This window comes from Aythya fuligula, chromosome 8 (assembly GCF_009819795.1).
Source record: "Aythya fuligula isolate bAytFul2 chromosome 8, bAytFul2.pri, whole genome shotgun sequence".
NCBI lineage: Eukaryota > Metazoa > Chordata > Aves > Anseriformes > Anatidae > Aythya > Aythya fuligula.
Window position 1 is genome coordinate 14709894 of NC_045566.1, and position 130102 is coordinate 14839995.

Here is a 130102-nt window from a genome sequence, read left to right on the forward strand (position 1 = left end):
CCAAATGTGTAACCTTGGAGAATTTTGTCCTGGGGGAAAAAACAGTCACTTCTCCCTTAACCTCACTGCTTTGCCCCATTAATGAGGTAACATATAGTCTAAATGAATCAATTTTAAAAACATATAAAACAGCTTTTTATTTTCCAGGTAAAACAACAATTAGAACACTTGTTATGAAGAAAGAAAAAATCCTGTCTGTGTCACATAGACAATGCAGGTTTGGAGCACTGCATTTTCTGGGGCTTTTTTTTCAGTATAGTGAATCTTGAAGACATCTTGTCTACCTTGAGGTAATGAAATTAAGAGAAAACAAAAATAGCAAGATTTAAAAAAAAAAATAAATCTCTTTCTAATACATTTTTGGAACCAGGGGCACTTTAGCCTCTTTCTTCTTATCCTTCCATAAGTATTTTCTAATTTCTGTTCTCCAACTTAATTTTTGTCCTTTCAGTTTAATCACAAAATACTTTTCTACTGTTTAAAATGACAAAATGACAAAAAAAAAAAAAGGGGGGGGGGGAGAGAAAAAGAAAAAAAAACAACAGTGCTCTAACAATACAAACCAAAACAATGCTTCCACTGCTGCAACTCAGTCAGCCTTTACAGAAAGGTTTCCTCAAAAATTCCATAGTTCTGACATGGAATAAATGTCTCCCTTGATTACTTTCCAGTGGAGAAATTACTTGCTGGTTTACACAAACCTAAGCTACTGGTGTTTTCTTGGTTAAACTGGTATTATTTTAAACAGAATTCATAGCTAAATAAGCAAAATACCCTGGGACCCACAGTGTCTCTATGAAAAAATTAAATCAATAATACACATGCATTTATTAGTTAGGCCTTCAACTCAAGTTATAGTTGTTCCTTTTTAGTGATCTTACTGTTACCAGACCCAAAATGTGTCTCTGGTATATTTTTATGGTCCCTCCACTGCCTTAGGAAGCTTTTGTATTATTGTGTATCATTATTTTGTTCCTGTGAGTCCTTAGAACAAAAGCCTATGAATAATATTAGGAAGTTGTCTTCCTTCTTGTTGAGAGAAATATGTGGCTTTTTTTCCACATGTAAGCACTCACTGAGCTTCACACAATCATGCCATCCATACATGTCTGCAGTGATTCCAACTGAATCTGAAACTACAAATAACTCAGAATTCCCTAAAAGTTCTAATAACAGCAGTGATTAAAATCTCTACTAATGACTTTCAGAGATACACTTGCAATATTTGAATCAGCTGGTAAGATAAAATTACAGGAAGTCTTTGGTTAACATAGTCCCAACTAAATTCCCTGAACCTTAATTACCATGGAAACTACTTATCCTTAAGGCTCTATGGATAGCTGAAATATTTTCTCTTGACAAAAACGGGAGTGAGGCCAAAAAAATATGGGACTGTACGTAAAGAGGCCTTTGATCTTTCATTTACTTCTGTGTTAATTAGATATAACCTCAATGAAGCAAATCAAGTTACACAGTTTAATTAGTTTACAGGACAGGAGAAGCAGATTTGAGATGTTGTCTAGTTCATCTTTTTTTCTAGGTCTTCTTCCATTAGCTTCATGAATTTATGTTAACACATTTAAGTTTTCTAGTAAAAGAAACCCAGTAGTGCAAAATATTATTTGTAAATAAAATTAGTGGACATATTCCAAGTTTTGAGACAATTCTGGAAACAAGTCTGGAGACAATTAGAGGACTAATCCGTTCCACTGAGGTGCTGAGTTTAAGCTGGAAAATTAGGTCAGGAACAGAAATCCTCATTTCCAGTTTTATATATATTAAATCTCTAATTAGTTGTAGGGGTTCTCATTCCAATAAAACGTTTTAAGAGCTTTTAATGGACTAAAAGTAATTTGCAGTGAAGTTATGATAAAAAACCCTGGCACGTTACACAGGGAAGCTATGGATGCCCCTTCATTTTATGTTGTTGGATAGGGCTTTGGGCAACCTGACCTCAGGAAAGAAGCCCCTGCACGTATTAGGGGGTTGCAGTACATGATCTCTTACGGATCCTGCCAACCCAAGCCATTCTGTAATTCTATGACAAAATGCCATAGCAGCTTCCAAGCAGATGCTCGCCATGAGTTAATTTATTCGTGCTCTGTGACCAAACGCCTAGAACATGTGCATGCGGGAAAGCACAGCAGGCTCAGGATATAATATATGCAATGTATGTAAACCCGCCAGCGTATCGTGTTTGTTGAAGGCTTCCCATCTCCATGTTGTTAAGCCTGATTATAAGGTGCGCTGCGGTGCTAATTTGTATTAAACACCTCTCATCTTATCGCAGGGTCTCTTCCCTGCCGAGCACTGAGCTGGGCTGTTGTGCAGGTACCCCAAGTGAAACAACAACAGGCCAATGCCCTTGCCGGCCAGCCCGGTCCCGCTGCCCGCCGCCGGCCCCACACAGCCGCCGGCCCCTGCAAGCAGCCTCTGGGGGCGCAGCTAGACCGTAAGCACCGGCCCCGCCGCGCACGCGCCCCCCGATCCCTGCGTGCTGGGAGTCCGCGCAAGCGCACAGCGCGGGGTCCCGGCAGCGAGGCAAGATGGCGGCCGGCGGGCAGGCGCCGGGTGGCGGTAACATGGCGGTCGGCGGGGCAGGCGGGGAGCGCGGTGCGGAGCCGCCGGCCCCGGAGCGAGTCCTCTTCCCGCCGACGTTCAGCGTGTCCGAGATCAAGAACAAGCAGCGGCGGCACTTCATGTTCGTCCGCTGGAAGCAGCAGCAGAGGAAGGTGGGGTAGGCGGGCGGGCGGGCGCGGAGGGCGGGCGGGAAGGCTTGGGCCGCGCTAACGCCGCTGTGCCCCCGCAGGAGAAGCTGGCCCTCAGGAAGAAGCGGAGGAAGGAGCGAGAAGCCCTCGGAGACAAGGTGAGAGCTGCGGTGAGCGGCTGCGGGAGCGAGCTGAGCCGCTGCCCGGCTGTTTCCCGACCCGTCCAAGCCTCTCGGCGCGGGTTCTCAGGCGTCGTGTAGGTATAGCTGGGAGTTACACTCTCATAAGCAATACCCTTATAAACCATAGCTAGGAGTTGCACTCTCGTAAGCAATATCCTTATAAACCAGAGCAACCGATCTGCCCAGCCCCTGCCCAGACCAGTTGTCTGCTTTTTTCAGCTTTAAACAAGGGTTTGGCATCTCTTCCTAAACTACTTCTCAAGCATAATGAGTTTAAATAAGTTGTGAGGTCCTGTATTACCATAATTTTACAATAATAAATGGGGCAAACAATGTATCCTCTTTATTATTAAACTGTAGGTGTCAAGGATATAATATATTGCTGTTGGAAGTGGATTTTTTTTTTCTTCCACACTACAAAAGATAGACAAATCTCTCACATCTTGTTTTATTTTGTTTGCTTTGGAATTGTGTTTCATTCATTACAGTGGAATTAAGCAGTGTTGCTGTTCTAGTGATGCTTTTCATCTGCGTGATGCTCTCCCTCCATGTGATGCTCTCAGGCATTCCAATACTTAGGAGTATTTTTAATCAAATGATGTTGCTAGTGATGCCTATTGACGTTGTAACTTCTTTTTTTAAAAGTTGGCACAAAATTAAAAAATATTTGTAATTCCATGTAAAAAGCAATCCCATGGTAGCAAGGTTTATGCATAGAACTTTAAAGGTACGTGAATGTGTCACATTAATAAAACTACATTTATTTTAGGCACCTCCAAAAGCCGTTCCGAAGACTATTGAAAATCAGAGAGTTTATGATGAGACAACTGTAGATCCCAATGATGAAGAGGTAACTGCTTGAGTTTTGCATATGCTATTAACATTTTTTTTCCAAAGAAGCAACTTAAAATGCATTGATAAAATTTATTATTCTTTATTCTCCTACTAAGGTGTTAATGAATTAATTTTCACATGATGGGTTCACTAAGAGGTGATGTCCTTCTTTCATTATCTCCAGTAGATAATCGCCTTTTGCATTACTGCTATTGATAGCAAAACCTGACAACTTCTGTTACGCTAGACTCTTCTGAATGTAAAAACCATGTGTTGCAATGAATAGTTACATGATAATCTTGTTGAATTGGGATTTTTCCGATTAAATTCAGTTTCATCAAAAGTTAGATTAGATTAGTTAGGTTAGATTGAACAATTGTTCTTCAGTTATTTCATATACGGTAGATTTACAAGACTTCTATTCTTGCAGGTTGCATTCGATGAAGCGACTGATGAATTTGCACCATACTTCAACAGACAGACAGTTCCCAAGATTCTTATTACAACGTCAGACAGACCTCGTGGGGTTTGTATGCTTTACTTGGAGTGTTCTGGGCAATGAATTGGTTATACGATACCAAGTTATAAATACTGTGATTGGTCAATGACATTTTTGGTATAGAAATTACTTTTAAAAACTTTTTGTAGGTTCTGTGAGTAGACAAAGAAAACTTGATGGCCAGGATATACTTTAATGTTAGATTCTTTTTGGTCACCAGTGCCATGCTTTTGGTTCTAGCACTGTTCAAGATGGGTGTAATTTAACTGGGAAGATTGAGTTTTTTGTCTCCCGACTATGGTATGATGTATAAGCCCGTGATGACTCCATACAATCTTATATAGAAAAACCACCAAACTGAAAACTATAGCTTCCGTGCATTTGTTTTTTCTGTTTAATTTAGTGATTCTCAAGAGCCTTTGTGTGTATGCAGTCTATTAGTTTCTTTAGCACTGATTGTTTCCTTCATTAAAAAAACCCTTGTGTTTATGTTTTTGTATGCAGATGATGTGCATTAGGTACATCTCCTAATTAGGGAGATTTCTGACACCTGTGAAAACTTGTAAAAGAAGTGGTTTTAAAAACTGGAAGCAGTACGCCTCAAGCAGTTTCTAGAGAAACTTGAGCATAACTCATAGGGGTTATGCTTTCATAATTCTCCTGTTTTACTGTGATTGAGAAGAAAATAGTACATTACAAAAAAAATAAGTCCCTCATGTTCTGTAGTCTTGACTACAAATAAATTTTCCAGTGACTCAAAAAAATAACTTGGTAGCTTATCTTCAAATGGTTTATTATTTCTAATATCTCTGTAAGCATCAAGGAGGGCAGTCAGAATAAAGAATCCTCCATCTCCCCTGGTATTTGAATTTGGCATTGTATTTACCACATTGCAATTTAACTCATCTTTTACAGAGAACAGTGAGGTTCTGTGAACAGTTGTCTACGGTTATACCTAACTCGCATGTCTACTATCGAAGAGGATTAGCTTTGAAAAGGATTATTCCACAATGTATTGCGAGGGACTTCACAGATTTAATCGTCATTAATGAAGATCGTAAAATACCAAGTATCCTTTGTGTAAATACTAAGATATTGTTAAATAGCTCTAGGCGTGCTAGGAGAGAAACTTTCTAATTAGTGTGTGTCTAAGATCTACATTTTTCTGGATTTTTCTTCACTGTGCAGTTTACAGGGTAACCGCAGAGTTAAAAATCACTGTGTCAACTTGAGTATTTGATGGCTAATGGAACTTCAGATTATTAAAGTGCTTTTTGTTTTAGTTTGTAGTGTATGGATAAATGTTGCTGTTGCAGTAAACTTAAGAGTTTTTTAATAATCTTCCTTTTTGATCAGGAAGTTTAGTTTTGCTGACTTGATAAATAATTACTGAGAAGGTAATAGAAGTTACCTCTGGTTAGCTTTTGAAACAGAACTTAATATCCATGTGTCAGAACCCTAGCTAACTAGTTAATGAATGTATTTTGGAGAACATAATGGAACCTTGTTAATGTGGCATAGATTATGGATATAGTACTCTAGTGTCATTTTGCGTTTTACAGAACATGTTCCTCTGTTAACTACATGTCAAATTTTACCAGCTTTTTTTTCTTAACTCTGTGAACAGACGGTCTTGTTTTAAGTCACTTGCCTGATGGTCCTACTGCTCATTTTAAAATGAGTAGCGTCCGCTTGCGTAAAGAAATAAAGGTGAGGCTCTAAAAAAATCAAATTATAGTCTGTGGTTTAAAAATAAATATGTTCAGTCTACTTGCACTGTCCAAATGGATTGCAATTTTTGCAAGATTTAGCTGATCTTGAAAAGTTGCTTTTTCATAAGCTAACAGGGGGCCAAAGAGCAGTATATTCTACTTCTGTAGGCAGCTTACTTCAAATTTCATAGTTACGTGCTGAACTTAGCTGTCTGCCAAGTATTTTTATAGCCATATCAATAAATACCAGGGAAAGCATATACCCAGTGTAAATACAAGATAGGATATATATATATATAGAAGTAAGTGGTATGCAAGATTTCAATAGATGCAGTTCCTAGTCTTGAATAAAATGTAGTCTTTCTTATTCTTACAGCCTTGTCACCTCTTCTGAAGTAAGTATTGCTTACTTAACCCAAATAACTTGCAGGAAAGTGTTTCTTTTCCTCCTTTTTTGAATTAAGTACTTTTTAAATGTAATCTGTATTTATTAAGGACTGTCCCATATACTGCTAGTTGGTATGTACAGAGATTTTCAGCATCCTGTTATAGGTAGTCCGCTTACAGACTGATTCTTTGCTGTAGTGGGTGCAGTCAGGAGTGGAAGTTGGTGCAGGAGAGAGGAAATAAAAAATTATTTATTTGTGATTTTTCTTTAAATTTTTAGTGTTAAACCAGAGATCCTTATGTTACCACCTTCTGCTTTACTTGCATACAAACTGTTCCAAGAAACAATTAGGAATGTTACCAGGTCCTGCTTGTCTTCACCCTGTTTTATTTCAAACTTTTATTTGATAATGTATTAAAATAGTTTTGCATACGATGTATTATTTGCATTCTAATCTATTATTGTATTTCCAGCGAAAAGGGAAGCAGCCTACAGAACATGTACCTGAAGTCATCCTGAATAATTTTACAACACGACTTGGCCATTCTGTTGGTCGCATGTTTGCTTCTCTCTTCCCACATGATCCTCAGTTCATCGGAAGACAAGTAGCGACATTTCACAACCAGCGAGACTACATCTTTTTCAGATTCCACAGGTGACATTTGGCCCAAAACTCTTGAATGGGAGATAATGTTCTTATAACTCAGCACCTAATCATGCTTTTTTCTCTCAAGGTATATCTTCAAGAGTGAAAAGAAAGTGGGAATTCAAGAACTTGGGCCACGTTTTACATTAAAGTTGAGGTCCCTTCAAAAAGGAACCTTTGATTCCAAATTTGGAGAATACGAATGGGTTCATAAGGTATGTCTAAGTAATACTACGCCTGCTTGGGAGGGGATAATGAATCTGACATGAAATGTAACCAGAAATCTCAGCCTAAAAAAAAAACAGTATATGTATAAATGCACTTCTCAAAACAGATGTAACATTGAGAGGTATTTTTGACAAATATCTGAAGTAGAAGCATTCTGCTATATAGCAAGGATGGTAAGTGCCAATATTCCAAGACAACTTCCTTGCAGCATGTAAATTCTTTAAAATATACAGATACAAACAAAAGTGAAAAATGTTCCTCTGGTGTAAGTTATTACTGGAAGCCTAATAAGCTTGATTAAAGGCATTTTTTGTGCAAGGTTAGTGCAAGAATTTTTATCTAAAAACAATTAAAGCAGTTTGTATGAACATTAATTCTTATATTCTGTTTGGTATTAATGCTGACTTTTCAAAATCTTCAAGTAAAGTGGAAGTATTATCTAACGATAAATGGCTTTTCCAGTCATTTTGCCTATCAACTGCAATTGCATGGTAAAAACTTAGAAGAAAGTGAGTATTCAAGCTTTATCAGAAGGAAAATTCCAGTATTTCTGCTGTAGTCCACGATATGTATAATCTTTGTTTTAAAGACACTGAGTCTACTGTGTGTAAAGACTTCTCTAAGCAACTGATCTCCAATTTCTCTCCCTTATTAGTCCTGAAAAGCTGAGTATAGAGACTCACCTACTCTGTGATGTATTTCACTGCCTACACTAGTCTAAATTGGAGCAGTCATCTTTGTATATCATTGCTTGAATTTGTTGATTAATATTTTTTCTTTTAAATTTCAGCGTCGAGAAATGGACACAAGTAGAAGAAAATTTCACTTATAACAGACAGCTACCTGCCAGTTGTTGATGACCAGAAATGTGTCTTTGAACTATGGATCATCTCAAACTCAAAACTAGTAATGATAATGAACAGTATCTGGCTACAGAAAGACAAACTGTAAACATTAAAACTTTCTACAGGAACAGTTCAAGTAGGACAGCATATTTTTTTCGTCCTATGGTTGCAACTAAATCAGACGTGACAAAAAGACTGCTGCTTTTTCCAGTTTAGCAGGAAGATCTATGGTAATCAGTAGCCTGTAATTTTGCTATCACTGAAACTTTGTCATGACTGCTGCTGTGCTGTGGAGTTAAATTATACTTTACTGTGCTGAAGACAAAGTATTTTGTTAAAAAAATATTATCAGAATAAACTATTTTTCACTTAACAGTTTTTTTTTTTTCTGTTAAGCAGCTAAACTGAGGTGTTGCACATCTTACTAAGGTAAGAGAGAAATATTTTGAGATGCTAACTTACAGTATGCTGTTCTTTGACAGTGCAGTGTTACTTCTCAAAAAATGGTTGCCTGCATAGAGAACATTGAGAAAGATGTATGCAATGTGGGAAGTCTTAACAGTATTTAATTCTTTAACATCTTGCATAAAATAACTACATTGCTTAAATGGGGGGGGAGTGAGGGGCTTGACTATTACGGGTATCACTCTTCTAAATACTGTGATACTTAGAAGAAATGCATACTCAGAACAATCCATCTAAGAAATTCTGATGGGAAAGAATTCATAAAGCCAGCATTGAGCAGGTGAGATTTCCGAACAGGGTTTTTCTCAGTAAAATTTTAATGTTTTTTTTTTCAGCCTTGATAGCTGTATTTGAGTGGGTATTACCTGCAGAGTGAACTTACTGTTCTGCCTTAAGTTTGCACATTCACTGGCAGCTTAAAAGCTCAGTTTTCTTTGAATTATTTTCTTTCCAATATGTAGCTATAACAAGTGCTTTTTAGTATTAACCTGAAGAGCCCAAAGTAAGCTATCTGCTCAATAGAATTGCTCTTTAAAGAAAATCATGGTTTTATTACTCTTCGTCTTTATTTAAGGTGTATGCTGTATAGCTAATTATTTTTTTCCTGTTCTATTTCTATCATGCTTCTAAGAAGCCTCATTGTTTTATAAGAATATCAACCCAAGGCAAACTTGCAGCAGCACAGAATATTTAGACTGATATGCTCTCTAGCTGCTGCACAGTGATGTAGTAACTGGTGAGGTATCAATTTATCTAGAAGTGAATCAATTTCTTACAGTAATGTCAATGCCAAACACTTTCATTTTTTGTCAAAACATTTTTATTTTTTGCTTGGTATATAAAACTGATTCCCACATGAAACAGAAATATTGTAACTAGCATACAGTTCATTCGGAGAGGTAGATGGTAAGAGGTTTGATAACAGTAGCAATTTTACAGTTAGATTTGGCACATTAAAGCTAAGCTTTTGTATGGACTTCAAACCAGGCCACTCCTTGAGGCACTCTGCCCCTACAGACATCAGCAGCTAGGTAAAGATGCTAAAAGATCTGAAAAACAAAACCAAAATGAGGTAGTTAGAGATGTATGAAGCCTAAATGAAGCAAATGTCTAAGAACATGTACCTTTAAAGTATGTCATAAGCAGCTAGGTAGAAAAAAAAAATCTAAAGCTATTTCACAGAACTTTAAATTACAAAATAAGCTTTTAAAAAAATAAAGCTAGCCCCAGGGGTACAAGAATATAAAGCTATTACAAAGGAACTGAACTGTAGTGTCTCCTGGAAGCTAAATCTTTAGTAAGGCAAAATAAGTTGTTCCCTGTCACTTGATGCCTACAGAAATATTGAGCATCTACTTCACCATTGAAAAGCAGGGGGAGTCTGGGTAACTAACAAATTACACTTCCTCTTGGTTCATCTTGTAAACACAAGGATTACAACTAAGAAATTACCTACTTTGAGGAAGTGCTTAAACAGTGAAGGAATAAAAATTTCCATGTAGGTAGCGTAACTAAAATTGCTGTTCTAATGACTTTTGGCCCATAACATCAGCAGAAACAATCGTTCCATTGCAGTATCTGAAAACAAGGGCTATAATTAAGAAAAAAATATTAAATCTGTTCTGCCCATTGTGTGCACGTGAAAACAAAGTTATTTCGTGACATCCATACTATGTGGCAAAACTCAGGGGGAACGGTATGTGGCACTGATTCAACCCTAGCATATTTGGCTTTTTATAGGACAGCAGTCCATAATGCTTGTAATGATTTTGTCTTTCTTGAATTACTGCTTAAAGCTGAAGCGACAATACTGGAGGCACAACTCAGTCCCGGAATACTATCTAAGAACAGTTTATAAAATGCATGTTAGAAACAACTTCAAAAGCTACATGAACTCTAAAACACATTTCAGTGACACTGCTGTAAATCATTCAAGACAATGGATGGAATGTGTAATGGATTTTTTTTTAAATCATTAAGTATAGACCTCAATATTGTTATTACTCTGCTAGCTTTACTAGCATGAGCCACCTTGTTTGTACACAGACTATTTGGAAGTTTTTATAGTCTGCTTGAGAGTAGTGAATAGCTGCCAAACAAGAAAGAAAGACTAACAACTTAATCAGATTGTGATCGCCTTTCTTCAAAGCTACCTACATAACACAGCCTAACAAACTACAGTTCTTTGGGTGATGTAGGTCCACAGCAAAAACAGAATTGTTAAACCTTAAGATTCATAATCCTTAGAAATCTCATAAGCTGTGGTCAACTGCATATCAAGTGATCTGAAAATAACATTTACTGTCACACCCTGGTAGATGGAAGTTGAGGCAATAGGAAAGAGGGACATGATGATTTCCATGCATTTCCTATGTGCAACATATCAAATCATTGTGACTCAGAGTCTCAGTAAGACATGTGGAGCAAAATCTAATCTCTATAAACTTTAGTCTAAAATGTAATCAGATTTTTCAAACAATGACAGAGTAGTCATTTTCACAATGATAGCAGCAATGTTAGCGAACCTGTAAAAAGTTTAGGAATGAAAATCCAAATGTGTATTCAACCGTTTCTAGTTATTTAAACTGCTGTTCTTGGTTTAGTCATATATGAGTCACTTGAGAAGCATATGGGCGGTGATCAAGTTTTTGGACCCAATGCTTCTTGGTTTAGATGTCAGGGCATGTTCTAGAGGGGATAGGGACCCTTCTTTGAGACAATCACTAACCTATCTTTGAAAGAGCTGTCTGAGAGTTTAAAAACTAAGTCCTAAGAACTAAAGTCTGCTTTACCTACTACAATCAGCGTTCACCACATATTTCTTCAGGAAAGTAATCCTATGTGAGAAGAAGGAAATAACACCCTTAACACAGAAGGAAGTTGCAGCAGAACTACTTTACAGTCAGGTCAGACCATATAGCAGCTCTATAGTAGCTAGCCCCCACTCCTGCTGCTGCAGCAACAGAAACTGGTCGAAGCTCTGCAACACTTAAGTACTACTCTCAATACCTGTGAACAGCATGTCTAGTATAGAGCTACCTCCCACAATATGGGAAGAGAGACCCAAAATGGGGATCTAGACCAATACCAGCTGCAGAAGTCAGATGACTTCTGAATACTTTTAACAAAGGCAGTCTCACTTAAAGCCAGCTATTTTTAATGACAGAACAAAGTGTATTGCTCATAATTCAAGAACTTACCACTGAAAGATACTAAAGTAGTCCACATAATTACAAAAATGAACAAACTTTCTGGGGTCTGAATGGATTTGTACTTGATGACACTCCTGTCAGTAGGGGATCATGTTGTGCATTCTGCAGGCAGAACTGCTTCAAGTCCGCTGCGGCCTGAGAAACCTAGTCATAATAAAAGCAGGTATTAATTAGGATTCACTGAACATCCTCTTTACAGAGGATGTAACTGCATCAAAAATACAGTGCTGTTAAATGATTTGGCAATACCGCATAAGTAGGTGTTTTACGGTAACTTCACTCTACTTTTTTGGTTTGTCAGTCAAGAAGTTTTGTGGTATTATAGAAATAATTTGGAAAACTGATGTTATGCCTAAGTGTGAAGCCTGAAAGATGAGCGGTCTTGAAAATTGCTTTGTTAAATACACAAAGACCCGTATTCTAGTTTAAATGTTTTTTAAATGGGGCCTGTAGTTTAAGACCCTCTACTGAATAAGCTGGCATTTTATCCTCCCTTGGAAGGCTATCCTCAGGCTGAGATAGCGTACGTATTTTATTTTTCATAGGCTGCACCTAACAACAGAAAAGCGCAAAAACTTCCTTGCTTTTCTTTGATGTAACTCCGAACTTGGAAGAAGCAATTACAAACTCTCAACAGCAGCATCCCCGCTGGTATCCTGTCCGTGCGGTTTGCTCAGAGCTCCTCTGGTTCGGCACGGCCCGGTGGAGCCCCGAGAACGCCCAACGCGGCGCACTCCGTACGCCTGGCAGCGAAGCCTCCATTTCCCAGCCCAGCCGAGGCAACCTGTTGCAAACCCCAGCGGAGCGGCCCGCCCGGCCAGCGCTGTGCTGGGAGCAGCCCCTTCCCAGCGGCAGGCCATGAAAGGGGCAGCAAGGCCCCTCCGCGGCACTCGGGGGGCCAAGGGCAGCTGTAGGAAGCCACAGGGCCCGGCCCGAGCCCCGGGGCAGCGGAGCCCCCGGGCCGAAGCTCGGCCGCCGCCCAGGAGGGCCGGAGGGGAGCGGGCGGCTCCGGCCCCCGCCCTGCCCCGGGGACTGCGCCGCCGGCCCGGCCGCCCCTCGGAGCGCGGCGGGGGCGCGGTCCCCGGGCGGTTATGGCGGCGCGGCCCCGCGCCTCACCTTGACGCGCGTGACGCTGGCCTCCAGGCGCAGCTGCTGCACCACCTTCTTCATGGCCGCCACGTTGGAGGAGCCCGACATGGTGGCAGCGGCGGCGGCACACCCAGCACCAACTTTCCGGCGCGTCCCAAACTCCTGCCCCGCAGCGCCTGCGCAACCGGGGCCGCCGGCAGCCGCGGGGGGCGCTGCGGGGCCGCTGGCAGCCGCGGGGTGGGGAGCGAGAAGCACCGGGGGCTGCCCGCAGGGTGCTGGCTCGGGGCCCGCCGGGGAGCTGGTGCCAGCCCGCACCCCTGCTGTGGACCACCGCTAGTCCGGCCTGTGCGGCTGGGGCGCGTCGCTGAGGTGTCCGGGTGTCTGCGGAGAGGACCCTGCGGTCCGGGAAACAAACAACATATATATGCTTATCTATTTACGTGTACAATGGATTCTATGAGAAAGTAATGTTCGTTCTAAGGTGGCAAGTCTTAGTGATAGTATCAAGCCAAATACGAGCTCGAAACTGATGTTTAGAACTAACAAATGATGTTGTTAGCTTTACTTTTGTGAACTTGTTTGGCTCTTGACTACAGTCTAGGAGGAGCTCAATATTCTCTGCAGAGAGCACCCAAGAGTGACCACCAAGCCTGGAATGGCATAGGTGGCACATAGCGGTACAAAGTGCGACGTCTTGCCTATGTGTACGGAATACAGGGAGGAACCTGGGCTGTAACCTGCCTCATCTTTGCTTGGGAGTAACCGAGGAGAAGTGATAGGAAGGTCTAGTCAGGCCATTGCTGAGATCTCATTGTTCCCATAGCAGTGTTAGGGCAGAGCCCAGGTAGTTTATGGAAGGGTTTCTCTGATGCGGTTGCCTGCCACCACCAAGTTTCCGTGGCGTGCTGTGTTTGGGTAGTGCAATGTGGAATGTTCCGTGCATGGGTGTCTTGACTTCAGCTCACAAGAACTGTCCCTTTGTCAAAGATAAATCCAGACCCTGCAAGAATCCCATTTTGGATCTTTAGGTTCACAGAAAAAACATGCAGAAAGTTATATACAGCTGAAGTACTTCTATGGAAGGACAGAAGTGTTAAGAGGAAGTACTCCAGGGCAGCTCTGTTGGAGCTGCAAGGCAGTGATTTAGCAAGTCACCAAGTTACTTAGGTGACACTGCTTGTGTAGAAAGGTGTGGCAGAGTCTGTTTGTCTACAGCGAGCTGGGAGACAGCACAGTGACAGCTCTGAGACTTCCATAAATGGAAAGAAGATAATAAAAGAAATTAATAGAGTAACTTCTTCAGTGACAGATTGTCATGAAACTCATTCTCAAATAATGTTTCAATCAAAAAGAAAATTAGAAAGCCCATCTGGCACTCACTGTGATCACGTACAGCGACCGGTATGTCATTCAGTCAAATGAGACCTCAGACATCCCAGGTGAGAGTTTATATACTTTTGCATAGCAATTTTTTTTATATTTCTTAAATAAAAATTAAAAAATATATGTTAAAGTGGCTGCCACTGTACTGTATCTAGGAGATCTGAGAGGAAGAATGTACATTTAGCCTAGTATGTATAAAAATTCTGCTTTTCTAGTTTAGTATCTGAACAATTGAAGAAATACTTAATACAGCTTTATTTGCATGGCTTCCAGTTATTGGCAGTGCTTTTCAGAAGTGTGTATCATTCTTCTCAATACCATTTGATTTCCACTAACAATAACAAGACCCCAGCATGAAGAGTCCCACAATGACCACTGGTTCGAACACAGTCTTAGTAAACTATTCAGAGCAGGCTTAGCTTTTCTTGTAGATGTTTCCAAGTGCACTTCTGTGCTCCAAGGTCATTAATATTATTGACTGTCAGAAATACTTTGATATTATTTTATTGCTTGTGCTTTCTGCTATGTTTGCATCAAGCTTTTATGGCGTAGCAGTTCTTAGGAGGTGAAACAAGGTAGGCTTTTAGCTGAAGTATTCTTGTATGCATGACATATGCTCCAGAGGAATGACTGTTTTTTCTTAAGCTATATCTGTTGCTAACACATTGACATACAGCAGGGAGCACAGGCTCTCTTTTCGCTCATTTCAATTGTTAAGCTTGTTCTGATGTGATTTATTTCTATGCTGTCAGCTGGCATTCAATCACAAATTGTTATGATAATCTGTTCTTTATTTAGCTGGTGGAGCTCCATGTTTTTTATGTCCCAGAGGAAGTGTGGAACTTCAAGCTGAATACAGTTCCTGTGGCTCTTACTAGCAAGTTCATCTCAGCTGGATTTATAAGGTGAGTATAGTCGTAGGCCCAAATGTGATAACACCTATAAAATACTTACCTGGTATCACCTTCATATTGTCCTTCAGTCATTTAGTCTAGCTGTTGCATAATTACATCTGTCAGAAAATATTCTTCTCCAATCAACTCCAGAGGGTAAGTGGTGCCCATGTCTCTTTGGGCTGTATCAGGCCAGTGCCGCCTTGATCTGAACCGCTGTAATGCACTTTCCAGAGTGCTGCTAGTATTGCTGCAGAACGATTCATGTTGTAAAATCAGTCATATTTTTTTCTGTTTCCTTGAGCCTGATTATGAAAATCTTCAATTCTTTTCCACAGTGGGCCAACTTTGAGATAGAGTGGCTCAATGAAAATGGGAAAGCCTGTCACTGAGCCATAGATCTAAAACAGAAACATTATGTCCATGCAATTGCCAGCATATCTTCTTTCTTCTTCTACAATATTTCTGAAAGGTTGTCTACAACACATGCTATGTGGGCTCTCAGGTAGCTGTCAGCACTTTGTGGAAAACTACCCAAAGGGCCAAACTTGGCACAGAGAGCTGCAGTTTTTATCTTTGATAACTTTAGAAGTTTGGTTCATACACCTAAATGCTTGACTCACAAAACCTGTGTGTATTTGGTAAGGTAATAATTTACAGAAAAAAAAAAATAATAATGTAAAGATGTGTGTTGAAACTGGGGTTTTATATGCATCTCATTTGCTTCTGTGCAAAGCTTGTCAGCTTAAACTGTAGGTTTTAACTCACTTAAATTTATGCTTGTATTGTCCCCGTAAGACAATGTATCATGTAGCTGAAAAAATTGACAGCAGCTGGATATAAGCATTTATGGAAGAATGCATTCGTTCTTGCAGCTTTTTTTTGTTGTTCTTGAAAGACTGCACAAAACCAGATAAAGTAAGTTCATGCATCTATTCTGTTTGCTGTACTTGTCACCAGCAGAGGTGCAAAATACATAGCTGGATGGTAACTTTAAATTGTTTCATATGACTAGACATCAGTCACTGCCTGTTGCTCTCAGGTGTAAGTTTATTTTGCTAAGACTCAGTTCTGAGACATCAACTTAAATTAGGATTCATACTGATTGCAATGGGTTTTATTGCTCAAGAAAGACATGCATCTGTTAGAGTGCATCCAGAGAAGGGACATAGAAATGATCAGCGGGCTCAGGCACCTCTTCTGTGAAGACAGGTGGAGATAGTTGAGGTTGTTCAGCCTGGAAGGGAGAAGGCTCTGGGGAGACCTTATTATAGCCTTCAGTACTTAATGGGGTCTTTTAAGATCAGGAAAGGCTTTTTTACCAGAGCCTGTAGTCATAGGACAAGGGGTAATGGTTTTAAACTTAAAGAGGGCAGATTTAAATAGATACTAGGAAGAAATTCTTCACAGTGAAGATGGTGAGGGACTGGAACAGGTTGCCCAAAGAAATTGTGGGCGGTCAATCTGGTAAGGACTTTGGGCAACGTGATCTAGTGAAAGGTGTCCCTGCCCATGTCAGAGGAGTTGCACTATATAATCTTTAATGGTCCCTTCCAACCCGAACCATTCTGTGATTCTATTATTCCATGCCTGGATGGGTAATTTTTGCTTGCTAATGAGTGTTAGGTAATTAATTATTCTGTGGGTGCTATGCAGTGTTGCAGCGCATTAACATTAACAATAACTAACACTGGGCCAGTGTATCACTGTCTTTAAAAACAAAATACATTTTAAGAATCTTCTCTTCTTTTAACCTGAGTGAACAGCAGCCTTGCTGCTACTAACCATGTCTGGATGTTGTTGATAGCACCATCCATCCAGCTTGGCAGTCCTAGTACTCTGTGAGTCAGCTGAACAAAGGATTCCTCGATGTAAATACAGGCCACTTCCATTAATCATGGAATTAGAGGAAAATATTAAGTACGTAATCATCTGCAGCCCTGGGTTCTTGTTCCCATGAACTTGATTTCTCAGCCTCTGTGATCTTTTATTTACTCCTCATTCCTCACCACAGAACCCATACTTTTGTTACTTCTAGATGAGATTGCTGCAATGAACTGTAGTTTGCATTACTTTTAAAGGAACACCCTGAAGCGAATGACTGGATGTGACTAGTCTTCTGTTGGCCCGTGGCAACAACCAAGGAATATGTTATTATATGTTCCTAGCAGCTGCTCTAGCAAACAATTTTCAGATAAATTTCTGTTGTGCATTTCAGGTTCTGTGTACCTAAATGATTTTCTCCCGTGATACATCCTCATAGCTACATAGATGTTTTCCCTGCTGCTCATATGTACCTTAGATTCAAATTTCTTTGCTGGTTTGGAAGGGTGTGAAGGACGTGCAGTTTTAGAATTGCTACTGAAAAAGCTTGCATTTATTGGGTTTCAGAAAACAGTTCAAGGGACTTCTCTGTGCCTTCTCTGTGGCATAAGCTTGAAAAAATTATGGTGAATGAGATATAGTTGAATTACAGATCATCTCTCTTATCAGATAAGACCCTGGAAGGATGTGTATTGAATTATGTATCCATCTTTCACGTATTTCTTTATACACTTGAAATAAATAGATGACATTAGGACTAACATCTGTAGCAAGTGTGGGCAAAAAGCGTATGGCAAAGAAATAAACAGAAGTTAAATGCTCAGGGACCAAGCAGCGAGGCCTAGACGTGTCTACTCCGCACACTGCTTGGCTTCGGTATTCCTCTGTCCCATGCCTTTCCCCAAGACAGAATTACGACCTTAGGGAGGAGGGTCCTCTAAGTCCCAAGTGTGTGAAATAATGCAAGGAAAGCATTATAGCCCACTGAAATACAGTTTTTATCAGAAAAAAATGGGGGTATTTCACATATCTGGGGTATGAAATGAAGGCATATGAGGCCATGTGAGTGTGCAAACCCTTTTAGGTTAATGGTGAAGACCTGCCCAAGTTGAAGGGACAGCATGACCTTGTCCATACTAGTTACTGACAATGGCATGTGCCATGCTATGTGCCCCAAGCTATGTCTCTGCATTGTTTGAAGAATGATAGCTGGCCTGGGCCAAAACCCTGCGAGGTAGTGTACTTACACTTAAGCAGCGTGGGTGATTAACAGTCTCAGGCCTGAGTTTGTTCCCTGGTTTATTTTAAATGACAGCATAGGAGCAATCAGAACAGTTTATGTTGAGATACAGAGCTTTTGTGTGACTCTTGAACATTCGATTTTATTCTGCAGAGATGCTTTAGTCTATGATGATTTTTATTCTGAGCTTATGACTTTGATATTTGCGTGCTTTCCAGAAGCAGATTAAACGATGTCATTCATGTTTGTGTCAGCTCTCTCATCCCCAAACTATGGTAAAAATGTTCACACTACAGTATTTGGTTTTGATTTAAAACACATTTGCATGTACGCATGCACACACCCTGTTTACAAATTTGTGTTCGAGAAAACAAAACCAAAGGAATGTGCTTGGCAGTTAAAAGTAGAGCGTGATGAAGCCTCCTTACTGCTTGAAGGAGTATGTTCTACAGTCCTGGCCTGGCTCTCTGAAACTCTGTCACCTGGACGGAAATGCATGACTGTAGTTTACAACATAATTGTACATGAATTATGTAATTCATCTGCAGATGAGCAAGAGTCTTTTTCAAATTTCAGGTACTTTCATATTCTCCCTTTGTTTGGGATTCCTAAAACATAAATATTGCTACCTAATGATACGGCAGCCTTTGTAATGCGGTCTGCCATAGTGTGATACAATGTTCTGACTCTACCACACCAAAAATCTCTGACCTATCTGTAATTGGGTTCCATTCCAGGAAATAGTTCATAGTTCCCTTTTTTGTTCATTCTTGCCATACAAGCCAGCATTTATATAGCATAATCTTCCCCCTCTTACTAACTAGCCAACGTTATTTGATCTTGCAGATGTATTAATGAATAACAACATTCTAGGGTGTCTCCTCACATCACATTAAGAGCGCTACGGGAGAAGCTTGGAGAATACCTGGGTGGAGTTGCAGTTGCAGATAAATTCAAATTTTTAAAATGCATTGGGAAAAAACTAGCAGTGGTAAGTTGATTTTTTTATTATTCTTTAGTGCTGTTCTGCTTTATAATACAAACTACAGATCTAGTCCTTGTGGATTTGAAAATATCACAAGAAAATAGAGATGAATTATTGTTTTGAATCATGTTGGAGAAGGAGCTCTTGTCAGAACATCTACTTCCCCAAATACAAATGCACAGCTGGATAGGTATATTAGAAACGTCCTTTAAAGCATCAGATGTAATTAGTTGCCATTCAGTGGAAAGATGCAAGCTTTGATAGGACAGTAAATTAAATATGACAATTCTAGTTGCATTAAAAAAATCCCCTGAGGTCATTATTGTCAGGACATGATTAGGAATATGGCACTTGAAGAATTTGCACTGGGAGCTGAGTAAGCCAGAATTCCTGTAAATGGTCCTGCTGTGACATGTCCAATAGCCTTTAAAGATCAGTCTCTGAATGAAAGCTTCTCTGATGTACATTTCTGTTCCATGAATCAGTCCAGTAATAGAGCCTGAGGAGGTTTATGTAATCAAAAAACTGCATCTCTTAATCATAACTGTTCCTTGGTCTGATTCTCTATATACTTAGCTATCTTACACACTATAAAGATTAAATAAATCTGAAAATCAGACTGATTGAAAGTGCATTTGTGTAATAGACAAAGATTTAAGTGATATACAGAAGACTTTTTTCTCCTGTTTTTCATGGATTTCCAAATACAAGGCAGAAAATTGGTGTTGTTTTTTATTTCATTTGTAGACAATATCACTAAAATTGCCTGTGCAGAAAACTAGGAAAAGCAGGTAGAGAAACATAGACAGGAATTTAAAGACTGTGATGCAATCTAAATCTGACAAGATATGCAAGTCTTCAAAAAAAAAAAAAAAAAAAGATGTTTTTAACTAAATGATAGTGAGATGGTAGATTTTCTTCCCCACTGATAGTTCTGAGGTAAATGGATAAAATTTCAAGCTCCCTTGAGAATAGCAGGAATTTAATAAAGTATTTTGCGTTTAATAGTAGATGAAATACATTAGTATATACAAGTGAAGATTTTTAGAAACAAAGATATAATTTTAATTTTGGGGATTTAGTGTTGTAGTGTTATGTATTTTGTGATAAAGGGTAATGTAAGCAAGCAAATAACTCATTTATTTGTTGTTTAGGGTCGTGGTAACCTAATTGAATTAAATCTCCATGACCAAATATTTGTTGAGTTTGTGTTTTTTTCTCAGTGTCCTGTTTCACAACACTGACAATGTAAACAGTACTAAGAGCTGTAGCCTGCTTGCAAGTGAGGGTCTTTAAATGAAAAACATAAACCAAAAACAAGTTCATTTGCTCTTCCTTTTCTTTCACATAGCCCATGTCTCTAAGTGTGAATCGATGTCATTGTGTGGCCATTATTGAGAGCAGCTTTTGGCCCCATGTTTACTCCAATTTCATTACTTAAATGTAAACTCAGATTATTATTATTTTCTACTGGAACACATCTTTCAAATATACATTGATTATCATAGATTTTGTATTTTAGGATGACTGTTGAAATCTGAAAGTGTATATCACAAAAAGAATAGCAAGATGATAAGTACTAGATGACATAGGACAGTCATAGATTTTTTTTCTCTATATACATCAAATATTTTGTGATGTTTTGTTAGATTAATAGAGAAAATTATGTTAGACTCGTCATCTCTATTCAGATTTGACTTGAAACAACTTCTGGCAAAGGCAGTGTAAGATTTTGTTCTGCTGTGATTGTTAGATCAGGTCCTTTGAACCATAGGAGAAAGTGCAAAGGATAAAGAAGTGTATTCAGTACATCCATATACTTTTGTGTGTCTGATTTAAATTTTGAAAAATAGACAAAGTAGTTTCAGTGCTATGTTGGAAAATAGAACAGCATTCTATGTTCCTTCTTCCCCATCAAGCTATTACAGAAGAAAAATGTTGTATGTAAAGATGATGATAGAATACATAAATTAAGTGACAACATTATTTTTAAGAAAGTATTTTACTGTTTACACTTCTGTTCTTTATCTTCTAAGGTAAAAGCAAAGCAAGAAACAGAACTGGAACTGAAGTCATTTGCTCCCCCTTATGTATGTATTTTATGGCTTTTAAGCTATCATTTTCAGAAGCTTTTTATGTTGGTAGTTTCTTCTTTTGTGTCTGGTTAATATACTGCATATTTTAGGCACTGTATCCTGAATTATATTTATTACCTGGAGTGGCATACTTTGAAGATGTTTATCCGTTATCATCATCAACTAAACAAAGATGCCACTTTAATGCAGAAGCTAATAGGTATGGTCATGGATCGAGACTACCCAATCTTCCCCAGCAAAGTGAAAAAAGCAGACCATTTTTAGAAAGCATACAGAGCAGTCATCAGCTAGAAAATAAGGAAGTGCACAGTCCTGCAGAATGGACTGATAAAGAATCTGTTCCAGTTTTGAACACAAATCATGAGCAAGACTACAACAGGACTGCATTAAAACAGGCACAATTCAGAGTGAAAGGTAAGTTTAACAAAGATCGCAAAGAAGAGTGATGGAGTAAAATAACTATTATGGTTAACATTTACAATAAAATAATATTTTTTTTTTCTCAAATCAATTATTATGCAGATCAAAATAGATCCAGTGGATCTCTCTTCACACCAAGTCATTCAAATTCTACAGATCGAGGGTCTGGAAAGAGCTATATGCTGTTACAGAAATCCCAGCAAAACCACCATAGCGAAGATCAAGAAGAGCATAATACTCCGAAGAGGAATGACAAAGCCAAAGGAAATGCTCTTACTCTTCACATAAACCACAGTGATGAACAACGCCAGACTAACCAACCACACCAAAATCGCATGAAATACCAAACAGGTACACTGTTTATTGTCATCTTGGTGCTAAGCCAAAATTTTTAGAAAGTTGGCAGAGTAAAGCTAAGTTTAAAAAAAATCTGTAGTTGCAACGTAAGTTGGAATATTGCTGTTAGAACAGTATTCTAATTTTTAAAATAATATCTTTCAAAGAACCATAGTTTTTACTTTGGATGAGTCATTCATTATAATTATGTACTGTTGTAGGGAAGCACTTTAATATAGTCAATGCCTTTGTCTGATCTTATTTATATGGAAGCAAATTACTGAGCAGCTGCTGTAAAGATTGGAAGATAAGGATCCCATAATTCAACATCAATTTTAAATGAAAAAAAAAAAAAAGATCAGGAAATTGGGGAATGCAATTTATTCACTTCAACTTCCATGGTTATCTTATGCATACCTACATTACTAATGAAAAGAAAGTGCTTCCTCCCCTCCTTCCTATATACTGCTGATTTATTTATGTACTATTGAACAGTGGCATTCCTAAAACTGAGAGGTAAGAGTATTCTTTGAACAGATTACAGTGAAACTGTTAGAAAAGAATGGAGAGGTTTAAAGAACACACAAACTAGCTAATAATTCTGTGCCAAAATAGAAAATGTAGTTTGAAAGACATCTGTTAACTACTACTTCCTTTAAAATGAAGTATCTTAGGGATACTGGGGGCCAAGTCCTGAACAGTTCTCTAGTGTTCTTAATATTGCTAAATTTCTAGTAATTACAAATAAAGAAATGACTGAAGCATTTAAATTGGATTGACCACTGTTAAATTAGCATCAAAATGATAACATAAAATGTTTTTCAGGAAATACTTTTGAAAGACAAATCTTAATATTTGAGTATAATTTTACATTAATTGTAAAGGGGATGACCCTGTTCTACTGCAAATTTCTAATGAGGAATTATTAAATGAGGCAATATTCATTTTTTCATACATATGGGCACCTTATTGATTTTCTGGATATCCAGTACTTTGAGTAAGAAAACAAAAAATGTGATATTGTGACCTTAGATGTGTCTGAAGAGTGTACTAGAAGAGCCTTCACAGATGACTTTTCCATAATTTCAATTTCCATTGATAATCTGTCAAAACTAGCTTTGTCCCTCTATCATCATGTTAACTGAAGCCTGAGACCATATATATATATATGTATGTATATCTAATATAATATATATAATACATATATGCATATATATGGGCATATTTATACAATTGAGAAGTTTTCCAGAACTTTATTTTGAATGATGAGGGATGTAGAATTTTGTAATTTAAAGTACAGGCAAATTCTGTCATCAGTTTTCTTTTGAAATGTTTAGCCTGTATAATTTAAAGGAGATAACATTCAAATGCAAAACATTTTGCTGTCACTTTCTTTGCTGGCTCCAGTTTGTAGGAGATCTCCAGGGTCTCAAAGGCAGAAAATGTTAGAGAATTATTTTAGGAAAGGAGAAATAATTAAATGATTTCATTACCTGTTGTCACATTTCCTCTACTCGTTACCAGAATTAGTTAGATACAAATTCTTGAAACAGAAGTAGATTTTTTCCCCCTTATTTCTTTCCTCTGTTATTCAGAAAACCTTTCGTTACCCCAGATGTAATCCTATTTATTGTATTGACTCACTGAATTTCTAATACAGGCTGGAAAGTTCAGGTGTTGACAGTCAAAAAAAGTGTAAATCTTGTGAGTGTAATCTGTGTATTTTGATCATCGTTATCCTGTCACAGAACTAAACACCAAACTCCTAGTTACAAACATGGAAAATAATGACCACAAAAAAGATACCAAACTAAAAAGAGACAGAACACGGGATTCTGGAAATCTTGAAATATTAGAAGATCAAACCACAGAATATATAGACAGAAACCAAAGGTTAGTAAATGGTAATTCTGATAAAAGAATGGATAATAATAATAACAAAAAACTGATTTTACATACTTCAAATAAATGAAAGAAAATGGAGAAATAAAACAATATCATTGCATGAATTTTCACTTGCTTCTTTGAATTTCTCTTTAGTTTGCTGCAGTACAGAACTAGCAAGTCTGTAACTGGTCCTGGTGAAAAACTGGATAATCAGGTATGTTTTTCAGGATAGCATATTCTTTTTAATGTGGAGCAATAAATATAGTCCTCCACCTAGAAACTGACTAATTTTGTAAGACAGGTAACTCATTAGAAATACGAAACATGCAATGTAGATTTTAGAGTAATTGAGCAAAGTTAATTTATGCAATGCTGCTTTGGAGATTTGCTAATGATAAATCAGCTGTATATCTAAACAATGATAAATCAGAAGCTATACCTCTGGTTATCATTTAATAGGAACTATGTATGTTGTATCTTTCTCAGTCTTATTAACATCAGCCTTTTTAAATTTATTTTTTAGTTTCTTGACAGCAGCATTGTATTGGCTGTATCAGTGATGTTTTTATAATTTCGTATTTCCTATGGGATAAATCTTAGTCTTATATGGGATAAATCCTAATCTCAAGTAAAACTTCTGAGAAAAAAAAAAATTATTTAAAACATACATACGGTATAGTCATAGTATCTGAATAAGAACATGTTAGGAAGACAGAGCGCCCACATGCCGTCATACAGCATAACCACTGTCACTACTGTCATCTGTGAGCTATTATAAACTTTGGTTTAGAAATGAGCAATCCAGCTTTTGTTAATCAATATGCCTGACAGCAGTTTTCAGGCCGGTCATTCTTGGTCTTACATGGGAGTGTCAGTAGTCTGTGGAGTTACAGACATGGACAAGAATATTTAGCAATAGTCTGTCTTTTGGTCCATGTATTATCCTCTGCAATTTCAGTGTTCTGATGCTGTTTGCAGATGTCCATCTGTTTGGAAGTTTGTAATGAATAAAAGAGATTATATTCAGAGTTCCAATACATCCTCCCCATTCACTCAGACCACTTTCAAAGCATGTTTAATGTGACTGTTCAGGGTTATAAATTATGTACATGTAGTTTTGTCTTTTGACCCTCTAGGAAGATGAGAACAAGCAAAACAATTCTGCTTGTCCAAAAGAACATATTTCACCTCCTAGTCTGCCTTTTCTGTCACTTTCTGTAAACCCGGCTCAGGTTCCTGCATTTCAGGCAGAAAGTAAGTATGTGCTTCCAAGAAATGCGTGGGGAGTTAACATTTAATCAAGACTGAACAGTTGATGAAGACAGAAATACTTTATGAAAGAATTTGTACATATATTTATTCCCAGGATTGTTAAAAATTTTAATTTGTATTTGGAAAATTGCAGGCATCTAATGTTGCCTGAGTTGTTCATAGAGTATGGCAGAAGTTCCCATTGCTAGAAGATTGGTCTCATGGACTTGGGTGTGGAAGGAGAAAAGGAGGGAGTTTAGGGGGAAATACTGTTGGCTCACGTGAGAATGAAGCAAAGATGCTAACTTGCAGAGGATCCTCAGCTAGTGTGTAGCAGAATAGTGAAAAGGGAGGTGACTGACTTGTTGCAGTCTAGTTAAAAGTTTGAGCTATTACAGGCTTATTAACACCTATATAGGCTTATTGACGCCTATAGTTTAAAGAAAGATTTATATCACAAAGTATTTTGAAGTAAGAAGAAATCCTCTGGAGGCTTTTTTCGCTTGATGTTGCAAGAGTTTTCAGTTTATGCTATATACATCTGAATAGATTCTGAAGCTGATTCTACTGACATGCTGCCTAGGCATTTAAAAGTGTGTTTACTTGTTTGTGCGTGTGTATAAATGCCTGGATGCATGCTGGGATTCTCATTTTCTTCTAATGTGTCAGCCATTTCCAAAAGTCAGGAATAGTTTATATTCTGAAAAAAGTCAGAATAGTTTATTAAAATAGAAGAATTCCTACTGCCTGTTCTGACAGAGTTCTTGGCATGATTTATGACGGGTGCATTACAAAAATTTTGATTGATCCTTCCTACTTACAGTATCCAGATGCTTGATAAATATAATTATAATATCTTTAGAAAACAAGATGGTAGAACAATTGGAACAAATGAAGAAAGACAGAAGGCACATGGAAAAAAATAGAGAAGAACTTGTCAAAAAAGCTAAAGGGCTACTGGAACAAAATAAGCTGAGGAGATGCCATGGTACATTTTTAATTTATTTTGGAGTTTGGAATGATTGAGAAACACTGAAACTAATGTGAAAATGTTTGTCTCTTTGTCAGTGAGCTTAATTACAGAGAGTGCAGTTGGCTAAGCAGTAGCTCTGAGAAGACTTATTTGTGTAATAATACAGTAGAAAGGTTGAAAAGTCTCCTTCTAGTTGTTTTTTTTTTTTTTGGGGTGCAGTTTTGTAAGTCTAAAAATATGCTGGCTTTTATAAACTGTCCAAGTTTTTTCCTGTGTATATACAGCACCCAAAGAGCTATTACTGGCCATTTTGCTGTTTGAGCCTTGAGACAATTGACATACTCTAAAATTGCCTATAGTTGGTGCTTACTGAGGTTTTACTGTGTTAACAGGGCTTATGTTCCAATTGCCAACATAGTATTTTTTTATTTCTAATAGTATCTAATAATTCAGCACATGGCATGGAAGGTAGAAGCCTTTCACGGCAAGCTTGACAAACCTTGTTTTTTAACAAAGGGAGTATTTAATTGAAATCTCACTCAGATTTTCTTTGTAAAATTATTTTCAAGTTTATACTTAAGCTATCCTCCTGATGTCACATTCCAGTTATACAGAGATGAGATTTAATTACATTGACATTTTGAGAGCACTCTTTGTACATAAATACAGCTGAATCACTGGCAATCTCAACTATTATCTGTAGCTTTGTCAAAAGGAGAAGACATGCCAATTCTCCCAGTTATTCTCTGAGGGCATGGCTACACTGTGCTCTGCAGTGGAGTGAAGTTGTATCTTAAAAAGGGAACTTGGCCACTTGAAGGAGTGAATCTGCAGTAGCGTGGAGCTGCAACGCAAGCTATGTTACCCTGCTGAGATTAAGTCCTGAACTGCTCTTATGTTGTCTTAAATTATGCTGTTCAGTTAGGTAAATAAAAGGTTATTTCACAAGAATTTAAACAGCTTCTGCAGGTTCTTTCAGGAGTATTTGTACCTCTGAATTATTTTAATGAGACTGTACAATTTCAGAAGTGAATGCATTCACAAACATGCTTCTTCCCAAGGTATGAAGGGAAGAGCATATTCTGGAGGCCCAGCAATATTCCATATTTAATTTCATCTGAGGATTGCTGTGCTGATGGTCACTCTTGGTTACATGCTGTATAGTGCTCCAACAGCTGGGCTTTTCTTTCTTTCTTTTTTTTTTTTTTTTTTTTGGGGGGGGGGAGTAAGTTTTTAAGGAGCAGTTATCCTGCTTTCTTAAAATGTGTCTGGAAAAAAGGAATAATTTAAGATACATCACAGAGTAACAAATGTGTGTGGCAATAAGACTGCCACACCACATATGGGATATGTATGTGCCAGCCACTGATAACACATAACAACATAGCTCAAGGAATCATGGTTAAATTTTAAGTAAGTGTTTCTCATGATCTTGGGACTTCTGATCAAAATTTCTGGCTGTGCAGAGCTCAAATTCTGCATAAAGACATTAATGCTGCTGCTACAAGGAGGCTGTGGACTTCGGACTGGTGAGCACCAGCCTTAACAGGTCTGGAGCACCTGTGCAGCTGAAGGCTGCAGAACTGCCAGGCCAAATGAAATTCGGGGTTTGGACCTTGTGTTTTGTCTCAGTAGACAGAGAGAACCTTATGCTGCAGGTGATTGTGTGAAAATTCTACTGCATGTATAGAGAATGTCATTTGAAAAAGATTTTCGTGATTTTTTTTTAAGAAACCTACTGCTAATGTTTAATGTGTGCGTTGGCCAAATGAGTCTTGTGAGATCGGTATCATCATTTCTGTCTTCAAGAGACCTTAGAATAAGATGAATGAGACCAAACTGTATTACTGTTTTCCTTTGTAGTTCGTGAGGAATGGAAAAAGAAATACTTTGAAACTAAGAAGGCTACGGCTTCACTGGAGGATGTTTTAAACAAACTGCAACAAGATTTGGAGCTTTATCACCAGAAATTACTCTTGCAATTAGAAGCCAGAGATAGCCGAAAACAACTGAACAGTAAGACAAACTTGAAGGTATGTACCTAAACTATTTTTTTTACACAATTTACTTTTTTTGTAAAAAACATAAATGAAACTAACAAATTCATCATTGATGACTTCTAAACTAGCTTTAATAGCCAAGTATCTCTCAATAATCCAAGGTGTGGCCACTACAGAATTACCACATTCCATTCTTCTCAAAAAGACTGAAGAAATGCTTGAGTCTAAGCATTTTAATCTTTCTGCTTTGTGTTTGTACAATACCTTCTCATTACAAACTCCCCTTTTGTTTCATATGATTAATGAATTGTTCAGTTCTACATTATTCTCATCTAAAATTTCATGTACAGAGGTGATGAATTCTAATTGTTTTTGGGGAAGAGGCACCTCTGAAGCTCTTGGAGTGGTTACACCTGAATTATTGTGCAACTGTGAGTCTTGTGTTACATTGCTGGTGTCAAATTAGGGAAGTTCAAAGAGGAATTAAAAAAAAAAAAAAAAGATAAAAGGGGAAAACACCCTTCCCAAGAGTTACAGCTGCTGTTTTTTTTAAATGTATTCATAGAAGCAAGTCTAGTTGCAAATCTGAAGCTAGACTACGAAATTTATAAGCTGGTGGAAGTACATGTAGTGTCTTATGCTTGTACCTGAAAGGGGGGAGACAATCTAAGATTGTACATTATATACAACTGTGGATTATTTGAGATAATGTATCTAAAATATAAGAATATGAAGTGTTCATATTACATTTCTATTACGAGCTACGTTCAAGTATGTTAATGCTTCTTTTTGGGTGTCAGGGTTTTTAGACCTCCTTGGCAGGGCACAAGGTGCCTCTGTACAAAGGATGTGCATAACTTCAAATGCAGTTATGTATTGGCTAGCATGCAGAGATGAGAGACAGGACTTAATGAGCTATGAGGCTCATTAAGGAGAACTGTGATCTCCACCCCTCACAAGTAAGGTGAGGAATTGCTGCTGGCCAGTCAGGCAGGAAGAGCTGGGTGCTGGGGCTCCAGGGAGCAGATCCTGCTGCTGCTGAGCTCTGTCCTCCACCAGCTTTGTCCACGCTGGTGACTGAATGCAATGACGGGTCATTCCTTCGGAGCCCCCAGCTTGTCCGACTGTCCAGCCTGCTTTTTTTCTTTGTGACTCTGTACCTTTCCACCTTTTCTCTGTGGTTTCAACCAGGAAGCTAGGGTTTCTGTAGTGTAGCAATCTTATCAACAAGTAAGTGTACTGCCTAGGGGAGAAAGTGATTCTAAGTCTGTGAGGAAAAAATATATATATATATTTGAAGCGTGCCTTTTTATTTTATGTGGGGGGTAGTTGTAAAAGTTAATTGCAAAACAACTTCCTGTTAACTCAGGAGATCGGATCTGGACCTCAGCTTCCCAAAGAGGGAGTGGAAGAACTTCCACACCTAGGGGAAGTGGAAGGGCTGGATGGTTGTTGAGGAGAGCTGCCCTCTGTTGGGGAGCAGACTGTTTGCAGAACGAGATGCCAGGCAAGCACTGAAGACTGGAAGAGAGTCGAAGAGCTGGAAAGAGTTTAGAGAATTGTTTCTGAGTGGTGAAGTAATACTGAATGAATGAAGAGATATCTTAATGCTCAACTAAAGTTTTTGTTGTTGTTTCATACAGAATAACAAAATCATCCAGATTACTACAGTGCAGCATGAACTCGATCAACTGAGGAGGAAGCTGGATGATACAAAAATGAAGCTCATAATAGAAATTAAGGTACTCTGCATTTATCCTAGTTATAAAGTGTCAAAATCTTACATGGTATAAATTAATCTTTCTAAATATTAGATAATTTAAATCATAGAATCGCTTGGGTTAGAAATGACCTTAAAGATCATCTCATTCCAAGCCCCTGCCATATTCAAGGCTGCTGCCCACTAGATCAGGCTGCCCAGGGCCTCATCCAACCTGGTCTTGAACACCTCCAGGTGTTCAAAATACATTTGTTGTACAGTTCTTATTTTCAAGTTTCATGGTATTAGTTATCATAATTTAGCATTTGAGCCAAATTACTCCGGAGAATTAGTTCATAGGATTATTTTTGAATGTATGGCATTCAAGTACTTACTTACATTTTCAAGGTACTATGTTGCAATCTTTTTCATGAAATTCCTATTCCACTCTGATGGTAATTGAAGGAGCATACTAGGCGACATACTGGTGAGTTGCACACCATAGCTAAGAAAAAAAGAAAAAAGGTATAAAGGAAAAAAAAGGAGGGAATGGTTCTCCGAGCAGACAGCAGTTCTCTTCACCTGCTTTATTCCATACCATTGCTACCTGTGGCTTCCTTAGAAAGGAAGGTGATGATACAGGCCTTCACGCTGGATAGACACTTAGATATGAATGTTTGAAACCTGAGTCTTCTGCATCAAACAGATTGCCCGTGATCCTGTTTACTGTCTAACCTAGGGTGGGTACACTTCCTCCATTGTATAACAAGGAATGAAAAGAACAATGAATTCCATGGTTGTCTCTTAAAAGCACCAAGGCATAGTGCTAGAACTAAGCTATCTAATTAGACATGTAAGATTTCAAAGATGAAAGATGTATCGTGTATTCAGCAATCCTGTATAAAATTCAATCTTAGTTACATAAATTCATATGCATGTCAACTCCAAAAGCTTCATTAAATTACAATTCCTTAAATGACTGGTTCTTCTGCAGATGAGAAAGCAGGCAGCATCTGATTTACGAGCACTGAGAGCAGAACTGACACAGAAGAAGATTCATTCAGCTTTAATTCTCCAGTCTGGGAAATCAGGTATTTAAGAGGATGACTCAACTGTAACATCTGTAAAGTCTATAAAAGTCCTATAATGTATATAGAAACTTGGAAATTCAGAGCATTTGTTTATATGTTCTTAAAGTTCTCTTATAAAAAGACATTAACTGTTTAAATGTGGAATTTGTATACTAGCCCACTAGGGGACTGCATATCACTTTTAAAATCTGTTAGTAAAACCAAACTAAGTTAATCTGTATGTTCAAGTAGCTGATAAACATTTCACTAAGTTATTTTAAAAGTGCAAATTAGTCAATCATGCAATTTCAGTATGCTGATGTTCCTTCATTAACAAAATACCTATTAAGCACGTAAACCCATAATCTAAAACTTCCCATTCAGATTGTTGGAGCAGCTATTCAATTTTTTGATACATGATTAAAATGCATCTTTTTTGGAACTCTAGCAAAAGTAATTTTTATTTAGCTATTTACTGAAGTCTATTTTTGTCATTACAAGTATACTTATCTATAAATTGGTGTATTATTACCTTTACTAATTATGGAAAAAAATCTCTAGTTCTTTCATATCTAGTTAGTTTTGTTTCCTCCCTCACAAGAAAGCTGCATCAACATTAGCTTTATTCTATAATTAGTGGAAGATGCAAGCTTTGTTTTGACTAAGTTCTAATGATGATCTTGGTGCTATTTACAGTACTGTATGCTCTGCTTTTCTTTATGTTCATGCATGTGCATGTATTTACATAACAATTCTCTAAAAATAATCAGAAACTCTTCTTAGTCATTTTTTTCTAGATCTGTTTGCTACTTTGAAGTTCAAGATGTTATTACGTTAAGTAGAACAATAATGTGCTAGGAATTCATGTCAGCTAAAAAGCTGACAAAGCTGTATTTGTTACTGCAAGTGAAACCCTGACGGGAAATCAGTAATACTGGAAGAAACTTATGCCACTTCTCAGAGGACTGACTTCCAAATGTCTTGAGTCAAACCACCCTTTTTACAATTCATTTTTTAAACAGAGGATTTGCATAGATTTTAGTGTTAAGTATTAAATTTAGTATTAAAAGAACAACTGCTTTTGCTCATTTCAATAATGAATCCTGTGTCTTGTAGTTCATAATTGTTTTAAGACACAAGAGCAGGCAATTGGCTACTGGAAAATCCGAACCAACTTTTTTTAAAGTTAACTTTTTTGATGTCTCAATACCTATCTTGCAGTCTAGCATATAAACATAAATAGTATTTATGTCTTATAAATTCATCAGGTTTTCCACAAAAGCTACAGACTAGAATTCTAGTGGAGAGCCCTCTGATTTACCAAGGGAAAAAAAAAAAGGATGATGCAACCTTAGTAGGTTTCGCCTGCTTTTCATCACCTGTAGTATCAAGCAGTCAGATGCTCAGATCTTCTCCTCGGCATCATCATGGTAGTGCTTCTGGTTCTGTGCTATTACTCTATGTTGGTTTCCCTGTAACTATTTAGCAAGAAAAAACAAAAACAGAAAACTGACTACATATGTCTAATTAAATAGTTTAATTAATGGAGTCACTTAAGCAGGGCATAGTTGCACTTCAGTCTGATTGTGAAACAGTTCTGAGAAACAATGTAGGCTGTAAACCACGGAACAAGTAATGCATAAACAGACAACACTTTATCAACCTTAACAAAAACAATGTTTTACTGAACAACAAAAAAGTCCTGTAGACAGCAGTCCATCTCTCCATGCATTAGGCAGCCTCAGCAGAGGACTGTTATTAGATGACCCCTGTAAATTCACTTGGTCTTACTTGTTACCAGATACGTTCTAAGTTGAAGCTTTAACCAACTTACTATGGTAGTGAAAAACTAAAAGGGTGATAAGTCTCTTAAAGAGCACTGCTGAAGCAATACTGGAACTTTATGAAGAATGAAGATACAGCTTTGCATACAAAATAACAAGGTGAATTTGACCAGCTCTCAAAGTTTTGATTGTAATCATGGTATGTTTATAAATAATTCTGTTACACATTATGTGTCATAATAAAAAAAAAAAAATCTGATTTTCATAGTTCTATATCAAGTGATTTACAATTTTATGTACTTCTTACGGTGTCAAGGCTTGCCACATTGCTTCAGTTTGTTGTTCTGCTGCAGCTTCCCTGGAATAGTCAAGACTATTTCCATTCCACATGCCAATGCCCCTTAGGCCTCTGTTCTTCACATAGGCTGCTTTAAGAGAGATGCTGCGAGGGTCATCAAACCATACTTGGTGGAACTGACCAAGAGAATCCTACGAAAACACAAACACTTCTGTAGATAGGCTGATACTGACAGTAATATGATACATTAAAGTCTGTTGAGTTTTGCTTACACCTTCTATTCAGTGCAGCATCTATCTTAGTTTAGATCAGTCATCAACATCAGAAAACTGTAACAGTGAAGAATGAAGCTATAGGATTTCTTTGGCCAAAACACCCTTTTTGACATTACAAATTTCCCCTCAATAAGATTGTGGAGAAATGAAAACCTGTATTATGCCTGTAGCGTTCAGCCACTGCACCCCATTTTCAGAAGAAGAAATTCAAGAGATGAAAATCTGCCCATCCTTTACTACGTGAAAAAAAAAATAGGAAACAAACTGAAAAATCTAACCCTGAAAACTTTATAATCAAAGAACTATGGTTCATAAACATGTCCACAACATGCATGGCATCTTGTAAAGGGAGACATACCTTGTATTCATAAAACGGAGACTTCTGTACCTCATCCCATAGCACCCCTGAAATAGAACTGTTCACCTGCTTCATTATTGCTCCGTAGGGGACCTGACGCCCTGCAGCATCACTGCACGGAGCCCCACGGAAAGGTATTTTGGAAAGGGAACAAACATGATCCTGGGGGGAAAAAAAAAAAGCAGAGTGCAGGAGTTTAACGTTACATAGATTTACTGAACTCCAAAATAGCAGTACAGCCAATAATAAAGTCACAAAACCCCCAAATCTTCAACTATCTGTGCTAGTCATGTTACTTCCAAACAGAAGTAAATTAAACAGATTTTGTTCAAATTGTAGTACCACAGGATTGGATTGTCGTCATTCAACCTACACATTTGTCTCATCTTTTCCCCTTCCACTTCTAATTCCTTACATTTTAATTCCTTACATTTTTCTTAAGTATAATGTTTTTTAAGACTCCATGATTTATCCATAAACTGCTGTACTTTAAGTCCTAGTTTTGCTATTGTTTGTTACACCTGATCTTTAAGCAGTGAGCTTAATCACTGTTGAGAAGGCAGGTAAAAGTGTCGTAGTGCCTTTAGATATCACCTCTTCCCGTAGAGATAACATCTATAGCTCCTCAGTGAAATATGGTGCTTGGGTATATTATAGGGTTCAGGTTGCCCAGGGGGAGATAAAAAGCCCTGTTTGGTAACACACTGCTTATCAGTTATCAGCCAAAGAAAAGTCTTGAGTACCAGTTTTAAGCTCTTAACCATCAGACCACAGAATTTCCTAATCCACAAACAGGATCACTAACATGTAGCTGGCTCCTTCTAAGGAAAAAAAAGATTAACAGTATGACTGTAAATGAATAATCTTTATCTTACCTCAGATAAATTTAGGCAGACATAATCATAGCCATACCAGGGGACGCCCATCACAAGCTTCTTAGGATCAATGCCCATAGTAATGTACTCTTCATATCCTAGTTTTGTAGGAAATAAAATTACTTATTGCATTTTTCCATGTTTTATATTCTTTATATTTATATTTAAGTTCTTTACCTCCCACCCACAGTCCTATATTTGCTCTATTCACATCCTATAGATCTGCTCACACCTTCAGTTGTCTATAGCAGCTTTTGCGACAGTGCCAATAAGCACTGACATATTTACACTAATTCAAACTTCATCAGTAGGTACTTCTTAGAAAGCAAGGAAGACGAAACAAGACAAAACACTAAGAAAGTGCTGTTTTAATCAGCATTCATTCTCATTTGCCTCTCAGCTCACCTGTGCTGACAGCTCCTTGTGGGTCTATGTAGGAAAGCAAATCAGAGAACTGATCCAAATTTAAATTAACCTCCCTCTTGTCTTACTTTTAAGACTGTCAGTTCCCTAATCCAACTCACTGTGAATGTGCATGAACAGCTGTACCAGCCGAAAAGAAAGATGGGAATGCACACAAGAGACTGTTTAAACCCACATTTGCCAAAGGAAGCTACAGCTTCAAAGGGACCCGCACAGTTCACAAGGATGAGACAAATGTTGCAGGTTCTTTGCAAGCCCAGGCAGACACCTTTGCTTTGGCTGCCTTTTGTCATTCTAACAGTGTTTTTCACAATCATAAGGGCGAGACAACAACTTTACAAGTAGGAACACACAACTGCTAAAAGTCTATCCACGGTGTCTCATAGGGATCTGCAATACTGGTTTCCCACTAGAACAACACATTATTTGAGGCTACTAGAAAACCTCAATAAAACAAAAAACACATCTAAGAAAAGGCGATTGTTTCTAACCATTCATACAAACAAACAGCAATATTCCAATTTCTGAAGAGGCATCTGTCCTTACCAACTAAAGTCTGGAGGTAAGGAGCATTGGCTTTTGCAACACAATCAGTCCAGATCTGGCTCTGTTCATCATAAGACATCACAAATAAGAAATCACAGGCATCTGCAATCCCAGTGTAGTTGTAGCATCTTTTATCAATGCATGCAGGGGACCAAGCCACATCAAATGTTACCTGAAAGAAAAATGCATGTTAGTATCGTGTACAGCACTTAGGCACTCTTGATTTATGGTTACAGAGCTGTAACTTTTAAAGAGTATTTCCCTAAGGTTGCAGAATGTTCACATGGTGATACCAATGAAGTATATATGTATCAGCTGCTCAGCTGATAAAGCAAACATTAGGTAATAAGCTGCCATTGTTAGTGAATTCAAGGCCCAAGATGCTGTTTTCCTGAGTTATTTCACCATTTACCATATAATTTTAAAACACCAAAGAAATTGTAACATGAAAACCATCTGATCAAAAACAAGAAGCATGATGCAAACTTTTAAAACATCAATAACCAGCTTACGACAACATTAGGAAGCTTTTTCACCAGAAGGCCCTGCTTTGAAAGAGTCCTTAAGCCATACTAGTAACTGGCAGCTCCCCCAACAGGGCAGTAACACTGTACCTGCAAATCTCAACGAAACCCTTCTGCCATTTAAATTAATGTAAGTCAAAGAGAGTGATTTTTATGATAGAAATATATATATATATATGTATATATAGAGAGAGAAAGAGAGAGAGAAAGAGACTATATAGTCATATAGACTATATTGTGATATATATCATTTTATGATAGAAATATATATATATCATAGCTAACATTCATAATTAACCACTGATGATAGTATCATGCTTTAGATTTGGCATTTATTTTCATATTCATATGCTAAACAGCATTCTCAAAACTCCATATGTTTCATGAAGTTAAACTCAATGTTTGTATGAAGTACATTTTTATTACCTGTGATCCTGGAATCTCTCTGTGAAAAGCATCTGTAGTTTCTTTAACAAGCTCTGTCAACGCATAATATTCAGGGGAGGTTTCATTAACTTCTTGCTCTATATCTATATTAATTCCATCCATATACTGTTTTTTGGCAAGGTCCACCTGTTGGGATATCCAGGCTGCTCTTTTAGCAGGATCAACAATTTCCTTAAGAGGTACGTCACCTAGATAAGAGGTGTTCAAGAGTCAACGTAACATGTATTTGCATCACAATAAGGAGGAAAGATTTGTCTTTACCAAGCCAAGTAATATAACCAGAAAATAAAACATCCCCACAACTATAATGGCATCTACTTAATCCTGACACCATATGTGAAAAATAGAAAGGGCTTAATTTATTTTTTTTCCAAGCATAATTTTGAGAATCCATACCAGGAGAGATTACCAAACTTATTTGAGACAGTCTTTAAAACAAAGTTTCTTTTGGAATTTGTTTTCTACAGTTTTAAGCATCTCCTTCCTTCTACTTAATACTTTTAGCCACTCTAAGTTTCCTTCCTTGAAGTCAGTTGGCTTCCAGTATTTCCACGGAGCCAGAGACTGTGTCTTACTGCTCAAAATAAACATACTTTTACATTTAACCTTTGTTGTTCTCCACATTGTGGTCTTTGATTCTGTTTATGCCTCATCAAATCCAAGACCTGATTACAGAACATATGCATAGGTTGACCCAATGGACTTTGTCTTTCTCATCAGTATTTGTACACAAAGCTCCTGAGCATTCACATTTTCAAACTCCATCACGTCCTAGAACACAGGGATTAACTGAAGTGAAAAATACTAAAAATTGCTTACAATCCCTTTCCTTACCCTGTCTTTTGGGTATTGTGCATAACATTCAGAACACAGACCCAAATAATTGTCTTCTACAGCTTTACTCTTTCCTCCCTTCCTCGCAGCTCTCCTATGGCTGTGAAGCTCCGTTAGGGGAGATTTTATTTGGACATCACCAGAATGGTTTTGTTATTACTGTGACACAAGACATCACTGGTTTTCTTTTTAATACCCTGCATACCAGCACATGCAAAATGCCAAGGTATTATAGCCCTGTGTGCATTATCCTCTTATTACTTAATCCTTACTTATTTTAACACTTCACATAGCTGTGGCTGTAAAACGTCAAGGTATTCTAGTCCTATGCACGTTATGCTCCTATTTACTTAGAAATACCCATATTTTGATGAGTTAGCCCACCTTTTAGCACTACCCTGGCACCTTGGGAATGAGCGTAGCACATAAGCTCTGGATCATACTTCCCGAAAGCTGCCACAGTTGTAACTTTCGACCAGTCATAGGATTTCCAGGCATTCTTCCCCACATCGAACACAAAGACCTAGAGGCAGGAAGAAGTCGTCCCATCAGTTCCCAACCCTTCTCCACGGGACCCTTCTCAAGCTCTCCCTTCCCCACCCCTCACACGAAGCCCTATGGCGTGGCTGTGGCACTGCTGCAGGTGGCGAACTCACGGCCCAGAGCTGAATCAAGCCCCCTGGGTGCGCCCAGCGCGGCTCACCCCGCACCGGGGCAGCTCCCAGCACCGCAGCCTCCCTCCCCGCAGCCGGCCCTCCGGCCACGGCCAGCCTCGCCAACCTCGGGGCCGCCGGTGCCCGCGACGGGCTGACAGAGCCGCGGCTTCTGGCAGGGGCAGGCTGCGGCTCCGGGACCCCCCAGCAGCTGCAGAAGGCCGAGGGGCAGCAACCAACCGCCCCGCGGCCGCCCCATGCCTGCGGCCTCCGCTTCCGCGCCGCGCCCCGCGGCAGGGCGGGTCCGGCCGAGCAGCTCCGCCCCGGAGGCCGCGGGGCCGGGGCTGGGTCCGCGGTGAGAGGCCGGGGGAGGCCGGGGCTGGGCGCCGCTGGGAGGTGGGGAAGGGCCCGCGGCCTGCCTCAGGAGCCTCGCGTGGAAGTCCAAGTTCAGGGGAGCAGATGCACAGAGGGAAATAAGCTCGACGAAACGCTTTTAGAGAGAAATGGTTTATTGAGAGAGCCAACCCGCTTAAGGGAACCCAGAATTACTTCGGAGATCTCAAAATAACTGTGGGGAAAACAATTCTGTGAAGCAGGCACGGCCTTGGCCTCGCTGGGTTGCACAACCGTGTCCCCAGTTCCACAGCCTGTCAGCAATAACGCTGAAGTGCAGAGAGGCGTGAGTGCTGTGAAGTGGAGCATCATGCTGAGCACGACTGCTGTTCACAGGAACATGCCGTGTGAGCATCCACCGTGCTCACTACATCCTCAGACTTCTGGTCTAACCTCATCTGTGCCTCCTCTGGGTTGAGAGTGGAGTCTGTAAATGAGAAAAGAGGAAAAAGAAGCCACGTGACTAGTTTTTGTTTTTTATTACATTGAGGTACTGGCTCAGTGCTGGTATGATCAGCATCAACAGTTTTTCACATCAGCACGTGTGTGCAACAGGGCGTAACCCAAAGCCATATAAAAATTAATCACAAAACCATTATATAGGTACAACTCTTGGTGAAAACAGTAAGACATCTGAATCTAAGTGTTGAGGCTCGTTCTTGTGGGTTTAGTGTGTACCACTGTTGAACTGATGTAATTTTTAGAAAAGTTCACTTTTCCCATCATTCATATTTAGGTAGTGCGAACTCTAGCTATGATGCTTGCTAATATGGCTTATTTTCTGGTATGCAAAGTTATTAATATATTTCATCCTTTTTTTTTTTTCTTTTTTTTTTTTTTTTTAATTTACAGAAGAGGAAAAGGTGAAATGCAGTGTCCCTGCCTGAGAAAGAGCTTTTTTTCCTATGCTAGCATCCTAACAAGCAGAGCAACTTAAACAGACAGATGAAGCCTGGGCTGTAGCTCTGTGTCTCACTATGGAGAAGAGGAAAGAGTAAGAGTAGGGAGCTGCGTAAGAGTAAGAATCACAATCCAACATGCACCTTGCATTGTGCACAAGTACACTGTTTTAGACTCACCAGCTGGTACGCAGTGGAAACCCACAGAGATGGGAATGGTTCTGGTTGCTGAGCAGCCTTCTGCACAGTGTAAAACTGGCTCCATGGAAAAGCATTTTGAGACCTTTTTGTCAAATGCAACTGGCTTCTCAACTTTGACAAATCTATGCTGCAGCTTGCAAGCTATAAAAAAAATGAATTATTTTAAATAATCTATAGTTTATATAAATAACTTCTGAATTTAGTGCGTAGGATTAGCAACAACTAAGACCAATGGCCATACTGACAAACACAAGATACGTGAAACTAATCTCACTCAAGGGAGTGCTATTTTCTATCAAAGACTTGGACTGTAAGGCATTTGGAGAACAATCCCCAGGACGGAGGCATGTTAAGTCAGATCTAGGTTGGGCACAGGTGTGGAAATCCAAAAAGATACCTGTGCAACCCTTGCTCTGCTGGCACTCAAATTTACCCAAACTACAACAGCACTTCATTTTGGGTCAGTAGTGGCTCCTCTATATCCATATATCCACTTCTGCATCGCAGCCACCTTGCCATGGCTGAGCAGCTTAGGCCTTACGACTCTATGATCTGGGCTTCCCCTAGACCAGTCTCAGCAGGGGAGCTTGACCCTGAGAGCATGTTCCAGAATGCCACCCCTTGCCCATGAGTTGTGGTGCACCCTACCGTGTTCAGTTATGCTCATGTTGTTTTTATACAGGAGCTAAATGGTAAGAACAGTCATTCCCTGTCTGACAATTTCAGATTAATTCCATCTTCAGCCTGAGTAAATTAAAACATCTATTTCCCACATAAGTGCCCTCTGTTTTGTTAGCCAATGCTAGTTTTGTTGTTGTTGTTGTTTTGTTTTGTTTTGTTTTTGTTTTTGTTTTTCTTTCTGGGATTTAAAAGCCTGAAAACAACAGAATGGAAATAAAGCATGAAACTTTTAAGTACAAGATAAAATGTCTTTTGTTAACAGTTAAACTATCTACTTTTCATACTAAATTATCAGCTTGGGGAAATTTAGATTTATAATTTTATCTAGAATGCACAAACTTCAGGTAGTTAGGTAATGTATAAGAAGATGATATAAAAATGCAATAAAAACAGACTTTGCAGAGAACTACTAAACTCAGGAGAACGGACTGTGTTTCAGTCTAAGGAAATTAATCACAAAATAATGAACAATAATACGATCATTGTACAATTAATATAAATCAGATATGTAAATCTTATGACTATTCATGTGACTAATGAATAAGTCAAAGACAATGATACTAATATATGTTAGAATCCAAATACCTCCAGCACAAGCATCTTCTGAGACGATCCAAGACTGAGCAAAACTCACTGCATCTTTAGCTAAGTATCCACTGGGCGTTTGATATTCCCTTTCCTTCTCAGCATCATATTTTCCACAAATACCACATGTTTTCCCAGCCATCCAGAAAGCAACCCGAATCTTTATGGAAATAATAAATAAATAATAATTTTTAAAAAGCACTTAGATATTTTTTTTCTAAAAATAAAACCACGGGGAAAAAAATAATACCTCAAACCTATGTCCATCATAATACAGCTTATCTATACCATATTCAGGGGCTTTTAGTGACAAGCCTTCCTTTTCACTGCTGATCAGCATGCTTGCATCTGTAACAACAAAGCAAAAAGATACCTTTGCAAATGAGGTTATTGTTTTAGGGTCCAACCTGAACCCCTGTTAAATTCATGGAGACAATGCATACTGTGACGTATGGTGGAAATTAAAAGAAATGGTGGAAATGAGAAAAATCAGATCCCATCCTGCCTTGGACTAAGCCAAAGCCCTGTGACTAGCGTGGCCATGGCAGGGGAGACCTGTTTGCCTGTTCTGGGCGTCTCCATGGACAGCACAAGGTGCCTTAGCCCTGCATTATTTGGTTTGTGGACACACAAGATTGGCACCTCTTTCTTTGCTCAGCTTTCCTATCACCCCCATGAAAGCAACTATGAAGTTATATTAAAATCATCCAATTGTTTCTCATTTTAGGGTGATCTTCACCTTGAGAGGGATTTTCAGGATTATGTCCTTCTTCAAAAGAGCAGAAAAGATTAAGTGAAATAGAAAGATGAGTCTCCTACCAGAACTGGGTGTGTACGGAACATCTGTTGGGGTTTGAACACCATTAATCTTCAACTGGATGCGTCCATTGGAAACATACATGTCAACCTTACTTTAAGTAAAGGAAATGAGTATAAATAAATGTCCTTCTCACTATTCATATCACAGTTTCTAGTCCTGGTAGAACTGCAGGATGCTGATATCATTTTGTGAATAATTACCTGTTACCCTTTGGGAAGAAGATTAAAAGAGCCCAGAAAAGTGTGCCAGAAAAGGAGTACTCACAATACCCCTTTCCCCAGTTTTCTGAGCATCTTTGTGTCACAGTTCAAGCAGTAAGACACCAGGCTACAGAAACCCTTGCTACAAAACAATATAATTCCTCTTATATGTTCACATATATTCAAGGTGCTTTACATTTCAGAGGAAGATTGGGTTCTGTACAGCAGTTATGATCTCTTACAGCTTGAATAGCCTGTGTATTATTTTCTTGATAGCAGTGTTTGCTCTAATGAAGAAATATGACACATAAGCACTTCAAAAGCACATGAATGCTGTATTTAACAATGAGAAATGATACAGTGGCAAGGAATGTATCACGAAAGATATGGTCTATGAAATAACCATCCTTTAGTTCTTCCACAAAACAGGTGCAGGGAATACTAGTTTCTCTCTGTTTCTCTAAGATTATGGAACAGATGGGCACACAATCTTCAAAAATAAATAATTACTTGTAATGAAACCTTACATATCAAAGCCTATTTATGCACTTTGAAGAACATTCCCTACAATGATTTTGGTATGCATAATCCTATACTACTTAGAATATCAGACTATATTTTTAAAGAACCTATGGTTGCTCCAAGACGAAACAAAGCATGTCTTAAATTAGTTTCAAATAGATTTAGTACATCATGTACCAACTAAAGGATGACCTAAGAGAGTTCATCTAATCTGGGATAAGTAATTCCCTTTTTAGGTATGTCCACTTCTCAACATCTCTGCTGAGATGATTGCAGGTGCTAACTAGTCCTAATTATGAGTTTAGCATAGGAGGTCAGACTAAATTATTACAGTAGTCCCTTTTGGATTTATAGTATATGTTTCTACCTAATTACTGAGAACTAAAATGAGACGGTTAAATGCTTACAAATTAATGAAGAGTTTCAGGCAGTAAAGACTTTAGGTTACTGTGAACCTCAGATGTATTTCAGAAATAAAGGACTTCTCAAAGGCAAAGACCCAAATCTCAGTGTCATTCCTAGAAATCTTTCCATTGATGTCAGTAACTTTTCCATGAGTCTTATGAAGTACCACTCTGCTCTTACAGTCTGGTCTTCACATTTATATCAGCTTGACATCTATCTGTCATTATGTTTGCAATTACTTACTGACTGGCGAGTCTGACATTTATTGCCATAAGGTCAGCAGCTTCTTCAAGTCTTTTCATCATAACCAGGAATTTGAGTTCTGGACTACAATCCTGTGCCAAGATGTGGAAGCAATTCACAGGCATTGAATAGTTAAACTCAACTCCATTGAAGGTTGTGATCACATTTTGGGAGACTGAACAATGAGCTGAAAAAAAATAAGTTGAAAGTAAACCTTTTATACTTCAAGACAGTTACTCTATTTTAAGTGGGAAGGGGAAAATGAAACAAGTAAAATTCTCCTTTTTTCACTGTTATTGTATTTTGTTGGAAATCTTACCAGTTCCAATTAGAAATTATTTTACAACAATTTTAATTAACAGACAGATGTTTAATTAATATTGCGTTTTTAGCAAAGAAATATGAAATGCAAAGAAATATACATAGGCATGATATTAGACCACTGATTTCAGGCAAAATGTGTCTCCTTATCCCAGAATTACATAAAGCCTTTCCACTAATAATTTAACCTAAGTATCTTATGATTATGTCTTAATACAGCAAGAATGAATAAATAAACCTTTCAAATCAGGTGCAATGGGAAATTAATGCGTATATTTTTTAAGCTGTTTCAGCTTCTTTGTAGCAGTACAATTCAAGCAGAACACCACAAACCTGAGGTCACTTAAGTGTCCTTCTCATAAATTTTGTATTGCTTTTTTTTCTCCTGGAGCAGTCTCTGCAATGAAGTTCAAATGGATATACTGGGGGAGAGCATATGTCTGAATCACTGTTTGTCGTGGTACTTAATGTTGCTAACATGCTTCATTTCCTTACATCTTTGCAGCCTCAAAGATTTTCATTACTGACAGGTTTACTTCTATGTGAAGTCCAACTGATTTTTCAAGTGAGCATAAAACACTTTTAAGTTACTTTAAAAATATGAGTCATATTTACAAAAATCTGCAAAGTAGGTACTTCTGCACGTAGTTAATTGCTGACCTTTAAGGTTTTCGATGATTGAAAAGGTTGTTTGAGAAAAGATGTCCCAGTCAGGAGATGGTAGCACTGAAGTCAGAGTACCTGGACTTGAAGGGAATGGCAGGGGAAGCCTGATGGCTCTATTGTAAATTGTGAGCTGAAAATGAGTCAGAAAACAAACATGAACATAAATGCCAAATACAGTGTGGAGATGTTGTAGCATTTTCCTATAACATTCAAAGAGGCCTGTATTGACTGAAATCTAAATTAGACTCTAGATTTAGGTCAAACCTAAAAATAAATTAAGTCTTTTATCTACAGAATGAAAGAGGTCTACAATTTGACACATCTGCAATCTACAGAATAGCAATATTATCAAATAAGTTTGATATTTGCGAATTCACATTTTTTTCCTGAGCTGTACATACCACTTGCTCACAGTACAAACAGCTTGCTTACTTGAGATGCTCATCCTTTTCTTGCCTGTATGCTGAGGGCTAATATTTATCCATCATGATTCCCTACGGCCTGGTATTATTATCTCTTCCAAGACATAGCAAAACCTATCACCTCCCTGAAGATTTTTGGAGGAGTGGTCTTTTTAATCAATAATTACTTATGTGTTATCAATCATGATTGTTGTATTACAACCTCTTTTTTATTTCAAGTGTCAACACGCTACATGAGAAAGAAATATGCTGTAAGATATTCTCATAACAGAATCAACTATGTGAACACAAGGCCCTTGTGACGGGGGAACTTCCTTATGGTTTAATAGAATAAAAATTAAATAAAAAAAAAAAAGTGGGATAAAAAACACTATTAATCTTCAATTTCATACATATGTATTGCTCCAGAATAAAAGATAGTGGAAATATTTACCTCAGGTAGCCTGAGGACCACATCGCAGGTTCTTGGAGATGTCAGAGCCATAACCATGGTTGTCTGGCGAGAAGGACCACGCTGTTGCCTTTGGGAGTACCCAAGCATATATGCAGCCCCTGGAAGATATCTGTAGAACCTGAAAAACAAAGTAACTGATCAAAACCATCTATCTCTGAAATTTTTTTTTCAACATTTGTTCCGGCTGAAGCACCCCCATAAAGCAATATGCACTCTCTGTTAGATAGATGTTTTATAGTAGGGTTTGTAACTTGGTGTTGTCTATGGGAAGAGGAACAGGCAGATTTTAACAGTGTTAATGGGTGAAACAGTCTTCAGCAGACTGGATAGCAGCATGACCTGAGAAGAAAAGTATAACCACCTTTTTCTAAAGACATTCAGAGTTAAAAAATAGGCAGCGATTACATAAAAACTAAAATACAAAATTACCAAAAAATAGATGACTTTTTATTAATGTTTCAGTCCTTCAATACACATTTTTAGCAAGGATCCATTGTATCCAAGGATTTTGTTTTAGCAAGGATCCATTGCCCACTAAGATTGTCAATGAGGTGACAGAGGAGCCTCTATGATCAGGTTCCATTACAAAGTCTTTGTATTTAAATAGAGAAATACAGAAAGAAATATATATATAGATAGATAGACAGATAAATCATAATATATATATATATATATATATATATATAAAGGCATAGTCTTAAAGAAGAACAAAGCTGAATTCTGTAGCTTTGTTCCGGGATAGTCAATTCGATGGTTTCATCCAGTATAATAAGGGGACATCAAGGTAATACAATCCCATATAAAAATTAAATGCCTGCTCTCCAGCAGACATTTGTTAATCAAATCACTTGTATCCCTTTAAACATGAAAGCCTGAGCTGTATCTATAACTGAGGTGTCAATATTTTGGTATTGCTGTGAAGAAAAAAAATAAAAGAGGCTTAGATACAGGTCTCAGTGCTTTTGTGGGTAAATGCATGTACAAGTACAATGAATGAATTAATACAATGATAATATATAGAATATGGATATATATGTGGATAGTTGTGTATATGAACTGAATACAGAAGTTAGTTTTCTTATACTAAGCATCATGCAACATTTGCTGTTTAGTGTTCAATAAATCTTGCGGAAGTATTCACATCATCTTCTTCAGATGCCAGAGGTAAGGTGCCCGCATTAGGAAATAACTCTCTTAAGGCACCCTGTACAGTCAAAAAGAGACAGACTCCTTCAGAGAACTAAGTTTAGGCTTCTACTTAGAGCCTCCAGGGATTAGGAAGCATCAGGAGACCAAGTTCCTAATTCAGGCACTTTAAATTAAAAGCTTACAATAAATTATGTCAATCCTGACATCCACTTTATTTCAAGCAGTTTTCCTGCAAACAGAAATGCACTAAATTTTGAGGAAATGAATGCACAGAAAAAAAAAAAAAAAGAGACTGAAAAAAATAATCTGACGTAAAATTTTGTTGATGAGGGGAAATTCTTCTGGATCAGAAACTGCAGAACTGAATCTAATTATCTGAAGCATTGACATGGGTGACTTTTTCAAAAACTGAAGTATAATCTCACCATCTTGCAGTTCTTCGGACACTTGAAGGTACTTTTGGCCACACCAGCTTCATCTGCATAGCTGGATGAGAAGCAAACTTCCCTGTTGCAATTTGAGTAGCAATGTGGTAGTCCTGGCAATCTGTACCCCATTTAAGGGAACCCTAGTAGAAGGGAATACATATTTTTTTGTACAAAGCATAGTAACACTGTTATATTTCATTTGCATTTGAACTGATCACATTTTAAACTCACCGAAGCTTTATGGGAATTTATTACTGAAGCATCAGCACAGAGTTTCCATCTATTTGATTCTGTGATGCTTGAAACAAAAATCTGTATCCTGAATCTGACAGGCTGTCTGTCAGCATACAGTACGAGCTGGAATCCTGTCGGCTGCTCGTTTCTTCTGATGGCACGAAGAATTGCAGCCAGTATTGGTGGCTTGCTGTCTCCCAAGAATTTAGGCTGAAGTCAGTAGGGAGGAAATAGAGACCAAAGTCAAAGCATTAGAATTACTGTATAAGAACAGAAATAAAAAGTATTTGTAAAGGAAAAGCTTCATTCAAGTCTTTTTATATAAAGTACATGACAGTGTCATAGATCATCACTCTAGCTATTCAGTGCATGTGTGGTTTTGCCAGTCTTTCAAGGGAGTGCTCTTACAACCTTTGTAAGTACCACAGTAATGTTATTATAAACATGCATTCATTCGAAATCCATGGTAAATGTTTTTTTTTCTTGTGTATGAAGACACTCACCTGAGACATAGCTGTAGAGATGCCTTCATCACTAACTGAAGAAGAAGAGGAGCTGCTGCTGCTGCTGCTGCTATTCAGAACTTCCCTTTGTGAGTCCTGCAACAACAGAAAGTCACTCTGAAGCAAGTTGTTTACCATTGTAATTAATCACAGAACTAATTTTTCATATTTTTATTTTGATTGAACTAAGTTCCAGTCAAGCTAGTGAGAGCAATTATAGGCCCCCCACAGCATAAGCAGAAAATGTACCTGTTCATCTGCTGGCTTGAACCAAAACTGGTAAATGGGTAGATATGCCTGTGAAGATAGACAGTATGTAAGAAGATCCAAGAGAAGAAAAACAACTAACTTTTGACAAATGCTTTAATAAGTTCAGTATTGAATATGGAAAAAAAAAAAAGGTGAAACAAGATGCAAATGTTTAAACGTTTTAAACTGAAACCTTCTGGAATATGAAATTCTGAACTGAAATGCTTCAGAGAACCAGAGGTTAAAAACAGGAAAGAGCTCTGCTAGGTTACCTCATCCATGCTGCAACAAACAGTCTGTTTTCTCTTTCTTCGGTACCTGCCCATTGGGCACAATTTCCTGATTTCTAGTACAAAAACATTCACTAGAAGAAGTATAAAGAATCCAGTCAGGGTGAATTACCTGTTGGTTGGGATATTCACTGTCCCCACTACAGTGCTTGTCTCCAGAGCTGTTCTCCCTGCTGCTGCTGCAGATTGTACTGCTGTCAGAGCCTGCACTGCTGCTGCTGCTGCTGCTACTGCCCTTGCTGCTCCTGCTGCTGCTGCCATGCTTCTTCCCAAATTGCCTTATTTCTTCATTCTCATGTTTATCTTCAGGCTCATTACCATCAGCAGAGGAAGCAGTGGAAGAAGAAGACGAACTGGAGAGGGGGTTTGCACTGGGCTCTACCCAGAGGTCTGTAACAGCAGTCTTTACTTTGCTGTGAATCTGTTTCTTATGGTGCCGTGTCTTATTTGCAACCTCCAAAACAGTTCAAAGAGTTATGAATTTACAGCTCTGTAACATTTCTCTAGATGTCAGACAAGCAGCTTACCACAGCTTTTCAAGGAAATAGCACTTCCTTGCCTCCCACACTTCAGAAGCTGCATCAGAACTCACCAAGACCCACCCCTCCCAAACAAAAATCCTTGCTTTCCCATGCCAGTTTTCCACATTGGACTTCAAACCCTTGGTTTTGTTCATGGGAAAATATTCCCCCATCCAATGCTCAATCTCTTACCTTGAACACATTTTCAATGCCTAGGATCTTCTTCAGTTTAGCTTTAATGTTCTCATACAGAGATGTCTCCTCCTCTTCTTTAGACCCTGAACTTGCTACATTGATTATTTTGGAAGCAGCTTTGGGCCCAACCTGAATCTCCAGCTGTATTTTTTCAATATCAGCATCTGTATGAACTAGAGTCAAGATACTTTTAGTTCAGTACAGTGCCACATGAGCATCATTCACAGAGATTGAAAAAAAGATTTCTTTCATTACTGTACCTGGCTTCAAAACTATCTTGGCTTCAAGTTCTCCAACTAATTTATGCAGATAAGTATTTCTTAAGAAAGCAGAATTTCGGGACTTTAGGCTGAGACAAGCAGAACATCCCAAACTGGATAATTCTCTACAGAAAACACGTGCATAAGATCTTTGTCCTACACTGTGGCGATGTTCCTCTTCTGAGGCTTGCTGGTGTCCCTTGGATATCACACTAGGGATATGTCTTTGCTGTATTAAACAAAAATATGGTAAATGAAAATACTAAAAAAAAAGAAAAAAGAAAAAAGAAAAAAAAAAAGAAAAAAAAAAAAGTCACAGCCCATAAAATCTTTGCTGTATTCCTATTAATTATGAGAATGATGACAGTCCTGGCTAAGAAAGGAAGCACTGCTTAAAATTAGAAATTCAAGCACTGGAAGAAGTGGGATTTTTTCCAAAGTGCTCTGTGGAAGAGGTCAGGTCTCCTAGCCAGCCTTTCCCAGGAGGTGTTTCACAAACAAACTTCCCAATGAGAACCTCCAGGACTCTTTAGAGGTGCTATTTCTCTGAACCAGTTTGGGGATACTATTCCTCAGCTGTATTTGCAGTTAGTATATCCTTTCCATGCCAGCAGTAGGCCTCAGAAGCTGAAGAGCACATCGGAGAATGGGCAGACCCCTGCAGGGATTCCCTTGGAAATCCCTGGAATCCTTGGAAACTGGATATACAGTTTGTTTCCCAATAAAGGATGCCTGAGCCATCCTTTCCAGACTGCTTTGGCTCTGAAAAACAGGGTACTGTACAAAGGACGTGGCTTTCACACCCCCTCCCCATGACTATGAAGCAAAAGGAAGACATGCTGTCAGAGCAACCTGTCTGCATGAGATGACAAGAGCCAGCAGGCCCTGAATGAAAGTGGCTTGAACATATTGAGACTTATTGTTAGGCCTGGTTTGGGATACAACAGGCACCTGCTGTGTCTCACAGTTTCCTTGTTTGTGATCTGATTAGGCAGCTGCTGTGTTGGGGGTGCTCAGCCCCAGTGAGATCTGTTCTGTTCTCTACCTGCCTGCAGTGAAGGCGATGTGAGGCCTCATTACCTTCCAGCTTTCAGCTCTTGAAGATATTTCTGATGACTGAAACTTCTGATTGAAGATACTTGTTATTTCTCCTTCGGGGAGAATATGGGTCTTCTTTTCAGAATCTACTTCTTCCATGTTTCTTGAAATAGCATAAGCTTCACTCCTGTGGAGGTGACAAATGGCAAACAAGTAACATCTGATTTTGCTTAACCCCAATTGTCTTTAATACCAGAGAGCTACGGGCAATACAAAAGAGAATATTAAGCTTCATATGGCTACCAAACTACAGCAGAGCCTGACAAGAGTTGTAGGCTCATGATCTTATAACAGGGAGCTCACAATCAGTAACAAATAACAAGTGAAATGTGGCTAACTTCTGTACCTTACAGCTGCAAGCTCAACCTCCTGGTGGCAAGGAAGGGTTTCAATCTTCAAATTTTTCTCTTTCATATTAACCGTGGCATCAAATTTCATTGTAGTGTTGGCACTGAACTCTGCGTGAAATTCAAGACCACTCTGAAAGTATTGCATATTAATCCCCATTGTTGCAATCATATGGAAATATACTCTGAAAGAGTGAAAATAAAAACATGCAATTACAAAGTACAAATTAACATGCATGTACTTATCTTTGAAAGGCAGAATTGCATTTTCTTAGTGTTCCGTTTATTTTAAAAACCACTACTAACAGCTTAAAAAGATATGTAACAGGATAAAAAAGCTAAAGTGCCACTGAAAAAAATGAAGGGATTTATCTGATAAAACTTGCATGGATCCTCTCGCAGCCTAATCACTGATACATTGCTTGATAATAAGCTAATGTCAGAATCTTCCTATAGCTTCAGATTTTGTCTATTTTTTTCACTATTTTTATTATTATCATTATTATATCATATCATATATCATTATTATGTTATTATCATCATTATTGTTATTAGTGATGTTGCTTTTGTGGATCCACAAGTGTTTTCCTTTTCTGCCTGAAATCCCCCCAGCTTGTGCCTTCTGAAAAACTTTCTCATATGTAATCAAAAATGCCTTCACAGCTTAGTAGCTTTAGTCACTGAGCAGGTAGAAACGTGAGCATTTTCAGCAATGGCAGAACATCGCCACATTTCTCTTTGATTCAGTGCACTGTGCTAGGCTTGCATGGTCTGAAAGCATCACATGATTGTCTTACTTTCTTACAGATTCACTGCTCGAGACTAGCACAGTCATCCCAAATCTGGGACAAATAAGATATTTAATATAACTATTTCAAATATAAATATAAACGAAGGTGTGTGTATATATGAAAATATATCATTTTTACTTTGGTTGGATATCGGCATGAATATCTGTGTTGGTTTCCAACAACTGTGATGGTCTAAAATTGTCAGATAATGGTGGTGACAGCTGAATATCAACTGCAAGAGACAGAGAGAAATTATATGAACAAGGCAAAAAAATAAAAATGCTGGGGATACTATTTTTTCAATAAGCATAGTAGTTAATGCATGGGCATCGCTTTTACATTTTGAAATACTTCACAGGATTACTTCATGATTATTACTCTGAAACAGTTACAGAAGTATGTCCCAGATGAAACACTGTGATTACTTATCTGCCCCTGTGGAGGTGTCTGGACAGTGTTTCCCCATTACAGAGTATTTTTTGAGACTACAGAGGGATTTACTTTCAGCAGAGGGATTGGAACCACAATTATTGTGAGGAAATTGCTCAATAAGGTGTCCCAAGCTCACCATAGGCCGCAGCCTGGGCCAGCATGGTGCCGCTCAGGCTGAGCTCCAGTGGCATGCCAACCACTGTGGGGACAACGTGCCGCAGCTCAGCCACCATCACCGGCAGGGTCCATTGGCCTGAAATGCCTCGCTGGACCTCTTCCACTGCTTTTTTCACCACTGGCTGCCAGTTTGATGATCCAGTCAGACTCTGAATACAGAGAAATTGGTTAAATAATCAGGGAAGATGAGATGGAAAGGGAAAATTATTCTGCATCACAAACAAAAAAGGCAACAGCCTTGTCAGTACCATTATGGTCTGCTGAATGACTTTGTTATCAATGTCAACAAAGGCAATCTCCTGTCCCAATATTTTGATGTAAGTGGACACCAGAGGGTCTTCTGGAGGCAATTCTTTCCATCCCAGAAACTGCAGTGTTAAGGAGGAGAAAGGGAAGAAGCAGATACATTTTCTTAAAATACATTATTGTATTAACAAAATGTAGATCACATTTGAAGGATGCTAACTATGGTTCCTTAGCCAAAAAAAGTAGTACACATCTTACAAGTCTGAACTGATGTGGCCTTCCTTATGTTGCATAACTGACTTCAGTGGGAGTTTCCCCACATAAGGATGAAGTAAGGACTCTGTAATTTTTGCTGCTCTAAGTAGTGGGTGGCACCCAAGGGCTCATGAACAAAAGTCTTATTCAATAACCATTTTAAGAGAGAAGAGCAACCACTTACTATGTTTTAACATACACTTTAAAACAGATGAATTTTGGCTACCAGCATCATCATCATCTTTTGTACTGTACATTAAGGGCAGCTTTGCGTGGTGTGCTGACACATGGTCAGTGAAAAAAATGGTATTTGTTCACAGTCTAAGTACAATATAAGTAAGAACATCTTTCTGTGACCAAACAGGATGGCCGACTCCTTTCTCACTGGAACATCAAAGGGATGGCTAGGAGGGTAGCTGATGCAACCCTGGGCTGGTGGGAACTACATATTGCAAACAAATCAGGAAGGTGCATAAAGACGTACCGTTTTACCGAGTTCCTTCAGTGTCTTGTATGTGTCATATTCAGCAAAGGGAATATTCTGCTGCCTGATAATATTGATTAGGCTTTGTGATCGTAGAGCCACCTGTAGGAAACAGCATTGAACATCACAGCCCAAATGCCAGAGAGCGCAGGTATACCTTTCTCATACCTTTCTACCAGGTATTACACTCACGGAGGCCACTCTAAATACATACTTCATGAAGCCATAGCACTTATAAGGCAGATGACTGGAGGCTATGACTGCAGATGCTGAGGATGTGCTGAGCTTTGAACTAGTCAGCAGGGATAATTTTAGGGCAGCTCAAAGATCAGCCCCGGCTGCAAAGCTTGCCCAAGAAGCTGAGTAAATGCCTGCATGCTGTTACATGGAGTTTCAATCTGCTGGGGCTGTACTGCTGGCTGAAGTTTAATTTCAGCTGCTTATTCCCTGTACTTAGGCAAAATGCCCCACACATCATGTGACGTTAGTTAGGCAGACAAATGCTCTGCTATGTAAGCTTTCCTTTGCTCTCTTAGATTTTCATGCCTATACTGAATGTTTTCATTGCTAAATCTACATGTCAAAAAGCCCAAATACAAGTAAAATCATAACCATTATCTAAATTTTCCCTTCCACTCCAGTCCTTACAGACAGAGATAGAGGCAAACACTACATTGCAGTCCAAGTGGCTTAACAAGTAATGCTATGTGTAGCTAGGTTGTATCTATCTGGTTGTTTTCATGAAATACTTACCTCTATAATGTCTGTTGCAGTATTTGCATAATATCCTCTTACTTTTGTGATTATATCAGATGGAAACATAGTGTTGGGACTGTTCATTAGATAGACCCTCCAAATTGCACCAGCCTTATACACATCTATAACAGGAACAAAAAGCAGCAGAGATTTTTCTTAGGGTCTCCGAGGTGACTGGTGCCTGTAAGTTACCTTAGGTGCATGCTTTACTAGATCTCAAATGATTCTGTCAGTATTCAGCCCCGTAGGTCCTCAAGCTTGTAACCCCAAGAGGGAATCTTTGTTCTAGGGCAGAGTCAACAGGATCACAGTGACTGAAGAAGGAGGCCTAAATCCATGTGCAGATAAGACACCTCTTTCCCCAGTAGATACCCAAAGAGTAGTAGAACACCTTCAGGGGATTTTGCATTTCAAGAGACTCTTGTGCTTTATTCTGTTTCAGGAGTGCACTAAGCCCACAGCCCATGACAGGATTTTGTGTGGAAATTGTGGAACACAATAGATGCCTTCAGATAAGCAAGCCAAAGCAGGGAACATGGCATCTGGTACTCACGGGAATAACCACCAGCATGAATGACCTTGCTGTAACGATAGCTCAGCCTGTCAAGTCTGGGGCTCAGTAGTTTAATGGCAATGTTGCACGCAGCAGATCTGAGTAATAAAGAGTTAAAATCATATGAAGGTAGTCAACTGTGACCAATTTCTTAGAAAACTGCAAGAAAAATCACCACTTGCAACTAAAAAATGTACTTTTTTCTTTACTTACAGATTGTAGAGCTGTGGGATCCTGCCTACTGCCAAAGCCTTCATGTGTGAGTACGTGAAGCTGGCTACTTGTAGGCTGGTCTCCGACAGCAGCGAGGTGGCCATAGCTGCTACAATTGGAAGAGCAGGCTTTGTTTCAAAGAGGACAACACAAGCCATCATGCGGACATTAGGAGCAAGTGTATTGTCCATAAAGATCTGGAGAGAGATCTCCCTTACCTGGAGGAGGAAGATACAACCTATGAATACCACATAACTCCTTGGGAAGAAATATTTTTTAAACTGTGCATGTCTGATGTGCTGTGAACAGAGAACAAAACCCGGAACAGAGACTTGAGCATGGGGCCTGTCACTGGAAATGAAGATGCTGCTGGCTGCACAGCGAACAGGGATGGAAGAAACAGCCATTAGTAAGGCGCCCAACATTACCGCAACTGAAGCAGTCTCTTTCCCAGAATGTCAGCCAGGATAGGGTGATGTCAGGAATTCACAACATAGGAAAAGACAAGACCTGTAACTATATCTGCCCAGAGTTGCTAACATTACCTGATGGCTTTATTATCCCTGCATTGCTAAGTCAACCCAAATTACACCCTATAAAATATTTTTCTAAATAATAATTTCAGTTACTTTTGCAGGGTCTTTTCTGGCAATTTTCCTCAAGGCCAGTACGGCATCAGCATGAATTCTGCTTGGTAATGAAGTAGCAGCAGGTGAAAATGTTGGCAAAAACTTCAGGATGCGTTTGATACTGGCCGGCTCTCCTGCATTGCCTATAGCTTTCAGGGCCAAGGCCATGTCTTCAGCATGGCTTCTGCTGACAGCTTCAGCAGCAAGGTCATGGAGTGGCTGAAAACACATCAGACAGTGGTTAATCATGTCAGGCAGCAATCTTGTAATAGCGTATAAAAATACTCATTTCCAAAGCAAATAAAACAACTACTGGTGCAAAGCCCTGAGTAAAGATGTTCAGATTTTTCTCCCAGGAAGAATCTCACCATCATTATCAGGACATCATTAACACAGAACATACGCACAAACTTCATTTTCTCCTTGCAGTGTTGTAACTGAGAGTAATTTGTCCCTAAGCCTGACCTTTGTTTCAGTCTTTTTTTGGAAGATTTAAACCCATTCCAAGCAGCAGCAGGCTGTCTCAGAACTGTAGTCCTGCTGACTAAGGAACCTGAGCTGCATAGTCCAAGGACAACGACCTGAATATTTCTGATGGTGATATGCAAGTATGTAGCAGGGCCTCTTTGGAAGCCCTAATCTATGACATATCTAGACATATCTTTGCTTATATTCACACTTCAATGCCTTTTTAATACGTATTTTTAAGTTTGATCTACCTAATGTAAAAGTAGAGAGAAGAATCATAATTATTTTGCTTTAATCCTGAATTGTCATACATAAATTCCAAGTTGTTTACGGCACTTGTCATACCCACAGGCTTCTACCACTTACATTTGAAATTCTGAACTGTTAAGACCAGATTTTTCAAAGGCATCAGCTCAGCATTTCATTTTATCTTAGCAATTTTGCAGGTGATCACAGCTAAGAGTGAGGCATGTAAACACCTAGTTACCTAATTGCCAGCATTGTGAGAGGTAAATTAGAGTCATTAAAATAATTTCTTCACCCCTTATGAAATAAGAAATGAGAGTCACCTACCTGAAGAAGTTCATTAGGACAAAATGAAGGCTGAGCACAGTATTTATTTACCATGCTACCATACCCCAGGTAAACAAGTATTCGAAGCATTGGTGCTTTCTGAATTTGGGGACAGGTCAGAAAAGACTGCAGAAGAAAGAACCAGAGTCGTAAATGTTTCAACTTATTAGAGATGGTATTTAGTGAAAACTTATCTTATATCTGAAAAGCAAATAGACAAAATTGCGTTGGATTTTTTCTAAATATTTTTAGAAGTTAAATAAAATGCTAGTGATTGAGGTAAAATTAAAGCAAATAGCATTGCTTCAGTTACAAGGTATGTACTTTATATTTTGGTTACACTGCATTATTTTCTACAGTTCCTCTTTTTTGTTGTTGTTTTTTATTTGTATTTGGCAAAAAGAAAACAGCAATTTCCCTGGAATCTGTGGGTTTTAACAGCATTAAATATCAAAGCCATTGAAAAATTTTTGGCAGCAAGTGTTTGGAAACATTTTCTAGACCATTCCCATGTTTGTTAATACTTTACATTTTACAAAATATCAAGGAAATATGTTGCATCATTTGATTGTAATCCTGTGAATTCACCTTCAGAAATGAATGACAGGGTAAGAGAAGGAAGAATTATCTGTACTCACTGAGGCAACTTCTAGGGTTTGCTTGTTGGGCATAACGAAATGGAAGGCAAGAGGGAGAACAACAGGTGCTTCCCAGATGTTCAGCTTCTTATCATGGATTTTTTGTTTAAGGAACTGGAATGTGTCAGTAGCTCCAGCAGCACAGACAGCACTCAGGAACCAGTGCCTGCCAGGGAGGGGAGGACAATTACCCCCATTGCCCAGTGCTCCTCTGGTGGGAAATCCTGGCTGACAGCAGTACAGTTACCTGTATGGAGGTTCACTGGCAAACTGCTCCCACAAAGAGTTGATTTGATCAAGGGTCACTAGACGGAACAGCTGAACCATTTGTAAGAACTTGGCTGAAGATTCTTTAGTGTCTCCTTCCTCATTATTCTTAACTAATTGTCGCAGAGTTTCTGTTAACTGTAGGGAAAAAAAAAAAAAAAAAAAAAAAAAACATAAAGTTGAAAGGTGCCATGTCTAAAATAATATTGTGATGACTTGTTAACCTTATAAATAATGAAAAGGAATGAAGAATAAGCTTCCAATACCTGCCCATCTGCATTTTTTATCCTTATGAGAGGAATTGGCATCTGGAGCAGCTCTTCTGAGAAATGATAACGGAGACTTCCCTGGTTTTGCAGTTGAGCTTCTGGTACATTTATGGGAGTGCTTTTGATGTCGACCAAAACCAGTGCTTGTCTTCAAGAGAAAGAAAAAAATGCTTCAGTAGCATTGTACATGAGAGTTGGGCACGTACAGCTGCTGGGGCAGATTGAGGGGTGCCCAGCAGGGAGCTGCACTGACCACACATAGATTACACACTTCTCAGGTTTGCGCATTGCTTAGGATTAACTGAAAATGTTATAGGACTGGCAAGAGCTTTCATTATAGTGTTGCCACACTACCAACATGCACAGCACCTACCTTGCCTCCATGCCTGCTGTGCCATCAGGCTCATTGAACGGAGAAACCTGGTACACTTGCTCCGACGTAGCAAATGTTATCAAAACCCCGCTGTCATCATACTTCATCTTGTAAGTGGACATCACCGTGCCCTTCACATTTCTGACTTTCTAAAATTGCAAAGAGACCCACTCATAAATGTGAACAGGAACCAGTTAATTTATCACAGACAAGCCAAATTCCCTGCTGGTGCCAGCGCAAAGGAGGATTCATGCTGGTCCTACCAGGGGGCAGGTGGGACAGGGGCGGATGTAAGCCATGCCCGTGTTCTTCACTGCTCTGTCCTGGCAGTCAGTCAGGTCCTTGCTTTTGGAAATGGTGGCACGGTTATTCTTGCTGTCGTCCTGGATAACGTATCTGGTTTGGCAGATGCCTTCAATCCCAGCCTGTGTGTTGATTAAACACAATGAACTTTTCGCTGGAAATGGCCTTTCATTACAGCAATAAATTGGTCAATGAAAATTGCCTGGAAAGCATTATGTTCAGGCAAGCCTCTATGGAACAGTATAACGAGAATAAAAGTAAAGTCAGAATGGAAAAGAAACCAACCTCTTGTAGTTCATACACATTTTGTGACTTTTTGATCGTTATCTGCATCATGTTCAGAATCCCTCTCACTATGTTCGTGCACAGGACGGGGCAGTCTTCAGGGGCATAAATACTTCCCACCCTGCCCTCATTGTACTCGAACTTAAAGGCTTGGCTGAAACATGCAGCAATGGTCTCTGTGAGCTTTGAAGATGGAGTGAAGGAGTCAAGGGGCCATAAGCCGTGGTATTCCTCCAGCTTTGGCGATTGAACCTGTGAACAGAATTAGGAGAATATTCATCCTGTTCACCACAGTGCAGTAACGGGGAAACTGGACTTTTCTAGTCCACAGACAGACACAAGTCACTTGTTCAACACTGCAAGAAATGTTTTCCTCCTCAGACTCTTGTTTTGGGGCTAGGGCATGGCCTCAAAAATGCAATTTCCTTAAAGGATTTCTGCCAGGAAAGGGTCATGCAAAAGTTCAGCAAATGTGGTGAAGCTTGCAGGGTGAGTGAAACTGGCTGTCAACTGTCTGTATGGAAAGGATACTCACTTATTTTCCCCAAATTTTCAGTGTGATCTCCCTTCAGCCTGAAAATCAGCCAAGTTATCCGTCAAGCAGCCTACGTAGACTCACAGGGGCTGTGTTTGCTCCTGTCCAGCACATCCCAGAGCACCAAGGCTGCAGCACAGCTGATGGGGAGGCAGAGATGGCCACAGGACCTCACATTGCATGGGCCAGTGGGGCGAATGTCGCCTTCTTTGCAAGCGGCTGTCATTGCTTCCAGCTTATCAAGCTGTACAGCTTGCTTGCAAGTCCTTGACTGCTACCTAGTGGGAAATGTGTGCCTGCATGCACACACATAGTCACATATACATACACATGCCTCCCACCTTCCTCCATAAAAGTATGTGTTCCTGTGCAGAGGGAACTGGTTTTAGTGGCCCTGTTTTTTAATCAATGCAGCAACAGTGTCTTGCCTCCTTCTCAGAGTAAATCCTACTTGACTTTTGTCTGTAGTTGCTAAAGTCATAGCACTATCTGAGAGGTTACAACAATCATGCAGTTGCAGAATTGTATTATATTTGATAATAGGTGTTCCCTCTCACTGTTTCAGTAACTGCTTCAGTAATACAGCAGATTCAGTAAACTCCTAGGATGAATGCTGAGTGCCCTCTTACAGCTCTCCTCCCCGCCATGGTGGCATCCCTTTTCTATCGTCTTTTGTTCCATGCCAGTCTTTTAAGATGTTTGGTTTCATCTTTTCTATGTGTAACAGCACTTCCAGATCTGATATCATTATATCAAGTGAAAACATTACTGTTATCATTCTTCACATTTGAATTAATGCCTATGTGAAGAATATCAAAAGGAAGATAATGGAGACAGACTTGAATTTCCCATGTGATGAAGGAATTTCAGCACTGAGCTTTTCTCAAGCCATGGACCAGGCTGAAACATTGATATTTCGTGCTTGAATTTGCATCATTTTCATACTCGAGTTTAGTGTTGCCTTACTTAAACTATCACGAGGACATTGCTTTAAAGCAGCTGCCTGCAATGTCTTTGCCTGGACCTGAACCTAAGGCAGATTTATCAAGAGGTGCAGGTGCTGATGGCCACAGAGCTTGGGCAGCTCTGGCTCCCGCCCATGGCACTGAAGGATGCGAGGGTGAACATCTCTGCCGGAGTCTGACATTGGACTTGCAGTCATCTCGGCACCAGGAAGGGTCCTAAGCTTTTGTGCCAGGTTTGCATCTTTTTCTTGTTTATTTTACCAACCTGGAGGTATGACCCAGACTTCTGCGTTATGTAGGCAGATGGATGGGTTCCCACGTCCCTTGCGACTTACCTGGAGAAGGTGGTCACTGCGGGACACGCGGCTGATCTGCAGCTTGCAGGTCAGCTTCACCCCTGCTATCACCAGCCCCCTGCCCTGCAGCCCATGCAGGATGAGTCCCTCATAGTCATACAGGTAGGTCTTGCCGGTATGAAAAATGGGCTCTATTAAATAATAAAAAACAGAAATGCCTCCTTTGTTGTGGTGCTACTCACAGGAACCGTCCCGGTAAAGAATAGTGAGGCTGGCTGCCCCAGCAGGCTGGGCACAAGCAGAGGGCACAGCAGGGCTGCCAGGGAGGCCAGCGTTGGAGCCGCTGGCTGGTGGGAGCACACTTACCAAGGTCACGCTTCTGAGCCCCTGCATGGGAGGAGAGAGAAGGATGCATGAGAAAACCCAAACTTCTGCAGAGACTACATTTATTATTCATTTACTGAGTGTGCCAATGGCTGGCAGACAGAGAGTAATGCACTCCTGGGGCAAACCTCACATACTGTGGGACAGCAAGCTTGCCCCAGCCCCCCTCACTGGCTGCTGTTTGCTTTTCCCCTGCTCCTACACTTAGGCACAGAAATCTAACAGTTTACAGCCAAACTCATTAAAAGGCTTCAGCAGATTGTGCCATGAATGTCCCTGAAAGTCCCCGAGGAGATGCAGCTTCCTGAGGTGGCCATCACAGCTCAGAAGTGCCAGTAACGCTTAGACTTACCCACAAGGGCGAGCACCAGGGCCAGGATGAGTCCCTTCATGCTAAAAGTGACTGAATGACACAGGGCAAAATGTGCAGCTTTTATAGAAGAATTATTAACAGGCATGGGAAATTTTGTTGAGTTATCAATTTTTTATCAACCACTGTAACCCATCGAGGGTGAAGGGGTTGGGTACAAGGTGCCATCTGCTACTGCTGTGCCAAAATCATCACAGGCAATCTTGTTTTCACCTCACCACCTAAATGCTCTGAAAGTATGTTTTGGAACAGGTGCTTAAAAGTATTAAAATATCATTAAAACTAAATTATTTATTGTGTAAGAAAAAGTACTAATTATCCTTATTCACTGGAAGCATCTGGTGCTATTGCAGCCTGCGCTAACTTTGCCCAGGTTATCCTGACCTGAACATAAGGCACATATCTTATCTAACTGATAGTGCTTCAAAAGGATTGTGCAAAGCCCCGGGCAGGGCTCCTGTGACACCATGCTGATGCCCCCATGCCAGCTGTACCTGCTGTCACCCACAGCGCTGCCCTCTGAGGTTGGGGAACTCACCCAGCAACACAGACCTCGGTCACGAAGACCACAGCAAAAAGGGCTCACATTTCCCTCACCTGCCTTTTCTTACTAGGATATCACATCAGTGTCTTTGGCCAGTGTCGTTAGCCACAGATGGCTTTTGGTGAGGTGGGACATGGTGAGGCTGCCAGGCATTACGGACACAAACCTCTTGGGCTACAAAGATGTACAAAGTCCGGTTTGCCCAAACTCATTTCATATCAAGCAACAGGAGGCAGCAATCTCCCTCCAGGGTAGACCCCTTCTCCCACCAGTCAGTAGCCAGCCACCTGCTGCCATTTTCCCTGTCCCTTTCCTGCAACCCCACAGGTCCAAGAGGCTGCTTGTGGCTCCAGGACTTAACTGGGTCCCTCGGCTCCCAGACAGCCACCAGCACCACTCCCACCAGAGACCTGCAGGGAGTGGTGGCCCAGCAGCACCAGGACGGGGGTTTTCCCACTGGGGCTGCCCATGTGTAGCCAAACCTCTCTGGGGGTAGGGAACAGAGTTACTGCTTAATCACTGCCGAGGTCACAGGGCACTCAGCTCCACCAGCTTCTCATCAAAAGAACAGGGACTCCTAGCCAAGACAGTTTAGTTTTCTTAATTCTCTCCAGCTGATATTTTTATAATTGAGCAGCTGAGATGTAATTTATAATAGCTGACAAAGTGTGGATTTTGTTTCTAGATCAAGGATGGCAACTGTAGGATTAAAAAAAAAATATCTTACTTTCAAAATATTTTGAAATATAGCAAGTACTTCACCATGTTTTTACTGGTGCTATATTCTGGACCTGTTTGCTTTAATGTCATCCCTAGTAAAATTGATAGACTGACAGAAAAGCTAAGCCATTCATGCTATGAGCAACACTAGGGAGTTTTATCATGTCTTCTGAGATTTGGTGAATATAGCTAATGGATTTGAGTATGTAACTATTAGCAACTGGTGAGAGGTTCAAAAGCTAACATAATATAGCATATTTATATGCAGCTGCACAAGTTTGTTTTTTTTGTTTGTTTGTTTGTTTGTTTTTACAAAACACTATATCTGTAAAATAGCCATGTCTGGACTTCTGGGACTGCTGTGGTGCAGCAGTTCAAAGTGCGATGCAAAGGGAGTTTGCAATCAAATCCCTCCTAGCCTTGGATGCAGTTTCCAAATCCTATGGGGCCCCGACAGCAAGGAAAGCCTCTCTTAGCTACAGCTGAGTCCTTTGTCAGCAGGGCCCCTGCTCCCAGGAAGAGCCATTTACTTTTCATTTCTTTTTACCATCAGATTTGACCACTCCACCCCAGCATGCTGGGCAGCAAATGCTGCACATTGGGGCAGGATCATCTCTGCTGCTGCTCCACAGCCTGCTCATGAAGACTTCACCTTACCTCATCTTTGTAGAACCGAATCCTTTAAATTTTCTGGGCCATTTCTGCAGTCTGTCAAGTACAATTTCATCTCCCATTCTGTCCCCCAAACATATTCACACCCCTTCACAGTTCATATTTCTCCAGAAAAAATAGCCTGATTAAAAGGAGGGGGGGGGGGGAGGGGGGAAAGAAAAAAAGAAAAATGAAACAACACAACAAAACAAACAAACAAACAAACAAAAAGTAAGACAACTTTGAGGTAATGACCAATTTTGCTGTGCCCAGGAGTGGCCCTGGACAGCATTTCCCCAGAGCTCTGCTCGACGTCTGCAGTGTCAGGTAAAGAGACAGAGGCAGGACGAGGCCATGGCCTCCCACGAGCCATGCTCCATCCCTGGCTGGGAACCAGGGAGCCAGCCAGCCAGCCTGGTGCTGAGCCCCGGGTCCTGCTGGCTGTGGCCTTGGTCAAGTCCATGCTTCCACGAGTGTTACAAGCCTCAGTAAATCCTGCAGCTTGGAGGGAAGGCACCTCACAGCATTACTGCCACCGCCCATGAGTGACAACGTTTGAACTGTGTCTGCCTCTCATGCCTTTCAGTTTCCTTTCAGTTCTAACGACATTACCTTTCCAAACTATAAAATGCATACACATGCATACGCTTGAAGGTGCCAAAGCTGCAGGGGAAAGCAAAATGGCACAATTCTTACAGAACTTTCTCAGATCTTTTACCCAACAATCAACTCTATGCTCCACATGTTCACTGGTAAGCGCCATTTTGTCTTCATTGCTGCTGATTTTTTAAGAATTGAGTTACTTGCTCTCTTTTAGTTAATTTACTGAAGAGTTACATTTTTAACACCTCAGTAGGATCATATTCTGCTTTGCTTAACAGAGTTCAATGTAGAAGCAAATGTGGTCAGTTATAAAAATGGCTGGCTATGCACGTATGAATTGGGAGAACACTAATGAGTTAGGACTGATAAATATAAAAGGGAACAATGCTATTTCTATTGAAATAGTGCAATAATCCTGATGACTTAAGCTACTAAGGAGCTTACTGACATCAGTGGTTGTGTCTGCACTGCCTCTTGAGGTGGTTCTCTCACAGAAAACCCACCCAGTGTGCACATTCAGCCTGCCAGCACGGCCCCAGGGTCACACATGAAACACTAACCTGGGACATAGGGCTGGAAGCCCCCAGGCACCCTCTGGCACTCAGGACAGAGGAGCACGTCTGTCCCCGTGACCACGCAAACCTGCTGAGGGTGGGCATCACACCCAGGGGCTGTTTGGAGACCCCCTGATTTGTACCAGCTTCTGTGTGGGGAGTCTCAGGAACATATGGTACTCTTGCTTCCCTCAGGGCAGCCTTGTCCAGAGGCCTGAGGTTCAGGCTTATTCCCTGATCCTGCTGTTCCCTATGGCAGCACTGGCTCATCACCTCGTTATTGTGGAGCACCACATTGTGCTGCTGCAGCAGAGGATGCTGCATCACTCAGAGCTGATCAGTTCCCGCTGTGGTGCACACCAGAGAAGAAAGCAGTGGGGGAAACAAGCAGGAGCCTGGCATGCAGCTTCTGCTGCTCAACCTAACACATACCCCGGTGGGGCAAGACACAGACACTTGCCTGATGCATGTCTACACAGATGGCTGTCACAGACTCAAGAAGTCTACAAAATGCAGGTCAAAGAGAAGCAATGTGGATTTCCTCTTTCTACATCCAGTGAAATAAAAAAGCCTTCATCAATCTTTCCATGCACGTATTTATTACGAAATCAGATATTTATAAGCAATTAGAACCGCTTCTACAATAATAAAGTTTAATACTTTAAATTACTTAGGAAAATTCCACACATCTTTAAGTATTTAATTTAGTATTTCTATTGTTTCTTAAGACAAGTCTTCTTAGACCACACAGTAAGAACATTAACATGTTTCTGTTTTCTCCTGCGCTGCAGTGTACAGCTTCATGTACTGCATTCTTCATTTTCACATGAACATGCTGTGTGTGCATCAACAGTATCCTGCATATCTTCTGACTTCTGGTCGAATTTCATCTGTTTGTCAGTCATGCTAGTAGCTGAATCTGATGGTGAATAAGAAATGAAAAGTAAATAGTACACTTCAGAAGCAGTTTTGCAAGATACAGCACTTATCTTGCACTAGTCATTGATTACACCAGGCTTGGCTTCTCCTAGCTGTTACACATATTTCTATCTGACTAACTCAAGCAGAGATGTTCAAGGAAATCCACTTAAGTAGTAAGTAATTTCTACATTGATAACTACTCTTCCATGCAGAGTTTTATTAATAATACATTTAGGAAAGGATATTGTGGCCTTGAAGGAAACAGACATGAACCTATAATCTCTGTAATCTATATCCACCTAATCTGATCTCTTAATATCTACTATGTACTTATGAAAGAGACATACTCCAGTATTTCTGTACATGGGGGCAGGAATCCTGTCCACACCTATCCATCTATTGCCCAAATCAGCTGAGGGAAATAGGATTATTTCCCAAAGGCAGAGATATATAAAATTATAAAAGATGAGGACCCCTGTTTCAGGGTTCTGTATATAAACCTGAATCACCACATGCTTCAGGACGCAGGTTTTCTGCAGAATCACAATGTTGAGCGTGCTCTTACCCTGCCCTCACTCTGTTAGATCAAAGCTCCATGAAGGGGCATCCAGTTTAGATTTTAAATGCAACAATCTTTTATTGTTGCATTTAATTAATTTCTGTAAAATTACAGAAAAAACATCTGTATGTCACTAAAGAAAGTTTTACTTATTAATGAAAACAGGTAAAGGTCTTCAGTCACACCAATCCCATGTTTCAAGTGTAATAACCAATGAGTCAAGGCACCATTTGGGCTTTTGTGCAGCTCCAATTCAGCAAGATTTCTGTTGACTTACCAGCTGGAAGACAGTGGAAACCAACAGTTACTGGAGTTGTCTGGGTGACGGAGCATCCTTTCCTACAGCGTAGCACAGGCTCTGTAGAGTAGCACTTGGACTCTATACCCGCAAGCTGAACTGTCTTTTCAAGTTTCACAAATGAACGATGCAGTTTACAAGCTGCAACAGAATCATTGATGGTAGTTTACATTCTTACGTACAACATCTTCAGATCTCCCCAGACTGACCCATCTGCCAATGATGTTTCACATTAGCAACCAAATTGTGTCTATAAAAATTGTATGTTGTTCATAAGTAAAGCAGTACCACTGACTGATAAGCTTTTCAAATTGGCTAATTAGATACGGAGCTACAAAAAGTTAATTTCCAGTGTAAGTGGTTTAATTTCTAGATTAGGATGTAGAAACATAGTCTGATATACATTCCAATAAACATTTTGCAAAGTAAACTGGCTCACATTCAAAAGCTTTGAGTATTCATCAGTGGAAAAAAAGGGGGTATTTCTGAACAAATAAAAATAATCAATAAAGATTTACACCATTACCATTGTTATTCAGACTCAAAACTGCTACAGAGAGCAAGCAAAAGTCATTGCTGCCAGCCAGTAATACCAGTCTCATTTTGGTTTCCCAGGACAAGCAGTTAGAAGCATGTGAGAAGCTAAACAAACCACAATTTATTCCTGACTATAAGCTTTATTCTCTAAAATTTCAGCAATTTCTTCCATAGGCTGAATGGAAACACAGTGTAGTTGCTACCGACTGTGTGAATTTTATTGTGTACATGGCCATGTAATGCATATATATCTAAAGCAAGTTTGGTGCCCAGTATTCTTTACAGAGACACACAGAAGAGTAACCGTTATTGTACAGCTAAACATGTAAAAGTCATCTCCAGGTAGCAAGTAAGTCCTTCCCATCAGGTTTACAAAAGCAACATGCTCGTTTTCCTACTTCCACTATGGTATGCTGTTGCATCATAACCTCAGCTGAGGGAATGGAGTACCACATAAAATCCTAATCTACTGAAACTACTGCAGTGATACTATATTAAATGCATTACAGCTTGCATACCTCCTCTACAAGGCGTTTCTTCCAAAATCCAAGAATGACCAAAAGTCACAGCATCTTTAGCTAGATATCCATTGGGCATCCGATATTCCTGTTCACATTCTGCATCATATTTTCCACACATTCCACATGTTTTCCCTGCCATCCATAAAGCAACTTGAATCTTCAAGAAAAAAAAAAAAAAAAGTCAAAAGCGTTTCAAATTAACAAACAAATGAACAAAATCACTATGTAGTAGAGTTTTTCTATATAGATGCATTCCAGTATAAGTTAATGCACAAACATTTAAAATGCTTGCTTTCTTTGCTGAGAATTAAAAAGCTTCTCACAACAGATGCCAAACTCCCATGACACTGGTGTCTAACTGTATTAGAGCCTTTAAAATCTACTCTGCCTGTCTAGAGTATTAAGTTATTAATAGTCCAGACTATTAATATGCTGAAGTTTTTGTGTGATGGATGTTTTCCCAGTAGGCGATGGATACAGTATGATAATATTGTTTTCTTATATTTCTGTTTCACATTTTTTCTAGTACAGCCTTTAAAACATAGACAAGAGTTGAAAACTCTTTCTTTTTTTTTTTTTTTTTTCTTGCAAATGTGCTGCTGACTCAGTCTGTGCATACTCACAGGCCCATTTTCCAGCACACACCTGTACTATAGGGATAAGGAATTACCGTTGGTGAAAGATTCTCAGATCTCCTGTTCAGGAATAAAGAGCAGCACTCTGCAATGCTGGCTGAAGTATCTTCTTAGTTTTGTTTTTTGGGGGGCTCTGGACAAATTTGGCTTTGCCACTATAACACTCTTGCACTCATACACAATTTTAATGGAATCTTAACAGAAATTTCTCAACATCAAAACTTATGAAGAGGAAGAACTTTACCATGAATGTGTGCCCATCAAAGTATAATCTATCAATGCCATAGGCTGGGGCAACAAGTACAAGGCCTTGCTTTTCACTGTGGATTCCCAAAGAAGCACCTAGAAAAAAAAAAAAAAAGGAATAAAAAGAATCAAAGCCCACCAAAACCAACACTAAAACAAACCCAATCTATCTTCTTTAAGAAAAAGTTGCTGTCATGTTTTCAAAATGCTCTTTTGCCTCTTTTGCTTTAAATTCCTCATTTGTTCTCAAGAAGCAAAAAAGATAGAAAAACAATACAGAAAAGTGTATATATAGAAAATAGCTGTATGTAAAAAGTTGGAAAACAATTTAATTATCACAGATTTATTATTTCTCTTTGGGTTATTAGCATATCATATTTATTTCTAGAAACAATTACAGAGCTACCTATATCATCTGTGCAGTTCTGCACATAATACAAGGCCCTGACTATATTATATAGGAGTAAGAAAACACAGAAAACAACATGATTGTCACTGGAGCCATTTTTAGCATAATTATCACTTACGAAGTGCATAATAATTAGGACAGAGCTCAGCACTGGCAGATGCTAACCCAGTTTCAGCAAGATTTAGCCTGATTTGAATACTACAGATATACAGTCAGGAAACACCTGCATTATATTTTGCCCCTGACTACACTGTACAGAATGAGACAAGGTCCTCCTGTGTCCTTTCACAGAAAAAATATTCCTGCTTTGAGAGAAGAAAGCAGGCTATTTTTTCTGTATACACACAGTAGTCCATATTTATTCCTAGCAGATTTCAGAATGCTAACCGAATTTATACCTACAAATCAAAATAGGAAAGCCTATTATATATAAGGGTGGTGAATTTTAGAAAAGCTTTACTTCAAAAAGTTTTACCAAGCGAGGCTTTATAGTATATCTGATACAATTCTTAAATTTGTAACTCCAATGGGAGCCACAGTGATGTATGAAGCGGTGGTTATATTTTGCTCAGTTTGGCTACTTCAGGAGTTCTACATTCTAATCTGTCTTTATAAATATTCACATGCAACTAAGTGAAATTCTTAAATAATAATCTTACAGCAAAAGGTGTAAATAGTCAGTGAACACAAACTGGGGAAATCTTTGTTAGATATTTTTTTGTCTTCTCTTTCTTTCTTTCTCCTAACATATACATGAAAATGAAACAAAACAGATTCTGCATCACCTACCAGCAGATATGAGTGAAACATTTGTTGAGGGGCTTTCAACCCCGTCCACCAGCAGTTTCAGCTGTCCGTTTGCAGGATGCATATCAATTTCGCTGTTAAGAAGAAGAGCATTCATACCCTGTTTGTACCACATTCATAAACATAGATTGACAAAATGATTTTACTGCTTTCTAAATATCACTGGTCAAAACATGAACTCATTTCAACTGCTTAAATTACTTCAGGGGTATTCTTGTCACCTAAAATGCAGGATGACGTCACAGGAATCACATTCAATACGTATGGAAAGTAAATAAGGAAAATGCTGAAATCTCATGTGCTGCAGAACAATGTCAGTATAGCTTAGATCTAAGCTTCTCCCCTGTTAAATGTGGACAGTGTAGTCCCTCACAATCCCAGCATCTGGCAGGAGTTACTTACTGGCTGCCAAGCTTGATGTTGATGGCTTTAAGGTTCATAGCTTCTTCAGCATTCCTCATCATCACCAGGAACTTAAGGTCAGGGCTACAATCCTGAGCCAAGATGTGATAGCAGTTTGCTGGCATCGTGTAGTTAAACCGGACTTCATTAAAGGTTGTGATCTTGTTGTGCGAAACTGAGCAGCGAGCTGTTTAAATAGAAAGCCAGTGAATATTTGCTTTGCCATAAAAGAAACTCATTAAATGGAATGTTTTATTTTTAGTGCTATATTATTCTAGCTTTATTTTTTTTTTTACTATGCGATATTTTTATATGGATTACAGGGGCTTTTGCCTACCAAGAAAAAAAAAAAAAAAGGCATGAAAAATATAGTCTATCTAACAAAATAATTGCCAGAAATTTATATGTTACCAGGTCAGATAATTGTCAACCTTGATTTTCCTGAAATGTCCTTGCTGATTTCTGTACTACAAGCACAATATTCTCTACCAATTGAATCATCCCTGCATTATTACAGTCTATTTCTTAATTAACTGGAGACAAATAATGCCAGAAAAAAAAAAAAAAAAAACAGAAGATTTTCAAGTCATTCCAGAGACTGAAGATGTCCTGCTTCCAAACCAGATTAAATCCCAACCTTTCAAATTCTCAAGCACTGCAGAGGGGGCTTCAGCAAAGACATTCCAGATTGGAGGCTGCAGCTCTGAAGCTGGTATCCTTGGACCTACAGGGAGTGGCAGGGGAAGTCTCATGGCTTTTTCATAGAGGATCATCTAAAAAGGAATTCAAAGAACAGTCAAAACACGCTTGTGATGGGTATTCACAGCAAACAGCTAAAATAGCCTTTTCTCCTATTTTGAAATTGATTTCAGTCTGTTCTACCTTGGCTGACAAAGAATTTATATAAACACAAATCATCTGACTCACTGTCCACGAGTTTTTTGCTTCTGCTTTTTTGGTTCTGTTTTCTCTCGTGGTGTGTGTCATTCAGATAGCATTTTGGAGAGAATGAATTACTTCCCGTCAAAGGTGGTTTGGGGAACACTTATGGAGTACTAGAGATGGAAATGCACTTCTTCATGAGTACCCATTTTTTTGCATGAGCAAAATCACTCTATGAATATATATGTGTGAATATATATATATATGAATATATATATATGTGTGAATAATATATATATAATATATATTATAATAATAATAATATATATATAATAATATATATATATAAAATAATATATATATATGAATATATATATATATACACACACACAAAAGGTCAAAAATAAACAAAAGCTGTTTTCATCATTTACACCCAAACTGAGGCTTACTTTACTTAACTTTTCTTTCTCAGAATTCACCCAATGTAATTTAAAAAAATAAATAAATCTCATTTTTCTACCAGGAAAAAAAAAAAAAAAAAACGAAAAGGAAAAAAAGAGAAAGAGAGAGTGAGGATAATGTTTCATATTTACGTCAGGAAGCTTGATAACAACATCACATGTCCTTGGAGAAGTTAGAGCTACGACCAGCCTGGCTTGTCGAGAAGGATTCTTGTCCATTCTCTCAGAGAACCCCAGCATAAATGCAGCCCCAGGGACAAAATTGTAAAACCTTCAAAAATTCAAGAGAGAAAGATCTGGTGAAACAGTGAGGCAAAAAGAGGTACATCCAAACCCGTCTGCCTCACATCTATGTGTAAGTGGCATATTCAGGATCATTGTTTGTGTCCCCATAACCATTCTCTGCTTTACTGATCAAGTGTTCACTGAAAGGAAGAATCTGTTCCTCAGTTTTCAGTAATTTTGCCCAGCATGAGGAATTACTGAACATTACTACAGGATGGCTATGATCTCCCATTCAACTTTTATGTCCAAAGACAGTACTCAGGCAGATCACAGAATTTAAAATAGCTGGTACTTTAACCACTAGAATTGCATGGGTGGATGCTGATTTTTCACAGTTGAACAATATCATAAATGAGTGAGACTAAAACCTCACCATTCTGCCATTGATCTGACACTTGAAGGAACCTTAGGCCACTCCAATTTCACTTGTACAGCGGGGTGGCCAGCAAACCGCCCAGTTACCAGCTCAGTAGAAACCTTGTAGTCCTGGCAATTCCGGCCCCATTTCAGGTAACCCTACAGTGGAGAAATGGTCTGTTTTTAAACACATGGAACACGATTTTCCTGTGATGCATATAACTGTATATAACTATTTTTTGAGCCTTACCACTGCCTTGTGAGCATTGAGGACTGAAGCATCAGCACAGAGCTTCCACTTGCTTGAATCTGTGAGGTTTGACACAAATACCTGCATCCGGGGCCTGATGGAATCGATATCAGCATACACCACGAGCTGGAGGCCTCCTGTCTTCTTATTGTTACTAATGCCATTCAGAAAAACAGCTAACACTGGTGTTTTGACATCACCCAAAAATTTAGGCTAAGAAGAAGGGGAACAAAGTATGCAAAGAATGTCATTATAAAGGAGTTACTATGGAACATTTTAGATGCAAGATCTGGATGGATAAATAAAAAATAAAAAACTGAACTGCAAATATATACCAGCATATGTACCATACCTATAGATGCCTATAAATTCTCCTGCACATGTCTTAGCGTGCATGTGCCTCTGCAAGCACAGATGGATTTTATCACTGTATTTGACATGAGCCAAAATTTGTGCCTTTTACTGAGCTGATACCATGGAAATGTTCATAACATTATGATACAGTAATGCCTATATGATTTAGGCTTTATTGTTAACACCCGTATATTTGCCCATGAATAATAAAAAAAAAAAAAAAAGTTGTTAAATGTAACTAACATCAGCTGTCAGTTGTATTCACCAATCTTTCTCACAATACCATCCACCAGCAGCTGTCCCTCTCTTTACCTGCCTGGTTGGTCTGCTGGCTTTCACCTCACACTTCAGCTGTGGGCTCTGTGGGACAAGCAGGTGCCTGAACAACACCTCAACACTAAATATAACCTGGTACATTTCTTCATTAAGAACCCCTCCCCTTGACAGCAGGACCATAAGCATGCTATGACTTGCAATTCCTTCACTGCATTACTCCCCAGGCAGCAAGCCTGCATGCATCAGTCTGGGTGCTGGTGAGGAGCCAAGGTGATACACGCCATCTCTGGAGAGTGCCTTCTTCTGATGCTCCTCTTAGCCTTGGTCACTACTACCAACGCCTTGGCACTGCACCACTTCAACTTCCCTCCTCATTGCAAGATTGTCCTAGCTGTACAATTACTGCAAATGCAGGGCCAATCTGCCATTTTTCCAAACTGTCAAAAACCCTAAAAATGATGCAACTAACCCGGGAAGCAGCTCGGGATGTGTCACGACTGGATCTTGTAGAGGAATATGTGCTGCTGTATTGGTCAGCTGGGAGTTTCCTTTTTGGGAACTGCAAGAAGAAAATACGTCATGAAAATACATTAAGGAGGTAATGTAAAAACCACAGTTGAGGAAATTGCACCAGAAGGTGCTGCAGAATATTATCTGTCATGACACTTATTAGTGATAAACTTGCATTCCAACACTGAGCAGCTCAATGACTTGCAATATAATGTGCTTCATTCTGCTTAATATATGCTCTGAAAAATCTTGTTTAGTCAAGTATATGTGACCTCTCAGAAGAGACAAATAAGGAACACATCTAGATGAGAATTCCCCTTTGTGCAAAAGCAAGAAACCAGATCAAGCCAAACTGAACCAGCCTCTTGTTTCAATACAAAAGATCAGAACAGATTCATTTTATATCTGGAAGGGCCTGATCACCTGGAGGATATACTGAATGAACCAAATGACTGGAAAGGATAAAATGAATAGAGACACACAGCCAAATGTTCTACTTTTCAAGGAACACTCAAAACAATTTCACTGCCCCTGGCTGTATCATACCCTAGTGAGGTATCTTCTGCTGAACTAAAGTACCATAAATTAAGATATCCTCCCACATTTGTCAACACACCTACCCCAGTGTGTGTCAACAATTATTCCAACCCAAGACACCAAACGATCAAAGCCAGGCAAATGTCCCAAGCTTTGGTAGAGGCTTTGTGTCTACTTTGCAGAACCACAAATGGCATCATGCACACAACACAAAGGAGTATCTTTTTGAGTCTCAGAAGAACCATCATGGTCAATTTAGTGTTCTAAATGTTATCAGTACTGTAATTTTCCTCAACAAAGACAACAAGTAGTCTTTAAGGTTTTTCATTTGACTCACGACAGATTGCAAACTTAATTTACTGAAGAAAGAAAACTCACCTCTTGTCTATGTGCTGATCTAAAGCGGTACTGATAAATCTCATGACCTCCCTTTGAAAATAACAAGAACAAGATGAAAAGCCTCAGAAGAAAATAAATGCTGCAATTACGTTGAAATCTGAGCACTGGGAACTAAGTAAGAATTTTACTAATTATCATTCATGCATAGTTCTGTATGCTTAGTCACAAGCACATAATGCGAGACTTGAAATACTTTATATAAAGCATTAATGTTCCTACTGCAAAATTAAGACAGAAACAGTGTGTATTGACAGAAAGCAGTAAATTGGCCAAAAATGCTTCCCTGCCTATAACAAAAGTTTCAGCAGTCTTGTGACTTTTGAGATGTTTCAAAGGAGTCATCTGACCAACAATTGCAGGTGTGTTAGCAGAACAGATTTTGAAATTTTATGTTGCTAAAATTTACTGTGTCAACTCATAATTTGATGCAAAGCCAACTGCCATCAGGATTGTGATTCACAAATATTAGCAGCATCAATTTACTGACAAACATGAGTTACCCATATTTTGGAATACACGCCGCCGCTGCTGCTGCTGCTGCTGCTGCCGCCATCTTCCAGATGTCCTGAGTGATGCCCATGGCTGTGGTGACTCACTGACTTACTGCTACTGCTGCTGCTGCTGCTGCTGCTGCCATTCAGATATCTTGAGTGATGCCTATGGCTGTGGTGATTCACTGACTTGCTGCTACTGCTGCTAGTACTACTACTGCTACCTTTGCTGCTGCTGCTCTTGCTGCTACTGCTCTTACTGCTGCTGCTGCTGCTCTTGCTGCTGCTGCTCCTGCTGCTACTACTGCTGCTCCTGCTGCTACTACTGCTGCTGCTACTGCTGCTGCTCCTGCTGCTCCTGCTGCTACTACTGCTGCTCTTGCTGCTGCTACTGCTGCTGCTGCTCCTGCTGCTCTTGCTGCTCCTGCCACTACCACTACTGCTACTGCTCTTGCGGCTTGTGTCTCTGTTTCTAGTTTGCTTTACTTGATCATTGTCATCTTCATCCATGGGCTTTCTATGATCAGGAGAGGAAGCCGATGATGAGGAAGAGGAAAGAGCTGAGGAGGCAGAAGATGAGCTGGAGGGAGTTTTTGCATTGGGGTCTGTCCCAAGCTCTGTTAGCATAGTGTTTTCTTTCTTAGAAGGTCGCTTTTTCTGGTGTCGTGTTTTGTTTGCAACCTGCAGAACAGTTCAAAGGGAAGTGCAAGACAGGGGATACATCTGCTTCTATATTACAAAATAAAATATCCCTGTGTGTCAGATGAAATGCTCACCACAGTCTTTTGGTAAAACTTCCTGGCCTCACTCACCACAGAAGCTGCACTTAGATCCACTTTTCCCAGCTGATATTTGCCCTGGCATCGAGGACCAGCCCCAGCTGGATGCACCACTTAGAATCAAACCCTGCTGACATGACACAGGCTGACAGTCCCAGCACCCTTCAAACTAGCCCCATTCTTGCTTTCCTGACTCAGTTTTCCACACTAGCCTTCAACCCCTGACTTCATTTATCTGAAAACATCTCCCCCCATGCTCAAAATCTCTTACCTTGAACACATTGTCAATGCCTAGAATCTTCTTCAGTTTAGCTTGAATGTCCTCGTATGGAGATGTCTCATCCTCTTCCTCAGACTCTGAGTTTACTTCGTGAATTATTTTGGAAGCTGCTCTGGATCCTGCCTGAATCTCCAGCTGAATTTTGTCAATGTCAGCATCTGTTTGAACTGCACAGCAATTGCATGGATGATGTTATACCTCTTCAAATAGTACTAACAAACCTAATAAGAAAAGGTTCGTGCTCAGTACTGTACCTGGCATCAAAACAATTTTAGCTTCATGTTCTCCAATTAATCTGTGCAAATATGTATTTTTTATGAAACTGGCATCTCGTGACCTTCTGAAAAAGCAGAGCTGACAACCAAGACGATGCAGTTTGATGCAAATATCTCGTTTATGTGTTTTTCTTCTGGTACTACGGAGAAGATCCTCTTGAGAGTCATGGGAATGTTTCCTTGGAATGCTGTCAGGTCCCTGCTGCAGTGGAGATGAGCATGTGAATACCACTGGGAGCATATCATAGGCAAGAATAAAGCTGCAGACAGCAGCACAGAAGGGGTTAATGTTATTATATAAGAAAAAGGGAATAGATTACCATTGTGAAACTTTCCCTGGAAGCTCCCTCTGTTGGATTGAAAGGTTCTTCCACGATATTTGATGAAGAATCTCCTGGGAGAATTGAGGTCTTCTTTTCAACACCCAGTTCTCCTATGTTTCTTGATACAGCAAAAGCCTTATGCCTGTGGAAATATGCACAGAAAATGGCAAATAATTCCAAAGCCATGTTTTTGGATTAAATGAATGATGTCCTGTCAGTGTCACATGACATCACAGAAATATGTTGTTTGAACATAGGAATTGCATACACAACCATATGTAGAAGTATTGTTAAAGACAAATAAGAGAGAAATATGAGACACATCACTGGAAGTTTCCAAAGTAAGGCAAATTTAAACAAATTTCAAAAACATGAGAGACATGTACTTAAAAATAAAATAAAATGAGAAATTAAAAAAAAAAAAAAAAAAGCTCCTAAATAATTTAGGCATCTTGTGACCTTTATTTCCCTTATTTCTATCCCTTGCTTTTTACAGTAAAGTTTATGCTACACACTGAAAAAATCATACTGTATATGTAGAAACCTCCATAAGAGGTCAGTGAATTGTGAACTTCAGGCTACTTTTTGCTGCAGAAAATCATGAAGTAATGAAGTACCTTCCAACCAATATCTCAGTTTCCTCACGGCATGGATTTGTTTCAATCTTAATATTTTTCAATTTCATGTCTATCTTGGCATCAAACTTCATTGGCACTCTCATCTGGACCTTGCCTTGAATTTCAACAGCATGTTGAAAGTATTCTGTGTTGACACCCATTGTTGCGACTGTATGCACATATAAGCTGAAACAGAGCAAGGTGGCTATGTGTAAGACAGGTGTTCTTTTTTTAGCTTGAGGTTTCCCCCTTTCATAAAAGACTTCCATTAATATCTACAGACTTAGAAACCTACCCTACCTTGGGTTTATGTCAGACCGAATTTGCATGGTGGATTCAAGCAACTGAGAAGGTCTAAAATCTCCAGTTAAAGGTGGGGTCATCTTTCCATCAACTGCAACCAACAAAACAACATTTAAAAATGGTAAAACTGAAAGGACTTGAATATAAGCAAGCCACTGTTTTCAGGAAGAGGTAATCTCTTCTGTTAACACAGCTAAAAAGGCTGAAAAACAAGACAGATGAGATCTTTCTCAAGTCCGAAAAATAGAGAAACTGTGCAGAAAACTTGTTCTGTGTTCAAGTGCTTCAGCCCACAAGGATTTTGGTGATCTGCTGCTGGACTTCCTCCAGTCTTGCTGTAAGGACCCCAAAATGAACACAGAACTCCTGGCGCAGCTTCAAATGTGATAAGTAAAGGGAGAAAACTATTTTGGTGCTTGCTCTGCTCTTGCTTTGGCAGCCACGGATGCAGTTGGCCTTCATCACCACAAGGGCACACTGCCGATTCACTATCAGCTTGTCCACCAGGCCTCCCAGGCCCTTTTCTAGAGAGCTGCTGTCTGTCTGGGTGATGCCCAGTCTATATACACTTGCATGGGTTAACCCATCCCAGGTGAAGGACATTTCATGGCCTATGTCAAATTCCAGCACACTTGTGCTGGGCCATCCCTTGGGCCTGTCAGTGTCCCAGGGAATGGCAGCCTGACCCCCAGCGTGGTGACCTCTGCCCACGTTGATTTCATTCGCAGATGTGCCGAGGGTGGCTTCTCTTCCAAAGTTCAGATTGTTAACAGAGACAATGATCAAGTGCTGACAACTGAGGAGCGTTGCTCCTAGCAAGCCACTAATTAGACCCTCATCTGTTAACTGTTTTTTGAGACCAGCAGTCCAGACAGCTGTCACTCACTCTGTAGTCCATCCATCCAGTCCATACCTCCCTACTTTGGCTACAAGGATGTTATTCAAAACAAAACATAAACCAAACCAAACCAAAAAACACCACAGCAAGGAGGTGGGGCGCAGTATCAAAGATGTTATTAAAGCAAACTAACAAAAAACAAGAGCAGCCAAGAGAGGATGCATAGAGAGTGTAAAAAGAGCACGCGTATTTATATTTAATTCTTCACCCTTATGTGGTGTCAGCAGAAGGAAGGGTGACTATCACCTCAATTAAAAGTCTGTAGCACAACCTAGCACAACCATATGATCAGTGAATTCTCTTCATGACAACTCATACTTGCATATTCATTCTGCTAAAACAGAACTCTCCCTTTTCCAAGCCTTCTTCTCTTCCTGCCTTCTCTAATGCTACAGTTAGCTGTTTTTTGATTGTCAGTCATCACAGAATCCTGGTTAGTTTGTGCCTGCTTCCCTCAGGAGCTACTCCCTTCCGCTCATTCCTGCAGTCAGCTCCCCACACAGCATTCATGTCTTCTGGCTTTGAATGCTGTGACCTTTCCCTCTGGTTTCCCAGATTCTCACCTCATTTCCTCTGTCTTCAATGCATTCAAATATGAGGCAGAAATCAACTGTGACCAGCTTCTCTTCAAACATCTTTACTACCTCCCCTCCTGTGTTTCAAAACACTACAAAAATCAGTTTTTTTCTTCTACGTCCTTCTCCAGCCTCTCTCAGCCTGTCCCTCCCAGCCCCTGTTCGGAGCTAGCAAAGCACATTTCATACTCCCCGACTCACCATTGGCTGCAGCACGTGCCAGGGCAGTGGTGTATGACCCGTATTCCAGCGGCAGGCCGAGGCAGCTGGGAACAATATATCGCAGCTCTCCCATCCACACCGGCTGTGTCCACTGTCCTGAAATGCCATTGCGGATCTGGTTGGTAATTCTCTTCATCGCTGTGTTTCTGTCAGCAGGTTCTACTATCGTCTGCCAGCAAATAGAGATCCAAGAGGTGAGGACATTAAATTACAGTGGTGTCAAATCTTGCAAAGAGAAGTAGTAGCCCCTGGTACCTTCATAGCTTGTTGCAGGACTTCCTTATTGATGTTGACATAGGCTACCTCTTGGCCAAATATTTTCAAGTAGGCCGATATCAAGGGGGTCTCTGTTGGCAGCTCTTTCCATCCCAGCAGCTAGGGAACAGATAAGGAAACAGTCAAAGTTCCTTAATGAAACACTTTATAAATGACAATTTAGCAAGGCGATGAAGACTGTTAATGACAAACCTCCAATTTTCCTTTGCCCCTTGCATTTCTTTACTTTTTTGTTAATAGCTTGGTGTCACTATTTCAGATTTACTCAGTATCATTGGGGTGCCCACAAATAGCCTTCAATCCACAGGTATTCTGGTGAAATAACATTTACTCTAATACAGAGGGTCTGGGACATTTGTACCATTAAACGCAGTTTGAAAGCACAGCACCAGACAGAGAGATCTTCTTGTAAACTAAGCTAGATAAACGAAGGGAGGGAGGAGAAAACCTGCCAGTCATGAGAGATGTTTTGTGCAGCAACATCCACCTTCCTGCTTGCCTCCCTGTTCCTGCAGTCATACCTGAGGTAGGGAGGAAGCAGGGCAGCAGTAAAATTGGTGAAAGCTATCATAGACTTTACAGGAGCAATATCTTCTGCAGTCCCACTGCAAATCCCTCTCTCACCGAGATATTCAAGCTGGCTGCTACATGGGTAACACCCTCCAAGACGGGCTTAACTACTATGACAAGCCTCATTAAATACCACTTCATATAACTCAGACATTACATTACTGAAACCACCTACAGTTTTTCCAAGCTCCTTTATCTTCTTGTATGTAGGATATTCAGCAAACGGAATATTTCGCTTCATTATAACATCTGTGAGGCCTTCCACTCGGACACCAACCTACCAAAACAGCATGAGAAGGAGTGGTCTGAACATACTTACAGAGTGGAAACTTAGTAGTGAAATTTTTAATATGAAATTCGCTTTATTTGTTTTATTATTGATTTAAGTAAATATTTACCTCCACCAAATCAGCCACTGAACCTGCAGAATTTGCCATCAACTTGGAAATTATTGCTGATGGGAACATTGTTCCTGGGCTGTTCATAACAAAGACATCGCCAGCAACACCAACTCTATAGTTATCTGTGGTAGAAGTAAACAAAAGACACATCTTTTTTTAACCTTCTGCTTAGCATTCGAGATTGTATTTCTGCATCTTTTTCAATTACTGACTTTAAGATATGTCATGACATAAGCTTTAATTGTATAGGCTCGATTTAATAAATAGTTACTCCTATATTTTTAAATATGTGACTGTTGCATTTAATCCAATTTCTTTTTCCAATGCAGCATCTTTTACAGTATTACAGGAGGCTGTAACAGCAGGGAAATGAAATGAGAGATCATTTAACTGACATGAAGTATGCTAAATACACATTACTGCAGCAAAAGAGGAAAGCTTCCACCATAATTTTTGAGAAGAAAGAGATCAATTTTTCAGGAAGAAATAAACTAATTGTTTCAGAAACTAAACTTATCAAGTATCTTACTGAATCTCTTTTTGCATCCAGCAGCAGTGTTAAAGGAAAGAACTTTCCTAGACATAACTCGCACAGGGACTGGCAATGTTGTACATGTATTTTTCCAAAGGACTTAGTATCTCTTAAGAGATTTCTGAAGTGAAAATTTCCCAGTCACTGAAATGTTTTACTCACCAAAGTAACCACCAACACGAATGACCTTACTGTACCGATAGCTCAGCCTGTCCAGTTTGGGGGCCAGCAGCTTAAGGGCAATATTGCAAGCTGAAGATCTGAACAAAATAAGAAAGGTAATAATATCCAGAAATAAACTGCACTCCACCAGAATATGAAACTGAATTCAATTTGTTAGCATATGCGTGATTACTAACAAGAATATAGCAGAATATATTATCTGCAGAAAAAACACACTTTATTCCTGTCTCTACTTACATGTTGTACATATACGGTAATCTGCTCTTCGACAAAGCCTTCATGTGGGAATACACAAAACTGGCCACTTGCAAACTGCTCTCCTTCATCACTACATTAGCTATCGTTGTTATTAAAGGAAGTGCAGGCCTTGTCTCAAAGATAACAGCACAAGCCATCATTCGCACTTCAGGGAGAAGTGACTGGTCTGCAAGGATCTGGATGAGATATCCCTGCACCTGTAGAGAGGTAATACATCATTGAGAATTACCAATAATTTAGACTTTTTTTGCAGAATGGATCTACATATAACCCTTCACTGTCCCTGCAGAAAAGCTTCCCAGTCTGGTTTACTGTATCGTTCCATATTGTTTTATTAACACAACTGAATGGGGCCACATGAGAACAGCCCCAAGAAGGGATGGCACTGATCTGAAATAAATGTCCACATATCAAAAAAACATCAGCATGGCTTTTTGCATTCAGAGGCTGACATTCAGAGATCAGTGAATAAAATTGGAAGAAACAACTGTAGATAATACAACAGATTTGTTCTTTGGAGTAATCCAACTGACACAGTGAATGTGCTTTACTATTTTAGGTGGTACTTACAGTTCTGGGGTCCTTCCAAGCTATTTTTCTCAAGGCCATGATGGCATCAATCTGAATGTGGGTTGGGATATCAGAAGCACTGGATGAAGATATGGGAAGGAACTTCAGGATGCGCTTTAAGCTGGCTGGTTCTCCCATGTTACCGATGCACTTCAGAGCTAATTTCATTTTGTCTTCACGGCCCTTGCTGATTGCTTCATCTGCCAGGTCATGGACAGGCTATGGAAGAATCACAGTTCAACCTATTCTGCCTAATGTATACATTGGCCACAATACTCTCTTTAGACACTAAAAAGCCTATCACAATAAAGCAAATTGTTTTAATACAGGTATTCAGTGATGGCTGAGAAAAAAAAAAAGGATGGGAAAACTGTTTTCATTTATCATCTACATTAGTAAAATGATTAATTGCTGTTGTTCTGAAGGAGAGCTATGAAATATATTTGTCCAATTGATTGTTAATAGTCAATTGAAACATGTATAGCTGACATTTTCATACTGTAGCTGAAAAGAGTTAAACTAAAGCACATTAATAAGCTACTAAGAAGAATCTGAGAAAAAGACACGTACCTGAAGAGCTTCTTTAGGACATGCTGATGTCTGAGAACAGTATCTATTGACCACAGAACTGTATCCCAAGCAGGCAACTTGTTGAAGCATTGGACTTCTCTGAATTCTAGAGCTGGTCATTAAATCCTGAAGGAAATTTTTAAAACAAAATGTATATCAATTATGCATTTTTACTTAACATTCTTTTTTTCCTATTTAAGAAGAGGAATACTGACTAGAGATGGTGAGAATCCTGCCCAGAATAAATGCTTACACTAATCATAGTGTCAAAATATCTAGGGTTTGTATTAGCATTTTAACTTGTGGCTCTTTCTGGTTTATAGGAATATTTTGCAATTAAAAGAGCTATTTAAATGATGTAACACACAAGCCACCATTTATGTTTCAGAAGTAAGAAATAACATGCACAAAGGTTTGTCTGTAGACAGCATGAGACATGACTCCAGCAAACTAAAACGGGAATTATTCTCAGAAGTTGTTAAGGGAGAAAGACTTTTATATTACTGTAGCAAAACAGAAACATACTCTTCTCACATATAGATAATGCCAAAAGAAATTCACAGATGATGATTTGTACAAAATCGTTATACATGAGGGGAGAATCTTCTTTATAATAAACTTTGTAACCAATGGATGTCATCAATTATCATTCCTTCTGTTATCAAATAGGAAAGATTCATGTGGATTTACTCACTGCTGCTATTGGAAGAGTGTGTTCATCAACTTTCATTAAATGGAAAGCCAAAGAAACAGTTAGAAGAGTCTGAATGTAGTTAAGTTCATCATTGCGAATTCTGGTCTTAATGAATTTTAGTGCTTCTGTGGTGCCACTTGCAGAAACTGCACTCAGTAGCCATCGCCTGCAAGTAGGTTAGAAAAAGTCCTTAATTTTAGCTCTCAATTCTCAAAAAAGTAAAGTTCCTTAGAAAATCGTACACATAAATACCTGTAACGAGGTTTGTCTGAAACTTGTCTCCAGATAGACTCAAGAGTGTCAGCGCTTGCTATTCGGCAGAGCTGGACAAGTTCTAGGAATCTTTGTGGAACATCATCATGGAAATCTTGTTGGTTATTCAGGACTATGTGCTGCAGTGTTTCTACTACCTGAACAACAAGAGAAAGTGAACACATAGTTAATTCCTTTGGTACTTCTGATCGTATTTCAGGAGGAATCGTAGGAAAGCAATTCGAAGACTTAAAAATTCTGTACCCGTTGCTCGGGGTTTTTCGTTTTGACTAGCTGAAGGGGCATCTGTGGCAGTACGTCTGGGAACTGGTAGCGAAGGCTTCCATAGCTCTGCATGGGAATGTCTGGGGCGCTCCCCCGCTCACTTCTCACTTCCAGCAAGGTAAGCTGTTGTCTGTCAAGAGACAGAGAGGAACGAAAAAGTGTCAGGTAAGGAGTGAATTACCTCTCTCTTTTTCTCTCCCCCCATCTGCCTCATCTGTTTGTTGGTTTGATGATACTGAGACATTATCTCTTTTAGTCTTTACTGATTTTTCCAATCACAGTAAAATCTTACAGTTTTCTAATGGATAAAGTCCTCAGATTGGTATAAACAGTTGTTATTCTTGCTTTGAGAGGCAGCCCCACAGCCTGCCTACCTTGCTTCCATGACAGCAACCCCAGTAGGTTCACTGAATGGCGAGATCTGATACACCTGCTGTGACGCAACCTCTGTGATCAGGGTGCCACCGTCCAACTGCTTGAGCTTGTAGGAGAAGGCCGCAGTCCCTTTTACCAGCCTTTCTTTCTAGAGAAGGACAGAGAGACCCAAATAGTAAGTGGGGACAGAACGGCCGTGCTTGTTGTGAGGAAGGTCTTTTCACGTCTCACATACCATCGTGTCGACAGGACAGGGATAGATGTAAGCCATTCCAATGCTCTTCTTCACCTTCTCCTGGCAATTATTTTGGTCTACAGTTTTGGTAACAGACACTCGGCTATTCTTCCTGTCTTCCTGGATGACATACCTTGTATGGCAAACACCTCCAATTCCAGACTGTATAGATGAGAAGAGATAACAAGACTTCCTAATTATAGCAGGATTTCACCACATGAGAGGAAGCTTTACTGCTTCTGAAGGAGCAGTAGGAGAGTAAATATATTCTGAACAATGTTTTGGGTAAGGATAAGCTATGTTTGGATAAGAATATACTGAATAATGTTTTGAAACCTGTTAACTTTACTCACTAGTTACCCTATTGAACTAAAAAACTGAACAGAAATGGATATTTTAAACTCAGTCAAAGAACTGAGAAAAAGTAATCAATTAATTAATATCAACAATGAACAAATAAATGGATCAAATAGCTGTATCAGGGAAGCAATATAACAAATACATTCATAGCTAATACTTCCTTTTTCTTGAAAGTATTACATTTTACATAAAGCAATTCTACAAATGTCTTTAAAAGATCCAGCAAAAGTAATTCCTTCAACACATACACACACATTTTCTTTCTTGTGAATGAAAATCAACTTTTTTCATGACAGATGGCTGAAAATAGATTAAAATAAACAGGAACATGGAGGAAGTGCACCTAAACAGAACACATCCTTTCAATAAAGTAGTTTTAGAATGGGAAAAACAAACCTCTTGCAATTCATAGACATTCTGTGATTTTTTAATGGTTATCTGCATCATGTTCAGGATTCCTCTCACTATGTTAACACACGTATCAGGGCAGTCTTCTGGGGCATAAATGTTTCCGATCCGTCCAGTACTGTATTCAAATTTGAAAGGCCGGCTGAAACATGATGAGACCATTTGTGTGATTTTGGAAGATCTAGTGAATGGATCCCTGGGCCAGACTCCATTGTATTCCTCCACTTGTGGGGAGCGGACCTGAGAGGAATTTTAAGAAGGACATTTATATGAATAGAATTACTTCGGTACTAAATATGTAAACAGATTGGAAGAAATTAACATAATGACTAGTTATATACTCTTTCCTTCCAAATATAGGCTTAGATAGCCATACAGCAGTTGATTCTTCCATCTCTTGCTTAGCCCGTCCAAGTCCAAGGTGCAAAGCAGTGTTCTTTTGTAGTACAGAAGCAATTAACATACCCCCATTATCTCTCAGGAAGATTTTAAACATCAACTATATAGGTAAAAATATTATTCAAAAAAATTATAAAAATAGATTCAAATAAATTTATCCCTATTTTTCAGCCTTAAATTAAAATAGCTGTACCAGGTTCTGCTTTAGATTAAATCTATCATAAAAAGGTAAAATCATTCTATTTATTTTAAAGTCTTAGAATGTTTCATTTTAATTCCCGCCCTCCCAAAATGCTTGTTGCTTTGACTAAGCTACTGGTCATATTTGATAGTTGTGAATTGCTTAAAACAACTCATTTGTTTGTTTCTTCATAATTAGAAATGTGTTTATAAACCTTTTATTCCCCATACAGCACCATACAAATCAGAAGCAATTTCACTAGTTTTGGGAAGGTCACTGCTAATTCAGATGTCTCTCCAAGCACAGCCTGGTATGCACAACGTAACAATTTCAGGATGAGGACTATGATGAGAAATACAATTCCTAGCTTATCGTTTTGACATCTTGTTTTCATTAATGAAACAAGATCTACTGCTCTGCTAAAGCTCTTGTCATTAAACTCTGTGCCCAGAAAGATGCTCTTCTTTGTAAATAAATTAAACAGACAAAATATTTGTCTTAAATGTTTATTTTGGACATGTCAAAACCCATCTCTAAGAGGTATGCTTTCACATGTACAGATCTTTTCTTGCATTATTCAGACACTAATAATTGCTACGTGCTACTTTTTGATGCCTTTTTTTTTTTTTTCCCCTGAGTGTGTAAACATAATCTACACTTATTAATTGCCTGCATGACCATGATTTTACCTACCCAAGTCCAGGCTCCCCACCAAAGTTGGAAACATTTGTTGAGAATTGAATTGAATCTTAAAATCAGAGCATACTTGAGTGCCTTGAATTACAATTAAACATTTTCTAACAGAACTCCTGATTTTGGCACCTCTATTTCTGATAGTAAGTCATGAGAAGCACCTGCTATGAAAAATTTTCACAACAAGCACCTGTAAGCGATTGGATGCTAAATCACTCCTCATTTAACTTCAGTTTGCAGATCATTCTCTGAAATCTACAGTGCTAAGTCTCTAGATCTGTACCCTACATCTTTCTTAGAACACAAGTGAGCAAAATGCAATGAAATGAACGTGATTTGCACCTCAGTATTGACTGGTATGTTTGGAACAAGATGTGATACCTTGAGGAGGTAAGTGTTCTCTGATAGTCCACTGATCTCTAGCTTGCTGCTCAAGCGCACACCAGCTTTTGCCAAACTTCTTTCTTGAAGCCCATTCAACATAAAGCCTTCATAGCTGTACAGGTAACTCTTTCTGCTACTGAATCCTGGGTCTGTGGGAAATAACAGCCATTTTCACAATAGCTGCAAGCACGTTCTAATAAATAGTCATCATAACAAAATCACTGATAAAAGCTTATAGACAGAAATTCACTTACCGATATCAAACTTCTGGCTACCTGCAAAAATAGATGGAAAACCACGTAAGTAACATTTAGTCTAAACCTAATTGTTTTCAGTGAACCCAAAAAAATTCCAGGAAAGAGGATTGAAGAAGGGATGTGTACGCTTACCTACAAGGGTGAGCACTAGGGCTAGTATGATTCCCCTCATAGTGAAGGTGAATGGGGCTCTGCCAGGCATGGCGAGACTTTTATGGAAGAATGCTCAGGAACACGTGGTTGCATTCTGCTGAATTCTCAAGTTTTTTATCAGTTTGTGTAAACACTTCCCTTTTTGCAATCATACCTTTTCTTCACACAGAAAAATGAAAATCAAGCCATACCTTGGTATCCCGCTGTTGTTTGTTTGTTTGTATAAAACTTTTGTTGGATTTTCCAAAAGTTTCCACTTATCTTATTAAAAAATTCTTACTAGGTCACTTGCAATAAATTTACAATAGACATGTTACTTGATTCCTAGACTGAGCCATGGCTGGCTGCTGGTACGTGGTCCTGCCACAGGTGAGATTGATTTTGCCCAGGTTATGTTGACCTGGCACCTGACACAAGCTGTTATCTAACTGATAGTAACCCAATTAACAAAGTAGAGTCAGCTTCATATACGTTGACTGTGTCCTCTCTCTTTCCTCAGCTTTGGTTTATGGCCACCCCTGTGGACAGGAGACAAGGGTAGATAAACCCTTGCTATTCTTATATATACATATGCACCAAAGCACGCTTAACATCCAACTGAGAAAAAAAAAAAAATCTGTTTAAATCACAGGACCAATGTGTCCTTTCAGCTCCGGTCACACTGACCAGGAATATTTTTTAAATGAGTGAAGGTTTCATAAGCATTCTGTAAATAGTTTGTCTTCCAAGGTAAACGACAGCTAAACGTGAACAATTAAAACCCACAGGGATTCTCAGCAGCAAGCAGGGAGGATAGAAGTGCAGGTCAACTAGAACTTCTGCATTGGGCCAGGTGTCTTCAGAAATGGGAGATGCACAAAAAGTTCTTGCCCTTTTTGAACATGGTGATAGATAATCATGAAAAAGGACAAACAAGTTCTTGTCAGCCACAAACAAAAAAGTTAGCCTTCCAAAGTGAGCTGGGTGGCAGCTGGATCAACAACAAAGACCAAAAAAAACGTGCAGGATCTTCCAAGTTTAAGGTTAGCTCTGGAGGGGCAACTTCAAGCAATGCAGAAAGCTTCAAATCACACAAAAACTCTTTAATTCTACTCTAATTCAAAATCTACAACATACTGGTTATTCAGTCACTTTATTTCTGTTCCCACAGTACCTACAAGATTTACCACAAGAGAGTAGTTTGTGGCAAACAATGTTTTAATGACCACAAATGAACTACACATTTTCTATTCCAGCATTTTCTAGTAAATGCTCTTCTGAGACTGTTATCCCACGAGTTTTGACTTTTTCAAATGGATTTCATCTGAATTTTAAATCCACCTGGTGTCGTGCAGCCTCTATTTTGGAAACTGCCATAGAATTCACTCCAGAATACTACAGTGTTGTTGCAGAAATTTGCCAGAAATGGCACGATTACATGATTATCAACCTGTTATTAAGTTTAAGCAGACAAGCACACTGTGCCATGGTTATAACCTTCTCATAATGATGCACAGCCAGCTCTTCCCTATAACTTTTTTTTTTTTTTTTTAAATAGCTGACCATTTCTTTATAACAAACTTACATGTTATGCATTACAGTTAGTTGCAAGTCTCGTAGTCATGTTTTGTTTTGAGTTGTGCATGTACATGAGTACAGCATCAATGTGAAAACTAGAATATCTGTTATGGGTTGCTGCTTTTTGTGCAAGTACAGCACAACCTTGCTGGGAGTAGTGAACTTTGGAGAACAGATGTATTGTAACAAATAATAATAAACTATCAAACAACATGAATATTTTTCCCAGGGATCAGAAAAAAAAGAAAGCACAAATAGTAGCATGCAACACAAAGTATTCCCATTATCCTGGAAATACTAATTTTTTGTTTACTCTTTAAATGGATATTATTTAGGAAATTTACTAAATAGTTACCTTGGTCCAGTTGAAGTGTACATACAGTAATCCCAGAGAAAAGAAAGGATATGGTCTGATTTTTTTAATACACATTGGAGCATTTTCATTCTGCTGCAACTAAGCAGAGCAAGTCTGCAGAAGCTACTGGAAGCAGTACTTCAAATTAGGATGGGGGCTGGTTTGTAGGGAGAAATTTTTCATAAGTAAATCTTTTATTATTGTTTGCTATACAGCCTGTTTTACAAAAGCTATTTTGTATCATCCTTAAAGGAAAAAAAAAAAAAAAAAAAGAAAGAAAAGCTTAACAACTGCAAACTAACCCTGGAAAGTAAGGTCTCCTACCTAATCAGACTTACATTTATAGTAAAAGCACCCTCCCACCACATAGACTGAAAAAGAAACCTAGATAGCACATACAAAGCATGCCATGTTTAAAGATCATGTGAAATAAAACACCATAGAGCGTAAGAGAATCACTCATCTTTTCAATATCATGCATAGCTAGCAAACAATAACTTTACATGTCATTGCACTACAGCTAGCACTTCTTGTTCCTTCTTAATCGGCCACATGCTTCGTTATCTCAAATAGGTGCCTATGTGTGGTAACACACGTGTATGGCATTCCTGAGTAGCCTTCCCCTCTGCTCCTCAACAGTCTATGATTATGTAAGATCCTAAAGGTTATATACTTTGCTGTGTTGGAAATAATGTCACCACCTACCAACCAGGACATTATTAGCAGTAGCTGCAGTTTTAGAAGCTTCCTGATCACTAGGTATGGTAATCCGAAAACTCTAGGCATGCTTGCCTTCTTTACAGAGACAGGACTGACTCTGTACCCCAAGGTCGGCTCAGGGCTCACTCACATACATACTTCTAACACAGCTGGTTCTTCCGTATAAGCATTAAACTGAATTTCCACTTCCATGGCATGGGTTACAGAAAGTTAAAGCAAAAAGTTAGTATAAAATATTTATCAGTTCCTAATCATTCAATAAGCACAAAAGATTAAATAAGTAAATTACTTTGCTCTTCAGAGGCATTATTGTATTAAAAGTGACTGTCATGAAAAGATATCTAGTCAAAAATCCAACTAAATTATCCAGCAAGAACATGTTTAAGTGTTACAAGAAAGCACCGAAGAACATACCTTAATTACTTCAGAACAGCAGCAGCCCCTAGTGGCATCCTGTTAATTGCCTCAACCATGGATTTACAGATATAGTAGAAGGTGTCCCTGCCCACACAGAGGGGTTGGAATTAGATGATCTTTAAGGTCCCTTCCAACCCAAACCATTCTACAATTCCATGATATTGAGTAAACTAATAGTCTGAAAATAAGAATCTTGCTGGTAAATTGCATGAAAACTGCTCTTCTCTCATTTGTCACTATACGAAAATTTTCAGTTTACATCTTTGAGTATGCTTTTGGATACTATTTCTACTCTTCCATAACTAAAAGTCACATAAGCTCTGTTCAGCATTGAGTGGAAGGTGTAAGCTCAGCAATACCTATACAGATGATATGAGTAGTGTTCACTTATTGTGAAGGAACTGGAGAAACGTTTTAAAAGACTACTAAAAAAAAAAAATATTTCAGCAGAAAGATATGACCAACCAGATCAATATATACAATTCTGCTTCTTTAAGGTTCAGTACAGTTCTTACACAGCATCTTCTGCAGCTTGCATTGACTGCTACCTCATTTTGAGCTGTAACTGAAGGCACTGAACTAACCAGCAAAAACTTCAGTGTTTTCTATCTTAGCTCCATGAATTCCAGTTTCCTTTCTTTCTCATTATTCTATTGTTACTTTTTTTTCAGGTAGTCCAGTTGCTCTATTACAACCAGTTGTGAAGATAAGGGGCACAGCAGCAATGTATTTTCAGTATAGGGTTCTAAGCTTTAGAGTTTTTCCTTCCTATGATGCTGAGAAGAGCAAAAGTTTCTTAGACACCTTCCAAAAGGTCAATTGGACTAGGGCTGGAGCAACACCCGTGCATTAACAAATACATGAACATTCAAAAGACAAGAGATGAATGTGTAATGGGCAAGGGAATGTGTAATGGGCAAGGAAAAGCGCATGCTTTGTATTCAGTTGAAGGACACTTGAAACATTTTATCTACATGGCTATTTTTTAGGAAGTTATAAACAAAGCAGATTTCCCTAGGACTACCCCAAAAATTCTGGAGTCCACTAAAAAGAAACAAAACAAAATCAGCATCAGACAGATTTGGTAACATAGTGAACCTTGGCCCTACAACCCTGATGGCTTAAAAGTGCAGTGCTCATGAAACACAGAACAACGGTTTCTTAGAATAGACTTAAACATTTATTGTTCACATTTGAAATAATTTGATTCCTGACTTAACCATTGAAAGTCCTAATGCATCTGTAAACTGAGTATCACTATAAAACAATTTAAAATACCATGTAAAATAATATTATGGATGCATGTATTTCATTTCATGGTTTCTTAGCATAATCACTTTGTCTATTTACAAATATATAAAGATTTTGCGCTTTAGGTCACCTGAAATATCAAAGAGGTATTTTCAAATCACACAACTTAATAAATATATAACTTGTTTTGTTAAAAATCTACAGTATACTGTACATTCAAGTTGAGGCAAAAGAAGTTTTAATGCCAGTTAGACTTCAGACATAAATGAGTGTTTGCAATAATTAAACAATTCCTAAAAGTGCTCTGTCCATGATGAAAGGATTAGGATCCAATATTTTGTTACAGCCAAAGTTTCAGACCACTGCTTCATTCACAGAATCACAGCTTCTGTTACTAGAAAAATATCAAAGCTTTTATATATTTTTAATAAACATCTTCCAAGAGTTGCAAGAAATGGTCCAAAAAAAATAAGCCATGTGTGCGCACACCTACATACATCACAATTCAGATCACCACATAATCTTCCAAGAATGAACAAACTCACAGCATTCAGTTTCACTTTAGAATGGTGTTTATGAACACATCGCTAACAGAACAGCAGGCAACCCTAGGAAATCTAAGGCAGTTGTTCTATGTGCAAGTTTCTACATAGCAAAGAGTGCCAACTCCAGTCTTCCTGTGACTTTGTGCATTACTCAATTTCTCCTTCGTCACTTTCCTCCCACTGATTTGGCTTGCTGTCTCCAGCAGGTTTCTTTGATGCCGCATTGGAACTGGTATAAAAGAAAGTTAGTGTAAATAACTACATATTCATTTACAAATTACACTTCAGAGAGAATCACAATGCTGTTTTTACGATATTGATATTTTGCTATCAATCATAAGACCTAGATTAGACTTTCTGTAAATTATCACAACTTAGCCTCTGTTCTACATAGAGTTCAGCACTAAGAAAAAAAATATCCACATGATTTCAGATACCTGTTACGTGAAATGTACTGAGATGTCTGGCAGGGTTCAGCTGAAACAGGTCCACTCAGTGTACAGTGAGGTTTTCTTTGCTGAGATGTGGAATTCAGTAACCGACCGTCTTGGTCAGAACCTAGAAGGCATACATATCATTTAAAATACACTACAATAGAAAACATTTGAAGGACTACATCCTTTGTGTCTTCTGCAGTAAAAATACAAACAAAAAAAGCAAAACCAAAACCAAGCACAAACACTCCCCCTCCCAACTTTTTGCATGTCTATAATAATAAATACAGCCACTGGAACTTTAAAAAGTTAATTGCAAATCAAAAGCTTTGGTATACAGCCTTAAAAAAAATGAAGCTGCTCACACATCATTAAAATCAAGTCATTCTTCATGAGAAACAAGCCATAACATTTAAAATCTGTTTCTAAAAATAAAAACATTTTTTTACTATGGAAGATACACTTACAAAAGCACTACAGGAATTGCATGGAGGAGAAACAAGGAGGACACAGAATACAAGAGGCAAACTAGTTACCTAACAAGAATACAAATTCAACTGTTTTATCTTTACTTGCTAGTTCTTTTATGCATTTATCTAAAAATGCTGACTCCCACAACAAGAATCAGTTTAACAAAGATTGCTGTTACTTTCTAAGAAACAGGGCAGGGGAATTATCAAAAATTCAGCAGTAAAGACCAAAACACCGAATTTGCGTATTCAGCCATAAGGAGGGGTGGGAAATCAATTTATCAGTTTGAAAGAAAAAAAAAAAAAAACATGGGAAAGAGGAATTCAAAAATATTTTAAATGAAAACAATATTCCAAACTACGAACATGTTATAAAACACTCATATAGCCATATTATCTTTTTTGAGGAAATGATTCTTCGAAGATTTGAATCTTTAAATCCTATTGTTTATCACTCAAATTTATTTTATCATTATATTTATATTATAATCATACTTTACCTATAATAGATAATTATAATTACCTTATTATATAAGTTATTTTATCATTATTTACAGTATTTTTACAAAGGATTCTGTTTTACTGAATTTATATGGGAATGAATGTTTAGTATTGCCTCATCTCAAAGAGCAAATGCTGCGTTCTTCAGAGCTTGTTTCTGATCTATGAAGATCTCTACATGTCATGAGTTTTTGCAACAGCCTTGATAATGAATATGCCCACATTTTAATTAATTTGGTAATTCCAAGAGTTCTCTGTTCTTACGAGCTAAGCTGTCAGGTACTTAACATTCACCTGATCCCTTCTCAGATCTAAGTTCATTACATAGGTAATTATCAGGCAGGGAATTACCAAGATTCCCTTTTTGAACTATCAGTTAGCCTGACAGGTAAAGGCATACAGTAAGTGAAATTGGTAAAGTTTCTCCTGGAAAGTTTTTTTATTTGCTTTTCCTGTATGTTTGTTTTGGGTAGGTTTATTTGTTTTAAGTAGTTTTACATCTTCTAGTTAAAAGGGGAAGAAAATCATACTACAGTAACATAATTTGAACCAAATACTTGCTTCCTAAGAAGGCACTTGAAGTTGTCACATTTTCAGAGTGCTTGTGATCAGTAGACATACTTAAGAACTGTTGCTTCAACCATGCTCCTCTATCTTCTTCAAATGCCTTTCTCTAGGAAAAGAAATGTCAGTTTACACTTAGGACCACACAAACAAGCTTAGTCTGCATTACACTGATGTTATTCCATCTAAAAATCAGAAGTCGTGGCATGTACATGCAACTAAAGTGAGCCAGCAGTTTAACACAGAATTACAGTCATGAGAGCAAGCCTTTAAATCCTACAAGGATTAGCTGAGGAGGTATTTATTTACAAGCCAAACCCCATGGCTTGTTTCACAGAGGTCTGAATAATCCCTTCATTTTACTGTTCTCCACTCCAGTGACACAATCTCCTATCACTGCCTCCTGTGCTCTCCTGCCCCCACAGTGCAGCACTACCTCCTGCAAGTACCCCTTATTTCTGAGCAGCTGCCAATAAGGATTACTACTTAAACCTCAACCTTCAGCTTTTTCATAAACAGATGAAGGTGACTGAAAATAACACTGATTATTTCCATCCAAAACTGAGGCAGAAAGGGGATGTTTCCTTTTCCAACTCCTCTATGAGCACAGAAGAGGAAAACACTGGCTAAAGACAATCTTCAAGAGGTCTAAAGGCTGTGCAATCAAGAGACAAGCTATTGTATCTCCAAAACCGTCAGTGAAATGGGATGTTCCCATTATATATATATATTTTTTTTTTTACTGTATCAGCAGAAAATAGAACAAGCTTACTTTTTCCACAGATAACTATGAAACTTGGAGTACTGCTTCTACTTCCTTGTTTCTCCTTTCGAATTGTATTATTTTAACAAGCAGAAGCATAGGTAGTTAACGTTTTTGCTGCAATGTAGTCTTAAACATTTCTGGACGAACTATTAGTATTTCTCATCTCTCAACACTAAATGAAAAACTTGAAGAACATGTATCTATATATGTAGTGGCTTGTACCAATATTTGTCACTGCATGAACTACTGTTGTGCCAACATCTCAAGGAAAATCCAAAATATTCAGTTCTTGACATTTTATGTTCCCTCCTGCTCACTTGTAATCCCCTTCATGTTTTGACCTTAACTACTGACTAGAGAAAAGGACACATGCTAGAGCTCATTTATAGACATATCTACCCCCATTCCATTCCAGTATGCATGTTTACTGGACGGCTTAACTACAAGAACAGAAAGTGACCCTACTAAGACAAAGACAGCAGTTATTTTGTCTATCTGCAATAGTCATTGGTTTAGAAATGTTTAGAAGTCTTTGAGAACTCAACACCATAGCCAAATCTGACAAAAATTTGCATAAGCACAGGATTTAATAAAGCATTTAATAAATAAGCAGACTGATTTTTCAGAAGTGCTTAGAAATTTCAAAAGCTGCAAGAAAAATGGGTCATTCCAGTTGCAGTAACTGCATTTTCCAGTACACCTGAATTTTTTTTTTTTTGAAGTGCCAACTAAATGACCTGCCACAATTGCCAAAAGATGTTTTATACAGTATGAGAATAAGCTGCTTGTTAACATCTCCATACAGAAATTGTTAGATGGCTGCACTTCAGTGTGTGTTAAATAGTTTTATTCTAATAATAGCAACCCATCTTTCATAGCAATTCCTTTTCTAATACCTTTCCATTTTTCTAATACCTCAAGTCCTAATCTAATAGCAGCTTCTGTAAAACTTCTTCGTTCCTTCTCAAAATTCTTTTTTTGTTCTCGAAATAGCCTCCATTCTTCCTGAAGACGTTCTCTTTCTTCCAACAAATAGCAGTCCTGTAGTAACAGAGTGGTGTCATCATCACATGGAGACATAAGCTGCTGCTGCAAATATAAAGCAACGAAAGACTAATATTAATTTGGGAAGGCCTATAAAGATGTGCAGGATTTCCATAAATTCAGTTTTATTAAAAAAAAAGTTGAAGTTTGATATACAAACAACACAGTTGATGGGGCCAGAGTTTCAGGCAGGTAACAAAACATCTCTGTTCAGGCAGCTGACCCCAGCCTCCTCCCTCGTATTTGCTCACCCTCCCCCGTCCCACCACCACCCCCCTACCCCACCCCCCCAAAATTATTCTTATCAGAATTACAAACTCATTGGATTACTAACCAACTAACTAGCACGCATACTCAGACCAACCACTAAGACTTCCTATTAAAAAGAATAATCAAATAAAGGAAAAAGGTTCAGAGGTGAGAAGTGACATATTAAACACACACACACACACACACACACACACACACTCAATTGAGAAAAAAATTAAAGCCTGCTACCTGTAACAATTGTTGCTGAGTTTTGATCATTTCTTTACACTGCTGAATTTCTAATTCTAGCTTTTCAGTTTCCAGCTCGTGGTCTTCCCTTGAAATTACATCTTTGTCATCCAAAGCTCTTAAATGCACACGTGACACTAAGGGAAGAAAAAAGCTACTTAGGACAAAAATCCCTCACAGCACTGGGGGCTCAGAGTAATAGCAAAGGTTTTTAATCTGTATTTGTTTTATCCCAAAAGACACGTACATATTCAAAATTACTTCTATCAGAACAAGAGCACCAAAACTGGTGCTACACACACAGTAACCAGTAACTGGCACAATAACCAGTTCAGAAAAAAATTACAACATATCTGTTTTACATTTCCCTGGGTAAATTACAAGTCTGCACTGCAACGGAAGTGTCACACACAAAAAACACTTGCTTCAGCAGTTATTTAATGAAAATCAAGACAAATGAAGACTTCTCTTCACTGATATGTTGTTAGCCTATTCTTCTGAGCCAATTTTTGAAGGGCTTGGGTGTTCATAAAATATGACAGTAACTATATATATCACAGACAAAAAAAGAAAGACTTTCCCTCAAGTTCTGTGAAGGAGAAACAGAGCTTACAGCCAGAACATTGTGTGCGTATTTTTACCCCAGCAAAGGAATCAATTAGAGGAATAAAATGTATTTTTGTACAATCATATAATGCAGAATTTTATTTCATGCACAACTATCATAGTGATCATAATAAGCCAAATTTTGATCCCCTGGTGACAGCGATTGAACATTAACTGAATGCTAAGGAACTAGAACAGTCATCTCTGTAAATTAAAGAAAAAAAAAAAAAAAAAAAAAAAGAAAGGTGACTCCAAGAAAAGCACAAATACACAAAGCATTTTTTCCTGATGCTTACAATTACTTCTCAGTTAGCTATACAAAATGAACTATTACTCAGAACAAGTAATCTTAAAATCCTTTCTATGGCATAAACATGTTCTTATAGACCATCTGCTCTTTTATTTGCAACTGAATGCATGACCTTCTCAGTATTATTCCTGTCTGCAAACATCCCTGTGGTAGCAGCAGCATTTGCTTACATGGGAAAAGTAATACTAGGAAAGAATTTTATATATTTTTAGCTGTCTTTTAATGCTGTTTAACAGCTGGAAATGAGAAGAGTCCAGCACCATTCCATCAACCAGTTCACTTTAGAATGCCAGCAGAAGACTTAGAGGTATGGATGTGGCAAGGCTAAGCTCCAGGAAGGATTTACATATTTTGCATCCGTTTGATTCAAATTGTTATATCTGCATTATTCAAACAGCTCAAAAAGGTGGGAAAAGAAAACAAACATTTATTACAGGGCATGTATTTCCAAACAAAAGATAATTATTTCTTCAGAAAATCGTTGCTTACTGTGCCAAACGATTAATCATGTCTGTTTTCAGGATAACAGGCTTGCTATGCAATTGCTTTCCTAACTTCATTCAGTTAAAACTCATACCAAAAATGTAAATCACAAGCTTTTTCAGGAAGTCTACCAGGTCACAATCCCTTCTATTTTAGCTTTTATGTAGTTTAGACAGACTAAAGTAAATTCAAAGATTATGATACCAAATGAAGTTAGCAGCATTTTATATGTACATGTAATTGTGTTAATCATCACCTTGGTTGTCCAGCTTTTCAACATGATTTTTCAACATTCTCCATTGTTTTCTAATGCTGTTGGTAAGCTGCTCTCGCACAGTTTCACAAGACAGTTCCCACATATTCTCTTTATTTAATTCTCCGATGTCCTCCTCCAGGTCTGACAACACCTGTAAAAGTAGAAGCGAAGTGTGATGCAAACCACCTTACCATTCCAAGTAGACATATTTGTTTATTTAAATATGTATACAGGTTTAATTTACCAAACCAAAGTAAAATTAATATATATAGAAAAGATTTTTCTTCCAGGGAAAATTTGTCTGTTAGAGAGTAATTCCCTGATGGCATAATGATGAAGAAAGAGAAGTAATGTGGCACTCCCCAAAACCGTGACACGAAGACAATTTATAAAGGTAGCAAGACTCTAACTTAGCATCACAAATCTCCACAAAAGAAGTTCAGATTGCTGAGAAGTTCCATTGTTACAGGCTCACTACACAGAACGAGCAGGATTTTAGATGGTAAAGACAGTGTTTCCATTATCTATAAAGACTATTTTTTTCCTTTTGAGAACTAAGTAAATCCAGAACACACCCTATGGTACAATGGAAGTAGCCCATTCAGTTGCATTTCACCCTATTGTTCAAATACCAAACCTGAATGCCATCTCAAAGAGATGAGACAGAAAAGTCTGAGAGGACTAGCCCGCAACAACTTAGTGGATATAAATTAATAAGCTATAGCTATTTAAACACCTGACATGAATACCCCACTCCTCTCAAGCATCTAAACCATTCTATACAAGCCTCTTTAGCTACAAGTACATAAGAAAAATGTGATGGTAAATTCCAAATTAAGTTCAAAGGCATCTAAATAATTCATTTACATATGAAGTAAGTACTTTCTTTCAAACCTGTATCATTTAAGATCTTAAGGAACAAAGCAAGAATTGTAAGAAAAAAAAACAGTATTTTTTTTTAGAGGTTTTTGTCATTTTATATAAAAACATTCATTTATATACGTATACATACATGTATGTGTATGTATGCATGCTAACCTCATGAAATCCTAGTCTGGAGTAGCCATAAAATATCCTGTGTAAAAAAAAAAAATAAATACTTAGGACTGGAGAAAAAACACTAAGCCATCTCACTTGGGAAAAAACATATTCCTCCAATGTACCAGCAGTTCTGCAAAATGAACTAACTGGTCTAACCCATGGACTAAACAGAACACACACTAATTACATTTCCTCTACCCTCACCCTCTGTGGTTTCTATGGAAAGCTTTAACAGTTTAGAAAAGTTCATACGGCTTCCCTTTTTGTACTTTGTCCCTCATTTGTCATAGTGTTGAAGTCAGTGCCTGTGTGCTCAGCTGAACTGAAATTTCACAACAGTTGATTCTTTTTTCCTTAATATTATGTTGCTTTTCTATATACATTTTTACACACATAGTGTTCAGCACTTCATTTTTTTCATTTACTGAGTACTGGTACAGTAGTTCTATGTGTCTGGGCATTAAAACATCTATCTTAACCACATTTCCACCTTTTATGGAAATACTTGCATAAGCACCTTGGAAGCCAGTTTCAGCTTCCTACTATGAAAGGCAGACGAAATCCAAACTGCATCGTTATAGAGAATTACATACAGGTAACTACATCTAACATTTATCTGAAGTATACTTTCAAGCTTCCCACGTATTGACTAGGAAGAACAGACTTGCTATTGTTCATGGACAGAATTAGACCATTTAAACATGGGTGATTTCAAGTACAGCACAGGGTATGTAATCCACAGCAAGTCCTACAAGAGAAAGTTTACCTTTTTGATGATCAAATGGCTCCAGCACTGCAAACTATCACACATTTAATTTTAACTGAAGGGTACTTACTGGCCCATCTTCAGACCTTTCTTTAGGTTTTTGTTTCTGTGGTGGGAGAAGTGAAATAATCTCTTTCTTCATTTGCTGAAGAACTTTTTTCAGCTCAGCATTTTCCACTAGAAGCTGCTTCTGGCGTTGCTCATAGTCACTTAACAGAACTTTGTACATTTCTTCTTCATTTCTAGAAGCAGAAATCTTACAGTAACAAGACAACAAATACAGCATATGTGTCAATTAATGTTGTTCTATAACAACTAGAAGTTCACCTGGCTTCTGTCTTATCAGTCCTCCATGCACCTCTCTTCCCATCAGCTCTACCAACATAATTTAGAACTTCCATAGCTGCAAGTGAAAAGGATATTTCAAAGCATGAAAAAATATGCAAGTATATGAATACTCAGATAACACTACATTTACTTGTTTGCTTTTACACATAATTATTGTCAAGAGACCACATTACCTAAATGTTTCCCTCAGTCTTAAGACCCAGATGAGACCACATTGCCCTCCTGAACAAGAGTAAGATAATCAAGAAAAATAAATAACTTCTTGTGTTTGGAAACCTGGGGTGGGCGTGTTCTCATCCTGTCTCTTATTTTATACATTTCTTAACAGCACTTTCATCCATATTTCAGCTTTTATATAAATCGATTATTTTGAAATCATATCAGGTTAGGAGTCAAAGTTCAATTCTAGTTAGCTCTCAAGGAAACAGGAACTAGATTTAAAAGCTGATTATTTTGACCTTGCTGATACTTCAACTAGCATTATCTAACCAGAGTCAGCAACATGATACAAGTTAAGATTTGTTCACCTTAGGGTGAGGCTTCTAGAGATTACTGTGCTGATATCTAGTGATTTTCTACTGTCAAAATAGGTGTTCCTGCTACGGCATCGTAATCCAACCTGGCTTACCCACATGCAGTGTCGAACTAGACCAGCAGAAAAACCAACTCAGCAACATTATTTTTTTCTGGTTTAGTGAACCATTTTTGTTCAGTAAAAATATAACATGCTACAAATGGCAAACAACTGAGAGCATTTGGAGAGTAGCAGAAGGGATAAGAAAGGAAGATCAGGACTTCCTTTCCAATGACAGTCTCCATGCTTTGTCTGAGACAGGAATTTCACAACACATTCACTGATCCACAAGTTAAACACTTGGGAAAGCGATATGAATACACTCCGAACCAAATTTAAGCATTTTTAAACATACAGAACAAACTATTTTGTTCTGGTACTCTACTTACCAATTTTTTTGTCCTTTTTGTTCATGACTAATTGATGTAAGCGTTCCTTTAATTTGTTATATTCTCTCTCTTTCCTCTTCATATCATGATTGTACTGTGTAGCTCTACTTGAAATTATGTTTTGCAACTTCTGTACCTAAAAACAACCACATAAAAAACAGATTTCATCTAATGCATATAAGGAAACATTTCTTCAGAAAACCAAAACAAAGAGGAGAAGTGAAATAACATTTATTAAAACTGCTTCTGGTTAAAGGAATTGACAACAGAAATCAGGAGTACTCTCCTAACAAATAGGTTCTGACCTGTCTCAGGAAGTTTTGTTGCTTTTACGCACAAACCAACACCACAAGCAACATATGCTACAGTTCGTCAGTACAACTAAGCACATTTTTTAGTGATTCAAGTGATAACCTTCTCTGGCTTCAGTAATTAATGTTTGGGATTTGATTAACTCTAAAGTAGGTTTATTAGCTTTACACTAAAAAATAATAAACACATTGCTCCTTTTGGATAGCAGAATTGAAAAGAAAGACTATTTTATTTAGTCTATAAGAACAAACATATCATAAAGCACATTCTAGACCCATACTATCATTAGTGTTTTTTTTTTTTTTCCCCAAAGCATCAGTTTTAACTTTAACAACATGTAGAACATTCAACATTTTAAGCTAGAACTTTATGAAGTTCATTATAAACAGATACTACTATGATTGCTAACTACATGAACATGTTTATGAATGCGGAGAACATTCATGGAAATTTAGGAGCCATGTAAGTACAGAGGGCTGGGGAGAACGTGGGAACAAATTCCAAACTAAACAAAGTGTTTTCTGATCTTGGTTCTTCTAAGAATCTAAAGTTTAATGAGTGTGGGTTTTGTGGTCCATCCCCTGCCCCCACTCTCCTCTACAATATAACAAAAAAATAAGTGCTCCTATACATATAGGCTTGAGGAAGCAACTGAATCACACTGTATCCTCTTATATCCTTAATATAAGATATTAAATATTAATATCTTAATATTTAAACATTACAAAATAAAGTTAAAATCAAAAAGTATGAGAAAACTGCACGTGTTTCTATAGTACTATCTACCATTACTATAACTTGGACCTACGCCTTCCAGAACCTATTTAATTTATGTAATGTGTCAATTTCTTTGCTGAAATACAACATTCATTAGAAAAAAAAAGAAATCAAAGTAAACAGCTACCAGATACCATGCAAACATCATACTACTGAAAACCTATGTAATAATCTGTGTTGATGTACATAACTCACTTCATCCTTCTCATTTTTAAGTAACTGGTGCAAGTTTCTGTTCTTGCTTTGCAGTTGTCTGTCCCTTTCCTGAAGTCCAACTATTTCCCTTTTAGATAATTCCAGCTGTTCCTAGAAAAAGGAATGTTGATAGTTCAGTATCAATACAAAAAAACAAACTGCAAAGTCACCTCATTTGAGTTAAGTCTTCTTATATTTGACCTCTGATGTTTCTTGATCACTTTGCACTTTCAGTGACAAATTAGTTCTATCTTCTGGAGCAAGTATGATTCTCCAGTACAAAGAAACACTCCCATCCACAAAAAAAATTAAAAAAAATATTTAGCTTGGTATTTAACATATCTTATCTTATACAATTACTGCTTTTTCAATAAGTCAGGATTCTGTAAGCGTATCTCTACCACAGGATTGAAGGTGGATACTTAGCAACCTGTTTTAATTTGGGACTACCATTTTACTGGAGTGTTTCTCTTAAATAATCCAGGGAACAATTAACATAGATATGTAAATTGTGACCATAGCAAAACAAATAGGACATTTCACATATATAGAGTAAGGCTGGACAAATGATCCCATTGTAACAGATTATGCACAACTGGCATTTAAGAACTTTCTTCCACAAACATGTGACTCAAACCTGAAAATGCCACCTTGAATGGTCAGAAGAAAACACTACATACAAACTCTTTTCTTGCGTGTGCAGCGAGCTAGAAGTGAGTAAAGTTATGTAAGCATCAAAAGTTTCTAAGCAGCAAATCACATCTGAACACATTTAACACAATAGCATATGTCAAGAGGATTGCCGCACGATATCTGAAAGAGTTTACATAAGAAGCCTTGTATGGGGGCAGATAAATTAAATGTCCTGACATTGAAGCAGTGCTAGCAAGTTTTTTTGCATTCTCAACTTAAAAGCCATTTGTCTAGGAAAAGTATCATACATAGTGTATTAAAATGACTATAGTTACACTTGATTTTTAAGGTCACATCAAAACACTCCTGTGTGGCTGACTAATCTCAGCAGAAGGGCTCCTGTGATTTTGAGAAGCTATAGCACTATTTGACAAGGAGAGTGCTGGACAGTCTTACTGAAAAACAAACTTATGAGGCCCTTAGTCATGCACTGGATTTTTATTTTTTCTTCTCCATGAAGAATCAAAGGAAACAACAGTCTTCTGATATGACTGCACATGAGTACCCATGAAGTAGCATTAGCTGATGCATTAGAAGTTCACAGCTTTTCAACAGTAGCAGACCTGTTTCATTTTACACCACAGGATAAATACCCACAATCTCATTTTTGGCAGCAAGCTTCTGAGCAGTCTTTATGAAAAGGCTATGTGGTCAGCTATTCAAGGAATTTAACAAAAAAAAAAAAAAAAAAAAAAAAAAAAGCTACACATATGGAGAACGAGCGGTAAAAGGCCTGTGTAGGTTGCTTTTCCTAGTACATGTCACTATCACTGATTACAATAATACTGTGAATTTATCTTTTAGAACAGGGTATGCCCTATTTGATGATATTCAATGAGCTGAACTGATGCGTTCAGCATTTTCACCTACAGCATGCATTTCCATGCAACACTTCCAAACTGAACAGTCTTCCCTCTTCCTTGAGGAAAGATCTAAGCAGGTTTTCCATTCTTTCACTAATTCACATTTCATTAACAAATCTTCCACTTCCAAAAAAAAAAAAAAAGATCAAAAACAAGAATGCACATACAAATACAAACACAGATTAGAACTGGGGAGGAAAACAAAAAAATTCACTCACTGTTAAGAACGTACAGTATCTGTTAAACACAAGTGCTGCATTATATTGGTGGAATTATCTTGTTTTCTACCTTTAATTTAGCATAGGAGTTCTGTAAGTGATCCATATCACTACCCAGTTTCAGGTGCTGCATTTCTACTTCTTCCTGAGCTCGAAGGTTCTTGTGCTGCTGTACAAGTAATTCATTCATGCAATTTATGATGGATATTAAGTTTAATTCTTTTCCTTTCGGCTCCACATAAATAGAAGGGAAGCCCAATGTTGTCAATTCCTGGTGAAAAACAGAGGGGAGAGGGGATAAATAAGGGGTTCAATCTCTCAGATAAACAATAACAGATGAAATCCTATATGAAGAAAAATATATATTCCACACCAACTTTAGCATTAAGAAAGAAGCCTTCCTAATCCAGTGCTTCTTCACTACCAAAACTGGTTTAATGTCATCTTCAAACAACGGCGAATAAACAAGAAGATCTGGCTTACCCTATTGAGATAGGATATACTCTGTTCAATATTCTCTTCTGTGCAAAAGGCACTGAAAAAGCTGTGCATGCTTTTGGATGAAGGCAGTGGCAAGCGTAGCACTTGTGAGTTCATGCTTGGGGGTGATATCTTTTTTTCTGAGGTATACTGAAAAATATTTTTGCTATCTAAAAGTTAAAAATATTAAGAAACAAGTCAGGGATGATAGTTTAAGACATCATATACAAAAAAAAAATTTTAAAAACAAATCCCTTAAATACCAAAATTATTCTTTATAGACACTTACAAGTCTAGAGCTTAGAATGTCATCTATAATGAAATATTACAACGTAACATATTAAACAACTCACAATAAAAAGAAGGATAGCTAAACTTCTACAGAAAATCTAAAGATTTCACAACATTTTCAGGTGTTGTATCTTTCAACTTTTACTATTCCTGCCTCCATGAAAGAGCTCTCCTACCTTTTTTCGTAATTGCCTTGCTAAAAAACATATGTGCTTTATTTATACAGGTGCAAAAGCTGTAAATTTAGTTACAAATTCCTCCAAAAATATGATATCCTTAGTCAAAGCAAGTGTGTACTATAATTAAATCTTCCACTAGGTAGAAGCAGGCAAAAAAAAAAAATCTCTTTTAATAAATTTGTCATCATTTTATAAGGCATGAGAACGTAGAACAAATTAAGAATTCTCTGAAAGTGCAAGATAATCTGAAAAGTATATTTAAAAAATTGATTAGAACTTTCATTCATATATATATATATATATATATATATATATATATGAAAGAATAGTATTTTAAAGCAGCATTTCTACAAGGACTTGATCCAAAAAAAAAAAAAAAAAAAAAGCTTTGTATCTACTAGACCAGTTAACAGCATGTTAAATAACATGAAGCATCTCATTCATAAAACCCCACTCACTCTTAAGCAGCTATAATACCACCGGAAGAGCTAGCAAATCCACTAAATTCAAAATATTACTAGTTTACCTGATGACAGCACTGGCACAGTAACAGTCTTCCAATCTCCCATAGCAACAAGGGCAGGCAGGGTACCTGAGCAACTGGTTCAGCAGTGAAGTATTTAGTAGAATTCCCGACAATGGGTGTTACGTAGGCATCTCCTAAAATAGCAAGAGCATTTTAGATTAACAGTAGCATCTAATACAGCTAGGAGATTAAAGGAGGCATAGGAGAGAGAGACTACTGAACTTAAGCCACATGACATTTGTCTACTTCTTCACACAGTGTAGAACACCATAAGCACACCAAAAATTATACTGTAGAAACGATGTATCTGTATTTAGTTAGACGTGAACTTAACCAAGTCTTGTAAACCATCAACTAAAACACCATGCACACATGGAAAGTATAAAGACATTTTAGATAACCCACTTGTTTCTGTCAACATACATCAGAGAAAGCACAGCAAGCCAAATATTTAATATTTTTCTGCAATATAACCAGGAAGCAAGATAAATTTATGTGAAGTTTTAACATAAATCTGTCTTAATGAAATTATTAACAGGTGACAAAGGCTCTAGAAAAGATTTATTGGCCAACAGAGCAAAGGAACTTTTATATATATATATATATATATATATATATATATATATATATATATATATATATATATAAATAATGTATTAAATATTTAACTATATAGATTTAAACTTAACCTATGTACCTTAATATACTACGTATACACAGTTATACTGCCTTTCCCTGGCAAGCTGCTTGCTTATTTGCAAAATCTCCAAAACTGCTGAAGGAAAAGGCAAAGCCTTACTCCATTGGCACAGCCACTGAGTACAGTACTGGCTCTCTGGAAGCCAACCAAAACTCATTCATAAGAAAGAAGCAGCTGATTGTCCCCTCACCCTACCTCCACCTCCCAGTCTGAAGGCATGCAATAGTGTTAGAGTTGACACACTGCTGGAAAATTAAAGCCCAACTTGGATGTTGAAGATCCGGCCAGTGTAAGCCATCAGCTGTTGGGTGAACAATGACACTTCAGGGAAACTATTCATGTGACAGGAAAGAAGGCTTTCATTTACTTCATTAATACTTCAGATCAAAATCTCAAGTCAATTTAAGATGGACTCCATAGGCTTTTGCAGTACAGCCATGTTTGCCACTAATTCCTCCTAACGTGCACTCAGGGAAAAGGAACTTCTGAAGCTCTGACACTAAAACCTTGTATTTTTATCATTGTGGGAAAAGCTATCGTTTGGAAAACCAATCTGCTGTCTATTTAAGACACCAGATGTTTGTGGGTGGTCTGCTATCCATAAGGTCCCTTGAGAACAAAAAAGAGACAATAAGAACCCTTACTGATATTTCAAAGCACACAACATAATGCCCAGAGTAATACCAAGTTTTAAAGAAATCCTATTGGTACACAGCCACATCACAGAGTGTTCAGCACTAGAAAATAAGGTATCCACCTGGATGAATACTTCTGCAGGTTCACGTACTTGTATAAAAAGATAAACAATTATTCCTCAGATGAGTTGAAACATTGCAGCAACTACTAAACTGCACATCAGAAAGCACACATAAGGCAGGGAGAAAACAGTAAACATAGTAACAATCTAGAGGCTGTTGTTTATTAAGAAATTGATTCTTTTCTCCTTGCCCATTCACATTTTTCAGTGTTTTCTTCCTGCAAAACTAAGATGAACAGAAATGAACTAAGTGAACATTCAGACTCTAAAGGCAATGACTGACTTCACGGCAGGTCTGTAAGGCAATCTCTTCTTTGTTTTTCCCCACCACCCAAGTCAACGGTGCTTTTAAAAATGTAATTCAAAATCAAAATAAAGATTAGGAGGACACATTTCATAGAATATCCCAAGTTGGAAGGGACCTGTGAGGATCATCAAATCCAATTCATAGCTCCACACGGGTCTACTTACATTCTTATTTGGCTTCTGTTGGATCCATCAGATAGAGAAACCTGCAAATAAAAGGGCGGATAAAAAGTCAAATTAAACAAGTATATTCTCATTATTGGTGTCGTTGTAATCCTGCATTCTAATAATGTATTTCAAAAGGTTCTTAAGAAACTCAAAACACAAATTCCACTAAGAACTATTGGAAATTCTACAAAAACACTACTCACATTTCATAGATGCAATTAATTTCAAATAGATTGGCATTTATTCTTTAAGAGACTGCATAACCATTATGAGATCTTTCCACCCTCATTCTCTCTAAGTACATCACCAGTCCACAGGTCTCTACAGTGCAAACACTGTTTGGGTTGAGAGGTCTGCATCAGAATAATGCTTGACTGGACTAATCCACGTGAGGGAATACAATAATTCTCTAAATTTTAGTCCTGTAACCTGCATGCCATGTTATTCAGCGTAGATATTTTCTGAAGACTACTTTCTGGTGACACATTGTTTCTACATATACCAGCAAGAAGATAAAATGAAAAATAACAAAACAAACAAACAAACAAAAAAAAAACAAACAAAAAAAAAACACAGGTTCAAAAGGATGTCTAGCAAAGATACAGAATGCAAGAATACTCGGGCAGTACAGTAAAGTCCAGATAATACAACTATATTCTTCTCACATCAGTCAGCCATGAAGGATCTAGAGCCTTTTGTCGTGAAAGGGCAACTAGCAGTACACTGCATATTGGTCAATACAACAGAATTAAAAATAAAAATGAAGATCTGGTGAGTGCTAAACTCAAAAACTTCCTCCAACTGTTAAACCAACACACTAAAAGTAATTCAGATTGCTATATGGCATTGGAAGAATGCACTAGCTTTGAAGCAGTGATCATTTCAGAGAGCGGTCACTATTTTGTACATGCACCATCTTTGCACGCTGTATTTAGAATTAAACTCAGATGCGCAGAACGAGACAATCCCTGTGTCAGCTGCAAAAAGGAATGCCACAAGCCTTTAGTCCCATGCTAAGATCAACTCATCAGTTCCACATGGCTTCTGCTGCCAGTTCAGGACCTTAGCCATGACTTTTGAAGCTATCTAGTGATTAAGATCCATCAGCTACATTTCCTCACCAATCTAGGCAGCTCCCCTGGAGCAACGCAGCCCAAAATAGCCTCAGTGAAGTATGCAAGACCTAAAGATGAGCATCCCTGATCAAGACAGAGGAGATGCAAAATTAATTTATCTAAACTGTATTTATAAGGGACTCTAACACCCTTTTAACCACCATATCAAAGAACTGTATTTTTTGAAGCTGCATTTTCTGTAATTATGGAAGTATAATAAAATAATAAACAAGATTTAAAAGTATTTTAGGGATCTCCCTAAGCTATCCGAAGTTAACACAAAGTCTTGTTAACCTTTTTTTAGTTAAAGATTTGTTGTTTTGGTTTCGGTTTTGTTGGTTTTTTTATTCCTCCTGTTGTGATTCCCACCCCCTTTAAATCCTGGCTGGGAAAACAGGCAGTAGGAAGCTAAATCAACACTTGCTGTTTCCCAGCACTTCTTACTAACTCCAAAAATCTGACTGACCATCGGTGGCAGGGGGGAGAAAAGAACAAGTCTCTGAACAGCCAAATCTGCTGTAACTACTTAATGATTTTCTTTCTGTGCCCATTCCAGCATACAGGGATTTGTTGCAGCCATTTCACCAATAGATCTGATGACTCACCCAAAAATCTGTAATGATCCAGTGCTTGCCAGGCAGTTCTCTGCCCATTGGCAGCATCACTTTTGTTCCAGTCAAGAAATTGGGTGAACAAAACCTAGGAGGATTGTTAAAAAAAAAAAAAAAAAGCCTCTGGGGCCCAACTTCACATGAGTGAACATAACAGCAGAGCCATCTCATTGCAACTAAAAAAAAAAAAAAATCTAACAAAAACCCCACCCCAAAAAGATATGCATACTAAAAATAACAGAGAGCTTGATTAACATCAATAATCAAACCAAAGAAGTCAGAACAAGTACAAAAGAAAAAAAAAAATAAATAAAAAGCCATTGTGATGATAACTCAACTCCTTGAAAGTCACCTGAAGAGTTATTTATTTATTCATTTAAACAAAAACCTACAGGACTAGCCCCACAAACTCCTACATAATACACTAACATTTATTTTCCTTTTCGATAGAAGTTTACTCTAAACTTCAAGAGTAAAACCACGTCACAAGCACAGAGGTGAAAGGAGCTGTTCTTGAAACAACTGTTCTGTGGTTTGGGGAACAGGGGAAGGATTGATAATGACTGTGCCAGAACTCAAGTCAAATCCAACCTCATAAGGCTGAGTTTAGACTGTGTCACAACTGAAGAATCATGAGCAATAAGCACTAGGATTATAAACTTCACACAACACAGTATATTTAAAATTTCTGAATATTGTATTTAACTTTAAAAATGAGTAGCTCTGAGCTGATAAAAATAATTCAGACAACCCTGTGTTAGAAGAAGTGAATAGCATGTTATAGCATTGTACTGTGATCACATTACACCATCTGGTCATTTCTAACCTACACAGGGCGTGACTTAAATGGGAACTGCAGGATCTGGTAACCCAGAAAACTTTTTCCTCCCCTCAGATAGGGAGGGGCAATTTTGGGGGAGCATCCTCCCCCACTCCCCAATGTCACAACATCTCAGAAAAAAAGAGAAGAGTCCAATGCCTTCTCTATATATTAAGTACTTGTACAAAAGTTGCAACATGTACACAGATTTTGGCTTATAAATTTGAGGAAAAAAATATATCAAAAGGTTAGTTATTAAACATTTTCTTAACAGGCAACATAATTCCTTCTACAAAAATTATATCCCAAGAGTAGCTGTGAATCTGCTTAAAGCTTTTTACATTTGTCTAGTAATCCAGAGATGCCCAACAGATGGCTTTTATCCGGATAAAACAAAGACACCAGTCCATGTAAATTTAGGGTACACACCAGTCATCACATTGTAGGTTTACAAATATCCCTGGTAAGGTCACCAGAAACAGATTTCTTTTATTCATGTAATCACCATGGAAGTCCATACGTTTCCTCCCTAGAGTTTTGACAATTATTTTCTCTCTACAGCAGTTTTAATAACAAAGGTCGCAATTAGCACTAGAACATAGCTCATGTTCAGTGATAACTGTATATTTGGAAGAACTCCTTCCTCTATAAAGAACCTGTTACAGTTTTAGTGGACTTTCTTTAATATTGTAATTTTAATGACAGGCCTTGAAATCAAAGCAGATCCCAGGTATTTCCTCCCCACTTTTACAATACTGTGGCAATTTAATCACTATTCTATTAACTGGAACAAAAATTCTAATAACTGGAATAAAAAGGGGGGGGTGGGGGGGAGGGGGGAAGGAGGGAAGAGGATGTACAAGAGAGGGCTTCCTTCCACTTGTCTACATTCCATGGGCACATTTCTTTAAGTCATGCCCAATTTCCAACTAAACTCAGTGTGGTCAAAAGTAACCTGAAAAAGCAAGTCAAACCACTCAGCCTATGGGTACTGCCTGCCAAGTACCCTTCACTTCATTATGAGCATACTATGTTCAGAAAACCCCCATCTATACTTGTCAAATCCATTTTACTTTAAAAGAACGTCAAGAGTTTAACAAAAAAAAATATGATCAAACATTTGATCTTCTCAACAAGTACAACCACACAAAATACACCCTTACACCTGATAAAAATCTCATGTTTGACAATTGTTGACAATTGTCCTTGCTCCCTCCCAAACACTCAGATCAGATTATAGTCCTCGTAACCCAGCACCTCAAGATTCAGCTCTACCTTTGTTAAACACAGATGACTGATAAATTTTGTTAACGCAGCCACTGAAAAAATTGTAACACATGAAAATGTTTTATCTGGCTCCTAAATTCCTACCCTACTTTGAACTAACGCTATGGATCTTCACATCAGCATTTTCCTATTGCTAAAGAATAGCACTATTTCTGATGATATTAAAAATTCTTTTCTTCTGCATTCACAAACCACTTGCTACACTTAGATGGAACAGAACATCTTGCTACCAAACCTCCCCATGTCGCAAATTTGGGAAAAGAGAGCTTTAGGAACTCCATCTTCCGTAGTTCCTCCTTTGTCTGATCTCAAATTTAGCTAAATTTTATAGCTTTGCTCTCCCTGCAAGCAGAAGACTTAAAATGAAAAAAATAGTCTCAGTAGCTCCTAAAATCGGTAGTATTTACTGGGCAGAGCAAGAACTAGTGTTCTAGATCTCAGGAATGATAAACTCACAAGGCTCAGAATCACATAACCTGGAACTTAACACGGGCATCAGGGAAGGTGAGCAGAAGACGGTAAGCGCACCTGATTTCTCTAACAAATGCCAGGGGATTCAAGGAATGGTTGTCCAGTAAAATCCAGGTTTGTACAGAGCAGAAAGGAAGAGTCAAGCACAGCCTTGTTAGCCACCAACAAATATGACTGGTGAAATGTGACCATAACTTCTGTAGAAGAAACACTAACAAGCCTGCTATAGGGCTCTTGAAGGAGGAGCCAGTGTACCTGGCAAGGCAGGGTAACTGGATTTCCAGACACTTCTCACAATGTTTCCTACTAAAAGCTCTTAAACTAAGATGTCAGGGAAATTATTAATGACTGACTGTAGATGGAGAGGAGGAAAGAGTAGGGGAAAAAAAAGTTAAAAAGAGGGGGAGTACATGAAAATATCACATGGAAGTCCCAAAGAGACCAAAAATTTAGCGTCAAAAAGTGGTTTGTGGACATATTTATGTTACTCAGAGAATTTAAAGATGCGATGAGCAGGTCAATGAGACAGTTCACTTACAGTAAAGAGTTATTCAGAAAAAATAAACACTAAGATTGAACGACAAGAACCCCAGAAGGTTGTTTACATGCTACACAAATGGATGATAAAAATCAGCAGCTGAAATTCCACGTTCTTAAACACAAGCTAACACATAACACACACACAAAAAAAAAAAAAAAAAAAACAAAAACAAAAAAAAACCACCACCACACAGCCATGTACTTAAACCAACAGGCTCTATGCTAAGCATTATCACGCAGGAAGACATCTCAGGGTCACTGTGATTACTCCTCTGGAAGTAACAGCTCACAGGCAGTTATCAAAATACTGAAGCCTAGGACAGAAAACCAAACATCATAAGGTCTCTGCATAAACAGCTTCCTCAGCTTACCTATCACACACCATTACAACCTCTGGGGTACAAAAGACAGAAAAAGACCTGAAAACAGTGCAAGAGGGTCAAACAATGCTTCCATACAAAAAATTAATAACCTGTGACTTTTCAGGTAGAAGAAGAAACAGCTAGAGAAATAGGACAAGACCATGAAGAACAGGTACAGGATGGTATTTATTGTTTATTTTAACATAACAGCCATGCAAAATGAAATAGAATATTCAACTTGAAAGCTAGAAAATAAATCTTTCCACATAAAGCACTGTTAAATTGCGGACTTACATCACCACGAAGTGTTGTGAATGCTAAATACATAAACTGGCTGAAATCTGCTGGAAAATATCCTTCAAAAGCTACAAAATTTAAGAGAGGTATGAGCTCTGCTCAGAAACCCTTCGGTTCCAGGCTGCAGTACGCTAGGAGGATGCCCTGATGGGAGCATCGCTGTGCAGCCAACCTACGGTGATCTTTCCTTCAGCATCTGCTGCCAGCCGCTTGCAGAGACAAGGCACTGACCCCAAGGAACCTGTAATCCCCTCTCCTATACCCTCTCCAACCAACGATGACCGATATCAACGCTACGGCGTTCCCCTCCTGAAATATAAAGCACGTTTTTCTCCTTAACAGCTATCATCTGAAATCTCCATTAACGGCACCAAATACTTCCCAGGTCTCCTTTCCAAGTTTACTATTAGGGATTACCTCATGCGTTCACATTTTACACCGCATACCTCCCATTTTAAGTCATTGCCCCGAAACTCCCGAATTCCTACCATAGTTTCGCAGCGCCCTGCGCGACTGCTCCGCGGCCAGCCCAGTAGGCACGTAAATAAGGGGCGCAGCCACACGAGAAGCAGAGCTCGCCTTTCGGTTCCACCCTCACCCCGAGCTTTGCTGCAAATAAAGACGTTTCAAACAAGCAAGGTACCGCAGCCAGCCTCTTCTCGTACCTGACGCGGCTCTCACCCTGCAGGCACCGGCTGCTCGCAGCTCCACAGAACCCAGCAGGGCACCGGGACCGCCGCCCCCGCCTCGCCAACGGCCGCAGAGCACCCGTTCCGGCCGGCGAGGAGCGGCAGGGCAGGAGGAGGGGCCCGCCGGAGCACCACCTGCTGCGGCGGGGCGGAGGAGGAGGAGGAGGAGGAGGAGGCCGGGGGGAGCTGGCTCCCGCACGGCACGGGTCGGAACGGGCCGGGCCCCGCGGGCTTAACGCGCCCCCGCCGCTCCCATTGGCCGCGCGGTTGCTAGGAGACCCCCACCAACGGCCCGCGCAGCCCCGGCCGCGCTATGGCGGCACCTGAGGGAGTCTCGCGGAGGGACCCCCGGGGCTGCGCCTCCCCGGCGCCCGGCCCGGGACGCGGTCCTCGCGCACAGGCCCCCGGCTCTGGGCAGCCTTTCGCTGAATGCTGGCCCTTACCTTTGGCTGCGTGCCGCTGCGCTTTGTCCCCGCGGCTGATGTCAGCAGCTGCATGTCAAAGCGTCAGAGCACCTCGCCGTGACGTGCCGTTCTTCTGGAGGGCTCGAAATCGCATTTCAAGCTTCACATTGATCTCAGGAGTTGCTCAGCGCTGTCCCAAGCAAAGGCATTGCTGATGAGCAATGAGCATACACCAGGAGTTCCTGGCTCTCGCCAAGAGCAAATTTTGTCCAGACACCACAAAAATGTCTCCCAGTGGGAGACACCCCACATCTGACAGCCCCACTGGCATGAGGGGTGGCAGGCAGCACCAAAAGTGCCAGTCTGGCAGCACCTTGCTGCCCAGAGATCAGTCACCGTGTCAGGAAAGTCCTTCAGGCCCACCAAGTCCAACCACCAGCCTGACCTACTGCATCCCACCACGAAAGTATGGCCCTTAGTGCTTTGCCCATGTCCCTTAAATACCTCCATGCTCAAACACCCTCTCTATGAAGAAATTATTCTTAATGTCCAATCTAAACATCCCCTGGCACAACTCAATCATGCATTTAAATATATATATATTACACCACTACAAATGAAAAACGTCAGTAAACCACAAATCTAAGCACATATCTCATCCTGCCGTATACTATTGCTATCTTGCAAGAATGATAAGCTTATAACATTATTTAAGGGAATGAGCAAATCCTACGTATCTTCCACATATTTTGCTTTGACCAGATTTTTTCTTTGTTTTCAAATATAAAATATTTTAAAAGATTCTAGGAGTGGGAGGGGATTTTTAAGGAGTCACATCTCCAATTTTACAGCCTACAACACCTACACACCTCCCCTTCGACCCCCTCAAAGAGATTGTTCAGGTGACATTATCTAGCATTACCTCACCAAATCTGTGAGGATCTCAACAAAAATTACCTGATAGAACTCAGTAAAATTAATTGAATTGACATGATCTATTGAATAATAGAATAGCATTTGATTACCTTTGTTATTGGATTTGCAAGACTGCAGCCTTCACTCACATCCTCATTGATTTTTCTTCCTATCTACCACCTCTGTATCCAACTACACCAAATTCTGTGATCACGCATGTTTATACCTGCAATAGCTAATTCTCAATTAGAAAGCTACCATCAAAAAGAAATAGCAGCAATTAGGACGAACAAGATTTATTTCTATATATCTATATAGATTATATATCTATATATTCTTTTATAAATTCAGTTATTCACCTAAGCTGACAAAGATTGACTACTATAATGTATTTTCAATGTAAGGAGGAGGTAATGCAGAATACTGGCTGTATCAATAAAAATTTCATTTTCCTTGATACGATCATAACAGTGATGACCTGTGGTATACAGCAAGGGATGGAATCTCAGAAGAAAATGAGCCCTGTAGGTTTTCCTGCAACAAATACAGCTTTGACAAACCCCATTACATCTCTTACACACTGCTTGTTCTGATTTCAGATTCTTTTGCATTCAATATTTCAGGTTTTCAAAGTTTAACTTGAGAATGAAAAAATGCTGAATAAGGTCAAAACCATTCTTTCAAAGTTCTCATCAAAATTTAACTCTCGGGGATGAAATTTACTCTTGTCATCTGAACTGGAATTAAGGCCATTTCTCTTGCTGAGAGGCAGACCATAATTACTTTTCCAGGCAGATGAAAAAGAATTATTATAGGGCTAGTAAACTGACTGATTCTTGCTGTGTAGGAAGCACGCTCCCAGTGCTTCCAGAAATAACAGTTGTTGATTTGGCTTTTACTACCTTAGCAATGATAGTAATAAATATTTTTAATAACAACTTGTTCTTTTTAATGTTTAGTTCATACTAAATCAGTCCTTGCAGTGCAGAAAAAAATGTCTTATTTTGTGACTCAGGTTAATTGCAGAGACTTTGGACTTTTACACTGCAGCTTTGCTGCAGGTGCACTCTTAGGAGGAAGCAGACTTACACCAAATATATGTTAGTCAAAATGGCAAGTGGGACAACAGACATTGTCGATGGGAAGGATTAAGCTCCTGTAGCTTTAAAAGATAAAAGATGGTGTGGGTGTTGCTGAATTCCCTTTGTCCATTTGATCATAGCAGCTGTTCCTAAGTTGATGCTATTCAAAAGAGAACTCCCCAAGCACTTGGTTGTGCATCATGGGTTGAGTTTTGTTTTTGTTTTTTTTTAAAGGGTTGGCCAGGAAAAGAGAAGTCTTTGTGGGATACTTTCAGACAAGTGTCAGAGCAAGGTTTACTTTATGAAAAACCTTTCATAGCCCAGCACTTTTTTTATTTGTAATGCACGGATTTGGTGTAACACAGTCTACCTAAACCACAGGAAGAAGAATCAAAACACTTTTTTTTTTTTTTTTTTTTTTAAGCCGTTCATTACCAAGGTGGCATTTAGGTAGGATTTTGGTGTAGGTGAAGTATGGTCTCCTTGGAGATTTTCATCCATAAGAGATAGGGTAGAGGATAACAAGAAGTATTTCTTGTGCTCTCTTGAGTACACTTATCATAAATATCCTGTAATGGATTTCTGGTCTTTGGCAGTAACCCAAATTTTAAGATTGCAACTCCTTAAACAATTTTTTGTTTTCCTATTTACAGTTGCTTTACTTAGGTTTGCTTGAATCTAATTGATGGAGTGATCTGAAGACTCGCTTTATAATTTAGCAGCTTAAAAAAAAACACCTTTTATTACATCACTATTCCTCTCCATGATATAGACCATCCTTAGAATTTATTTTAGGCCTGTTTCTTTTATAAATATAGCTTATAGAAAAAAATATTAGAAAAAAATATAAAATGTATTTATCCTTTCTTCCTTGTAACACTTTGCTTAAAAAGAAATGGGATTAAGAATTATAATGGGAAAGATATTAAGGAACCAGGGGAAAATGGATGCTTTGCGAAATGGAATACAAAAAGTGCCTCTATAAACTTAAATTCAAGCAGGATTAAACTGTAACATGCATAAGAGAGCAAAGAGGTTCCTACAATTCAGAAAGAGATGGACTGATCCACATTGTGTTTGCATTTCAATTCAAACTCATCATCTTAAGTACATTCAAAAATGCTGTTTGCTAGAGCGGTTTCTATAGCAGTGTCCTGCTTCATTACAAGTCAGGAGGGCTGATGAACCATTGACTACCAGAAGCTCATTAAAATGTCTGATCCTGTTATGCAACAGGCCAGTGGCAGCCTGCGTCTCCTTTATTGTCCCTCAGTGTAAGAACTGTGCGTCTCAACAAAGCCCAGCTCACAGGGCTTTTACATCTCTTTTGTGGAGATGCACAAAAATAACCTCATAAGCCAGGCTTTGGGTTGTGCTGTGCACTGGCAAGCGTTTCAAGTTCTGCCCCTGGTTGCTGTTCACATATTAAAAGCTCCGGTCATGCAATGAGATACCAGGTACATCTACCTGCACAGGGCTCATTAGAGGCACAGTGCTCACAGACCACTCTGAAGATGCAGACACCTACAGCAGGATTTTAGGTGGACTTTACATGCTGCAGTCCACCTATGTGATCCAGACTGTCCTCTCTCTCCCTGCCCCACTAGCATGACAGCAACTTGGCCCAGTGTCTGAATGATATTCAGTGTCCCTCTGCCTCTTGCACTTGGACTGTGAGATTTCAGGCTAATCCCTGTTAGATAATAAAAGCCTGATAAGAAGATGCCTATCCTTCCCCAGGGGGCTGACCGACTTAGCACACACCAACATTCACAAAAATATCCACGGGATGAGCTGTTGCTGCCTGGTGATAGCATCCTCCCCTAAGCCTTTGTGCTGAAGCAGTACCACAGAGAGCAAACTATGCATCAGGGATCCAAGAAGGTGCAACACAAGAGGGATGCTAACTCCACAGCACCTCATGGTATGGTACAACGTCACTTAGCCAACTGCTCCCAAAATTCACTCATCCTCCACAAATTTGTCTACACTTTCGTGCTTGCCCCATTTTTGATTGCACCCTCAGCTGAGTTAGATCAGCTCACTAATTCTACAGAAAAACATCCACTTTTTTTTTTTTTTTCCTGGACTAGTGTGCCAACAGCTTAGTGAGTGAGGTGGCTCACAGAGGGTTTGCATATGCTAAAGCTGGTACAAGATAACCCAGGGAGGAGAGGGAGCAAAGAAAAAAGGGAGGGGAATGGGACTTCCCAGTTTCAGTATCAGTGAGGCATTACATCACTCATCTCTTTCATGGAGCTCACCCTCATATTTCTCTCTGCAGCATTGCTTCTGGTTTCTATTTAATGACATCTCAGATAAATATAGGAGAGTAGACACCCACCTCATCTATGATATATGATAGAGGCACCCAAATTTTGCTTTCCGTTCTGGGAGATGGATACCAGGTAAGCTGCATTAAGCACCTTGCTTGCAGTCATCAAAGCCTTTTATTGGATTTATCCCAAAGTCCTTTGGAGGAGAAGAAAACAGCACATGGCTACAATGCCTGCAGTAACAGGCTCACTTCTGAAATCTTTTAGATTATTTCTAGTCTAAGGGACTATTTCTGTGAAGTAAGGAGCAGCACAGATGATGCCACTCAATTCAACTATGTTGAAGGGCTACAGTGATGCAGAGACACTTCACGAAAAATGTTGATCATAGCACCTAATAGCAACTCATACCATGAAAGAGTTATTCTTCTTTACACCCTTTCCTCTGCTATACGTACACCACCTTCAGAGAATGTGCTCAGTATTTTTGCATGCCTGCTTCAATCTCTATTTGAAAAAGCTTTGCAAACATTCGTTCAACACCTTATACTTATTAAATATTACTATAGGTAGTGCTAAACATCACTGAATCTGGCACAGTTAACTGTTCTTCTTCACTGGGATAGCTGCTGAGATATTTGAGCAAATGACATTGCCAAATACTGTGGTAGCCAGAATGCTTGTAATTGTTGTAACATGTTTGTAAAGAGGAAGAACAAGAAGTAGCACTGGGAAAGTGAAGAGAAGCTCCCACATGGTTTGTGAAAAGCAGCAAAATAGCATTTGGGGGGAAAGCGGTGAATGAAGAATGAATTATGGCATCCATAGAATCAGTCTCTGGTTTACCTGCCTCCTCCCCAGTCATGAAAACAAGACTTACTGTCAGCGAATAAACATGTCTGTGTCATTGTTCAGCCCCCAAAGTAGCATGCAGAAACCCAAACTCCAATGGATTATCAGATGAAAAAGGAGCAGGAGCTTGATTATAATATTAAACATATGGAAATTGAGGCACAAAAGTATTGAGTGCATTTTCAGGGCAGTCCATTTCACAACCAAGAGGGGTAATTTATTTTCTTGGCTCCAATTTCAGATCATAAAAAATTAAATGCCAGTAGAAATACACTCTTAACTCTCTCACACAAACTTACCATTCATTTTCCACTCCTATGAAGCAGCATGACCTAGGAGCTACCAGGAGTGAAGCTGCATGCAAGTACAAATGTCCTACTACAATGAGGAAATTAACTGCAGCATCATTTATTGACTGCAAAAGAATTACACAAATGTCAGAAAAGAAGAATTAAAGCTTTTACCTAGTGTCACTACCAACCATGCAGTGAAAAGATTCAGGAAAATAAAATTTCTAGAATCATATTTCACTGCAGTACAGTCTTTTCAGTGTGAGGCCCACAAAGTAATTCAAAATGTCAGTAAGCCAACATAATGTAACGATTTTGGTCCTGTGTCTCTTCAGCTGGTCTGTGACTTGCTTGCAGAGTAATTAAACAGCAGTTATCCACTGTGAACACAGCTGATACTCCTGTTTTTAAGTGTCCTCAGCTGCAACTAGTTTCAAATGATGCCTCTCTGGAGAGGGGTGCTTCATGTCATGCTACTGAAGTGTAGTCTGAGTTAGAGAGAGTTTACCACTTGAAGTCACTTAAATCAAAATCCCTTTTTTCATTTCAGGATGAGCTCGGCAAAAGTATAAGAAAACAATTTTATCAATGGTGCTCAGTGTAGCAATGGTGATGTACATGAGTACCTACACCAAACTTCACATGCAGAAGTACTGTTATCCAGATAGGAAAAAAAAAATGTCAAGATATCAACAGCTGAAAGGAAACTAATTTGCAAAAATGCCATATTTAAATTAATATTTTAAAATAAAATACCTTACTGATAAAAGTTTTAAGGGAAAAAATATGGGAATGAGCAGTATCTCTTAACTCTGCCAAGACATGCTGCCACTGCTGAAAGGAGGTGACATGCCTCCTGCACGCTGTGCCTCCAAGAGAAGCAAGGACAAAACCAAAAGGGAAGCAAAATACTTTAAATGTTTAAAGATAATGACAAAATCCTTGTACTGTGAGTTGTTTTCTCCTTAGTTCATAATCTGAAACCTACTCAAGGAAACTTCTCATTCACTCATACCTACACAGTTTAAGCATCACAAATGCTGCTAGTATAATAGCTCTCTGTCTGTAACTGGAAAGACAACTGTGAGTTACTTGTTCTTAATGCTCTCTTGGGTAATAGCTTAAGAAAGGTTTTCTGTTATTTGAAGATATAGAATGAACTGCTTTAAAACCAGATTGAGACAAACAAGCAGACCTTGAAAAACATCCTTAAGTGAAGTCATTTTTGTAAAACTGGTGTCAGGGGTTGCATTCCAGCAAACACAACAGCCCACTCAAAGCTTTATTTTTTGAAAGGCCAGAGAAGCAGTATCTTAGGTAGGGTGTTGTGGGATGGGGATGGTAATAGCTGCCTTATACACGCCTTTGGTCACTGGCATTCTACACTGTACACTCAGGTTTACAAACAGCTAGAGTTCTCTCAAAATGAAGCCAAAGAAACCTGTTTAAACAGCTTTGGTTGAGCCTAGAAGGAACGCACAGTGAAAAAAACAAGAAGAAGAAAAAAAAATACTTTTTTTAAAATAATTTAAAAAAAGAACTAATATCAGGAAACATGAGAGAAAAGGTTTTGTTTTCATATCAAAATTACTTGAACTTGAAGAAATTGAAAAAGAAAAAATATGAACCATGGGAGACTTGTTTTAGACTTGATCAGAAATTATATTATCATTTTTATCTGTCCCCACAGAGATCACATAGTCACCTTTCCCTGGTGACTGAAGTACACTTACTGGATTTTGAAAGGCAATTATAAAATGAGGTTATGGACCCCTCATCTGGAATAAAGTAAGGTTGATTTTAATTTCAGACATCTAGCATGTGCATGTGTGAAATTGCCAAATGAAGGAATAGAGATGTGTGTGCATTTCATGAGGGAAAGGAGAAGAAAAAAAAAAACTGCCTGCAGGAAAGGGAAAAACTTATTTTAAGAGTGCTACTTCAAGGTGCTGGTATATAAAATAACTGTCTGATTTAGTGCAAAGTTTTAGAGCAGACAATTCAAGGCACCACTGCCTGCAGTCACCATCTTCACCTCTTGCTAGGGCTGATGGCCTCTGGGATCACTGCTAGAGAACCTGAGCGAGGAACAACTCTTCCCCCAGCACCAGCAGGAGGAGAGCTGTCTCCAGGACAGGGAAAAGCATGGGAACTTAATTACGGAAAGCACCTGTGTGTAATAATACACAGGTTCAGTGTCACAGGACACAAAAGGATGTCAGCTTTGGGGTTGTGCTACACCCTGCAATGTAACACAAAGGTGGAAGAAAATCCCTTGCTTTCCAGGGGACTGCGGTGCACCCCTGGGAACACCTCAGCACCAGGTCCTGCATCTGCAGTGTCTTTTGGGGGGCTCGGAGACATTGCAAATCTTGAGGAGCTGCAGGCTCGGCCGTGCAGAGAGCAAGGACTTCAGCAATCTGTATCCATGACTCTGCATACAGGCAGAACTGGCCTGGTGTCAAACACACACACACATTCCTACACGTTAAGAACAGTAAAAGGCTTTAAAAGCAAGATAACGCAAAAACATGCGTTTAAAGAAACGGTTTTTCCAACACTACTTTCTCCCAGCGAGGAGACACACGACTCAATGCCAAAAGAGGCCCTCGGCTGGTGGGACGTGAGAGGCCTGGGGGTACGGGGAGCCAGCGTTAGTGTTGTTTTTCCCTGCTTTTGGACTACATTAGATCTTCTGACTGTCTCCTCAGCACCCTGCGGGATTTGAGATCGCTTCTCTGAAGTCAGCAGCTGGGGCCAGGCTGCCCGGGCTGCGAAGGGAGGGCTCGGTGCTGCGAGCCCTGGTGGGCAGGCGCAGTAAAAGCCATAAATAATTTCAAATATAACCTCTTTTCCGCAGTGAGTTGCGCGTGCTGGCGCTAGGGAAGCTGCTCTCGCCTGGGGCCGAGAGCCAGCCCGGCCGGGGCCCTTGCCTTTCGGTGGAACAAGAGCGGCATCCAGCGGCAAGGCGGCGAGCTGGGGGCCCGCCGGGCACCGCGCTCCGCCGCCGCCATTTCCCTGCCCGCAGCGCATCTCCCTGAGGACGGGGTGTTATTGCTGCTAAGCCAACACAGCAAAATACAATTTGTGAGCTGCAGTAATTCAGTAGTTGAAAGGTTAACCCCTTCGGCTGTGTTGGCGCTGGCATGAAGAAACTAGGGAGAGGGATTTGTGGGCCGTGGCACAAATTACACTTGGTCTGAAGGCCTTCTTGAGCTGAGGTCCAGCCCGCTGGAACATGGCATGGCAGCTATGGTGTGTGTAGTTCCCCTGAGTGGCCGGAGGAAGGTCTGGATGCTGCTGTGTGCACCACCAGATGTAATGCTATGGCTGCTGCAAAGCCTTGCACACGTGTCTTTGCCATATCACTGAAGTGAGTTGCATCATGCGTCTGTACGAGCTATCATTTATATTAGTGAAATTATCACTGGATTGGGTAGATTTATATCACTTCTTCCCAGCTTGACTGAAGATTTAAGAAGTGTTTTTTCATGTTTGGTTTTAGACGTTCACCCTTAAATAATGCATTTAAAGGACAATGAATGGCGCGCTTCTGTTCACATTGGGCTCATCACCATAATACCCCTTACATGGAGGCCAGTCCCTGACAGCCTGCTGCTGCTGGCTCACCGGCAACTTACAGGCCTGAAGAACACAGGAAATCAAAGAAAAGAAAAAGAAAAGAGAGAAGAGAGAAAGAAGGGGGATGTTTACTCCAGCAGACCTCTAAGGAGCTCATTTACATCCATCTTCTGCTATTCCATTTGGATTTCAGCTAAAGCAATGAACCTGACCCTAACCTGCTAATGACAAAGGCACCTTCAGCAGTCTCATTTCTGCAGCAAACAAAATACAATGGATTAAAATTGTATGCTGTGACATCTGATGGAGAAAAACTGAGTAAACTTTTTCAGGAAGTTCAGAAGAGGTTTCAGCCCTTTAATTTAATTACATTGGCTGTCAAGTGATAGAATGGACATAGGATGGAGGGGTGGGAGAATCTTATTCTGTTGTGGTTAGTATATGCTTTCTGCTAATAAAAGATGTCTGCTGCTACCTCAAATGTACGTATTTTATGTAGACTTAAATTCTGAATGCTGATTTTGTACAAATTTCCCCCACACACACACCCTTCTTTGTCCTTCCTTCTCTTCAAATGTCCAAAGCTGGTCCACACTGAAGTAAATGTAAAGCCTCCCACTGACTGCAGTGGAAATTGGATTAAGTCTCTAAAACAACAATTACATGCCTAATTGCTCTTTACTGCTCACTTAAAAATGCATTCTTTGAAACACTACCAATATTTGTAAAGGCTGAGAGTTTAATGTGCCAAACTATTTAGGTTATTTGGAGACCTGTTTTCCACCCGTGCCTGGGGATTTAAATAAATACTATAAAAGAGTTTATTTACATTCTGCATTTGTAACAGAAGTATTTATATTGTGTCATTATTCTTCACAGTGATTTTCCCCTAAATACCAAAACTTGCTGCTTTGAAGTCAGTGGGAGATCTGCCATTGACTTAGTTCTGCCTAAAACTGGTGATGCAGGTTTCAGATCATTCAGAAAAAAAGGACAAGTTTTGTGAAAGACCCTTCAAAGAACTCTGCCACTGGCTTTCCTCTCCTGAAGATCATCCCTGCCTAATCCTGTCCTGAGTATCTCTTGAGCAGCAAAAGGTTGTGTGAGTTTGGCAGTGGCAGTAAATAGTAACCGAAATGACTGTTAAATCGACAGTAGCTTGGAGAACTTTAACCCCATTCTGGAAACATCAGTCTGTGCCAGCTCAGTGCTCTGAATCGCAGTCCTAGCCCTAAAATGGGTACATACAAAAAACACATGAAAGTGGGTAGAAGATTCTGCAGAAATTAATTAACCATCAGTGATTCTTTACTTGGCCTCCAAGACTGAAAAAGTAGTCAATGAAGAAAAACAGCACAATTCTCTCCCTCTAGAATCTACTGAAAGAAACACTATAATTAAAATAACTCTGAGTTTCACAAGCATAGCCTGGAGGACTGTAAGATTTGAGTTTGGCTCTGTGCCTAATGACTCCTACAGAAGCTATGACTTTCTTCATTACCAGCATCCCCTCTGCTGCCACAGAGCACCTTCTAAGTATAGAGATTGAAGTTTAGGCATCCTTTTAAACAGGTATAGCCATAGCTCTGCACAGACTTCTGGATAATTCTAAATAGTGCTGAATAACATTTTTAGATACCATAGGTAAGTCAGATTTGGGGAAACAGATTAAAATGGTTACAGAGTTTTCTCTCTAACTCTATAGAGGACTGATGAAAGGCATCTAGAGAGTAAATAGCCTCAAAAATATATATATATTTACCCACAAAACAGCTGATACGCAAATAAAAAAATGAGCAGTCCATCAGTATACAAATTAATTTTAGCATTATTTCAGAGGTGTATGCAGATCCTAGAAGATGACCAAACTTTTCCAAGAATTAAAAGCATACACATCATCCTGCTGCTATAATACATCGATGTACACACTCTTCATATTTAAAAGCATTTTAAGATCATATCTTAATAAGCCACAGCAATTAAAATAAATAGTTTCTCATATAGCATACTGTTTCTCAAGAGCTGGTATTAGAGTAAAACGTACTCTTCTACTAATTTGATAAAGATAAATAATTTAATAGCAACCTAGTAAAATATCCCAAAGTTAAGACTGGCATATGAACAGCTTGTTTTCCTGGAATCTTTGATAATTGTAGAAGTTTTTTTTCCACAAAAACATAGGCTGCGAAGATGGCTCCAAACTCTTATTTTCTTTCTTTGCAGCCCTGCATTTCAACTGTGATTACAGTCAATTTTACCTCAAAACTTTAATTTTTATGCAGTTTAAACTCTCATGGTCAAGTTTATCTGCAGAGCGTAATTTTCCTTGTCATTACTGTTCGCTTAGCAAGATGTTACTATGATGCTAGAGGCAAACATTTTCGGTACAGCTAAGAACCCTGTGAAACTAGGGCAAAGCTGGAGATTGCTGAACACAGCAAAATGAAAGGACATAAATGTGCGACATAATGATGCTGAACTTTATCGTATACTATACTGGCACTGGCTCAAGGAAATGCTTCTGGATTAAAGATAGAAGTTATGTCCACATGCCTGCTTAGTTGCAGCAAACAACTGTCTCATCAAACCCATTTTCTTGGCGATGCTCTCCCTGTTGCTGGATCTGGGCAGAATCTATTCACTGCCCATCCCAGCATCACTGTGGTCAGAAGTGCAATATAAATGGAAGGGTTACATCTGACCAAAAAATTCAAAGACAAACATGGATGTCACACAGCTGTAAAATAAAACCAACAAAGACTATATCCCACAAGCTCTGATGCTGTTATTATTTAACCTTCTGTCCCCCAGCATTTTTCCAGTATGAAGGGGGATGAGTTCAGAAGCCATTATCCAGCACTCGCAGAGCTGAGGCCCTTTCCCATGGCAACTGGAGATGCAGCTGGCTTTGACCATCCACTCCGCGAGCCTGGCAATCCAACAGCAGCAGTCCACACATTTTTAGAAACTAAGCTTTACTGCAGTATTTTCAACTAAGTGAAACAGAGAAATAAATATCCTATTAATGCGTTGTCAGACTTTGCATGTGTTTGTGTGTGTGCACGCAACTTCTTTTTAAAGTTATTTCATAAGACAAGTCTTCCTAAGGAATTTTTATTGACTAGGAAATACTAATATTTACATTTTAATTATAGCACAAACATTTGCAGTCAGATACGTCACCTGATCTTTCAGGTGCCTGTGTGCAGGGGCAGCAGCCATGCTCATGAGGCACTGGCTGCAAACCAGGGGGCTCACACCTGCAGGCAAGAGAGCTCTCTTTTTTTTTTTTTTTTTTTTTTTTTTTTTTTCTTTTTTGAGATCATGCAGTATTTTTGTAGCTCCCTCTGATTCTGGCTGACAGCTAGAGTCACCCTCTTGCCATCAGTGGCAAGCCCCAAATCAGCAGTCAGGGATGCTGAGCTACTCCCCTCTGCCCTGGCAGGGCTGACACAAGGGCAACAGCACATTGTTGGGTACTGCCAACCCAACCTGGGGTACCTTAGCCCCCAAAATAACCCACAGGTGCAGCTGGATGTGGCTCTCCTGTCCCTTCCCCAGTGTCCAAAAGCCCCCTGCAGGGAACTTTGCCAAAACACTCCTGGCACACCTCATGCCTCCCCAGCATGCAGCAATGGATGGTGTGGCACGTGTGATGAGCAAGTCATGGCTTTGGCAGCTTTATACCTGTAACAGAATTTTCTGTCTGCACAAACACCAGAAATGTAGCACAGCCTGCCCCTGCTTGGAGCATATTGAATTATAAGGAGCTAACTAGAAAAGTACGTAGGGAGTGTGGCATAATACTGTGCAGCATATGGATATTCTGGTTTTCCACGCCCAAATTCTATCTAGCATAAATAGGCTCATTTCTCACTGACATCGAGAGATGCTGTCTTACATTATTGCATACTGAAATTTAAAAGAGGATCATGATCATCTCCCACATCATCAAGCAAAAACTAGTTGTCCGAAGCCAGTCAACATTCCCATAACAGCTTTAGTGTACACCATCAATCTTTCCCCTAGAAGCAATTTTCCCTCTCGCTGCACCGACTGCCCTCTGATGCAGCAGCAGGTTACTCTCTGGACAGTGTGGAGACTGTACCTTTCCCCATGGTGCAATGGCTCAGCCTGACGCCACGGGGAGACGTGACAGCTTTCAAAATAGGTAAGCACAGGAGCACCTCCCCTCCTACCAGCATGGCCTGGTCTTCTCATGGTGGAGGTCATCCCTCCAGGTTCCAGCACATTTTCCAGCATCCCCATTTTGCTCTTGCAGCCTTCCCTGCGGAGTCTGCAAGTAACGGAGGAGCCACATCAGCTGCCAGCGAAGCGCCCTTTAGACTAATGTTTTTCAAGTGGCCTGCTGTGTCAAATCCCTAATTGCACTAATGGACCTAATGAACCGAGCCTCCCAGGGGCAGCCACACTGACAGAGTTATTTAAAATTAAACCAAACAAAGTGCTCAGGAACAGACTGCTGGAGTGGCCCTGCCCTGGAGGGAGGCAGCCCCTGGGCCCACTTCAGTCTCAAGATTCGCTGATCAGCGCCCGCAGCCCCAAAAGGAGGGGCTGATGAGCTGTGTTGCTTCCTTGTGCCAACAAACAGCAAATATACAGGCAAACCATTCATTTCCTGATGTACCCAAGCCTGATGGTTATTAACCAGATGCCCACTATTTTTAATATCTGTTTTAAGCTGTTTTCTGTGATGATTGCACTGCCTGAAATGGGAGTGTGTAGTGCACAGCTTGCTTCATGGTCCTGAGGTGATTTTTAATTGATGGGTGGCCTAGAACTGGTTGAATGCTCAGAGATATCTTTTAATAATAAAACAGGTTATTTCTGTATTCCTCCTGCTGTAACTACTTTTTCATTTCCATAACTTTCTATTTTTTTAATTCTTGGGCAAAGAAAGAGCTGGGACCAGCTCCTGGAGAGCTGGACTTTGGCAAAAATGCCTGCAGCAACTGAGGCTCAAACACTAGCCTGCCTTACAGCACGGGTCAGTTACTGAGTTGGTTTTGTTGTGCTGCAGTTGCCATAGAAATTATTTTAAAAGTTGTTTCATCCCACTAAAGCAAACTCTAACAGACAACATCAATTCATGAGTCTTTCACATTTTTCTCCAGTTAGTCTTGATCCTGTCTGTAACTGCAAATATTTACATGTGGGCCAGGATAGTTTATCCCTCAAGTAGCCTTTTTTTAATAGCAACATACCATCCCTCGCAGATCTTCAGCCCCATTCACGGAAGCCTCAGCCTGCTTCCGGAAAGAGAATTAGCTGTTAATCCATTTGAGGGGGACAGGAGTCGTCACCTTACTGTCTGCAGAGGTTACCTGCTCAGGACCAGAAGCAAAACTAGAGGTGGAGTTTGGAAATGGTGTTTGTGAAGACTTGTGTTGCCGCTGCCAGACTGGCTTCCTCTGCCGGAGCCTGCAAAGCAAGGAGAGTGAAGGTTTCACAGCCCTGACCAGGTATCTGCACTAATGCAGGCAAACCCCAGAACACAATGCTGGAAGAAGTGGAAGATGCTGCTAAATGGACAGACCATCCCTACCTGGAGGCCCCCCCACACACTCATCTCCTCTCCTCTCAAACCACCCATCAGTGGTGTTTGTCCTCCCTCATCACGCAGGTCTACTGTCCAGCAAGGTTCCTCAGCCTTCCTGGGAGGTCAGGTTTTGTACAGCCACCAGCTGTGCTGCTGTCCTCCAGACACTTCCCAGTTTGTCCGGAAAGTTCAGCCCAGTGTCCTGCGTGCAGCCTGCCACTGCCAAGCCACATCAGAAAACTGCCTCCCGTCCTGCTTGTGCAAGAGTCCCAGTAATGTCCCACTGAAGGGCACTGGTATTTCTCTTCTGTCTGCAACAGCCCAGCACTAGTGTTCAATTCTTACAAGGATAGGATAGAAAATGGCCTGAAAACATGCTTTACCATCAGCCTTCAGAAAAAGAAACTCCTCTCAGATTGCCATGAGACACTGGAAAAAAAAAAAAAAAAAAAAAAAGCTGTTCTCCCAGATCCAAGTTCAGGTGTTTTTGTTTGTTTGTTTGTTTGTTTGTTTTGTTTTTTGTTTTGTTTTGTTTTGTTTTTTTAAAAAGTCTCCTACCATGCCCAGACAAAGGAATCACTAGCCTTTCACAGGTCTGCTTTAATGCACTCCTTTGACCCTCGATTCACAACTGCTGCTCCATGCGGTAGCACTTTCTCCCATACGCATAACAAACCTCTGCCCCCCTCACTCTCCCACCCTCCACCTCTGCCCCAAGATTATGGTTGTCAAAGCCCAGTGCCATAGCTGGCAGCTCCTCATTGATCCTCCTTGGTGCTGGGTCAGGTCACCATGAGCTCTGACAGCATTTCGGTGCCCAGAGTCCTCACCAAAAGCCAGATCTCCCCACGCCCGCCTGCCCCTGCCAAAGGCCCAACAATGCCATGGCCAGGGGAGGGCCGCAGGCCAGGCTAGGCCATGCTGGGCCACAGCTTGCCCAGGACGTGGCTCAGGGCAGCACCGGGCTCCCGAGCCCTGCTTGTTGTCTGGCTTCGGGTGTGCCATGAAGTTGCTCAGGAGGCAGGTTTGGCCCAGGCACTGCTTTCATACATCCCGTGTGAAGCGGCCTGGTCCGAGGTGCTGTGGGCCAGGGCTGAGAACAAGCACGAGGGATGCCGAGGCCAGATTTATGCAGAGGGTGTATATTTGTACGTGGGTTGTAAACACTAACATAGCATTGTTTAAATCAGGAATAAGCAAATAATTGTGTTTACAAGCATAGATATGTACAGCCTCCCTAGCATGCATCAGCAACAATCCAGAGCTGCTATAAATAGCAACATTCCTAAAATCACATCCCAAGAAAGCTCTATTGTAACAAAACTTGGCTTATCTTTACTGGCAATCGGGTTTTACTATTCTTTGAAGAAGACTGCTAAATAAGACCTTTCGCAGCTGCTACTGTCAGGCAGTAGTATTTTTGCTGCTGGAAGCATGGCATTTAACAGATGGAAAAGCAGATAATGTAATGCTATAGCATTCACAAATAACATTTCAGAAGTGGTAGTCATGGGCTTTAAATAAAACTGGGCAAAGCAGAGCTGAGTCAACTGCAGCTCCTGGATCAAAGAAAGCTCCAGTTGCTTCAACTTTGACAATGTCAAAAACGGTCCTTAAAAACTACTGGGACAACTTTTAAACCTCATACCTGGAAGACATATAAGTGCCAGTGAGCTCTCCAGAGAGGATGGAGATGGAGAACCTGAGGAACCCCCAGCAGGGGTGCAAGCTGTTGCTGTGCCCTGGCTGAGCGGTACCACCAGGACTCTGTCAGCGAGGCTGCCTGCCCGGCTCTGCTCCTCCCTTCCAAAAAATAATAATAAAAAATAAAATAAAATAAAAAAATAAAGAAATGTAAGAAGCTTCCAGCTGCATTTGGTGCACAGGCAGCCCCAACCACTGCCACATCTGAGGAACCCCAAGATCCTTACTTTCACAGCGATGTCTCCCTCTTTAACCTATGCAGAAGGCAGGTGCACAGAAAGAGGTGCAAAACACAGCAGTGCCAGCTCCTCACAGAGAATGTTTTTTGTTTATTGTTCATAAAAGTAGCACATCACAAAAGCATTGCTTGTCTCCCAGCCAAATATAGGGATCAAATAAAGCATTAGCAAAAACCCAATCTGCTGGGCTGGGTGTGTCATCTTTGGCATGTCGATGTAAATATTTGCACCCAGTTTGCCTTTTGACATAATAACTCCTTCAGTCTTCATTGTAGGATTAAGTGAATCAACAGCCCTTCAGGGCAGTTCCTGATGGAGCCTGCTCCTACCATTTGTATCACATCAGTGGATATCAGCCCTCAGGAAATTATTGTAGCAAGTCAAAATATTCAGTGTGAATGCTGCAGGGAAGTAAGAACTGCTCATACCAAATCCAATTGTTACCTCAACCCCTGCACCTCTTCTAATCAATATTCGTCTTTGCTCCCTGAAAGCTCTCTGCCTCGAGCCTGAAGCTCGCACTGCTGTCGCCACAAACGGACAGGGGGCAAGAGCAAAGGGGACAGAGAATTGAGTTCTCATCCATCAGACACTTCTGTCTGGCAACCCCCAGCCTGTCGTTTGGGTTAAATCCCTTGTGATATTGATATGTCATGTCTTACTATTCCTTTGAGCTTGAACCAAAGAGGATGCCAGCCTAAATACCATACCTGAATACCAGGGAAGATGAACCTCCAGCCTCCCTCCTACATAAAAAGAAGTGGACCTGGAATTAATTCTTGTCTGACAGTTATTGACAGAGTTATAAAGTGCTTTGATAACTCAGTGAAGAAGACAACTGTAGATGTCACTAAGATAGATGGCCATCTGTTAACATAAATATTCATGACTTCTTTTGC

General features: G+C 39.3%; 7 protein-coding genes across 9 annotated transcripts; 2 read left to right on the forward strand and 5 right to left on the reverse strand.

The window, feature by feature from the left end:
• Positions 1-2565: 2565 nt before the first annotated feature.
• Positions 2566-8405, forward strand: RPF1 (ribosome production factor 1 homolog). Its single transcript, XM_032192791.1, has 9 exons — positions 2566-2732; positions 2810-2866; positions 3660-3740; positions 4155-4250; positions 5139-5292; positions 5851-5933; positions 6797-6978; positions 7058-7184; positions 7988-8405. The coding sequence occupies exons 1-9, from the start codon at positions 2583-2585 to the stop codon at positions 8027-8029; spliced, it is 972 nt and encodes a 323-aa protein (XP_032048682.1). The 5' UTR covers positions 2566-2582; the 3' UTR covers positions 8030-8405.
• A 911-nt stretch (positions 8406-9316) lies between these two features.
• On the reverse strand, positions 9317-12969 carry GNG5 (G protein subunit gamma 5). The gene is made up of 3 exons (XM_032192391.1): positions 12836-12969; positions 11708-11863; positions 9317-9556 (listed from the first exon to the last, which is right to left on the reverse strand). Exons 1-2 carry the CDS (start codon positions 12914-12916, stop codon positions 11738-11740), a joined length of 207 nt encoding a protein of 68 aa, XP_032048282.1. The 5' UTR covers positions 12917-12969; the 3' UTR covers positions 9317-9556; positions 11708-11737.
• Positions 12970-14208: 1239 nt separating this feature from the next.
• Positions 14209-31336, forward strand: SPATA1 (spermatogenesis associated 1). The gene is made up of 13 exons (XM_032192163.1): positions 14209-14247; positions 14990-15096; positions 19022-19139; positions 21170-21223; positions 21319-21643; positions 21752-22000; positions 23734-23878; positions 24026-24086; positions 25009-25126; positions 25986-26111; positions 27960-28129; positions 29740-29838; positions 30790-31336. Exons 1-13 carry the CDS (start codon positions 14212-14214, stop codon positions 30892-30894), a joined length of 1713 nt encoding a protein of 570 aa, XP_032048054.1. The 5' UTR covers positions 14209-14211; the 3' UTR covers positions 30895-31336.
• CTBS (chitobiase) lies at positions 28617-38166 on the reverse strand. Of its 3 annotated transcripts, XM_032192165.1 has the most exons (9): positions 38010-38166; positions 37614-37752; positions 36375-36583; positions 35425-35596; positions 34456-34553; positions 33581-33742; positions 32957-33138; positions 30195-30300; positions 28617-29636 (listed from the first exon to the last, which is right to left on the reverse strand). In XM_032192165.1, exons 1-8 carry the CDS (start codon positions 38139-38141, stop codon positions 30207-30209), a joined length of 1188 nt encoding a protein of 395 aa, XP_032048056.1. In that variant the 5' UTR covers positions 38142-38166; the 3' UTR covers positions 28617-29636; positions 30195-30206. The 3 variants fall into 3 exon arrangements, with proteins under 3 accessions (XP_032048056.1, XP_032048057.1, XP_032048058.1); XM_032192166.1 differs by lacking the exons at positions 28617-29636; positions 30195-30300 and adding an exon at positions 31328-32343; XM_032192167.1 differs by lacking the exons at positions 28617-29636; positions 30195-30300 and having other exon boundaries at positions 32380-33138.
• Positions 38167-38583: 417 nt separating this feature from the next.
• Positions 38584-60252, reverse strand: LOC116492087 (vitellogenin-2-like). The gene is made up of 35 exons (XM_032192539.1): positions 60213-60252; positions 59843-59863; positions 59516-59667; positions 57681-57932; positions 57356-57517; positions 57093-57241; positions 56717-56867; positions 56431-56588; positions 56184-56349; positions 55546-55671; positions 54505-54723; positions 53876-54093; positions 53663-53760; positions 53107-53231; positions 52354-52455; positions 51617-51736; positions 51328-51517; positions 50898-50991; positions 49968-50153; positions 49604-49748; positions 48524-48752; positions 48261-48436; positions 47660-48001; positions 47258-47305; positions 47009-47104; positions 46503-46715; positions 46269-46411; positions 44674-44812; positions 43813-43948; positions 42832-43018; positions 41467-41552; positions 40892-40989; positions 40642-40801; positions 39355-39516; positions 38584-38702 (listed from the first exon to the last, which is right to left on the reverse strand). Exons 1-35 carry the CDS (start codon positions 60250-60252, stop codon positions 38584-38586), a joined length of 5208 nt encoding a protein of 1735 aa, XP_032048430.1.
• A 3850-nt stretch (positions 60253-64102) lies between these two features.
• LOC116492076 (vitellogenin-2) lies at positions 64103-85766 on the reverse strand. Its single transcript, XM_032192517.1, has 35 exons — positions 85727-85766; positions 85592-85612; positions 85335-85486; positions 83669-83920; positions 82913-83074; positions 82677-82825; positions 82282-82432; positions 82018-82175; positions 81766-81931; positions 81072-81197; positions 80502-80720; positions 79911-80128; positions 79653-79750; positions 78956-79080; positions 78733-78834; positions 77967-78086; positions 77691-77880; positions 76014-76107; positions 75714-75899; positions 75094-75238; positions 74753-74975; positions 74490-74665; positions 73449-74120; positions 72928-72978; positions 71972-72061; positions 70873-71085; positions 70639-70781; positions 70113-70251; positions 69275-69410; positions 68638-68824; positions 68218-68309; positions 67018-67115; positions 66136-66295; positions 65060-65221; positions 64103-64221 (listed from the first exon to the last, which is right to left on the reverse strand). The coding sequence occupies exons 1-35, from the start codon at positions 85764-85766 to the stop codon at positions 64103-64105; spliced, it is 5535 nt and encodes a 1844-aa protein (XP_032048408.1).
• A 4343-nt stretch (positions 85767-90109) lies between these two features.
• Positions 90110-106148, reverse strand: SSX2IP (SSX family member 2 interacting protein). The gene is made up of 14 exons (XM_032192424.1): positions 106105-106148; positions 104177-104310; positions 103184-103350; positions 102771-102971; positions 100927-101037; positions 99643-99778; positions 98659-98734; positions 98402-98573; positions 96525-96675; positions 94870-95006; positions 94243-94416; positions 92559-92670; positions 91030-91150; positions 90110-90821 (listed from the first exon to the last, which is right to left on the reverse strand). Exons 2-14 carry the CDS (start codon positions 104217-104219, stop codon positions 90740-90742), a joined length of 1683 nt encoding a protein of 560 aa, XP_032048315.1. The 5' UTR covers positions 104220-104310; positions 106105-106148; the 3' UTR covers positions 90110-90739.
• Positions 106149-130102: the final 23954 nt, after the last annotated feature.

Excerpts from the sequence above, each read along its gene's own strand:
- SSX2IP (XM_032192424.1), bottom strand. The coding sequence starts at position 104,219 with ATGGGAGATTGGAAGACTGTTACTGTGCCAGTGCTGTCATCAG. Across the intron at positions 103,351-104,176 it reads TGTGCCAGTGCTGTCATCAG|ATAGCAAAAATATTTTTCAG; the intron begins GTAAACTAGTAA and ends TTTAACTTTTAG. Across the intron at positions 94,417-94,869 it reads CTCAGCAACAATTGTTACAG|CAGCAGCTTATGTCTCCATG; the intron begins GTAGCAGGCTTT and ends TTATATTTGCAG.
- CTBS (XM_032192165.1), bottom strand. The coding sequence starts at position 38,141 with ATGGGGCGGCCGCGGGGCGGTTGGTTGCTGCCCCTCGGCCTTCTGCAG. Across the intron at positions 35,597-36,374 it reads GAGAGATTCCAGGATCACAG|GTAACATTTGATGTGGCTTG; the intron begins GTAATAAAAATG and ends TTTTTCTTTCAG. Across the intron at positions 34,554-35,424 it reads TTACCTCCAGACTTTAGTTG|GATATGAAGAGTACATTACT; the intron begins GTAAGGACAGAT and ends CTACAAAACTAG.
- LOC116492087 (XM_032192539.1), bottom strand. The coding sequence starts at position 60,252 with ATGAAGGGACTCATCCTGGCCCTGGTGCTCGCCCTTGTGG. Across the intron at positions 59,864-60,212 it reads CCTGGTGCTCGCCCTTGTGG|GGGCTCAGAAGCGTGACCTT; the intron begins GTAAGTCTAAGC and ends CCTCCCATGCAG. Across the intron at positions 48,437-48,523 it reads CAAGATAGTTTTGAAGCCAG|TTCATACAGATGCTGATATT; the intron begins GTACAGTAATGA and ends TCTTGACTCTAG.
- LOC116492076 (XM_032192517.1), bottom strand. The coding sequence starts at position 85,766 with ATGAGGGGAATCATACTAGCCCTAGTGCTCACCCTTGTAG. Across the intron at positions 74,976-75,093 it reads CCAGGGAAAGTTTCACAATG|CAGGGACCTGACAGCATTCC; the intron begins GTAATCTATTCC and ends TCTCCACTGCAG. Across the intron at positions 70,252-70,638 it reads GTCAGATCAATGGCAGAATG|GTTTTACAATTTTGTCCCTG; the intron begins GTGAGGTTTTAG and ends GAATTTTTGAAG.
- SPATA1 (XM_032192163.1), top strand. The coding sequence starts at position 14,212 with ATGTCATTCAGTCAAATGAGACCTCAGACATCCCAG. Across the intron at positions 21,644-21,751 it reads GGCACAATTCAGAGTGAAAG|ATCAAAATAGATCCAGTGGA; the intron begins GTAAGTTTAACA and ends ATTATTATGCAG. Across the intron at positions 28,130-29,739 it reads ACAGTAAGACAAACTTGAAG|AATAACAAAATCATCCAGAT; the intron begins GTATGTACCTAA and ends TGTTTCATACAG.
- RPF1 (XM_032192791.1), top strand. The coding sequence starts at position 2,583 with ATGGCGGTCGGCGGGGCAGGCGGGGAGCGCGGTGCGGAGCCGCCGGCC. Across the intron at positions 3,741-4,154 it reads TAGATCCCAATGATGAAGAG|GTTGCATTCGATGAAGCGAC; the intron begins GTAACTGCTTGA and ends CTATTCTTGCAG. Across the intron at positions 5,934-6,796 it reads GCTTGCGTAAAGAAATAAAG|CGAAAAGGGAAGCAGCCTAC; the intron begins GTGAGGCTCTAA and ends TTGTATTTCCAG.
- GNG5 (XM_032192391.1), bottom strand. The coding sequence starts at position 12,916 with ATGTCGGGCTCCTCCAACGTGGCGGCCATGAAGAAGGTGGTGCAGCAG. Across the intron at positions 11,864-12,835 it reads CCAGCGTCACGCGCGTCAAG|GTTTCTCAGGCCGCAGCGGA; the intron begins GTGAGGCGCGGG and ends TATTATGACTAG.